Here is a 144179-nt window from a genome sequence, read left to right on the forward strand (position 1 = left end):
CTGTACTTAATAGGTGGGCTGGCCATATTTATGAGAACAATTCAAGAAGGAAGCTGAAGGAGGACTCTGCTGGAGTCCCCAACAACAATCTGTTGGCAGGGCTGACCCAAGACATTTTGTGGCCCAAGTTGAAGAACAAGATGGCCTCACTGCCTGCTCCATTCCATGTACAGAAGCCAACCAGACTACTCTTTATATATGAGCTTTTTGTTGAATATTCAAAAATCTGCCTCTAAGATCCAGTGGTAGAACCAGCTTCTGCTGGCATGATGAACAATGAGGGGCTGGAGCCAGGGACCACAGAATTTTGCTTAAACCCCTGCTTGAGTTTTGACCAAAGGCATCTCCCCCACAAACACATTCCATTCTCTTTGCTGTTGCTTTCTGACAATAGGAGTGCTGATGAGTCAACAGTGTTTTGGATTGCTGATCCAGGGATATTACAGATACTAAGCAGAGGAATTCCACACTGATGGCATGATCCTAGACTTGTCTATTCAGAAGCAAGCCCTGCTGAGTTCAATGTGGCTTACTTCCATGTAACTGTGTGTAGGATTGCAGCCTAAACCTCTGTGCCAGAGATTGATACTGGGAATGTGGCATCACGATTGTCTCAACGAAGAGGCTTGTGGGGATGGTCTTGTTCTTTATGCTTAGCATGCTAAATCACTGAAGGGAACTGAGCTGCTGGATGAAATCCTGATCCTTTTGGTGCATATAACTATTTGCTTGCGCTCTGCCTGCCATATTTGCCCTGCCACCAAATTACTATTAGAAATTCTCAGTTTGGGCCAATCTGATGTCATGCAAAAGTACCTTAGCGACACAACGTTCCTGGTGTGTATTTGTTTTAATTAAGAAAGCAAACTTGCAGCCACACATCTGGGAAACACACCCAGATGGGAGCGAAGCCAGGACTTTCAGCTGTAATTCAAGGGGTATGACAAAAGTGGGGCACTAACCATTCAGGAAGGAAAGCCAGTGGCATGCACACACACCCATCGTTGGTGGCTCATAAGTAATGGAACAAACCAACATCATTTTATTTATTTATTATTGCATTTATATCCCACCTTTTTTCCTCTTGCAAGGAACCCAAGGCGGCTTTCAAACTTAAGGATCGCCTTGAATACCTGGATGAAAATCCTTTGCAGTCAATGACTGCCTGAAGTCTGGAACCCATGGACATGACCAAATGCTGAGTTCCCTCCCTCGAGATGCTTTGCCAGGCCTTCACTGCAGCTGCCTTCAGCTGCTGCTTGTTTGTGGGTCTTTCTGCCTTCAGTCTTGTCTTCAGTAAGTGAAAAGCACGCTCTATTGGGTTGAGATCAGGTGACTGACTTGGCCATGGAAGAACATCCCACATCTTTGCCTTGAGAAACTCTTGGGTAGCTTTTGCTGTATGTTATGGGTCATTATCCATCTGCAGTATATGACGTGGCGTCCTATCAGTTTGGCAGTATTCGGCTGAATCTGAGCAGAAAGTATAGCCCTATACACTTCAGAATTCATCCTGCTGCTTTTATCAGCAGTCAAGTCATCAATAAACACTAATGACCCGGTTCCATTGGCAGCCATGCATGCCCATGCCATAACACTGCCTCCACCATGTTTGACAGATGATGTGGTATGCTTTGGATCATGAGCTGTTCCTTTCCTTCTCCATACTTTTCTCTTCCCATCGTTCTGGTACAAGTTAATCTTGGTTTCATCAGTCCAAAGAATCATATTCCAGAACTGGGCAGGCTTTTTTAGGTGTTTGCTGGCAAAGACTAATCTGGCCTTTCGGTTCTTGAGCGTTACCAGTGGTTTGCACCTTGTTTTGAAGCCTCTGTATTTACATTCATAAAGCTGTCTTTTGACTGTAGATATTGACAATGACATGCCTACCTCCTCAAGAGCATTCTTGACTTGGCTATATGTTGTGAAAGGGTTCCTCTTCACCATGAGCAGAATTCTGTGGTCATCCACTTTAGTTGTCTTCCGTGGTCTTCCAGGCCTTTTGCTGTTGCTGAGCTTGCCAGTTAATTCCTTCTTTTTCAGGATGTTCCAAACTGTTGTATTGGCCACTCCCACTGTTTTTGCTATCTCTCTGCTGGGTTTATTTTGTTTCCTCAGCCTAATGATGACCTCCTTCACTCGCATGGACACCTCTTTGGCCCTCATGTTGGGAGTTCCATTGAACAGCTACCAAATGCAAATGTAACACTCAGAACCACTTCCAGGCCTTTTATCTGCTTGATTGGTCATGGGGTGTCCAAGAAACAGGCCACACCTGGCCATGCAACTGCTTGTCAGCCATTCGTTCCATTATTTATGAGCCACCAATGATGGGGGGGGTGTATGCCACTGGCCTTGAATGGTTAGTACCCCACTTGTGTCAAACCTCTTGAATTACAGCTGAAAGTCCTGGCTTCACTCCCATCTGGGTGTGTTTCCTTTCAACTTCAGTGTGGTGGTGTACAGAGGCCAACTGCCAAAACAGTTATCTTGTTCCAATATTTCTGGCCCTGACTGTATAACGTGGCATAGATGGCCTCTTTACAGCCACAATGTATATAAAATTGAATTTCCAGAAGAAGAGTTGACCTTTTAAAAGAAGATGGCGACTCCCTCCAAGACACGGATGGCTGCAGGTGCTCACCATGGGTCCAGGCAAGGAGGAACAGGGGGCTCGCACAGTTGGGTGGGTGGGTGGGTGGGGCACTTTGGCTGTCCGGATCTCACTTCAAATCCAGAGGCCAAAGTTGATCAGCTCAGCTCCGGATCGGGCCGAGGCTGGTTCGGAAGCTCCAAATTGGCCTCTAAAGTGGGTCAGGGCGTCCCTGCACAGACTTCCTTTCAAGTTACAGAGGCAGCATCTTTCTGAACATCAGAAGCTGAAGAGAAGGTTGTTGCCCTAACCTCACTGGCTTGTATATTCCCAAAGGCTTTTGTCTGGCCATTTTGGAAACCAGAATACTTAATGAGGAGATAGGTAACTCGCTCAAGACCACCAAATGAATACAAGACAGAAGAGGGGTCTGAGCCGCAAACTAGTGCATTTGATACCGAAACATCCATTTTACAGAAGGCAAACTAGTGAGACTGATAAACTTGTCCAAATTGATCACAAGGCAGAGGTGAGATCTGAGCCCCAAAGATCAACCCCCATATTATTTTCCCTTCAGTTAATTCTCTCCCAAGATTCATTTGTCTACCAGGCTATTTCACAATTAATTTCCCACCCAAACCATTTCACCTCTGCCCCCCAAAATAAAAAAATTTCCATTCAGAAAGGAAATGACCACACTAGGTATTGAAGGGAGAAATAGAGCTTGAGGTCATTGGCAATAATAAATAATAAATCTAATAAATCCATGCCCCAAAGAGCTATTATTTTTCTATGTGTTCATTCCATTTCAAGCAACTGAGATGGCCTCTTTCTTCTGAAGTATTTGCACTCCCATTCTACAGTGATTTTGTTAAAGCAAGAAAAGTGCCAAACTTGCTCCTTTAAGTAAGATACTCTGTCTTCAGGATGTAACTTGTGGCAGAGTTATGAGGGCTCAGCTCTGGAATCTGATGTCAAATTCGGGAATATTTCATGTAATGTACAAAAGGGATGTTCCTCCTGTGCAGAGTGCCTTCACCACCTGCTCCACAGATACAGGACTGAACAGTGGGGCTTTCAGGTGAGGGCAGACAACCTGGTTCCCAGGTGAATTTGATCCCTGCCAGTCTCCTTTAGAATTTAAGCCCAGCTAAACCTAGAAAGAAAGAGAGAGAGAGAGAGAGAGAGAGAGAGAGAGAGAGAGATAAATAAATAAATAAATAAATAAATAAATAAATGGTGGCTGTAGGCAATGTTCCAGGCTTTAGAACATTAGTAGAGCCCTGTGTGGCGCAGAGCAGTAAGGCAGCTGTAATGCAACCAAAACTCTTCCCCACGACCTGAGTTTGATCCCAGCAGAAGCTGGTTTTCAGGTAGCTGGCTGAGGTCGACTCAGCCCTCCATCCTTCCGAGGTCGGTAAAATGAGTACCCAGCTTGTTGGGGGAAAGGTAGTTAGGACTAGGGAAGGCAATGGCAAACCACCCCACTATACAGTCTGCCAGGAAAACGCTGAGGAAAAACGGCGTCCCTCTAGGGATCAGTAATGACTCGGCGTTTGCACAAGAGGAACTAGGGATGTACAAAAATTACTGTTTCGCGGATCTGCTTCGCAGTGGGGGGGGAGGCACTCCATCCCTCCCCCCAGAATCCTCGACGGGGGGGGAGGTGCTCCGTCCCTCCCCCCGGAATCCTGCCCGGCTGGCTCCGCTCCGCGGGGATTCCACAGAGCCGCCGGCCGGCTCCGCCAGCAGCCGGACATCCGGCCGCTGGGTAGCAGGGACGCAAATGGCGGCTGCTGTAGCCGCTGTTTGCGTCCCTGTATTCAACCGTGATAGGCTACGTAAAGACTTACGTAGCCTATCACGTCTCGGTAAAAAAAGAGAAAAAAAAGCGTACGCAAATGGCGGCGGCTACAGCCACCGCCATTTGCGTTCCTTATTTTTCGCTGTCTTAGTCTACATAAATATTTACGTAGACTATTATGGCGAAAATAAAGGGGAACGCAAATAGAGTAGTGGGCGCTATTTGTGTTCCTTTTTTATTCGCCGTTTTAGCCTCCGTAAATATTTATGTAGGCTAAAACGGCAAATCAAAAAGGAACACAAATAGCGCCCACTACGCTATTTGCATTCCCCTTTATTTTTGCCGTAACAGTCTACGTAAATATTTACGTAGACTACGACGGCGAAAAATAAGGAACACAAATGGCGGCAGCCATAGCCGCCGCCATTTGCGTACGCATTTTGTTTTTGTTTTTTAACCCAGACGTGATGGGCTACGTAAGTATTTACGTAGCCTATCACATCTATGTAAAAAACAAACAAACCACAAATGACCAGACTGCAAATGGCGGCAGTGACAGCCGGTCGGAAGACCAGCCACCACCACAGCTGCCACCAGAGCTGCCGCTGTCTGGAAAATCCGCCCCAGGTAAGTCTCATCCCGAGGAATATCTGCGGGGGGGGGGGGCGGGGGGGGCAGGCCGTTCCACCACGGATTTCGGGGGGCCGAATGCACTGGCATTCGGCCTGACCGAGATCCATGGCAGAATTCTCTGACATCCCTAAGAGGAACCTTTCCTTTCCTTTAGAACATTAGTGCCACCTGCTGGAGAACAAAATGAATGAATAATGCATCTCAATCACTTTAATCTGTTTCTACGGGTAATTAAGAAACATGCAAAGATCATTTGAATGGAGGAAGGTGGTGAAGGGGGGGGATCTACATTTATCATTTCTGAAGTGCAACATGAGCACTGTGTATACATTGGTTTGATCAGCATTTCCCTTTTTCTAATGGCCTAAATATACATTGAATTAGTCATTAATGACTCTATTTCAGGCAATGCCAGCAGTTTCATTTCTCACTGTTTGAAGAACTCTCTTTGAAAAAGTTGGAGGCAGAGAATCAGATGCTTTGATGCACACTGAGATTGCAGCTGGTGTGGTGAAATATATATTATACATATTCCAGAGGTGCCCTTCCAGAAGTAGGCCTCTTTCAGATGCAGAAGGGTGTTTTTCTGTTGCAAGATCCTTGCATGAGAAAAGAACTGAGATCCAGATGCATTCTTCTCAAGTGCATGCTAGCACAATCTGTTAAAAAGATGTTGCACCATGTCTTCCACATCACACAATGGGTGCTTCCAGATGAGGCTTTTATGGTTTCACCCTGTCTCATTCATGGAAGTGGGTGGGTTCCAGACCCCAGTCATCTTCTACTCATGGCCCTTTTGTTTCCTTACTGCTTCTTCCATCTTTTCTGTTAATGCAGCAAATCCGTTAAGGAGAAAAAGACGTGACAGCTTCACAACACTTTCTGACTGCTAGCACTAGGAGCCCTCCATCTGGAAGACATTGTGCCTATTTTGTCCACATACCAGCAGGACCCATCACTAGCACAACAGGAATTTAGTGCTTCTTAAAACAACTGGAAACTAGCATTTCCACTCATTTCTGGAACATGCCAGGTTGTAGAAGGGACCTCTACTGACCTGTCTCGATCCAGAAATTAGTGTTTCCACTTGCTTGAGGGTTTACTTTAGAAAGTGCTAACTGTCAGGTTTGCCTCTGAGCACAGGGAGTGGCACAGTAGCTCAGATTCTGAAGAACTGCAAGGCGTGGGGGAGGAAATTTCCCAGGCTTGTCCAGAGATGGAGACACAGACTCCTCAGGCTTCAAAGGCCCAGCTGGATGGAGAGGGCCTCTCTTCACACACCCCTGTGAGAGATAGCGAACAGGGAGAGGTGGGGCTTGGAGAGTCTGAATTCTTAGATGCCAGGCGCAGATGCAGAGCCAAGAGACAGGTGGCAGGGCAGAGCTTAGACAGTCTGCCCGATTGGCCTGGCGATTGGCCTGCACTTAGAGGCCTCACAAGAGAGAGGGAGATCCCCACCCACCCCTTAAGTTAGGATAGTAGCCCACCTTTTCTTCAAACGGTGGGCAACTTTTGTAGCTTTCTTTTGAACTCCCTGAAGGCATTTCCTTTGTAGACTGTGAGTCACTGACAATTTGCATCTGTATGACCCAATGAAGTAAGTGGATTAAAGAGCTGTGGACTGAAACCTTTTTGTCTGTGTTTTGATTTGGCTTTTGAAGTTTTCAGCAGGGGTAAAGGGAATCCTGACACTAACTCCCTGTTGTGCTAGCGGTCGGTCCTGCTGGCACAACAGAATGAGCAGGAGTGCAGCAGGAATACTGGATATTGGGATGATACTAAAAAGGCCCCATTTCTAGCTGACTGGGGGATGGGGTGGGCATTTCTAGGAAAGCAGAAGAGAGCCGTCCTCTACTCTTCCGGGTCTAGAACCAAAGAGCTCTAAGCAGGTATGCAATTTACTAGTTGTGTAGCTGTAGCTAAAACCGTTCTGTAAGATCAGGATGCATATCATTGTCAAACATTGTATTCAAATTTGCCAACCTTATTAAAACATTAAGTTAGCATGGATTCTTATACTTGTTTTACTTCTTGCATATTAAGGCCTTTTACACGCACATGTTAATACACAGAATTCCACTGGAACTTTCTAGAGCTGAGACTTTTAGGTGGGATGCCTGCCCCACCTTCCTCCCACGCATGCCTAGAGGGCAGCGATCCTGCCTTTTCCCTTGGTTTCTCTGAGAATGCCCAGCAGCAGCCTCAAAACTGAGAGGACAGGGTAATACATACCAGGGCCCAGTCTACATGGCCGATTTAGTGCAGAGCGACAGCACACTAGGGTCATTCACAACAGATGATGTCATCGCCAATCTGCAGTAACCCTGTAGCTTTCCTCTGGAATAGGCACATTTTCGGAAAGTCCTTTTAATGCATCTTTTTTCCTTAAGCACAGCTCCAGAATGGTTCCACTGCAGTATGCCCCATCCTCCTGCATTAAATCCTGGGCATATATATTTCTGTGACCTGGTAGTGACCTGGTCAAGGGGTGGGGCTGCCCCCCTTTCTTCTTTTTCCCCATTCACAGTAGGGCTGCTTTCCCATTCACAATATCTAGCCTTTTTCCCATTCACAGTATTGCAGTTGTGCCGTTTCAGGCATTCACAATAGCAGAGTAGCTGCTTTATCCATTCAGTTTGTAGCCTGTATTTCCCATTCAGAATAGTGCAGTAGCGCTGTTTCAAGCATTCACAATATCCTAATGGTGGATGAGGGGGGAGAAGTGTGGGGTAAATGACAGGGGCTTAATTCAGTGCTTCTATTATACTTGCCTGAGCAGGGGAGTGTGGACAGGGGCAGGACTAAGTCTCTCTCATTCACTCAGCAGCACCTATGGGGTTGATGACATTCAGTTCTACTCTGTCTACCCAACCCCGAAGTATGGGGGTTTCAAGTGCTGTGTGACCCATGAAAGTGGGTTTTTAGGTAGTGTATACTCCGCTGTTCTTCCTTCATGTGCCCCTGACAGACCAAAGCATCTGGATATAACCAGAAAGTGCTTCTCATTCCATTTCCATGCAGATGGAGCCCAGAACACTTGTAGTGAGGTAGGAGGCTGGGTTATATGGCTGCACAGCAGACCAATTGAAGAACTACAGTTACAGGTAAGCAACCTGTCCTCCTGTGTGGTCTTTGTGCACCACACATATGGGTGATTAACCAGCTGACTTACCAAAGGAGGAGGGAACAAGTGGTCAAATGAGTATAGATGAAAGCACTGCTCATCTGAAGGAAGCATCCTTTCTTGCTTGAACATCAAGGAAGTAGTGCCTCATAAATGTTGTGGGCTGGGACCAGGGGGCAGCCCTGCATAACTCTTGGAGAGAAACACCTCTCAAACAAGCAACTGAAGAAGCAATCGTCCTAGTGGAATGGACCTGTACCAAAGTTGGTACCAGGAACTGAGCCTGGGTATAACAAAGTTTAACTATATTGAAGACCCAACCGTGTCAAGACCCAGGGAGCCCCTAGTTTTACCCCCATAGAAAATAGTTTTGGAGTCTTCCTGAAGGAAGCTGTCCAAGCAATGCAGCCCATATTGTTGTTGTTGTTCAGTCTTTCAGTCATGTCCGACTCTTTGTGACCCCATGGACCATAGCATGCCAGGCCTTCCTGTCCTGCGCTCTCTCCCGGAGTGTGCTCAAATTCATATTCATTGCATCGGTTATGCTATCTAGCCATCTCATCCTCTGCCGTCCCCTTCTCCTTTTGCCTTCAGTCTTTCCCAGCATCAGGGTCTTTTCCAGAGAGTTTTCTCTTCGCATTAGGTGGCCAAAATATTTGAGCTTCAGCTTCAGTATCTGTCCTTCCAATGAGCAGTCAGGGTTGATTTCCTTTAGGATGGACTGATTTGACCTCCTTGCAGTCCAGGGGACTCGTAAGAGTCTTCTCCAGCACCACAGTTTGAAAGCATCGATTCTTCGGCGCTCAGCTTTCCTTATTGTCCAGCTCTCACAGCCTTACGTTGCTACTGGGAAAACCATAGCTTTGATTATATGAACGTTTGTCAGCAAGGTGATGTCTCTGCTTCTTACTATGCTGTCTAGGTTTGCCATAGCTTTCCTCCCAAGGAGCAAGCGTCTTTTAATTTCATGGCTACAGTCACCGTCTGCGGTGATTTTGGAGCCCAAGAAAATAAAATCTGTCACTGCTTCCATTTCTTCCCCTTCTATATGCCAGGAAGTGATGGGGCCAGGTGCCATTATTTTAGTTTTTTAATGTTGAGTTTCAAACCAGCTTTTGCACTCTCCACTTTCACCCTCAATAAGAGGCTCTTTAGATCCTCTGCGCTTTCTGCCATTAGGGTGGTATCATCTGCGTATCTGAGGTTGATAATTCTCCCAGCAATCTTAATTCCTACCTGCGATTCATCCAACCCGGCGTTTCTCATGATGTACTCTGCATATAATTAAATAAGCAGGGCCACAGTATACAGCCTTGTCGTACTCCTTTCCCAATTTTGAACCAATCGGTTCTATGTCCGGTTCTTACTGTTGCTTCTTGACCCTCATACAGGTTTCTCAGGAGACAGGTAAGGTGGTCTGGTACTCCCATCTATTTAAGAATTTGCCACAGTTTGTTGTGTTCCACACAATCAAAGGCTTTAGCGTAGTCAATGAAGCAGAAATAGACGTTTTTCTGAAATTCTCTTGCTTTCTCCATGATGCAGCGAATGTTGGCGATTTGATCTCTAGTTCCTCTGCCTCTTCGAAACCCAGCTTGTACTTCCGGTAGTTCTCGGTTCACATACTGCTGAAGCCTAGCTTGTAGGATTTTGTAGGGATGTACGAAAGTCACTTACTTTTCCGTGGATTATGTTGAGGGGGGGGGAGGTGTTCCGTCCCTCCCTCTGGAATCCTCGATGGGGGGGGAGGCGATCCGTTCCTCCCCCCCGGAATCCTCGATGGCCGGCTGTGCTCTGCGGTAGCTCCGCGGAGCAGCCGGCCAGGCCCAGCCCAGCCCAGAGCCGTCCGCAGCCAGATTTCCGGCCGCGGAGGGCTCTGGGGGGGGGGGGGGAACCTGCATACGCAAATGGCAGCGGCTACGGCCACCGCCATTTGCGTTCCTTATTTTTGGCCGCCTTAGTCTATGTAAATATTTACGTAGACTATGATGGTGAAAATAAAGGCGAATGCAAATAGCGTAGCGGGCGCTATTTGCGTCCCTTTTTGATTCACCGTTTTAGCCTACGTAAATATTTACATAGGCTAAAACAGCAAATCAAAAAGGGACGCAAATAGCGCCCGCTACGCTATTTGCATTCCCCTTTGTTTTCACCTTCATAGTCTACGTAAATATTCACGTAGACTAAGACGGCCAAAAATAAGGAATGCAAATGGCGGCGGCCATAGCCACCGCCATTTGCGTACGCAGTTTTTTTTTTAACCCAGCCATGATAGGCTACATAAATCTTTACGTAGCCTATCATGTCGTTTTTTGTGGGGTTTTTTAACCCAGCCATGATAGGCTACGTAAATCTTTACGTAGCCTATCACGTCGGTTTATTTTTTTTTTACAAGACAAATGGCGGCGGTGGCAGCAGCCGGTCGGAAGACCAACTGCCGCCGCCGGAGCCGCCGCCGGCCGGAAGATCCGCCCCAGGTAAGTCTCGTCCCGGGGGGGATCCACAGCGGGCCAGGGGGATGGCAGGCCATTCCGCCACAGATTTCGGGGGGTCGAATGCACTGGCATTCGGCCTCACTGAGATCCGTGGCGGAATTATCTGACATCCCTAGGATTCTGAGCATAACCTTGCTGGCATGTGAAATGAGTACAATTGTACAGTAGTTTGAACACTCTTTGGCATTGCCCTTCTTTGGAATTGGAATGTAAACTGACCTTTTCCAGTCTTGTGGCCACTGCTGAGTGTTCCAAATTTGTTGGCATACTGAGTGCAGCACTTTAACAGCATCATCTTTTAGGATTTTAAATAGCTCGGCTGGAATACTGTCATCCCCACTTGCTTTGTTGTTAGTAATGCTTCCTAAGGCCCACTTGACTTCACTTTCTAGGATGTCCGGCTCAAGTTCAGTGAGCGCACTGTCATGGCTATCAGGGACATTAAGATCTTTCCTGTATAGTTCTTCTGTGTATTCTTGCCACCTCTTCTTAATCTCATCTGCTTCTGTTAGGTCCCTGCCTTCTTTGTCCTTTATCATGCCCGTCTTTGCACAAAACGTTCCCTTGTGATCTCCGATTTTCTTGAGATCTCTAGTCTTTCCCATTCTATTGTTTTCTTCGATTTCTTTGCATTGCTCATTTAAGAAGGCCTTCTTGTCTCTCCTTGCTATTCTCTGGAACTCTGCATTCAGTTGCATATATCTTCCCCTTTCTCCCTTGCTTTTCGCTTTCCTTCTTTCCTCAGCTACTTGTAAAGCCTCATCAGACAGCCACTTTGCTTTCTTGCATTTCTTTTTCTTTGGGATGGATTTAACCTGAACAATGTTACGGACCTCTGTCCATAGTTCCTCAGGCACTCTGTCTATCAGGTCAAATCCCTGAAATCTATTCCTCACCTCCACTGTACATTCATAAGGGATATGATTTAGGTCATACCTGAATGGTTGAGTGGTTTTCCCTACGTTCTTCAATTTAAGCCGGAATTTTGCAATAAGAAGCTCATGATCTGAGCCACAGTCAGCTCCAGGTCTTGTTTTGACTGACTGTATAGAGCTTCTCCATCTTTGGCTGCAAAGGACATAATCAATCTGATTTCGATATTGACCATCTGGTGATGTCCATGTGTAGAGTCGCCTCTTGTGCTGTTGGAAAAGAGTGTTTGCTCTGATCAGCGTGTTCTCTTGGCAAAACTCAGCCTTTGTCCTGCTTCATTTTGTACACCAAGGCCATGCTTGCCTGTTATCCCAGTGATTTCTGGACTTCCTACTTTAGCATTCCAATCCCCTATGATAAAGAGGACATCTTTTTTTGGTGTTAGTTCTACAAGGTGTTGTAGGTCTTCATAGAACCGATCAACCTCAGCTTCTTCCGCCTCAGTGGTTGGGCCATAGACTTGAATTACTGTGATGTTGAATGGTTTGCCTTGGATTCAGACTGAGATCATTCTGTCGTTTTTGAGATTGTACCCCAGTACTGCTTTTCCCACCCTGTTGTTGACTATGAGTGCTACTCCATTTCTTCTAAGGGATCTTTGCCCACAGTAGTAGATATAATGGTCACCTGAATTAAATTCGCCCATGCATGTCCATTTTACTTCGCTGATTCCCAAGATGTCGATGTTCAATCTTGCCATCTCATGTTTGACCACCTCCAGCTTACCTTGATTCATTGATCTTACATTCCAGGTTCCTAAACAATATTGTTCTTTACAGCATCGGATTTTCTTTTCACCACCAGACACATCCACAGCTGAGTGTCCTTTCGGTTTTGGCCCAGCCGCTTCACTCTTTATGGCACTACTTGGAAATTCCCTCTGCTCTTCCCCAGGAGTATACTGGACACCTTCCGACCTGAGGGGCTCATCTTCTGGTGTCATCTCTTTTAGCCTTGTGATACGTTCCATGGGGTTTTCTTGGCAAGAATACTGGCGTGGGTTGCTATTTCCTTCTCCAGTGGACCACATTTTGTCAGAACTCTCTGCCATGACCTGTCCGTCTTGGGTGGCCCTGCACGGCATAGCTTATGGCTTCACTGAGTTACGCAAGCCCCTTCACCACAACAAGGCAGTGATCCATGCCAAATGGTCTTCAGAACAGAAAAGGTATGACATAAATGGTCTTGAGCTTTTAGCCGTTCAGAAAGCATTAATTGCCTTCGAAACCATTCTCTGTGACGGAGTTGTGCAGATTGCATCTGACAACACTGCTACTGTTTGGTATATAAACAAACAGGGAGGTACCTGGTTGAGAACTCTGCTTTGGCTTACTCTGGATCTTTAGGACTGGACTATATCTCGACATGTCGAGATGCTTGCTATCCTAAGCTGATCAGAAGGGATGTCACACGAATGGATGTTAAGACCAGTCTGTAGTCCATGACTTTTTTCAACTATGGTGTGTCCTATGGGTTGCCTTCTTTGCTACCAACGAGAATGCTCAGTTCAATCACTTCTGCAGCAGAGTGGGTTTCAATTGATCTCCCCTGGGAGTTGCCTTCCTCTACTGATGGAACACAGTTCCTGGGTGGGAGGGTGCTGTTGCACTCATGTCCTGCTTGTGGGTTTCCCGTGGGCAGCTGGTTAGCCACTGTGTGAACAGAGTAGTGGACTAGATGGACCTTTGGTCTGATCCAGCATGGCTCTTATGTTCTTATGTCTCTGGAGAGTGATTGCACCCACCATGGATTTTGCTCCACAGTCAGCTGTATGCTTTGCCATGTTGGACTGTTGCTTGGCCAGAGCAACTGCTTCATTCTGGAAGAGTTGTACAACTTCTTTCTTATCCTATGGCAAATAATAAAGCAATGAAGCCAACTTCTGCCACAGAAGGAATTGGTACTGAGCCATATAGGCTTGGTAGTTTGCAATGCAGAATTACAGTGCGGTCAAAGAACAACTTGTATGTCTCCATACATCCAGCTTGCAGTCCTCCTGATCAGTCGGTGCCAGGTGAGGCTTTGAAGATGCCTTGTTATGGCTGAACACGACTACAATGAAAGATGGGACTGGATGCTGGAAGAAAAAGATATGACCGTTGCGTTGGACCCAATGGTTCTCTAGTCTCTTGGATGTCAAGAGGGGCACAGGAGAGCATTTTCCAGGACTCTCTTGCCATTCTCATGAAAGAGGGGAGCGCTGGCAACGTGACAAGTCTTGTGGTTTCGGTTTGGATAAAATCCATGACTGTGTCAGTGACTGGGTATCTACACACTGTGCCTCTAATCAAAAGGATGTAGTCATGCAGATCAACTGATCTGTATAGGAGCAATCATCTTCTGCTGTTGATGGTGGTGAGCGAGTGACCTCTAACTCTGTGATCTGGAGAAGAAGCCAACGGGGGCACTGAGTCAGATTTGGGTCTGTTTTACAGTTGGGATCTGATTCTGGTTGCTTTGGTGAATCTAGTGGTCCTTTTAGTGTAGTTGCTGGACAAGCAGGTGGGTCTGATGGAGACATGGTGTCCACACAAAGCCCACTTCTGTGCTCCACAGGGATTGTGTGAACTGGAGGCTCATGGACTATAGGCAGTGGGGCTGGGACCAAAGAACCAGCTGGAAGTGCTGCAGGTACAGCAATTGGTTCCAGTGGTACTCATGCTATTGGTACTCAGTGGTACTCATGCTATTGGTACTCAGTGGTACTCATGCTATTGGTTCCAAAATTGGAAGTCTAGACAGGGTTGCTGCTGCAGTACGGGGATTCTGTATGGCCACTGGCATATACCATGGTGACCTTCAAATTCGGGCAAAGCCTTCAAGTCCAAGAACAGTATGGTTCCAAGTACCATGGGCACTCTCTGTAGCACCTTGGTGCATATTCTTTTCTCAGGGATTGTCTGCCCCAGGAGCAAGATGGTGAGCAAGAATATTGGTTCTAGCCATGATGATCCCCATCGTCTTCTGCCAGAGTAAAAATGGTCAGAGTGTCTCAAATAGTACATATCAGAGAAACCTGTCCTGAAGTCCGGTGAGTGACTGAATTTTGGTGATAATAGGTAGTCCACAGGCAGCGTAATACGATGGGTGACAGGTGAGGGCGAGAAGTCACTTCTCTCTCCCTCTGATGTACAACCCACAATACGAACCCCATCCAATGGCACAAGAGAAACCTGTGGGTGATTTTGCATCACAGAGCTAGGTTACAGTAGGAGTGGTGGTGCTGGTGACTGGAATAGTTCCTGTTGTGAAACATTAATGTCATCCTATGCAACAGGGCGTGATAGCATGGGTGTGGGCAACCGTGTCTCTCTTGCTACTGGCTTTGACTTCTTTTTTTACTCCAGTGCTGAGTCATCAGCTACAGGGCACTTGGACTTTGTCTTCCTAAGGTTTGAATGGTCTGGTGTAGGTGGTGGATCCTGGAGAGTGGGACCAGTGGTGGTACTCCTAACAGAGCTGATGGTCAGGATGAAACTAATGAGGATGGTACCAAGGCTACTGAGGCAACCAATGCCATAGTAAGAGATGGCTTGGAACAAGTCTGGGGACACAATCCGGCATGCTAAACTGAGTCTGCTGCTTGTAGAGTGCATTCCCGCAGCGACACATGGGGGTAGGAAGAGTGATTCTGCCGTGCTTGTTTCGTAAGTCTTTGGTGACGTGCACAGTATTCTACTACATGCCCTTCACCCACACAGAAAAGGCAGAGATTGTGGCTATCTGTTGGCAGTAGCTTGCTTCCACAAGCCATGCCCTTACGTTAAGGGACCCCAAGGGCCATAGGCCAAAGACCACAAAGGCTGTAACATGCCAACAAAAACAACAACACAAAAATGAGAGAAAAGAATCAAACAAAAAGATAGGAAGAAGAGGTAGAAGAACTCAGCTCAGTCACCAGGAAAGTCCAGTGATTTGTTTTTTTGCAAAAGCTCCCAACAATGCTGCTGCAGCAGTGGTCAAAGAGAAACTGAGAGTAAAGGTGGGAGCACCACCCTCTAGGCATGCACAGAAAGGAGATGGGAACAGGCTTCCTACTTAAACATCTCAGTTCTAGAAAGTTCTGACCTAGTTCTGTGCAGGACCAGAATCCATGTGTGTGATGCACAGAGATCACCAAGAAGGTAACCATTTCCCCTCACGTTTGCATACCGTGAATATTATATTTCAAGACTAATTCCCAAAGTTAATAGAAGCTTCTAGGCCTTGCAACTCTAGGTCTAGTTCTCACAATGGAGGGATGTAAACAGTGCTCCCCGCCCCCAAGTATGTGTATTGGGACCGGTGCTTTGCAACTTGTTCATAAATGATCAGAAGTTAGGTGTAAGCAGTGGGGTGACCAGATTTGATAATGATACGAAATTATCTACGATGCGTAAAACAAAAAGGGATTGTGAAGAGCTCCAGAAGGATGTCTCCAAACTGGGAGAATGGGCATCAAGATGGTAGATATATAATGTAAGCAGTGGTGCAACCACATTGGAACAAAAAATCCTAACCTCACATGGGAGAAGTCCACATTCAATGCTGGCAGAAAAATACAACACTGACAGCAGTGCAGCTCCATGGCCCCTTGTACCTCTGGAAAATGCTTCCTGCAGTTAATGTACAAAGGCAGAATAGTATGTCATCAAATGGTACGTTTTTGGTCAACTTATTTCCTCTCTAGGACTCAGTTTTAATCTTTAGGGCACTCACTACACAAAAAATTCCATTCAAATGCATGCCAAAAAGTGACCTTTTAACTTATTAACCAAAATGACACAAGTTTATTTTGTTTTAAAGGGATTGTTTGAAAGATGTAGAATGCCACCCATCCCATCTCTGGGCATTGGGCTCTGAGTGGTGTGGACCCTCTCTCTCTCATGCTTTTTGTGCATATGAACAGTAATCAGAGAAGGGAGGACACAAGATAATGACATGGCAGAAATAAAACACTGTGCTGTAGGAATAAATGCATGCCCAAAATTTTGGAGGTGGGCCTGGTGCCCCCTGAGAAATGGGCTCTGGGCTGCAGCCCAGTTAGCCCATGCCTTAATCCACCTTTGGCGTCAAGGCACACTACTGTGCCACAATAGATGCCTAGGTGTGTGCCTTAAAAAAATTAAGTCACCACCTTGGATGCATCCATCAGCCTTTGGTTGGAGCAGGGAGGCCCTATACAGCATCAGACCTCACTCTCTGCCATATATGGCCGGTGACATCATCCTGACAAAGGGAATAGGCTGCACTGAGACTCCTTCATAGAGCCCATGATAGAGCCAACAGCTGCAGGAAGATCACATTATTATTATTATTAAATTTATTAATCGCCCATCTGGCTGGTCACCCAGCCACTCTGGGTGATGTACAACATACAATAAAACAGTTTAAAACAATAAAATTCTACAATAAAAACATTTTCTAAAATACCCTAACCCACCCCAAATGCCTGCCTGAACAACCATGTTTTTAATGCATGACCAAAGCTCATTAAAGAGGGGGCATGACGGAGTTCCCGAGGGAGAGGGAATTCCACAGAGTGGGGGCCACCACAGAAAAGGCCCTCCCCCTCGTCCCCACCAGTCTAGCTGTCCTGGCTGATGGGACAGAGAGAAGGCCATCCGAGGCTGATCTTGTTAAGTGGCCTGTCTGGTGCTGCTGGAGGCGCTCCTTAAGATAGGCTGGGCCGGAACCATATAGGGTTTATGACATAAATATCATTTATGACATAATGACATATTTATGTCATAAATATCATTTCTCAGAAAGCATGGTTCCATCCTCCCAACCAATCTTAGGGGAGGGTAGCCAACTCTGAGGCTATATTAATTGGAGTATCCCACAGTTGCAAGGAGGATACATACCCACTGTCCTGGGAACTTGAGAACACAAATTATACGTACGTATTTCAGCTTAGGCATGGAGTGTGCCTCCAATTATAATCCAAAAAAATACTGTGCTCCAGGTATCAAGGGTTTGGGAAACTCTGTCCTCGAGAAAGCAGAATCTTAGCCTTTCAAGAGCATAACAGAGGAGATTGTATGTATGTATACAAAGATAGATACACACACACTATATACATGTAACAATCACCACCACAATTCCCTGAAGCACATACAAGATGTTCCCTTATTTCAGCAGCATCTCAACTGAGTGGGAGATAACAGCAATAGGCTTGGATACAGAAAAATCAGGTTTCACTCTGCCTACCCTCACCCCAGCTACTCAGCACACCAAGTGGTCTTGGGCAATTCACTCTTGCCTATCCTACTTCACAAGCTGGTTGCGAGGTTAAAATGTTGCACTGAGATCCTTAGATGAAGGGTAGGTGACAAATCTCATAATAATATGCTTATTTATTTAAAGTATTTTAATCCCACTCTTCCGCCAGAAAGGCTTCCAGAGTAGCTTACGAGGAGAAGAGATTTAAAGCTTCCATTCCTGATTAGGAACGACCTACAGCTCCCAGCATCCCTCATCACTGACTATGCTAGCTAGGGCTGATGAGAGTTGTACCTGTACACAGCAAATTGTTGTTTGTTCAAAACCAGTTTACTAATAAGCCAGAATATCCAAAGAGAAACCCCCATGAGAATGACTATGCAGATGGTGGCTGTTTCAATACTCAAAGGCTCCCACTGAACTACTATTTCTTGAGTTCAGATTTCAGAACAAGTCACAGGAATATGTAATAAAAATGTGTTGTCCTCCACATCTCACACATGAGGGAAGGAGAAATGCATGAGCCCAAGGCTCCTGCATGTAGTAACAAATCACGGTGGTTTGTTACACTTGAACTGAGCCACTGTCGTTATAAACTAAAATCCAAGTGAAACGGAGCCTAATGAAGAAATAGTTCAGAACTGGGAATTAAAAACAAACAACTAGCTTGAGTAGTGCTTCTGTCTTGCTCATTATTACAGTTGCACTCCCCTCTATTTTATGCAGCTGTGCTCATCTGCATTTAATGTGTGAGGTGGGAAGCAATGAAAAGGAAACTACAGAAGTAGTCCCATTATCCAAACCCTGTTTGGCTAGATCCAGGTTTTTTTGTGATACACGACATAACCCTATATTACAATAGCTCTATGTAAACAGTATTACCATTTACTTCTAGTTACCTAGATTTTGCCTGCCATCCAGGCTATTCAGATAAGCAAGAAGGTAGCACACTGTTTAGATGTTTCCACCAACAATGCTGCACTTGACAGGGTTATCTTCACAAGAATCAATGTGCACAGGTTCATGCTGAAAACTAGCAAGTATTCAGTTATGCAGAGCATGACAATCTCTACATTTTACAGGCAAATCTGAATTTCCACAAAGATAAGGATCATCACAGAAAATATTAAAGCAGGTTAAAAACTTGTTCAGAGCCAGCTCAGTATTTAATGAGTTTAAAATTCCAAATTTTCCCCTTTGGTCCCATTTATTTCAAATCCATTTTGGCACAAATAAAAATTGGTCACTGTGTACACCAATTACTTTGTAATACATTTTGAAGGTTCCATTTTATATACTGGATACAGCTCGGAGCAAGGGTTAGAGATATTTAATACCAATAGCTTACTGCAAAAGCTGAAGGAAGTCCTTTTAACATCATCAGTATTAAAGATATTTACCCGTCATCAATATTACAGAAATAACTCAATTATATTTATTGCATTTGGAATATGTTTGCGACAACGTAAGTTGGAAAAAAATGAAATGGCAGAAACTCATTTCAGTGTCATAATTTCTAGTTTTACTAGAACTGAAACACTGAAATAAAACAACTGAAATATACACAATGTGAAATAAAAAATCCAGCAATTCAGGCCTTGCCACTAACTCAAATGACAACTCCCAATTTCCAAAACAAAGCCCAGACTTTGCTATTGGAATTTTGGAAGTTTTGCATGAAATGTACGCTGACATTATCAAAGCAGCTCCACTTCTAACATTCTAGGATATCTGAAATTATTCTCTACTCTCCTTGGACCATGACTGGGCACAGTTTTGTGCCCAAGCTCATTTAAGTAACGTTTAAGGGCATGTCCTTTGAGACGGCACAAAACTGATCAAGGGTGATTCTTTATTTTGAAAGGGGTGCTGACAATTCATTTGATGTTTGTGGCATGTGGGAGGAAGGGAGGGCTCTCAGGGTGCAGCTCTTCTGGACAGTTAACAATTGTGCTTTACAAGACTATACCATGTAGCTTCAGTACTTCTGCAGGTGAGAGCTGGGCAGACCCTCCAGGTTTGTGCAACTGCCCATGTCTCCAAAAGCACTTTACCAGTAACTTCTTCTGCAATCTTAATCTACTGCCAAGAAAAACAGACTGGGCCCTTATGTTACGATGTAGTGCCACTCCTTAAAATGCTGCTGGGGTAACACAAGAAGCCCTATACTATGAAGGAAAAGCCCATGGTGTGGCTTCTCCCTACACCAGTACTGGCTCCTTCTGGTGGCACAAGCCATAGTGTTGCTGTGGCTCACATGCTACTAAGGTAACATAAGAAATCAGCCACAAATTAAAATTCTGCTTCTAGAAAACTAATACTATTTGCTAGAAAAACTGATACTACACCCAAATATCATACAGACATATTTATTGCATGCAAAGTTGTTAATTTGGATACTATTAGACCCGATTGAGCATATATGGAAGATGGACTTTTTGCAAGGAGTGGTATTGGCAGGATGACATGAATAATGAGAATTAAAAGTGTAGAGGAAAGGGAATATGACTGAAGGCAATGAGACGGGGCCAACAGCCATGCACAGAAGCTCCAGTCATTACCCATTACAGCTTTCTACTGACACTTGCTCCAATTCATCAACTGCATGTGGTTACAGGAGGCTTAACATGGGAACACAATTTCCCCATCCACAAGAGCTTCCCCATTCATTTCAACGGAGGGCCCAATCTGCCCACACAGATCTATGGATTGGGAATAACTACCTGTAAATATATATCCACTATTATGTGGACTAGAAACTTGTAGAAAGCAAGCTAAACATTCTCAGGAATTCTGTATCCTATAATAAAATTATGTGCACAGAATTGCAAAAGGTGACTAGCCCTGATTATATGTCTAACTAAAACCATCTGAGATGCATGTTCAAATAAATTGTTAATTTTATAGCCTTAATTTCTTCTTCACTGGTTATTTCTCACCCTAGCTCTAAAAAATATGAAGTTTCTTAAAAACAAAAACAAAAAACAGTGCACATAGAAATTCCTGAAATCTCAAAGTGCAAGCTAAACAAAAGTCCAAAAAAAGTCCACTGGTCAGAGTTTAAAACTAGGTTTATAATTTCCTATTTATTGGCATGAATGTATTTCTAAACTTAAAAACCCTTCTGGTAAGTTATCAATTTTTTTATGACAAAATTTCTCACAACACACAAATATTTACAACATATACATTTTTTTCAGTCCTTTACACTGGATCTCAAAAGACAAACATTTTAATAGATTACCACAGAACAAAAGCTGTGACTTAGGTTTTTCTTTTAAATTTCATAAAACTATCATAAGTTAAAGTGAATAGGTTTCTTTAAATTCCTTGTAGCATTTTACAAGTGCAACAGAAAACTATGAGGATCCAATTAGGATAGCTGCAGTTCATTGGATAAATGTTGCCTGTTGTAATCACATTGTTTCACAGCAAGTTCTTGAAAAAATAAGCACCAATCATTCTTGCAAAGAACAATTTTATCTAAAAGTATCGAAAAAGTGTTAAATACAAGGTGTTTTAATTTACATAACAAGAAATAAATACACCATATCCAAACTTGTATTCTGCATACTGCTACCCTTGTACATATAATGTACTAAAAGTCAGCAAACTGTCAACACCTTTTTTTTTTTTAAAGAAATCAATTTGACTTCAAACCAACGGTTTGCTACTATAACAAAGGCCACAAACAGTACGTCTGGGGACAGCATACAGTGTTAAAACTGACAAACTTCAAGGGGGAAAAACATCTAGCAAATAAACCAAAAAGCTGTAGTTCATTGCTGGTGATATTAACATACTAGAAAATAGGCCGCTACTATGATTTTTTAACTTTAGATTGTTTAGTCAGATATAAGAGCAAAATAATGCTCTCACAGATTAAAAATTATTGTATAGCCACATTATTGTGATTTAATTATCCTGCATGGAAAATCTGATGGCATTTTTGTAATTTGCTTGAGCCTTTATTTTACAATAGAGCATTTTCTCTAACTCAGAATTGCACATAAGAAGGCTATTAAAAAGTACAATAAAAATTTGCACAAATGACTTAAGGAGTCAGTATGCTGTACACTTTCTACAATATTATGTTGATATAAGTGAATAAACAATAAAGAAGTGCTTCCACTAACATTTTCAGAAAGTTCATCAGTTGAGGAATAATTGACTGGAATTTTGTTTTTAAAAATGGACATCCTATTCAGTTTAAGACCTGTAAGCTTATGCATTGAGCCTTAAAGACTGATCTTCTCTCCTCCTGGAAGAAATGTCAATGTCTATCGAATCCTTGCCAACTATAAGCCTTAAACGCTTAGCTGGAGGCAAAGGAATAAAATCGTCTTCAAAATCATCCTCATATTCATCCTCCTCCTCCTCCTCTTCCTCTGCAGATGAAGAGTCATCTACAGTTTCTTCTTCATATTGACTATAATCATCCACTTCCATTCGTGACTCTAACAGAGAAAGAGGATCACTACAGCACACCCCGTTCTCATGGAGGTCATCAGAATACGTTCCCCTGTTTTCTTCTTCTCGTTTTAGCTGTATTTTTAATTTTGTTGAACTACTACTTGATCCTGAGTTAAACCCATTATTAAGCTTTGCTACATATAAGTTATTATCGTTTTCATGGTCTTTACTTAGTTTGATGCTTATTTTTGAAGAATTCATTCCATCATTTTCTTGGTCATTTGACTTGCTGTTGCTATCATGTCGCCTCCGCAAAGTCAGTTTGGGAATCCCAGAGCTGTTTTCGAGAATTAGTTGTGCATCATACCTTGTGATTCGCCGTTTCTTTTTGCTTTTTGCAGTTCTAAAACGGTCCTTTACTTTGAAAGTGTCCGAAGTTACAATGGAGCAACCACCAGATGCAGGAATACAGTCTTTATATCCAATGGCTGAATCCACTACGTTGTTCATCTCTCCTAGGTCAGAACGTGAACTGATCAAATCTGGCACTTGGTCTTTGCCAGGCAAGTTATATACAGGATCAGTTTCTTCCATTTTCATAGATGGTTTCACCAGTCTTCCTTGCCGTGATTTCTTTTTGGCCACAATCCTGTCACTCTTCTGACACCTACCCTCCCCTTTATGTGATGTTACAAGAGCCTGCTCATTCTCGTCTATCACACGAGATTGCTGCTCTAAGCTACTGGTTTGCATGCCGGTCAAATTGTTTTCATAGCTATTCAGCATATTTGGTTCAAGCTTTAAGTCAGAGGTCTCCTTCAGATTCATTCGTGTTCTCATTGACCTCCTTGTTATATATGTACAGGGTGATACTTCCCCAGGTTCATGAGCACCTTTCACTGAATTTAGTTTGTATTCTCGTGCTGCATGCCTTGTTAAACAGCCACTAGAGACTGCAACTTTCACTGGTCCCTCTGTTTCTTTTTCTTTCTTAATGGGCAAGTTTTTATACAGGACTATTTTAGGCTCTTTAAGAACCAAGTTTCCCATTTCGAGTTTTCTAGATGCATTTTTCTGCTCTGGCCTTTTGCAGTGATTTCGCAACTTTATCTTTGAAAGTAAAGGCTTTGCAGGCTTTTTCAGTCTCTTTGGTACCCTGGAATTATTTAGATGAGTTAGTTTGGATGAGGTAGAATTTGATGAAGCTGGAATTCTTGAAATAGACTGCCTTGTTAATGTTCTACTCTTGCTGTTCTTTTTTACACCAATTGAAGATTTGCGGGTAGCTGTAAGAGTAAATGAAATAAAGTCAGAATTTTAATAAGTTTTCTCTCTCCTGATTACTATCAAGCAGTACTAACATTTCGTATGAATATAAATAGGGTTTCTGTTTGTTGCAGAGACATACATACTGAATAAAGCATTGAAGTATAGAGAAATGAAAGACTGTCTACAGCAGGTCATTAAACACTGCCAACTCAGACCTTAAATATTAATAGTTAATAATGACTTTAAATCACTAATGAATCTATCTAGGGACAACTTCAGTGTATGTCTTCTGTCTGCTATCCCAAAGCTACTCTTGTAATTCAGGCTCCTAACCAAAGTTATTAGCTAATCACATACGCTGGTATAGTCCTACCAACTATTAAAAGTACTCTACCAGTGTACGTATTTACAGACTAATGTCATACGATCTGTTCAGTTTTCCTTAACCACTGAAAAAAGTTGATCTTCAGGATTCCCATTTTATTACGCACTTACGCAAATCATTATTTTTTATTCCTTGCAGGTACCATATTGTCTGTGTTCTCTATCTGGATAAAATGCAAGAAGATCTGTCAAACTCAAGGAAAGTTGATGTTTTAAAAAAAATGCACAGAACAACTTACTGGACCCATCTACACTCAACATGTTTCATGGCTAGGATACCTTTAATTACACACCTCAAAGGCTACCTATATCTCATAGTGGTACCCAAATGTTTTAACAATTCTGACTGCCACTCAATTAAGTCAACATTAATTTAGCACAGGAGAAACTATAAAATTGTTCAGAGGTGTCATCATGAAGCTAAAAAAAAGTCTGATTCTATATGAGTCTCACATTATGATAGTTTACTCCCAGACAATAACACTAAAACTGACTGGTTATTTAAGTGACCACAACAAAGAGTACAAATACCCTAAATCACAAAGGTACTGACATTTCTAAAGGTATAGTGTAATTTACCTAAACAACTTGCTAACTTAAAATATTTGCTAAGTCAGAATCAGTCTTGTGATTTTAAATGAAGCTGAGACTATAATTACAGAAAAGGGGAAACACTTTTAGTACAAATTACTAGCAATTTTATTAGATTCTAAGGCCTTGATTAAATCCCAGAGCACTTGTATCAATGGCCCTGCCACCACAGGGACTACAATGTTAGTTTCTACTATGGGCAAATGACAGTTCTGAGCAGAATCCACCCCAACTCTCAACTTCTGAAGAAAAAAAGGTCTAATGAGAAGCCCAACTTGTGTCTTTTAAGACAGCAAGTACACTGTTGAGAAAGTTTTTTTAAAGGACCTTTTAAAAATGTTTGCTTACTTGCATTAGCTTTTTCCTGAGTGGTATCTGCATCAGTGTTAGAGCTGACAGATTGGCTATCTGAATTTTTGCTGCTGTCACCCAACTTTTTAAGCCTGTTTAAACGTTTATCTGTTTCTCTGAGTCCATATTTGCTATTGATCACAGGAGTAGGTGTAGGCAGTCCCACTCTTGATTTAAAAGCACCAGTTCCACGTCTACAAAAGAAAATAATACACATTAATAACATCAAGCATAGAAATAATAAAAAGGCTGTAATCTGAATCTCAGTCAATACTGGTATGTTTAGGTAAAACTGAATTCATACAAGTATTTCCACGTTGTTAGTATTCTGCCATTACAGTTTTAGGGGAATTTCATTGTTCGTTTGTTTTAACCTAAAACTCACAACTACAGGAAATTCTCCATTATACATTTCTGAAATTATCCTCCCTTCCTTTAAATAAACATCTTACAAGTGAAACCTGCTTCAGGGAAACATTATTTTAACATACTACTTGCGATCAATGACTGCTTTACATAAAATGGGAACCAATTTTTTCCTTGATATAAACCTGAAACTAGTGTTAGGACATTAATGATGAATTACTCTTATTTTGACTACCCTTCCTTTGTACCTACAGAGAAAATGTTAACTTGTAATTGCTTTCCTCAGGACTTAACATTGATAAGGACATGATGCCTCTTCTTGAACAGGTACATGGTCTGAAGGCACATGATGCAGTAGCCTTGCTAAAGCTACAAAGGTCTGAAAATGGTCAACACCTGGATGAGAGACTGCCTGGTAACCCCATGTACCCTACCTGAGTTCCATCACAGAAGAAAGGCAGGATATAAATGTAATTCATTTAATTAATAAGATTCTTGTTTGAAATTAAGTATCCAATGGGACTGCTGCTCTTACACAACTGATATAACGCTAGTGTAAATGACCTCTAGCACAATGCCAACAGCATAAGCTGGTGCAACAGGTTTCCCACAAAACCCATTGCACTACCTTATCCTATTAGCACTGCGCTAGAGGTTGCTTACACTAGCATTACATCAGCAGTGCAAGCCCAGTTGGATACTGCCCAAAGACTGTTAACACTTGCTTTCCCTCACTAGATCTCACAAATCTTACAGGAGGAGGATCTCTTTCATGCTACTCACATTTCTAGAAGTGAATCTAATGTACAAATATGCTAGTATCTCCATTTGGATGCTGAGATAACTAAACGCAAGAGTGAACAAAATTAAATGTCAAAATAATGAAATTAATGGGATTTTAGTCATAACTTTCTTGACTTCACTGATTTCATTGGGTCTACTCTAAGCATGACTAAGTCTGGATCCAGCCCCTTGAACTAATACTAATTAATTCAACCCAATTTTAGTACCATCTTCTTTATTTCTCTGTACCTGTATTATACACATATATATACCCTAGATAGTAATGTTAGCTTGGCAAATCTCTTTTATATTTACTGTGAGCAACTTGACACAATATAGAAATAATGGGTGTGTTTGCACGACATGATAGCCCACCATGGATTATTTAAGCCAGAGTGAGGATGTGTGGAGTCATGCAGCCACCATTTTGAATATGCAACTACCGCTTGGGGGTTGTCGTGTCGTGAGAACCCAGCGAGCGTGGGTTATGCGAGGGCTGTTTAACCCTCACATAACCCACTTGATGGGTTTGCACAACATAACAATGGTCTGACTCAGTATAAATCAGCTTTCTATGTTCCTGACTCCTGACTGCAGATAGTCTTCTGCTTTACAATGCAATTGTGCTGTGCACAAAAAAACTATGTTTTTAATTTACTGTTTATATGGTCAGAACATACCTTTCACATGTGTAGCATTCACAGAATTCATTATTTTCTCCAAAAAACCCATCCCCATAGTAACAAGAAATTTCTTCTCCAGGTTCAATATCTCGTAGAGCTTTCACACATGCTGTATCCCGGCCAGTTGACACGAACTATAAAAGAATAAATAATGTATTTTTACTTATTTAATTAAACAAAAATAATTTCATAATATCAATATATTAAAAAGGCTAGTTTGGATAGTTAAAACACTGAGTACCTACCTTACAGTTTGGTCTGCAATCTGAAAAAGGTCCAAAACATAAAATCAATTAACTGTTGATAAGACCTGAAACATGAATAGTTACAGATACCTAAAGTGATTTCATCACCCTTTATAAAACTCAACTAAATAATTAGGCATAACACTAAACTAGAAAAATACAGTACATTATATTAATGTATTTTTAAAGAATATTAATGCTATTTTATATAATTCTAATTAAAATTAGGGCATAAATGAACTCCAAATCAAGAAATACATCAAAATTACTCCTGAATACAACAGCCAATCATCTTGTATTTTCTTTATTCATTGCTTACCATGGTTGATGAATGCAGCTGGACCAAGCCATAGTTGAGCACAGTTTTTCCGTGTCGAGTACATGACACTAAAGTCATTCTCTCCATGTCTGAGCAGCATGTTCTCTTCTAGCTCAGACAGTTCAGCAATACAACCCACAAGTAATTCTATTTTGTCATTCCGTTTCCTAATAAATTATGGAAAAAATTATGTAGTTCAAGAACAACCAATAAGCTATTAATATAATCTTTTTCAAGCATAACAATACTTTAACAGGGGAAAACATGGTTGCATTCTGCCACTTTGGTTGGCTCAATTTTCCACAGGTGAGACAAAAACTTTGAGAGCGTGTTCTGGCTATTTAATTAAAGCTTGACTGTTCTAAGTGAAATAGTCTACACTAAAACCTGTCAAATCCAACAATTCAACTTAAAAGGATACAGCAGCCTTCCCCAGCCTAGTGCCTCTAGACGTGTTGGGCTGCAACTTTCATCATTCCCAGCCAGCATGTTTGTGGGCACTCATGCTGTTTGTGGGCAGCATGTTTTGTAGGCAAAATGAGGGCACAAAATTCCAGGGGAGCCTGCGACATAGAGACTTCAACTACTAAGCTACTAAACACAAAATACCTAGATACCATTAGCATTTAAGAACAATTTAGCATATGTTCAGTTGCACTCCTCCACCTGTACTCAGATTTTTGCCATGTAATCTGATCCTGTTTGGTTAAGGCCAGATGACACAGGCCATGATGAAAGAGCTATTTAAACTCTACATGACTCTCCAGGGATTTGGAGTGAGATGTCATCAGTGTGCAGATATAGACAGGTTGCTACCTGTAACTGTAGTTCTTCGAGTGGTCATCTATGCATTCACACATATAGGCTCTGCACCTGCATGAAGCCTCAATGTGGGAAGCTTCTATAGCTGAGGAATTTTGGTGGGAACCCCTCCCCCACCGTCCTAATGCGCCTGTCCCTGGCAGGTTCCTGCTTATTCCCTCAGTTCCTTGAGACCAACATTGTAGCCTTGTAACTGAGAAAAATTTACACAAAGAAATACCTTCGGTACTCAATATCGAACTCAAGTATGACACCAAAGAAGAGTCAGCAGGTTGGTTGTATGAATACATAGATGACCACTTGAAGAACTACAGTTACAGGTAGTAACTTGTCTTTCTTCTTTGTGATCTCTATGCATCAGACACATGGGTGAGTAGCATGCTAACTTACAACGGACATGGGTTGGTGTCCTACTACAATGCAGATGAGAGGACGGCATAACCAAAAGTACAGTCAACTCTAGCCCGAATGTCCAGTCTGTAACGTTTCACAAAGGTGGACCGTGTCGACCAGGTTGCAACGCAATACAGTTCAGGGATCGCAAACCGCCTGTCAAATGTGACCAATGTCACTACCACACAAGTAGCGTAAGCCCAGACTGGGGAGACAGTTCGAACCTGGCCAGCTCATACGACAGCTCCACAATCGGAATGACCTAAGATGCGAAGCGCTGAGTCGAGAGAGGCTGGCCTTTGCGCTTGCCACCACAGCAGACAAACAGGTGGGATGACAGTTGAAACTGTTCAGTCCTTGACCTATAGAAGGCCAGGGCATGACGAATGTTGAGCATATGCAGGGTCGACTCTAAAGGTGAAGAAGGAGAAGCAAAGAATGCAAGCAAAACAATGTCCTGATTTAAGTGAAACTCAGATACCACTTTAGGTAAAAAGGCAGGGTCAGGTCTGAGCACCACTTTATCTCGGTGAAAGGTGAGATAAGGCTAGTCTACTCTGAGCACACAGAGCACACTGGCATGGTGTGCAGAAGTAATGGCCACCTGAAACGCCACTTTCCATGAGAGGAGGTGTAGGTCTGTAGTTGCCAACGCCTTAAAAAGCTTAGATGAAAGTGCCTTGAGCAGCACAGAAATGCTCCAGCTCAGTACCATAGAGCAGACTGGTGGTGCTAGATTTCTGATCCCTTTCATAAATCTTTTTGCTGTCCAATACAAGAACACGAAAAATCCCTCAACAGGAGGGTGGAACACAGAAACAGCAGAAAGGTAACTCTGAGAGATGAGTCCTTTCTCGAATAGGGATAAAAGAAATTGGAGAATCTGGTGCAAAGAGCACCGGCATGGATAAAAACCGTGCTCACAAGAGGAAGTAGTAAAAGCAGTCCATTTCCTTGAGTAGGAATGCTGCGTAGATGGGTTACGAGTCTCCTGTGGATCACCGCCGGTGCTGAAGTAGCATCCGTCACCCAGTCTTTCATGTTGTAATGCAGAGAGTTGTCAGGTCTGTGTGTTGGATTCAGCCATTCTCTCTTGTGAGGAGGGGTGCAATGGGAGCTGTCACTACCAACCCTTTGCCATCTTGCGTAGCAGGGCGAATCAAGGCTGGCACACCCACCACGGTGTCATGATGATGCAGTCTATGCCATCTGTCACAATCTTCGCCAGGACCCTGGTCATCACTGGAAATGGGGGCGGGGATGACGACAGGTAGGACAGTGCCCCTGTCCACTGAAAAACAAGGCATCGCCTATTGATCCCTGGCTTTGGCCTGCTCTGCTGTAGAATGTTGTGCAAACTTGTGACAAAATGGTAGATTTCTGGTATCCCCCAAAGCTGGAAGAGGCTGCTCAGAACCATTCTGTCCAACTCCCACTTGTGGGAGGTCAGCATAGTTCAGCTGAGCTGATCGGCCAGGACATTGTCAATACCAGCCACATGTATTGCCACAAGTCCAATTCGATGGGCTATGTGTCAGGGTGGAAACTGAGCCGATAGAACCCCAGAGCAGTTCTGATTCTGAGGAGGATCAGCAATCTGTGGGAGAGGAGCCAGCTCATCCCTCACAGGCACAGCAGCTGGCAGAGATTCCTCCTGCCGGCATTCCTGAGATAGTGATCCTAGCAGTGAGAAAGTGTGGGAGGGGGGCTTGCTAGACACTCGACGCAGACAGCGACAAGCGATGGAGGGCGCGGAAAGGAGGCGTAGCGCCCGTTTGGCGTGCAAGCAACGGCCACCTCCCATGGACCCAAGGGAAAGAGGGAGGATCTCTCCCTAGCCCATAAGTTCAGGGTCTTCAAGTGATTCTCCTTCAAACGGGGATCAACTGCCTACTCGGAGCATAGGCTACTCTGCTGTTCACTGCTTAGTCGCTGGTGATTAGCATCTGAGTCATTAAGTTGTAAAAGGATTAAAGCCTTGAAAAGAATCCTTTCATCTGTGTCTTGACTTGGCTATGGAGTAGACTGAAAGAGGCCGCTAGGGCGCTCCTGACACTATGCACCAGTTGAAGATCTGGTGCATAAGAGTGAGCAATGGGAGAGATCTGGTACCTCCCTGTTTGTTCAAGTGTGTGATGACAGTCATGTTACCTGAAGTGACCTGGACCAGTCTGCCCACCAGGTCCAGTTCGAACACATGAAGCATTTTTTCCACTATCTTAACTCCAGAAGGTTGATGTGCTGTGTGGCTTTGTTGGCCGCCCATCGTCCATGGACTGTGTGGCCCAGACAGTGAATTTCCCATCTGGAGAGTGACTCATCCGTAGTCACAACCCTGAAGGAACGGCATGCCCAGGAGTAGTCTGTTTGGTACTGATCACCATTGGAGAAAGTCTCTGACATCCGGTGGCAGACAGTGTGGTTCGGTGGGCGTCCCGATCGGTATCAAAGCGGAGTATGAGCCAGCTTTGGAATTGTTTCATATACAACTGAGTGTAGCAAGTGACAGCCATCGTTGCAGCCATGAAACCCAGGAGACACTGGCCTTTGACTGCCATGCGAAGTGCTCATTTGCACTTCTAATGCCAGGGAAATCAGTGCCTTTAGCCTGGTGTCGGGTAAGAAGGCGCAGTTCAGTTGGGAGTTCAATAACGCCCCTATAAATTGGATTTGCTGTGTTGATACAAGATGCGGAATGTTGAAGTTGGGAACGATTTCCCCAACTGCCCTGCTTGTGACCGTTGTTGTTGATATCGTTGTGCTGTAGGCTGTAGCTGGTTGATGGGGTTAGTACCAAGTGGGAGACGACTGAACCCAGAGCCGTTGCCTGGGAAGTTGCTGTGACATAAAACCCATATGATGCACCATGGTATGGGCCTTCTGTACCAAATTGAGAGCATGATCAGTTTGTGTGTTGAACAAGCCTTGCCTATTGAAAGGTAAGTTCTCAATATGGTTCCTGGTTTCCTATGGAAGACCGGACGACCTCAACCAGATGTGGTGATGTAGGGCTACGGATCCAACTAGTACCTCTGCATCACAATCAACTTGGTGGCACGGTGTATTTATTTGCTGTCTGGACAGCTTCAGAGCCTCTGATTGGAAGAGGTGACCCGGCTCCTTCTTGTCATCTGGAGGATGCTCAAGAAGAAGCCCACTTTGTACCATAGCAGTAACTGATACCCGACATTGCTGCCTGGTAGCTTGATATTTTTAGGTCCATCGCTGTGGAGGAATATAGTCTCCTCCCAATTAAGTCCACGCGTCTGCCCTCCTTGTCAGTTGGAGAGGAGTGAGCCCTGGAGGCTTTGCCCTGTGCAACTTCAACGACTATCAAATTTGGATCTGGGTGTTTGAAAAGGTACTCAGCATTGGCCTCTTGCAAATGGTATATACCCTCGAGGCGCTTTGATATCTGTGACACAGTGAAAGGTGCTTTGATGGTTTCTTCTAATGCTGGGAGCAGAGAAAAGGCCACTGGCCTGAAAGACTCCACATTTACAGAATTGAAAACAGGGTCTTGCTCTGGGGAAGCTACCTGCTGAGTCTCTCAGCCTGAAGCCTGTGCCATTCTGAGAATCCGGCTGGAAAATTGTCCCAGATCGTCCAATGGGGATAAGGCTTCATTAGAACCAATGATCGTGTCTGGCAAGCAGATGGAGAGAGGACAGGAAGATTGAGACGTAGTATCTAACTGGTAAATTACAGTTCCAGACATCTGGGACTCCCCTGAATGGTAGCATGGCTCCCTTATTTCTACTGGAAGTGACTGAGCACTGCCTGTATCAGTTTGTGCACCAAAAAGTAGTGCAGACAGTGGCTGGGTAATAGGCAAAACAGCCTGGCTGCAATAGAACCGGCAAAATGTGCTGTTGCTAAGTCATCTGTGGTAGCTGGACAGATGGTAAGACAGGCTGAATCTCTTGCTGCTGAACTGTTGGTGGCCTCTGAATAGGTGGCATTAATGGTGCCAAAGGGCAAAGAGCAACTGGTTGATCTGGAGGTCTCAACACCATAGCCCAAAGGATGTTAATGGTACCAACTTTCTCCCCAATAGGGAGGATCAGGATGGCAAGGGCAGCACTGGCCATACGGCTCATTACAGTAGTCAACCCCAATTGTGGGGTCTCCTGCACCACACATCCCATGTTGAACGTTTGTCCCACTCTCGAGTGGCGACCTAGACTGTTCCCAATATCAGCTTCGCTTATAAAAACTAGGGGCATGACCTCTTGTAGTGGAGGCATATGACCACACCGACTTTGGTGAATGTAGGTGGCGATTACAGGCTGTACCATGACTTTCCAACCTGTAATGATGAGGTGGTCAAGGGATCAGTTCCGTCGGAGATGGGTCCAGGATCTTGCCTTCCAACATAGATGTTATCAGGATGGATCCCCCTCCTGCCTAGGATTTACCGTCGGAATGGGTGAAAATAACATAGGCGGAGCAGTGATTAAGGCTGTTGGTACAGGTGACTACATCTGACTAGTAGGCGCTGGCGGAGCAGGGGGAGATGCAACTGGTATTGGTGATTGCTGTTAATCCCGAGAAATCGGATCTAAAGTGAGTGGTATGGTTGGCTCTTCATCTCGAGTTGGAGTACTGGCCAACACTGCTTGTATGGATCGATCCTGGTCACATGGCGCTCACGCAAAGTCAGAAAAACCCAAGGGTCCTGATGCTTGATCCCAAGCAAAATCATACAACTCTTTAGAAGTCTTTTTCTTCTTCTTTTTTGAGTGTGAAGAAGACAGACTAGCCTGCTAGAGCCATTTGCCTTTTTTGTTAATCTTTTTGCCAGTGTAAACGTCAAAAGCGGCCCAGAGTGGGGGCATCTTGTGTACTTGGCGGAGTACAATGCTGAAGGGATGACAACCCCAACACTGGAGCAGGCTCCTGAGTGGCACGCAGGTTATGTGAGAGCGAAACTGGTGGGTTTGCCATATCATTTGGCTCCTCTACCAATTCCAGTGTCTTATTCCAAAGGCCAGCTTTTAGCTGACCTGACCTGTTTCTTCTCGCTTGCTTCGAGAAGACTTTACAAATGAGGACAAGCCTTGGCGTGCCCTTCACCAAGGCAGAACAGGCAGAGAGTGTGTCCGGCTGAGGGCAGCAGTTTTGCCCTGCAGAGGGTGCACTTTCAAAACAGGGCCCTGAGGGCCATGCGCCCGTGAGGGCAATCACAAAGCTTGCGAAACAAAAGAAATTAAAACAACAAGGAGCCAGGTAGAAATACTTGATAGATGAGAGAAAAGAAGGGAAAAAACTCAGCATTTCAGCAGAAAATGCTTTTTAAAACAGGGAACAATGAGAGAAGCTCCCTAAGAGGTGCACGCAATATTGGTCAAAAGAGAACTGAGGGAATAAGCAGAAAGCTGCCAGGGATATGCGCATTAGGCTTTATCTTGCCAAAATTCCTCAGCTATAGAAGCCTCCTGCATTGAGGTTCCACACAGGTTCACAGCCCAAATATGTGATGCATAGAGACCACGAAGAACACACAGCTCTACTTTTCATCTGATCCAGGTTAGGTAGTGGATGTACTGCACAGGTGCCTGAGTCAGTAATGGGCTGTATAAGGATGAACAAACTGAAGCTCAATCCAGCTTCAATGGCTCTCACTTTGTTTACAGGCACAATTTAAGGTGCTAGTCCTTACCCTACTCCCAGACCATTTAGGGCTTCAAACATATCTAAAGGATAGCATTCTCTCATATAAAGCTGCCCATTAGTTAGGGTCATCAACTGAGGCCTTTCTCTTGGTTCTCTCACTGTGTGTCAGGTTTCCCTTTGCCCCCACTGATCTTCAAACACGGAATCAAACACAGACAAGAGGCTTCAATCTACAGCTTTAATTCCATTACCACAAAGGGTATACAGATGCAAATTCTCAGTGACTACCAGTCTGTAAAGAAATGCTTTCAGGGGGTTCGAAAGGTAGCTACGAAAGTTGCCCACCGTCTGAAGGAAAAGGCAGGCTCACTGCCTAACTTAAAGTGGGGGGGAGCTCTCTCTCTCTCTCGGCTTCTAAGCACTGCTGTTCACACAGAGCCCATCGGGAAGACCTCCTGAGTTCTGCCCCAGCCATCTCCCTCTTGATTCTGCATCTGCACCTTGCATCTATTAATTCAGATTCGCCAAACACCACCTCTCCCTCTTTGCTATCTCTAACGGGTGGAGTGGAGAGGGGCCTTCCCCCACCTGCACCTTTGAAACCTGAGGAGCCTGCCTTGCCATCTCTGGAATAGCCTGGGAACATTCCTCCCCCATGTCTGGTGGCTCCTCTTCAGATTGTGAACTCCTATGCCACTCCCTGCACTGAGAAGCGCACCTGTGAGAGGTTAAGCGGATAGTTACTGAAGAGAGGGCCTTTCCTTGGGTGGCCCCCCAGCTTCAGCGCTCCCTCCCTAGGAAAGCTCTGGAAAACAACAGCTGCAAACAACCATGAAAAAATACATGGAAGTACAAGTTTTTTCATTCCCCACCCTCCACCCCAAATATGTTTTGGAACTGAAACTGATCAACACAAAATCTTGATGCAGTATTATAATTACTGTAATACTTACCACTCTTTTGTTGCAACAATTTTGGCTCCATTTTGCTCTGATGAATAGCGATTGCATGGCAATATTTCAAACCCACTGTCAGTTGCAAACATTCGTAAATAAATAAATACCTGCAAAAGAAATAAATTATCAAGTGCTACTGTACTAAGGGAAGAACTTTCTCAATACATTGCCTATAAACCTGAATGAACCACATGCACACATTCTTGCTAAAAACTGGGTGCATCCGCCTTCTCTCACAAACATCTACAATAGTGACAGATAAGATTAAATATGTATTTTATAAAACAATTACTTTAACACTGTCCTTAACTGTGCTCTCTCATCCTTATGCTAAGAAAGGAAGGGAGAAAATGAGTTCTATATACACTTCCCATATAGTTTATGAGTCCCTATCACATCACCTCTGCCTCAAATATCTTCTGATTCAGGGTGGAGAACCCACAGCCCTCCAGATGTTGTTGGACTCCAACTCCCATCAGCCCCAGATATAGCCACGAGTCAGAGATGGGAATTGCAGTCCAAGACCATCTGGAGGGTCAGAAGTTTCCTACCGCTATTTTAATTACTATGAGTACCAGCATTGTCCATTCAGAAAAGTTGATCCGTTTCTAACTGCTAGAAAACACACATAAATGCCTAGGTCCAGCATCAAATTTTGATGCATCCAAGCAACCAGCTGCTGAGATTTTTCTAGCTTTGTCTGGGGCTCTTCATCAAACAGTGCCAGTTCTTGAAGGTATTATTAGTTCCTCATTCTTGAAATGCTTACATTCACGGGGGGGGGGGGGGGGAGACACTAGTCCAAGACTTCCAATATACTCTACAAAGAGACAAACAAGCTCTTTATTTTTAAAAGTAACATCTTTTACGAAGGACAGCCCCTCAATTTCTGAGGCTCTGCCACCTTTCCTAATGCATAATATTCTTCAAGGGTGAGATACAGATTAGCTCCTCAAAGAAAATCAGAAGTAAAAAACGCCAAATCTAATTGTCCAGTATTATTCAATACTTCCCATGCTTCTGAAGAAAGCTTAAATACCTTGAGTACCAAAGCCATATCTTCCTGAAGTACTTTCAGAGTTACTTGTTTCATTCTTTAACTTCAGTCTCCTAACCTTATACCTGAAAGCTTCTCACCTTCCCACTTCCTATGTCCCAATATATACCATTTGTTGATAAAGTAAAGTTGTAACCTGATGGTTTTAATGCATAAATTTCATGTCATAAATATTTAATTTGAATTTAACTTCATGTGGGGCCATAATGCTCACAACTGCCTAACTGTGATTAAGCCATCAGCAGGGTTACATCTGCATCAGATTATGGCAAGATGAGGGTATTTAACACAGAAGAGCAAACTATTTCCTCCCATTCCCTGTCCAGCTGTTTCTGCTACTGTTCTCTTTTGTTACTTTCTCTTACCCCATATTTATGCCCTTCCATGTTAGCCCTTTAGCCTCAAATAACCTGTCATTTCATGTCACTTTTCCCCACTGTTAATTTCCATCAAGCTAATTATTATTTTTTTAAATCTTAAATAGTAATTATTTAAGCTAAAAGCAAAGACAGATGAGTTTATTATTATTACCAGTTTAATTTGATTAACGTTCACAATAGCCTGAAAACCACACACTAACAATCTGAACTTGGATTAAGTATAAATACACCTACATGTTCCTTGAACAACCTTTCCTGCATTTTGTTCTTGTTAAGAAAATAGTGCCGGGCCCAGTCACCTGACGTCAAGGACTTGAAGGCTTTTTCCAAGTGCTCATCTTTTTTAAAACGCTCAATCACCTCCTTCAATTCCTCCTGCCTTCCTTTTATTGGTCGAAACCTAAAAAAACAAGATGCCAGTCCAGTCAACCTGGCCACATTTTATTAACTCACTTATATGTCTAGAGTAATTGAATCACTCAGCCATAAATGAAAATGAATTTTGCTGTCAGCAGGTTCTGTGCAATTCTGAGCATTAAAAAAATAAAATAGATTCCTTATTTACAAAGACATGAAGGTTATTTATTTGGAATGTTATATTCTAAGCAGAGGGCTGTTAAGACTTGGAAGTGTACTATTAATGGGAGTGACAGGAGTCTTTTTCTCTGATATATTTTCATTCATTACAGGAAAGCAGCTGTGCAGCTATAAGGCCTGTGCAGATTCTTGTCAACCATGCTGACTAGCAGGGGAGCAGTATGGACTGAACCATCCCACACATCTGGGTTGCAAGGATCAGAAGCACTGAAGCAGCACACTTGACCTGCAAAAGTAATGCCCTTAAGGGCATGTGCAGTCAGGTCTAACACATAAGACAGCTCTGAGAACTATTTAAGGGCCATTTCCCACATTACGTTATTGAAGCAATTACATTTCCAATTAAGACTATAATGTAAAATAAGCATGGATCCCAACTGTGTGCAGGATTAGTGTACATTTGTAAAGCAACATTCCCATGATCTGTGACCACCAGATATAATCCTGTAATGCAGAAACAGCATTCTTGACCAACAGGCAAAAATGGTACAAGTAAGCAGGCATACTCCTTTCTTCCCTAATGATGTCAGCAGGAGAAAGCTGATTTGGTGTTCCAGGCAAACATTCAAACGCTAGACACACTTCTAAAGTTTGTCACCTGTTTCTGGAATCCAAAAACTCTTGTTCTCATTGCATAGAAATAAGGCCTTTTTCTAGTGAAGCAAGCAATGGGCTTTGCCAAGGCAAACATTCTAGTTGGAGAGAGCAAACTAAAGGCGTTCCTCAAAGACAGAACCTTAAATTATTCTATATTTTCATCAGTTACCTTAAACAGAAAAGTAGGAATAGGTTAATGGAACTGGGGGAAAGCACCAAGTTAGGAAGTACTGATCTTGGTCAGGATACAAATTGATCTCAAGTGACCAAAATGATGAGGCTGCAGGTGAATGCGCTTATTGGATGCATTAAGAGAGGCATTTCTAATAAGGATAGGGAAACATTAGTACCCTTGTACAAGACACTGGGGAAGTCACATCTGAAATGCCATGCAGAGTTGTCATCGTTGTTCAAAGACCATTTAAAATGTTCAAATGCAAAGATCTGTCGCTGGAATGACTACAGGAATGGGGAATCCATTTTACCAGTGTAATGAGAGAATCTAACCTATTCAGCTTAGGTAAAAAGGAGGCTGGGGTGGGGAGAATATGCATGCACTTTTCAAATATATGAGGAAGGGCAGCACAGAAGATTAGAGAAGAGTTTGGCTACAACAGATGATTATAAACTGGACACTTAAGAAATTTTAGTTTAATAATTAGAAGCCTTCATCATTATGAGTGCAAATTTCTAGAATGATATTCTTGTAACATTTGTAGAAGCAAATCACTTCAATGGATTCAGGAAAAGTGCAGTGTAGGTTTAAAATGGATATCTTGCAATATTATATTCTGGTGCTTCAGTGTGGTCCAATGGGTCAAGATGCCAACCCAATCCTATGTCAAAAGGATTAAGGCTGCAATTCTACACATACTTATTAGGGAGAAAGCCGCATTGAACTCAATGGGACTTAGTTCTGAGTAAATATGAACAGGATTGCACTGCACAACTGCCAAATTTGGCCTAACATTTTCAGTGCACCACTAAGGTTCCTCTTTGTCCTCCTTTCCTCCCCTCATAATTTGCTTTTGTCATAGGCCACTGCACAGGGTATAACTTCCAAGTCATACTAAATATGTGTTTAAAAGCTAGCCAAAAATCAAACCTACTTATCAGCCTATAAAAATATTCAGACATCTGAGTATTCTTTAATCATATGAGATATAAACACTAGAATATGTGTTTATAACTAATATAAATAAAGTGCATTTAGAGCAAGTGTTACAGACTATTCCCTTTTACTTCTAGGTACCCAGGTAAAATATGTTACTACCGAAGACCTCTTACATAATTGCAAGCCTAGCAAATATTTGAATACTGAGTTGAGAAAGCACAAACCTATCAAAAAGCAGCACTAGCAGTTCATTTATCTCCTTGGCATATGAATTTCAAGGCAATAAATAATGAGGAAGACATTCTACTAGACCTAATCTAGACATGAAATTCACTTCCAGTTCTTGCATGTCTCCCTTCCAATGCATTGTGGATATGACTTGAAGTCACAAGGCTATTTTCAAAATGCTGAATGGATTTTGTATCTTAGCCATGGTGGAGAGGGGAAATTTAAAAGAGCTGCTAACACTAAGGATTTTGTACTATCATTCCCTAATGGCTCCAGATTCATGACAGACTGAGGAAAAAAGGCGGGGTATAAATTCAATAAATAAATAAATAAATAATTGTTTTGCTGAAGTTGTTCCTCTTAAAATCAAGGCAAACAATCCAAAGCCTTCATATAGCATATTCTGCTAGCGCTGTACCTTAAGGACCACCTTCTTCCACATTTCTCCCCAAATGCTCCAGTTATCTAAGGCACTAACTTCAGAGCCCCCAACCTCATAAAGTTTGGTGGGCAGTAAGAAGGACTAGAGTACTTGCTTTGTGGAACGCTCTGGGATTCACCAGGTATTGAAACTGTACTGTTTTAGGTACTATGTAAAAACATAGCTCCTTAAGAAGGCATTTGGTTAAAAGTTTTAATAGCCTCTGGGTGGTTTTTTTAGCCCTTACATTTAAGTGCTGTTCTTACAAACTGTTATTACTGCTGTTTATTTATTTGGGTTTTTAAGAATGCTTTAAATACTGTTAGATTTGTCTGTTTGCCGACGTCAGTTCCCTCTCAATCTAAGTTTTAAAAATAAATAAAGCAAGCAAGCTATTACAAAGACCAAAAATAGATCTTAATAAATTTTGGACCAGCTCCAACTCCTTATTATCTATGCGCCATACATCATTTGTTCATGGACTAAACTCTTAAAGGCTTAACGTACAGAATGATGTTTTCAATATTCCTCCTGGAAGTGTGAAATAGCTAACACAGAGCACAGTATTTTGATCTACGTAAACTGAATTAGGAAACCAATATTTCCCCTGCTATGGTTGGCTAATAATCAGTCTCTGCATGTGAACACATGTACCCTTCCCTTTAAGCATGTGGCTTGGCTCACCTGCTTGAATCATTTGGAGCTCTTTGCTGCGCAGGCACCATTCAGCAATGCACCTCCTCTGTGCTTGTGGCATACTTTGGTTTAGTTTACACTGATCTGTAGAAGGGGATGGTGAGTGACTGGTCATGACTTATGGCAGAGGTTCAGACTAAGCACCCTTTTGGTCCGTTCTACCTCTATGATTTTAGGATGGTTACAATTGTTTTTAAGCAAGATGAAATACCATTGCCAACTGGGTGGGTACAGGAAAGTCCAAATGAGCTTTAGGATAATGTACACTGTAGAAGCCTGCATCCATTGGGCATGAAATATATGATTATGATGTCTGAGATCTGACATTATATCCCACATAGAAACTGTAGTATATGTAAGGCACTAGAGCTCAAAACGCTTGGATTATGTTGTCAAACACATAATGAGAGCTATCGGCAGCACATCTCCCAAGACACAGAGTGACTTCAGAAGATGTGAAATTTCAAATACTGTCAGTCTGGTGATAATGACTCCAAATACAACTGATAACCTCTAATTCATGACAGGCTGACAAACAACCTTCCTGAGCATTCAAGGGGGAGAAAGCAAGACTGTACTCTAAACATTTTTAAGAGCAATGTCTGCCTTTTTAAGAGCTTGAACAATGTCTGTTTGCAATTATTCATCTAAGATTATTTAAATTTGCATTTAATAATTGCCTTACTTTCACAACTCTTTAACATCTACTGAAATATGTCATGGAACCCCCTGCTTAGAAACATCACATGGATGTATTTTGCTTGAAAACTGAAATATTAAGGATTAAGACTGCACATGAGAATGTAGCAAAGAAGTCAACCCTGAACTCAAAAATATATATCCAAGAACAGCAATATGCTGTATTTCAGGCACTTGTAGTTCTATGGAGTGAGCTCATAAGACCCAGAGTTGGACCCTGATTATAAAAAAGCACTATACGACTCCTCTATTGATGGGGGATCTTGGATAACATACCCAACAATATGTCCAGTCTACTTACACACAGCTGTTCCCATTCTAGTATTAGTTAATTTCCCATATTAGATGTCACTTTAGTTGCAGTAGTTTTTATAGAGATCTGCAGTAAATGCTCAACTTGGACTACTGTACATAGGGCTGCCCTTGAAGACAGTTAGAAACTGCTGTCAGTTGAGAATAATACTTGCTGGACTGCCGGTGGTGGCATGATCTTACCTCACCAGTATTAAAACAGTTTCATTGGCTCCCAATACATTTCCGAGCTCAATTCAAAATGCTGGTACTTACCTTTTAAAGCCCTACATAGCCTAGCACTCAGATACTTATTGGACCGCCTTCCCTTACATTAGTCCTCTTAAATATTGCCATAATCCAAGTGTCTCCTCTAGGTGCCCCCACTTTCTGAAGTGCACTGGGTGGTGATTGGACAGAGCACCTTTATGGTTGTGGTGCCCCACCTTTGGAATATCCTCCCCAAGGAGTCTTGCCTAGCGCTTGTTATCTTTTGGATGTCAGGCAAAGGCCTTTATATTCTCCAAAGCTTTTTAGATGCTTTGTAGTCTTTTTTGAGCCAATGTAAAGTGCTTAACTCTCTCTTCTTAGTTAACAGATTGTGTTTTATCTACTGTGTTTTGCTATTTTATTGATTTTTATTGTTTGGTTGTATTGTTTTTGTCTTGTAGTTAGCTAACCTGAGTGCATTTTTGCTGAAGGCTGAGAGTTATATATCTAATGAATAAATAACATTTTGTCCTGAACCTTTATTTCATATGGACCCTAATCCAAATAGTCAATTGAAAGAGATCAAATTTTAATTTTTTTACTGGAGTATACCAAATTTTAAGACTGCATTTAAAAAAATATACACTTGAATTATCCAGGATTGAAACTGCAAAATACACATCAGGAGAACTGCAAAAGTTGTAACATTGTTGCAAATAAGGCTATTTACAAGGGTTTTCTTTCAAAGAAACTAATTTTTCATATGATCAATAAAGATTACAAAAACTGCCCTGAGATTTTCTCACAGCAGAATCCACAAAAAGCTTCATCTGTTGTATCAATACAACTAAGAGGCTTCATTATTTTTACCTCTAGCAATGGTACATTCTGCTTTTTCACCAACATACCTGCACCATTTTTCAAATTATGTGCAGGGAAAGAAGTTTTCGAAACTTCAAGCAACTGGAAGTTTCTTTGGCTAAAAAAAGTTTCTCAGGTGGCTAAGAACATCATATAAACTAAGTGAACACGGGTGCTGAGTTACGACAGCTATGTAGCCAAAACAGGGCTAGTGAGAAACAACAGGGAGGTATCAGCATACTCAGGGAGATCCCAGTATTAGCAAAAGTAGAACTGGGGTGTGGGGGACGAGGGACGGGACCTAAAGGGACACCTCCTCCACCGCAAAGAACAGCCCAGTAAGAATTGACCACACACAATGGCCCATGGAATGACTGACTGATTGTAGGAGAAACAAATGGAAAACCAGGGGGGAGGGGGAATGGAATGGAGTATCCTGGACAAGGGCATTGCTTGGTGGCATCCTGAAGCATGGATAGGATTGTGCCCTTATGGATGCTTGAGGTCTGTTGCTCTTGGACTGTTCAAACCATAACAAGTGTTGAAACCAACAGCTGAAGCATTTTAAAGCACTTTCACAATTTTGTATTTCACAGATTGTGTTGTGGGTAGGTCTCGGTTCAATGGACCCCAAGATCCACACAAGAACCTATCCAGTTCAAGTGCATTGCAGCCAGCTACACTCGTTTTTACCCTGAAAAAAAATCATAGGGCCAAACTATTTGCAACATTGAATGCATCACTTCAAAGCATTGTTTCAAGGTTACCACAATGATTTAGAGGTTGGTTGTTAAGGTGTCAATTAGCTATTGTGCTCAACAATTGTACTAGGAGCAAGATAAAATAGAAATGGTATCCACCTACCTAAAAATTAATACTGTATGCTGAAGATAATAATCACAATGAGAAAAACTGAAGAATTTGGATTGTAATAATACAGGGTTCTTCTACAAAATACAACTATTAAGGGAGAGCTCATATGTTCAAGCTGTAAATCAGTGATACTACTATATCTTGAAAGTTATAAAGGCAGAAACTAGTCATTACATGATAATTATATTTGTTACTAATAAATGAACAATCAATATGCCAATAGCAATCTCAGTTCTTTGAGTGCAGGCCCCTAAGTAACCCAAATGGCACCATCCACGCACAAGAGGGAAGTATCAGCATGCTCAGGGAAACCATGAGGTTTGCAGAAGTACAAAAACTCTTTAGGAAAGAACCCTAAGGGGGCACCCCCTCCCGCAAAACCAGCCCAATGAAAACTGAGCATGCTCATTGGCTAAATGAATGCTGACTAACTTGGGGATAGAAAACTGGGAGGGAGGGGTATGTAATGGAGTATTCTGAAAAATACTCTGAACTCTACATGGCTACATTTTGTTGCAAGTCCCACTTTTAATATATATAGCTCAAGTTCTCACTTAGAATATGACAATGGAGATTAAAGCAAATTACCTAGTGTTCATTTTATGCGTTTGAAAACCTAAATATGGATCAAGAACCAAACTAGTGGCTAGGTCATCATTCTCACACAGCTCCTTGGCAGACATTCCAGAGGAAGGCACGTAGCGACTTTGGCCCTCAAATCCCGAACCACCACTACCTGCATAAATCAAAAGAAATGTCAGTGTTAGCTAAAATAGTGTACTGAATCTTCCGGATCTTCCATCATTAAGAGGCAATCCCATGAAGGGCAACAGGAGCTTCAAGAACATTGCAGTTTGTTGTAATATATGCTACTCCAAAGGGAAAAATGGGGCATCTATTGTCAGATCTCAACAGCATCCTTTGTTCCTTGGAAGATGAGCCCCCACTTTTGGATTCATACATAGTTTTGACCATGGGGGATCAAATTTAAAGCATATTAAACCAAGACCCTTGGCTTCAGCTCAATTAAATACAGAAATGTTTGCAGTGAGATTATAACACTGTGAGGCTGTATTAATCATTGAGCCAAACAGATGATATTAAAATTTTTGTTTGGTGCAATTAGTGCTAGTTATATATTTATTAGTATTGAGCAGAAATAGTATAAAATAACAGATTGGAAATGTGGCAGCAGAGTAGCCATTCTGAGAAGAAACGGGTCCTCTATAATTTATTTACGTGGGGCCAGATAACTTGCAGTGTTTTTCAAATGTAGGCTGTGTGACATCCTGACTACCCTCACAATACTTTTTTCAGTGAAACATACAGGTACCTTGCAAGAGGCATACCATGCATCATTTGGCTTGCCTTGTGGTCCTCAAAAGCTAATTGCGGAAGTTTTATGGACTAACTTTTGCATATTCAAAATGAGTTATGGAAATTGTCATGCATGTATTTAACAGGCACAGTATTTTTATCTGACTATAATATTTGAGTTTTCAAAAACATTGAAACATTTTGGTAAGAGCAGGGATCTGAAAGGACAAGGAAGACGACATGAATCAATGGTAGTGGCACAGATAAGGGGACACAGGCTTGGAGCCAGGGAAAGAGGCATAAATAACTAGAGAGCTAACGAAGTTTCCTGTTAGTTCACCTGCATTCAGTAGACACTGTTCAAATATTTTCAAGCCACAATTTCCCCAACTAATCTTACAATTGGCCACCTGCCTGGTTGGCTGCAACATGCAAAAATTGCTTTCCAGCAAATTGTTTCTGCTTTGATGACAGAACATGTGGCTCTCTTGCTTTTTGTTCCAACATTAAGTAACTACTGCTTGCTTTAAATTTAGAATATAAAGGATGTCCAACATAAAGCTTTAATATTGTAGCACTGCTTAATGCAGGGGTCTCCCAAGAGTTGGTTCCAATGGTAGACTGGTGGTTGGCCTGCAGTAAAAAAAAGCCCAAATTCAATGCAGTTGGTTTACTCAGTGAACAGTGTAATGAAGGAGCTGCCGATCCCACATGAAATTATGACTACTTTCTGTGAAAAGTAAAGTCCTGCAAGTACGCATGCACAGGAGCAACTTGTTTTGCTCAAGATGTTAACTTCTTATCAAAACTGATTTACAAGGTGCCTTCCAGCCTCCGAGCAAGTGTGCAATGAAGTCAGAGCACCACATTCAGTATCCACACAGTATGGAGGTAGATCTTGAAGGCAGCTTTCACTCCCTTTGCAACCTCAGAATTCCCCAGTTCTGATGTCGCAAAAAGAAAAAACTGCCTAAGTCACAGGGAGGCTACTGGTGAATAATTTTGTACCACTGCATTATTAAGAACTGAAAATTTAAGGAAGCCAAATTTGCTCCTGGCCTAAATTTCTGGCAGCACACGAAATGTTTAAATTGCAAAGGAAATTTCTGTCAGTTTAAAGAAGATAATCTTCCAACAATGTATGCTCACACTTAATGATAGCAGACACCTTTTATTTGGAACTCCTTTGTGCAAAATGAAGTGTTACTACTGACATGGTTCTACATGAGCAACAAAAATCTTTAAATACAGTGCATTTTAGAAGTAGAATGGACCACTCCCCCAGCCCCCAAACACATATATGATATAGCTGGTTGGGGCAAGTAAATACCAACTTTTAAACCAGCCAAAACAAACAGAAAATACACTCATACGTTCAGAATAAGACGTGCCAAAGTAAACTCAAGTTGCAGCTGTCCCTAAATCCCAAATTCATCAGGTTTTTAAATCCCAATTTTATCACTGATATCCAAGACCCCAGTAAAATAGAAATTAAGCTGAATAAGCCAGAGATCCTTGCAACTGCCCCCATGAATATCAAAACTACAATTCACAACCTGTTAAAATCAATGGCAAACCTCCCACTGAATTTTATGGTTGTGGACTGCACCATAATCACTTGTTTTGGGGGGGATACATCATATGTGGAAATTTTAATTTTCTACCACTGCACATTAAGCATTAGACACAATTTTTCACATAATTGACATAGAAGAACACTAAACATTTAAGCTTTCATTGGGACTTAGGTTTATTTCAGAAATAATAAATTATTTGACTACATTAATCTGTCATGAAATAAAGGAACTTATTAACCAGAAATAATGTAAATATGTACAAATAGAATATACTCAGAATATACTCAGCAAATACAACCTTCATGAAATTAAAAATGCACACAGCAATATTCCATAAGAAAACCAGAAATTACAAATAATTTAAATCACTCCTATCACATTAGCATATACATACATCTGCTTGACCGCCTCTCAACTCCATTTTTGCCAGCCTTTGGATTTTCCTTTCCAGGGTGCTGTAATTTGGACTGGTTCTGATGGTGATCATTAGATAACCTGCTTCCATTTCTCCGGCCATTCACCACCATGTTCTTGGATTCTCCCAACCACTTCATTCCCACAGACAATTTGCCCTCGTTGCATTTAGTCCTTCTTCCAAAGGCTTTAAGAAGTTAACTGTAGTTCAGGCCCTAGTAGAAACAGAATGCACAAATAGAAGAAAATAGTTCAAAACCAAGCTGTAAGGAAAACATACTAAATGCTTCATAAAAATAATCGGGCATGCTAACATGCAAGGAACACATTTTTATTGAATACTTTGTACTATATATTTTGAAACACAGAGGTCAAGTTTCTTCATCTACTGGGGGGAAATGCATCTACAGGGGAAAAGGCTGCTTCACAAAGTTTCATCTATACTGATACAGGAGAAAAAATAAGCAAACCACATGTAAAATTCACGTGCATCTTTTTTGGTGTATGTCTTTCCATCAGGTCCAATTCTCCAAAAATCCTTACCCTGCCTGATAGCAGTGGGTGTAGCTGGAGAATAAATAGAGCAAATCCAGATGTTCCCCTACCCTTAGGAGCTGTGAGTACATTGTGTCAGAGGGAGGACTGTTCTCAACACTTAGAGCCCAACAGTCCACAACTGAAAAGCATAAAAATCCTCAAAGCTATTTTTAAGGGCCTTCTCTAAGTATGCTTTATCCCTCACAGCTGTGGTTCTAAATCTGAATGCTATTTCCCCTATATGTGTGCTTACTCCTCCTAGAAGCATGTTATCTGTTTTTTGGTCCCTAAAATATTTCAGTTTTACACAACTGCACTTGTTCATCCATCCATAAAATAAGTGTACTGAAAAAGAAAGCTGAGGGACACCCTGAGATGTAATTATTAATATTCAAATGTAGCTTCTCCTAGAAGAGAATAGCAAATAAAAGATGTCTACAATAAGGTACAGTGGTATATTTACAGTAGAAAATAAAGAAAGGCTGATGACAGAAAACAAGCAAAGGCTGGAAGAGGGGCAGGATAAAAATGTGCAATTAGAATTAAGAAACACATACACACACACACACACTTCAAAGGCTTTTGAGCTTGAACACATGGGTATATTAGCACTCCTATAGAAAACTTAATAGAAAATGAACAGAAAACCCATGAGTATAACAGTAAATAAAAGAAAAAAGATAAACAGTACATCATTCCCTCTAATTACAAACTTGTGTGGTTGAGTACCTATCAGTTGGGAAGCAAAATGGGGGCACCCAAAAGTAAGGTAGCAGTTTCTACATACTTGAAGGACTTCCTAGATATATATATAAGTTCATAAATTAAAAGAAAGATCTTAAACTTCCTAAAACAGCCTGGCAAGGACATGTGAATTTCCAAGAAATACAGAATATTGAGGTGTCAGTTGAGGGGAGAGGGGAAGGAAATTGGAGGTGGGGATAAGGGAGAAGAGAGGGAACTGGCCTGCTCAACTTCTTAACAGTTTATATTAAGTATTCTGGACGGGGGAGGGGGGAAGCAAAGTGTGCCATGAGGTTAAAATATTCCCTCTCCTGAACTATACAGGGATATTTCAGGAGAAAGAAAAAATGTCCTGCTTTCCCTTTATTTAGGTTTTATTTTATTTATTACATTTCTATACTGCCCAATAGCTGAAGCTCTTTCCTACTCTCCAGAACACCACCCTTGCTATACACCTATAAAATGCTCATGTTTGTGGCTGGCAGCCAGACCCATATCCGAGCCCTCTAGTGCTATATAACACTACAGCCTCGGGGAGGAGGGAAAGAAATAACATGTTTATTCTAACAGAAGCATTCCTCTTAGGAGATGGGGATACACTGCAATGTTTTGTTGCAGTTCACACTTTTCTCTTTAGGAAGAATTTAGGGCCAAACTACTCATACTAACCAGAGAGCATGATCAAACCACCCATGTCGTTTCCCAAAAATAAAAGCAGTCATAACAATTAATAATAAAGTATGTTCTACTACCAGAATATGTCTGGTTTTAAAAATAAGCCTTGAAAATAAGCCCACAAAAGTTATTTATTTATTTACATTTCATGGACTTATATACCACCTTTCAACAACTGCCCTTCAAGGCAATGTACAAGATTTCAATAATACAGTCATTATCGTCATACATAATAAAATAATCATCCAAAAAAAGCCACATTATACCTTCTTAAAATTGAACATTGGTAGTTAAGACATCAACAGCAATTAATAAAAAGCAGAATGACATAAAAATGCTTTAATTTGTCTCTTAAACGTTTCCAAAGATGGGGCCTTCCGTATTTCCCAGGGAGATAATTGCGCAAGCGTGGGGCAGCTACGGAAATGGCCCTGCACCTGATACCCATCAGCCTAATATCTCTTATAGACTGGTTGTCAAGGCAGGGAAGGCTTGTATATTATTTATTTATTTATTTATTTATTTATTTAATTTCTATACTGCCTAATAGCCGAAGCTCTCTGGGTGGTTCACAAAAATTAAAACCAAACAGCACACAATAAAACAATTTAAAATATATAGAACATTAAAACCACAATATAACAATACAACCACAATAGTATAGGTTCAAGCAGTCTTCCAGAGACCCGGTTCCATGTAACAGAGGCAAACTGTAGGTTAATTATGTTTCTGAGCCTGATTCAAGGTGCTGGTTTTAACCTATAAAGCTTTACACAGCTTGGGACCACAATACCTGACAGAGCGCCTCTCCCAACACGAACCTACCCGTATACTACACTCAACATCTAAGGCCTTCCTCCAGCTGCCTACACCGAGGGAAGCTCAGAAGACGGTGGTTTTTAATCTCTGTATATTGTAATTTTAATGTTTTTAATCTTTGTAAACTGCCCAGAGAGCTCCAGCTATTGGGCGGTATAGAAAAGTTTAATAATAATAATAATAATAATAAACCCACAACTTGCCATGGCACATGCTGGGCACATTCCACAGCCATTTTGAATATTCACCCCCCAAGTGGGCTGACTGGGGGTTGCTACATGACATCCAAACCCAGATACTATAGGCTAGTCATGGAATAAACAACCTACAATTAACATGATTCACACATAATGACAACCCAGAGTATGGGCTGAGTATGGGTTGTCCTTAATCGTGGGTTGTTGTTACATGTGAACCCTGCACTATGATTTAACTTTGGGCTGTTAACCATGAACAACCCAGAGTTCACAACCCAACAACAAATCATGGTTTCTCCTCCTGGGTTGTTCGTGGTTAACAACCCATAGTTAAACCATAGTGCAGGGGATGTGCACAATCACAGGAAGGAAGTGCACCATCACTGATGTTCTCTTTTCTTCAGAGAAGTTCATTATTGTTTCAAGTATTTAACACAAAATGAAAGAATACTGCTAAATGATGTTGAATATAGTTTGCCAAAACATTCCCTATAAGTGCAGTCAAGGTTGCAGTAATCTAGATTTGAAGTACAGACAGCAACTGTAGCTACAGGAGTTCCCCCTAGTGGAGAAACACAACTATATTATTTCCACAAGGGAAATTTTGTTTATATTGAAGTTCAGGAGGAAAAGATAGAGCTATGCAGGTGTTTGGATATTTCTATGTCTGGTTTAAGAAATAAAATACTGCCAGTTAAAATACTGAGATTCTCATTTACAACCGAAACAAGTTTAAATACTTCGCTTCTTTATTATGTAAGACAGAAGAGAAAGAGCACCGCAGATCATTATTTTCAAGTGGAATTCCGCATGAGAATTCAATCCTAAATTTACTATTACGAATACTCAAAATTAAGAGATGGCAGGCCAAACTGGAAAGGTACATCCAAAGTTCTCCAAGAGTAGAGGACAGGCCTTCAGGGAACTTGCTCCTGACAACACACGTAGTCCCAATGCATTGAAGGTCCTACAGGGCCTCATATTCTACAGATCATCATTATAATGCGTGTGTACCTCTGCACTTAAAGGAGGGAGACTGTTATGACTTCCCTGCTAACCTGTTCAGTGTGCAAATAATGAATGACAGCTCAATCCTAATCACATTTACTTGAAATTAAGCATCATAGATTTCAACAGGAGTTGCTTCCAAAGAAGTATGCACAGAATGGCAGACTAAAACTGCAATCCTACATACCTGGGAGTAAGCCCTCTGAAGTAAATGGGACTTACTTCTGAGTCGTAATGCATAGGTTTGTGATTTATGGCTGTAAACCTATATCCAGTTACCCAAGAGAAAACACAGGGACTTACTTCTAAGTAAACATGCATAGGGTTGGGCTGCCAAATATCTAAACAATGGATTTGGGTACGATAGCCCTGCCTCCCAACCCCCAAAATATCACTTGTTCATTCCTAGGGTTGGTAAGGGAGTTACTAAATTCAGACACTTGTAAGTAGTTTAACATCAGGAGTTATATTCTTACCTTTATTCAGCCCTTTACAGGTTGAAAAGACATTTACTCAACAGGAAACGTTAGTAAACAGGATAGTGAACTGATGGCACAGAGGCTCGTGAGCCCCAGCAACACACCTGCCCTCCCAAAGAAATCCTGAAGAGAAACAGAGACCCCCACCCCATTTTGTAGGGCAGCTTAGAGCATTGCAGGGCTAATAGTAACCCACATTGATCCAAAAAATCCTCTGAGGGTTGATTCACATCCCACCTGTCCTGGTAACCTAGATTGATATCAAAGTCCTAATAATGACAGTCTGGGCTCTTCACAATTCAGGAAAGTGCTTAGGCGGCTATTTCTGAAAGATTATCCAAGACTATACCAGGACATCTAACTAGTCCTGTGGTGCATCCGGATAACAAAAAATGTTACTCTTTATTATTATTATATTATTATCATAAAATAGTCATAGAATCATAGAATAGTACAGTTGGAAGGGGCCTACAAGGCCATCGAGTCCAACCCCCAAGTTTACAGTATGACTTGGGGTTATGGATAATGGATAACTCTATCCAAGATTATGGATAACTGTAAACTAGCACTATACCTGTGCAATGGGAATGGTGCATTATCAAGTGCCCAAAGAAAAGAGGAAGTGTCCCTCTCTAGCTCCACTGGAACACATAGCATAATTTTAAATGGGAACCCCTTCCTGTTCTTTCTCTGCCCTGCTGTGAAACAGCCACCATACAACGATCTCCTTCCCTTTACTAGAGGGGTAACCATAGTGGCAGCTGGCAAACCTGACTCACTGACCTGGTTCGGGCAACACAACAGCCCATCGAAGATATGTAACCCGGGGGTAGCTGTTGCGCAAACCTATCTGGCGGGGGTTATCTGAGGGTTAAACAACCTTTGCATAACCCAAAGTTTGTTGTAGGGTTATCTGAGGGTTTAACTCTCAAATAAACCCTACTAGATGGATTCACACGACACAACTCCCAGTCGGGAGTTACATAATCATAATGGTGGCCAGCATGCAACACAGTTCCACAAGGATAAATTAACCCTCGATGAGCTGTTGTGTTGCACGAACCAGCCCATTCCGTGTCCCCCACCCTTTCAATGGGGCCTGTAGGCATACCTGTGCTGAAGTGCAAAGTATTTTGAAAAGGAACTGACAATGTTTCACATGAACACGTCACTGCAGGAGAAGCCCTTACTGACAGAGATAAGAACTTAAGAAGAGCCATGCTGGATCAGACCAAGGGTCAATCTAGTCCAGCATTCTGTTCACACAGTGGCCAACCATCCGTCAACATGAAATCCATACGCAGGACAGGAGTTCAACAGCGCCCGCCCACTCATGTTCCCCAGCAACTGGTGCACATACTGCCTCTGAAACTGGAGGATGAAATTGGCAAGGGATTTCTCCAAAAACTCCATAGCAGAGAGGGAATGAAGGTAATGGTAGAGCAGCAGGTGGGAGGGTAATACAGAAAGTTAGAGTTACACACCATCACTAATGACATCAACAACCATTTCTCCACACCAGATGAGACAACATTACTATAGCAGGTCACAAATAAAAGCTTATGCATCATTACTAGAATTTTTTTTTTTAATGGGAAGACAATTGGAGAATCATCAGAATTCAGCTGTTGGGGATAAAAGCCATCTGGATTCTCAAGAATACATGAGTGACCAAATGTTCCCCACAGTGAAGAAAAAGGCAACAGTGGAAGTACTTATGATTTCACATATGCAAAAAGCATTAGAATTAAAAACAGGTGTAGCACAATTAGGGAACAATCCTATGGCTGCTAGACAGTGGCTAGATGGCCACAGGATATCTTGTTTTCCGGGAACTGACCTCGGAGCCCGCAGAACTGACCTCCCCCCAATTCCACGCTGCCTTGGAGGCAGCGCGGAACAGTCCCATCCTCTGCGCTTGCATGAGGAGCGCAGAGCGGCTGAAAGGGGGCGTGCCTGGGGGCATTCTGGGGCGTGGATGGTGGAAATGCCTGTACAACACATCCAATGTGACGTGCAGCAGCCTCCTCCCCCACTCTGTCCTCCTGTGGCTAGACAGCCGCAATCGGCTGTCTAGCTGAAAATGTGGGGCAGGAGAAGCGTGGAGGGAACAATCCCCTCTGTGCTTCTCCTGCCCTGCTTAGGATAGGTGGACACCTCTGAGTTTGGAGGCAGCCGCCTATCTGGATAGGACTGCACCCTTAATAACTTAAGCAGAAAATCCATGATTCAAATGTCAGTACAGCTATAACCTCTCTAGGTATCACAGTCCCTCAGCCCTGGTATATTATATGGGGGTAACTACTGGCCTAACTTAGGGTGCAACCCTATCTGGATACTCGGCAATCTCTGAACTCAGAGGTGGCCCACTATCCAATGCAAGGTGGGCAGAGCACGGGGGGGATCTTCTCCTCTGCACTCCAGACACCCTGCATTTGCGGCTAGATAGCCGATTGTGGCTGTCTAGCTGGGGGCCTTGGAGCGGGGAGGCTGGATGATGCATAGGAAACATCGTAACAACACTTCTGCAGTCTCCTCCCCTCCCCAAGAACGCTCCTTTTTCGCCCTGTCTGCACTGCAGTTACGAGCGCGGAGACAAGAAAGAAACATGCTGCCTATGAGACAGCGGGGGGGGGGGGGGGGAGAGCTCAGCTCCCAGAAACTGAAAAATCCTATGGCCGTCTAGACACTGTCTAGTGGCCATAGGACTGCTTTCTTATGTGGTTTATGTAAGAATACTAAAATAATGTATATAATAGATTTTACGCACTCTGGAAAAATGTGATATGAAAAGTATTATAGTATATCTGTTACTTTATATATGTTTCTAAAGCTTAATATGTATTGTGCCAAATATCAGTACTTGAATAATTGAATAGGAGAAAGCCTATTCATAAAATATAACTAATTTAAAAAGTCAACCTATAGCAGAATGCATTGCTTAACCTAAAAGTGTATAATCCACTTACATATCAGAAACAAAGTGGTCTCTTAAAACATCCAATAAATGCAAAGAGTGTACTCCTATAAGACAACTGTACATAATGAAAGAAAACTCTGTTTTAGTGCCATGGAACTGGCAGTCTAGTACCAGAGTTGCCCTAGAACAGAATTGTACAGTGAAGTGTAATCAAGACACTGACAGCTTCTGCTCATCATTGTATTGCAGATGTGCTCAAAGTCTGCTAGTGAGCCTTTGTATTCAAACTTTACTAAGAATAAACAGGAGAAGACCAAGACAGGGAAGTAGTTGAACTTGTAGCACTCATCTCATGTCAGGGGTAAAGAAAACTAACAGGAAAGAAAAAAACAAAAAGCCAGACTATATAGGTCAATGAAACTGTCCATGGAAAAAAGAATCTCATTAAAACTATGAATTCCACTGATCCCTAGTAACACGGATAGTCTTCACCTTTAGGAAATGGCTGGAGATCAGTGGTAGTGTACATGCCTTGCATTTAGAAGGCCCCAGGTCCAATCCTTGGCATGAATAGGTAGGGTTGGGAAAGTCTGCTGTCTAAAATCCTGGAGAGCTGCTGCTCATCAATATAGTCAATACCGAGCTAGATGGTCTGACTTGGAATAAGGGAGCTTCCTATTTTCCTAGTATCAGAAACTGGAAGTGGTAGAACAAGTAGCTTATGCGCCTCACCCCCCGATATACAAAGATTCAATTGGAGAATTCAGGGAAGAAACCACTCTTCTCTTAGAACTAGTCATGCCTCTTTTAAAAGGTCTCATAAACTGAACAAGGCAAAAGCAACATTAAAATGGAACTCAAAATTCAAAGATAATTCTAAGGGATGTGATTTGCAGTACTTCCATAATTGGGAAAGTCTGTAACCATTGTTGTTATTTCTAGCTCAGAAAGCTCAACACCAGTCCACGATACAACTTATTAAATGTATTTATAATATGTATAAACTGCTTTTCATTATAATATCACAGGATACAGAATTCATTAAAGTGACAATTAAAATAAACAAAAGCCACATTAAGCACAGCAAATCTATGAAGGGAAGTATTAAAAACCAATACATACCTGGTTAAACAGGTACATTTTTTACAGGTGCTAAAATACCACTATCGCACTACAGGGGGGACAGAATTCCAAAGGCAGGCACCACAACAGAAAATGCCTCTCCCTGGTTGCTATCAGATGTACTTGTGCAGGCAACAGAACATATAGGTGGCCCTGTCCTGTACTCTGTAGATCTCAATGAACAGGCAGGTTGATACAGAAGAAGATGTTTCCTTGGGTAACCTGGTTCCAAGTTGTTTAGGGCCTAATATGTCAACAATATCTCTTGAACCTGGCCCGATAACATATTCATAGCCAGTGTAGTTCTCTGAGCAAAGGCATAAAATGTGACACTTACAATATGCTTCCATTAACTCTGAAGTCACATTTATTTCACTGGAACGTATTTCCACAAACTATGCTTAGGCTGCTTCTAACATTACCTTTTCTTATACACATCCTAAACATACATTTATTTTGGACATAACCTTTGGTCAGCAACAACATAATTCAGCAAAGGAGAGCCATGCCCTTAAGCAAGCTTCCACACATGTATCACTTGTTGGCTTAGCAGTAGGGCAGTTAGGGCTGGACTTTGTGGTCAAAGCCCAGGGCCTCACAGTCCAGGGGATCCCCAAATGACCACCCAGAGAGTGGCAGGTGATGGAGGAAATGGTAAAGATGCTCAGCATCAGCACCTGGGCTGGCATGGGCATGCCAACGCTGATGCAGATCACCACAGCATCCTTCTAATTTAAAAAAATGCTACAGTTGCACATTTTAAAATATTATCCCTTTCTACAACCAAATTGTGCTTATTCCCAAATAAATTATTCCCCAGAAGGGCTGCAGAAACAAACTCTATTTTATTCCTCAAGTCATGATGATGGTATGATTTAAGTGCACTTAAAATGCTAAACTGCACACAATCTAGAGTATTTCTGTTTTTTAAATCAGGGCTGGCAAACTCTTTTGTTGTTGTTGTTTGTTCCAATATATCAGGAATGTAGAATTACCTGTAAAGTATAGAATGATGGGTAGGGAATGAAAAAGAGAAATGTTAATTGTGTGCTTCACTACACACACATGGTTGTCTAAAGGGACGCTCTCCCTAAGACCATTAAGTCCAGGATCTAAAGTTACCTAACTGCATCTCTGTTGTTTAGAAACCTTGTGCATAAATTTGATGCACATCAAAGTATGGATGCTGTTTATCCATATTCTATTGCTTTCAACTGAATACACATTCTGGCCCAATAGCTTTTTAACTCAGTTTAGTTAGAATGGATGCAAGTCGCCTTCCAATTTCAGGAATATGTAGAGTTACAACATAAGCCTCCTTGATAAACTTTTTTTCACTTGGTGCTAAATTTCACAATGCTTCAGTATTAAGATGAAGTTAATCCAAGAAACTGAGCTAGCTGGAGACAACGTATAAGAACTCTTGTTAGAAAAACTACTTACCACTACAGCAGCTCTTCAGTATACATTCCTGGAAACAAAGTCCATTAATTTTAAAACAGAATTATTTCCAAATACCCCAATCCCATAAGCTGCTGCTCAGGCAGATATGGTTTGTGTCCAATCCTGTATTCATAACTCCCTACTCCAGCACTTCCCCAGCACACAGTAGGGCTAACATACATGAAGCAAAAACAAACAAAAAAACCCCCTTCATTATACCTCTTGACCCAGACCAAGAACAGACCAATGAGATTAAATAAGATGCTCTCTACTTCATTAGGTCAGCCCTAGAATTGGCCAAAGACGTGGTAGAGCTGGCATGATTCACAAAGACAAGGTTATAGCTAGGGTATTGTGCCAGCATCACATCAGCAAAGAATACTGCACTGGCACAGCAGTACAGGTTGATACCATAGCAGCCCATATGGGTTAGCTATTTACAAGGCAAAGAACTGGTGGAGGGGAGACAGGGATGAGATGGCTTGTACCCTACAAGCCTTTTCATCACAATGGAGTGATTAAATGTACACAGTGGAATGTATGCTGCAATGGTCAGTTTTAATGGCATTGCAGCTAGTAAGAAGGATAGCAGGTTGGATTTGTGCCCAGCTTCCTTTACCTAGAATGAAACGAAGGAGCGCTTTGTTGGAACATCATACTCTGCACTATCATGTCTCTCTCTCTCTCTCTCTCTCTCTCTCTCTCTCTCACACACACACACACACACACCCACGCTTCTGCTTAACATCCAGACTAATGAAGAGTTCCCGAAATCTGAAAGCTTGCTCACTATTTTGTGACATTTGGTTAATCCTAATAAAGATATTGTTCTACTATGCACTATCAGTTTCACACATTTATAAGATCAGGGTGCCCATTTTGAATTACAGATTCAAAATTATTAGAACCATGAATTAATTTTAAGTAACTGCCCCTATGCTAGTTGGCTACAGACAGAAACCACAATAACTGAGAATATCTCTAACTTGTAAATTGTTGTTGTTGTTGTTCAGTCGTTCAGTCGTGTCCGACTCTTCGTGACCCCATGGACCATAGCACGCCAGGCCTTCCTGTCCTGCGCTCTCTCCCGGAGCGTGCTCAAGTTCATATTCATTGCATCAGTGATGCTATCTAGCCATCTCATCCTCTGCCGTCCCCTTCTCCTTTTGCCTTCAGTCTTTCCCAGCATCAGGGTCTTTTCCAGGGAGTTTTCTCTTCGCATTAGGTGGCCAAAATATTGGAGCTTCAGCTTCAGGATCTGTCCTTCCAATGAGCAGTCAGGGTTGATTTCCTTTAGGATGGACTGATTTGACCTCCTTGCAGTCCAGGGGACTCGTAAGAGTCTTCTCCAGCACCACAGTTCGAAAGCATCAATTCTTCGGCGCTCAGCCTTCCTTATAGTCCAGCTCTCACAGCCATACATTACTACTGGGAAAACCATAGCTTTGATTAGACGGACCTTTGTCGGCAAGGTGATGTCTCTGCTTCTTACTATGCTGTCTAGGTTGGCCATAGCTTTCCTCCCAAGGAGCAAGCGTCTTTTGATTTCATGGCTACAGTCACCGTCTGCGGTGATCTTGGAGCCCAAGAAAGTGAAATCTGTCACTGCTTCCATTTCTTCCCCTTCTATATGCCAGGAAGTGATAGGGCCAGATGACATGATCTTAGTTTTTTTAATGTTGAGTTTCAAACCAGCTTTTGCACTCTCCTCTTTCACCCTCAACAAGAGGCTCTTGAGATCCTCTTCGCTTTCTGCCATTAGGGTGGTATCGTCTGCATATCGGAGGTTGTTGATAATTCTCCCGGCAATCTTAATTCCGACCTGTGATTCATCCAACCCGACATTTCTCATGATGTACTCTGCATATAAGTTAAATAAGCAGGGCGACAATATGCAGCCTTGTCGTACTCCTTTCCCAATTTGGAACCAATCGGTTGTTCCATGTCTGGTTCTTACTGTTGCTTCTTGACCCTCGTACAGGTTTCTCAGGAGACGGGTAAGGTGGTCTGGTACTCCCATCACTTTCAGAATTTGCCACAGTTTGTTGTGATCCACACAAGCAAAGGCTTTAGCGTAGTCAATGAAGCAGAAATAGACGTTTTTCTGAAATTCTCTTGCTTTCTCCATGATGCAGCGAATGTTGGCGATTTGATCTCTAGTTCCTCTGCCTCTTCGAAACCCAGCTTGTACTTCCGGTAGTTCTCGGTTCGCATACTGCTGAAGCCTAGCTTGTAGGATTTTGAGCATCACCTTGCTGGCATGTGAAATGAGCGCAATTGTGCGGTAGTTTGAACACTCTTTGGCGTTGCCCTTCTTTGGAATTGGAATGTAAACTGACCTTTTCCAGTCTTGTGGCCACTGTTGAGTGTTCCAGATTTGTTGGCATATTGAATGCAGCACTTTAACAGCATCATCTTTTAGGATTTTAAATAGCTCAGCTGGAATACTGTCATCTCCGCTAGCTTTGTTGTTACTAATGCTTCCTAAGGCCCACTTGACTTCACTCTCTAGGATGTCCGGCTCCAGTTCAGTGACCGCACTATCATGGCTATCAGGGACATTCAGATCTTTCCTGTATAGTTCTTCTGTGTATTCTTGCCACCTCTTCTTAATCTCATCTGCTTCTGTTAGGTCCCTGCCTTCTTTGTCCTTTATCATGCCCGTCTTTGCACAAAACGTTCCCTTGAGATCTCCAATTTTCCTGAAGAGATCTCTAGTCTTTCCCATTCTGTTGTTTTCCTCGATTTCTTTGCATTGTTCATTTAAGAAGGCCTTCTTGTCTCTCCTTGCTATTCTCTGGAACTCTGCATTCAGTTGGGTATCTCTTCCCCTTTCTCCCTTGCTTTTCGCTTCCCTTCTTTCGTGAGCTACTTGTAAAGCCTCATCAGACAGCCACTTGGCTTTCTTGCATTTCTTTTTCTTTGGGACGGATTTTGTTGCTGCCTCCTAAACAATGTTACGGACCTCCGTCCATAGTTCCTCAGGCACTCTGTCTGTCAGGTCTAATCCCTGAAATCTATTCCTCACCTCCACTGTATATTCATCAGGGATATGACTGAGGTCATACCTGAACGGTTTAGTGGTTTTCCCGACGTTCTTCAATTTAAGCCGAAATTTTGCAAGAAGCAGCTCATGATCTGAGCCACAGTCAGCTCCAGGTCTTGTTTTGACTGACTGTATGGAGCTTCTCCATCTTTGGCTGCAAAGGACATAATCAATCTGATTTCGATATTGACCATCTGGTGACGTCCATGTGTAGAGTCGCCTCTTGTGCTGTTGGAAAAGAGTGTTTGCTATGATCAGCATGTTCTCTTGGCAAAACTCTATTAGCTTTTGTCCTGCTTCATTTTGTACACCAAGGCCATGCCTGCCTGTTATCCCGGTGATTTCTTGACTTCCTACTTTAGCATTCCAATCCCCTATGATGAAACTTGTAAATAGATAGATGTAAAAAAGAAAAAGAAAAAGCCATTTCCAATCTCACTGCATTCCCAGGAGCCTGCTGAAATTCAAATGTAGGTCACATCAAATATAAAGAGGGAAACTCAAGATCTACAATACAGAATATACTTGCATAAGAAGATTTATAACATAAACAACAGTTCTAATGTAATAATCTGTCCTAGTGGATTTTAAAGTACAGCAAGTAACATTTGACACATGGAATTCTGGGAACTGTAGTCATACAACACTGAGAATGTACAACTAAGACACCAGAATATCAGCAAGCGCAAAACTTGAGTATCGTTTAATTCTATCATCGTGGTAATTTAATAAAAGTTATTCCATACATTAAGGATGCAATCCTATGCATGTTTAGACAGAAAAAAGTCATATCACTCCCAGGATTCCACAGCCAGCCATGTAGGGCTTTTTGCTGTATAAAGATGCATAGGTTTGTGCCCTAAACTACTAATTACAGTTTGGTAGGTATCTATTTTGCAAAGTAGACTGGAAAGAAGTTAGGCGTAACTTTGCTCTGTTATTGTATAACAGACCATGGACAAGTATCTAAAACAATCACTACAATTTATTTTAAAATAGTAAGGAAGAAAAAGCATGCACATGCACACAGTGGTTTATAAAATTTCAAAAAATAATTTTAATTGCATTTTGATACTACTTCTTTTTTATTGTATTTAACAAACTTCATGAGGTGCTGTTATCTGCACAGTCCACCCTTCCCCAAACTGGTGCTCTCCATATGTTTTGGAGTACAACTCCCATCACCCCGTCAACATGGCCAGTGGGCAGGAAAAATGTCTAGAGGGCACCAGGTTGGGAAAGGCTGGGATAGTCAATGCACAGTCCAAGATTCATCTGCCTCAAGGGACAACTCCTGAAATTCACTAACAGTCAATGAAATGTTTAAGACCACACACTAGTCAAGCTTTTAATTTAAGCTCACATAGAAGTGCCACCAATGTTTTCAGTGAACTGGTATGAAACAATGTAAAATATAACTTCTGTCATGATACACAGTACAGGTGGACATAATGTATGGCTATATGATTTAAATCAGCAATCCCCAACCTTTTTGGAGCCAGGGACCAGCCCAATTTTTCCACAGACCCCGGGGGGGGGGGGGTGTTTCCGCTGGCAGACTTCCGGCTGCTGGGATGCAAATGGCGTCCGCTATGCGGATGCCACTGGCGTCCCTATTCTTTGCAGTAATCGACTACATAAAGATTTACATAGCCTATTACTTGTAGAACAGCGGCTGGAAGTTTGACAGCGACCGGAGCCGGCCGGCAGCTCTGCGGACTTGCCACGGAGCAGAGCCGGCTGGGGAGGATTCGGGGGGGGATGGATCGCCTCCCCCCTGCGGACCCCCACAGACCCAAGGTGAGGGGGTTTCATACCCCCCTGTAGCCTGGTTGCTGACAGGCCACGGACTGGTACCGGTTTGCGGCCCAGAGGTTGGGGACCCCTGATTTAAATGACTGAGACAAGCAAGGAAAACAGATCGGGGCTCCTGCCTTGAAAGGCAGCCTAGAAATATTTTAAATAAAATAAATTAAATATCAGAGATAAATGTGAACAGCATACCAGTAACATGTTAAATTTATGGCATGCTACTTCAACTGAATACTTTTCCATTTCTGTACAGCTCCAAAGATTGCAGAGATGCAATGAATCTAATAAAATGTCCCTCTTTTCTTTTTGCATCCCTTCAACCTAGTTTCTGCAAGAGAAGATGAAGTGGTAAATCTAACTAGGCTGTTACACTTCAGACTGCAGGTAGGATTCACATGACTGAATGCTCCTTCATACAAGCAATTCCATACATATAGAAAACTAGCAGTTTAGGGAGAAGCATTCTAGCCTAGCCTCTCCTAATGTGCTAGTTTTCTATGTCTAGATATCCCCCTTCCCCCAGGGAGCATTCTGTCATTTGAGGTCCCACCTGCAGCCTGCTGGTGGTATAGTCCTGACAGAGGTTAACCACTTAATTGGCTATTTGTGAGAACTAGTCCTTACTCTCAGAAAACAAATGGTGCCTATTATCTATAGCAGAGGTGTTCAAACTTTCTAGTTTCAAAGAAAACTTTCCACACTGAGTTATGAGCCATGGAACTCTGGCGTATCAAAAAAATATTCCAGGTACACACTCAGCTTCCACAGAGCATCAGTTAGACCAGGTGGGCCATGGCACTGCCTTGCATGAACCAATTGTGTGCCCTCCATTGGAACACAGCTATACAACATGAGGAGTGGCTGGGGAAGTCATTTGTTAGGAAAGCTTGTACACTATTAATGATCTTTTCATTAAGGAACCCCAATAAGCTTCTGAAGAACGCCAGGATTCCCTAGAATAGTCTACTAGCATATACCAAACCACTCTGCCCATCATCACCTAGACCTCGGAATGTGTCCATTTGCCATACCTGAGGTTTTCAGGTATTTCTAGTACCATGAAAATACTAGAGTCAACAGCAACAACATAATTTCCTGCTCAATAACCCTGTTTCCAACTAATATTTTCATTTAATTCTGATAGCAAAACAATACTGTTCTTTGAAACAAGCGTTTTAGTGGAGAAAAAAGTTCCAACAGAGCACTGATCAATGCTCATATTGTACTTGGAGGGAACTGGGCTCATTATATAAATGAAAGCTTTTCAATAAAACTTAACCACCAAAAATAATGGGCTATGTAGACAATCAAACGACACTCTCTTCATATTTGTTCTCCAGTGATCATGTGTCCCTGGTAGAAAAGCCGCGACAAGTTTCCCAAGTGAGTAAGAGTTTTAGCCCATAACTGCAAGGGGTATTTTCGAAGAGGGAAACTAGTACTTAAAAAGCGGACAAGATTAAAGCAAACTTCTGTCGCTTCTCAGCTGGATCAGGGAGGTAAGTCTACTTTCCGACTCTTCCCTGGATCTGCGCTGCCCCCTAGAGGTCGCCTCTCATCTTCTTCAGAGGCCGGGTGCAATGAGCTCCCCAGTTCTTCCACTCAAGTCAGCCCTGCCCGAACCGGTCACAGCTGCTTTCTGAACCGGGCACCGCTCCCCAAACCCATCTCATATGCTGGGGAAACGAGAAATACCTAGGAACAAGTAGGCTTCCCATCCCCCTCCTACAGAAATCCCGTCCTAACCCCACCTCTCCGAAGATCCACCCCCCCTTTAAATGCCAAAGAACCGAAGGAGGATGCCAGCTGTCACGGCCACCGCCAACCCATAAACGGGCGTGTGCTGGTGTCAGAGGCAAGAGTGGGCCACTTTCTTCCGGTCCTCTAAAACGAACTGCAACCTATTGGCCTGCCACCGCCATCACCCCTACCCCACGTATACTGTTCGGGGGTCAGCCACCCTGTTCCTCCAGACCCCAAAAAACGATCTGAAGGCACTTCACACAGTGCCACCTCTGAATCTAAATAGAGGCCTAGGCCTGAATGGGAAGTCACTAAGGAACCACCCTGTGTACGCCGCTCCGAGTCCCTTGGAGATGTGAACATAGTAGATAAATAACGAAGCAGTCTGCACCGGACCCCATAAGGAGGATGCTTAGAGCGCCCTGTCATAGGTTGGCAACTGCCTCTCCAGGCATTACACTATCCGGCGCCACCGGCACGGTCAGTCTTATGCATACTAGTCTCCCTCTGCCCATGTCCAAAGGGCAGCGAGAAAGAGCCGGGCAGCCCACCTCCAAGGAAAGGCTGCCTGGCTCTTGCTATCGGCCCCCTGTGCCAAGCATCCCAGTACTCCCGGGCCCCTTCTCCTCACCTTAGCTACCCTCTCCCTTCCAATCCCAGAGCATTGTCCTCATCACTGGGGGGAAGGGAAGAGACATACACAATCTTCCCCACACCTCTTCTATGCCATGTCCCTTAGAACACAAAGCTTCTCCCCACATTTTTGTCCCCGGTTTCTCTTCGGCCACGAGAAAGAGCCGCCCCTACGCCGCCGCCCACGGTTTCCACTGGGGCCCTTCCCCGCCTGAGGGGCCTCGCTTCTCTCCCGCCCCCTCCCCGGAAGGAGCGGGGCCCTTGCCAATGTGCCAGGCCCCCCCCGACCCGCTTTCGTCCCCGCGGAACACTCACCTCCTGGCAGCCCCTGGGCACCGCGGTCTTCTTCACCACCCGCGACCCCGCAAGTCCAAAGCCTCTGCCGCCGTCGCCCAGAATCCCGGCCAAAGGCGGAAAAAATTAATCATAAAAAAATAATAATAATTCCAAGGGGAAAAAAATGGCGGATTAAAATCCAAGATGGCGGCGGTGAAGGGCGAACGATATCGGGGAAGATACCTAGAGATCCATCCGCCAGGCCCCGAGAGAAAGAGTCCGCGATTCTCCTCACAACGACCCTGCGGCGCACCAACACAGCCCCAGGCACGATCCTGTCTTCTGCGGAATACGCCCGTCACCCCGACCAGACTTACACAGGGCAATCCTTAGTGTACACTAAAGCCTTTTGTCTTCCTTCCAGAGCCACTATCTCCCTCGTACGGCCAGAAGAAGCACCTCCTGCTTGTGTGCTCCAAAGCGGCGGAGGGACACGGCAGCGTGAGAGAAGATCTCTTTCGCGAGAGCGGAGGAATACGCCTCCGGAGAGAACCTTACCTTAAGTCTTTTAACTCCACAGGCCGAAGTGAGGTACAGCAAACCGTCCCCGTTCGCCTCTGCAGTCTACACTTCTGGATGGCGGAGGAACATCGTAGAGAACGTTTGTATATTGCTCGCAAGGTTCGGAGCGGAGGGATACACATATAAACGAGAGCTGCTTCGTATAGTTTGAGAGCCCAACAGAAACCCGTTTAAAAAAAAAAAACCAGTCCGCCCCCCTCTCCTCAGCCCTTTAAATACGCTGGAGCCTCAGCGAAGAAGACTGTCAGGGTAGTAGGAGCTGGTGGTTCCCGCGGGCGGCTTCGTAATCCGCGCAAACTGTGACCAGACAAGCCGAACGCGGCTCACGGGTTCGATAAACCTATTTCTGTAGGTTGCGGTGACAGTAGAGATAGAGGGCTGTCCCGGCAACTAGATAAGCTTCGCACGCCACAGCCCGTTCGACTGCGGGTCGCAAGTTGTGCAAGTCTGCATATATTACGTTCTCAAAGAGACCCGCTTTCCCACCCACACAGCTTGGGTGAGGCGCTATGGAGAAGACTCTGCTCGGGGTTCAATACTTGTATGAATCCTCTTCTCAAACCCAGCCAGAGCTTTCTGACTCATAGGTTGTTGGGTTGGGGTTCTTGTTTTCTCAAATGTTTCGAGCAAAAGGGAAGGTGACGGGCGTTACGAGGCTTGTCACCTGGGGACTCGGTCTATATTCTGTCAGGAAGCGCAGCAGCCATTTAAATATGCTCCTCGTGGACTTTGCGTGTCAAGAGTAAAAGAAAGAAAAACACACACCGCCTTCTGAAGAAAAAGGGACTTGAGGATGTGAAGACCAACATGCCATGTGCCGTTTGGTGCTACTTTATACACTTCAAGTCCCGAGAGAAAATAGCGGCGAGAGCTCCTGCAAACAAATATTCTTAAAATAAGAGGTGGGGAGATTACTTCAGTGTCCTGCTCTACCAAACTCCTCCAGTGTGGCCTGAGGGCTGCTGGCATTTATCTTCGATCTTTAGAGGGCCTGTCTGGTGTTGATTCGATGGTTAAAAGTTGCATATGAAAAGCACAAGCCTTCTCTATCCTTTCTCCACTTTCATTGTCCTAGATGTGAATATCTTCTGTGTCCCCCTTTCGCTTTTCTTGTTGCTCTGTAGTTTGCAGCAGTTTTGAGCCTCTGCGGATATTTTTTTATCCAAAGGTTTTCCTATTCATTTTTATGTATGTACATTAACGTCTGAAGCAGGGACACAGGTCAATGGTTGCAGCTACTTCTGTGTTTAGAGGGGGGAATGAAAAATCTTGCTATTTGTCTAGCCACTATCATCTTCCCTGTTTTCCCCACATCAGTTGTTGTTGTTCAGTCGTGTCCGACTCTTCGTGACCCCATGGACCACAGCACGCCAGGCCTTCCTGTCCTGCGCTCTCTCCCGGAGCGTGCTCAAGTCCATATTCATTGCATCAGTGATGCTATCTCCCCACGTCAGACATTCACGCAAATAGGCCTCTCTCATGAACAGTTATTTACCCATAATATCTGGCTTCCGTTAACATCTGCACCAGCAAGCATAGGGTTCCATCCCTTCCATCTCATTCATTTCAATGGGTGTACTCTAAGTAGGACTATATTGGATACAACCCACAGTTTCCTTCTTGCTAAAACCAGCAGTATTTCCCCTATTATTCTTTGTTTTTAAAACTGTTGTATTTGAGAAAGACTGGGAGACTTATGGTTGCTACAGTGCTTTTAGAATGCAATCCTACACATGCCTACTCTGAAATAAGTCCCACTGAGTTCAATGGGACTTGTCACAATCCCAGATAAGTGTGAATAGAATTGCAGTCTTAATTGCTTTACATTAGGAATAAAGTAAGGTGAAAAGTGGGCAACCTGAGACAAATTAAGAGAAGGGACAGAAAAAGTATTAGTTTTTCCTATAAGTTTTCAAGGTCCTAAGTATAGAGAGTGATTTTGCAAACCTCTTAAGTGCCATTTTTTAGGTCGGGCCTGACTATTTTATTCTTTTTAAATTATGCAGTTATGATTTCAGTTTCTTCCAATACACCATTAACATGGGGGTTGCCACTTTTTTTTTTTACTGCCCTTGCTCCTGTACCTTTAAGAGCCACCTGAGATACAGAAATATAGCCAGTAAAGCTTTTCCCAATATGGGGATAGAATAGTGAGGAAAGCCTACATTCTGTCATGTCATGCTGCTGTTAAAGATTGGGGTGGGGGGGAGGAATGGCAACCTTAGTTAAAGCATTGGTCTATATCTAAAAGTCATATAGCAACTGACTGTTACTGTCTTGAGTTGTTGCATCTTACCTACCCAACTGTAAATGTATATCTGCCTAATCAATTGCATATATGGAAGAGAAGACTGAGGGGAGATAGGATAGCACTCTTCAAGTACTTGAAAGGTTGTCACAGAGAGGAAGGCCAGGATCTTTTCTTAATCATTCCAGAGTGCAGGACACGGAGGTCGATGGTCTTATAAGCCCTTTCCAACCCTACTATTCTGTGATTCTAGGTTGCCTAAACTAGTTTGCTTAACAATAGCAGTATCAATAGGCAATAAGGATTTGTGTGTTTTAATGCCTGATAATGCTATGCTGGACTATGCATTACATTAACCCACTCCTATGGATTAGTGTGAAATGCGGCCAAACCAAAGACCTCCGTAATGGCTCTTGGTCATAATTTTGCAACATAAGTGTGATGGAGTGGGAACATGGGAGTGAGGAGAGGAGCACCAGAGCAACCTGATGTCAGCATGCATCCTAGAAGTGAAAGGACTTATTTTGCCTGTAAAGCAGTGGTTTTAAAAGAACATTTGCCACGTCATTTTAGCTCAAGGGAGCTGGACCAGCAGGAATTGCTGCACTCACAACCGCTTCCATGGTACTGAGAACTGGTTTTGATACTGGTTTTGCCTCAGGTTTGGTTAGGCTCATTATATCTGCTTAGCTGGATTCAGTGTATGGTGTAGTGGTTAGAGTATTGGTTGAGGACCTGGCAGACCCAGGTTCATATCCACCCTTAGCCTTGAGGTTCACTGGGTGACTGTGGGCCAGTCACTCTCTCTCAGCCTAACCTACTTTACAGGGGAGAGGAGAATCATGTGCACCGCCTTGAGCTCTTTGGAGCAAGATGGGATATAAATTAATAATAAAATAAAAATGATTAATTGCCACTTGTGTGTGTGTCTTCATTCTACTGCTAGTTTGTGTGTGTATGTTGTATAACATAAATAGTGACTGCAAAAAGTTTTGAGCTGGTCTCTGGCACTAGATCTTTCTGGTCCCAAGAATAGGAAATATTGGGAAATATTTCTCATTTGTGTTAAAAAAAGGTTTCGCTGACATCTGCACACCAAAAATAAGAGTTGCTGTCAACTGTAAAAATGTATAAAACTGAAGACACTTGTTATTGTAATATAATAAATTTATTTAAAAATTACAGTAGCAGGGTTAACAGATGATCAATACTAAACGATAGATGGCCTCCTCAAGTTGCACAGAGAACCTTCTGTGTGTACCAGGGCCTATTTACATAGATCCAGATCCTAGTTAATACTTAAGGTTCTAGCTCAGAGGTGGGCAATATGTTGCCCTCCAGATGTTTTGGCCGACACTCCCATCAGCTCTAGCCAGTGTAGTCAGTGGAGAGGGGTCATGGGAGTTGTAGGCCCAAACATCTGGAGAGAGACAAGTTGTCCACCCCACCTTACTCTACATTCTCATTAAATTTACTGTTATGTTTGTGGATAGCCTCGCATTCCTAATCAGTTGTTATAGATACTATGTGGACCCTGCCCCCCGGTGTTTCTCCCATCTCATGATACTTTCAAAGCCATTCATCTTTTCCAAATCCAAAATCAAAAGTAAGAAGTGTCTGCTTCAGGGTGAACTGCTAGCCAAACTGTTGAAGTGCAATTCCCTGTCACTCAACTTGAATGATCCCCCAAAATAATTTTTATTGATTATAAGATTGTCTTCCAAAGAATGATCAAAGCAAAGATGTGACCAATAGAACTATCTGATCATGTGGTACTTTTAGGATTATTTCAGACAAGTATTCCATGTGTGGGGTTTCAGGAATTCCCCTTTTCCCTTTATTTCTTTACACAGGTGAATAGTACTCACCCTAAGCGGTTGGACCATCAGGCAAATGGTTGAGATACAAGTCTATTTTGTATTTTACTATCATCCTCAACAACAAGCTTTTCAGAGCCCTCCCTCTTTGACAGTATGTAAATTTGGAATGAAAGTGGGTAACAGCTCATTGAACATCACAGTTCTCCCTGAGGCTTTTATCAAACAATGAGATAAGAATCTTTGGAACAGTCTGCCTGTCAAAATGTGGGGCAAATTCAATGGCAGTTTTATTCAAAGCAAGATTTTCCTCATTTTGAGCTATATAAACATACTGGAATCAATTGTCTTTGATATTGGATTGGCTATGCCTTGTGTCCAACCACTTCTTCCTCCTTTTACTCCAACCATTTCTTGTTTCTTTTTTTTCACTTTTTCATAACGGCCAGTTTGTCTTTTGGAGAATTTATATAAAGATTTTATAAAGAGAAGGGGACTTGCACCACCTGGCCCTGCTTTGTGGGGTGAGGGTAGAGAGTGGCTAATTTACTATCTCATCATAACATGGTCATTCTGCCACTTCCCTTCTCAAACCACATGCTATTCTAAAGCGACATTTATCCAAGGTACTACAGTCACCACATGAGAAATATGTTGTCTTTATTTCTCACCATTTTATTGCCAGTTTTCTAGTACTATTGCCAGTTTTCATTGAGTGGGGGGGATCTCAAATTACTAGCTTAATTCCTCTTTTAGATCTGTAAAATAATAGCATCTAGTGGTCTGATAATTTATAACAATTCTCATTTCTGTTCCCATAAGTGAAAGTCTTCTTGCTAGTAACCTGCCAAGATGTCCAATCAGATTAGACAGCCACTGAAGCAGCAACCAGAACTAAACCACTATCATCCCCAGAATGCCACGCAATCAATTGATGGTTCTTTGTCATTGCTTTTGATACCATTAAACATAGTATCCTTCTGGACTGGGGATGTGAATTGGGAGTTCGGGGTACAGTGATACCGTGATTCCTCTTCTGTTTGCATGACCACTGCCAGAGGGTATCTTTGAAGGACTACTATTTGGACCCATGACTCTTATGTTATGGGGTGTCCCCCCCATGCTATTTAACATCTACTGCCTTGTTGTGGCGAAGGGGCTTGTGTAACTCAGTGAAGCCATAAGCTATGCCGTCCAGGGCCACCCAAGATGGACAGGTCATGGCGGAGAGTTCTGATAAAATGTGATCCACTGGAGAAGGAAATGGCAACCCACGCCAGTATTCTTGCCAAGAAAACCCCATGGAACGTATCACAAGACTAAAAGATATGACACCGGAAGATGAGCCCCTCAGGACGGACGGTATCCAATATACTACTGGGGAAGAGCAGAGGGAATTTCCAAGTAGTGCCAGAAAGAGTGAAGCAGCTGGGCCAAAGCCGAAAGGACACTTAGCTGTGGATGTGTCTGGTGGTGAAAAGAAAATCCGATGCTGTAAAGAACAATATTGTTTAGGAACCTGGAATGTTAGATCAATGAATCAAGGTAAGCTGGAGGTGGTCGAACATGAGAGGGCAAGATTGAACATTGACATCTTGGGAATCAGTGAACTAAAATGGACAAGCATGGATGAATTTAATTCAGGTGACCATCATATCTACTACTGTGGGCAAGAATCCCTTAGAAGAAATGGAGTAGCACTCATAGTCAACAAAAGGGTGGGAAAAGCAGTACTGGGGCACAATCTCAAAAACGATAGAATGATCCCAGTACGAATCCAAGGCAAACCAATATCACAGTAATTCAAGTCTATGGCCCAACCACTGAGGCGGAAGAAGCTGAGGTTGATCGGTTCTATGAAGACCTACAACACCTTCTAGAACTAACACCAAAAAAAGATGTCCTCTTCATCATAGGGGATTGGAATGCTAAAGTAGGAAGTCAAGAAATCACTGGGATAACAGGCAAGCATGGCCTTGGTGAGAACACGCTGATCAGAGCAAACACTCTTTTCCAACAGCACAAGAGGCGACTCTACACATGGACATCACCAGATGGTCAATATCGAAATCAGATTGATTATGTCCTTTGCAGCCAAAGATGGAGAAGCTCTATACAGTCAGTCAAAACAAGACCTGGAGCTGACTGTGGCTCAGATCATGAGCTTCTTATTGCAAAATTCTGGCTTAAATTGAAGAATGTCGGGAAAACCACTAAACCATTCAGGTATGACCTAAATCATATCCCTTATGAATATACAGTGGAGGTGAGGAATAGATTTCAGGGATTAGACCTGATAGACACAGTGCCTGAGGAACTATGGACAGAGGTCCGTAACATTGTTCAGGTTAAATCCATCCCAAAGAAAAAGAAATGCAAGAAAGCAAAGTGGCTGTCTGATGAGGCTTTATAAGTAGCTGAGGAAAGAAGGGAAGCAAAAAGCAAGGGAGAAAGGGGAAGATATATCCAACTGAATGCAGATTTCCAGAGAATAGCAAGAGAGAGAAGAAGGCCTTCTTAAATGAACAATGCAAAGAAATTGAGGAAAACAATAGAATGGGAAAGACTAGAGATCTTTTCAAGAAAATCGGAGATCTCAAAGACGTTTTGTGCAAAGACAGGCATGATAAAGGACAAAGAAGGCAGGGACCTAACAGAAGCAAATGAGATTAAGAAGAGGTGGAAAGAATACGCAGAAGAACTATACAGGAAAGATCTTAATGTCCCTGATAGCCATGATAATATGGTCACTGAACTTGAGCCGGACATCCTAGAAAGTGAAGTCAAGTGGGCCTTAGGAAGCATTATTAACAACAAAGCTAGCGGAGATGACAGTCTTCCAGCTGAGCTATTTAAAATCCTCAAAGATGATGCTGTTAAAGTGCTGCACTCAATATGCCAACAAATTTGGAACACACAACAGTGGTCACAAGACTGGAAAAGGTCAGTTTACATTCCAATTCCAAAGAAGGGCAATGCCAAAGAGTGTTCAATCTACCGTACAATTGCACTCATTTCACATGCCAGCAAGGTGATGCTCAAAATCATACAAGCTAGGCTTCAGCAGTATGTGAACCAAGAACTACCGGAAGTACAAGCTGGGTTTCGAAGAGGCAGAGGAACTAGAGATCAAATCGCCAACATTCACTGGATCATGGAGAAAGTGAGAGAATTCCAGAAAAACGTCTATTTCTGCTTCATTGACTATGCTAAAGCCTTTGATTGTGTGGATCACAACAAACTGTGGCAAATTCTTAAATAGATGGGAGTACCAGACCACCTTACCTGTCTCCTGAGAAACCTGTACAAGGGTCAAGAAGCAACAGTAAGAACTGGACATGGAACAACCGATTGGTTCAAAATTGGGAAAGGAGTACGACAAGGCTGTATATTGTCACCCTGCTTATTTAATTTATATGCAGAGTACATCATGAGAAACTCCGGGTTGGATGAACCACAGGTCGGAATTAAGATTGCCGGGAGAATTATCAACATCCTCCGATACGCAGATGATACCACCCTAATGGCAGAAAGCAACGAGGATCTAAAGAGCCTCTTGTTGAGGGTGAAAGAGGAGAGTGCAAAAGCTGGTTTGAAACTCAACATTAAAAAAACTAAGATCATGGCATCTAGCCCCATCACTTCCTGGCATATAGAAGGGGAAGAAATGGAAGCAGTGACAGATTTAATTTTCTTGGGCTCCACGATCACTGCAGACGGTGATTGTAGCCATGAAATTAAAAGACGCTTGCTCCTTGGGAGGAAAGCTATGGCAAACCTAGACAGCAGAGTAAGAAGCAGAGACATCACCTTGCCAACAAAGGTTCGTATAATCAAAGCTATGGTTTTCCCAGTAGCAACGTAAGGCTGTGAGAGCTGGACTATAAGGAAGGCTGAGTGCTGAAGAATTGATGCTTTCGAACTGTGGTGCTGGAGAAGACTCTTACGAGTCCCCTGGACTGCAAGGAGGTCAAATCAGTCCATCCTAAAGGAAGTCAACCCTGAGTGCTCATTGGAAGGACAGATACTGAAGCTGAAGCTCAAATATTTTGGCCACCTAATGCGAAGAGAAAAGTCACTGGAAAAGACCCTGATGCTGGGAAAGATTGAAGGCAAAAGGAGAAGGGGACGGCAGAGGATGAGATGGCTAGATAGCATCACCGATGCAATGAATATGAATTTGAGCACACTCCGGGAAAGAGCGGAGGACAGGAAGGCCTGGTGTGCTATGGTCCATGGGGTCATGAAGAGTCGGACATGACTTAACGACTGAACAAGAATGTAGCTGCTGGGAGATGTCTTCTGGGGATTTGAGGTTAAATGCCCACAAGATGCTGATGGCACTCTGCTAGGTTTGTGGCCACCTCACCCTACCATTAAGTAGAGTGAGGTGGCCACCTCATGTGGCAGATGCTGAGGGGCAGGAAGCAGGCAGCAGTGAGGTGTTGGAGGACTCAGCTGTATGTGCCTCCTGAGCTAACCTGCTGCCCTCAGGTTCAGCGAAGGGTGCTATCCTTTTGCCAAGGTTGAAGTAAGATTCAGCTGCTAGTCCAGTTGGCTTCTATACATTGAATGGGTTGGGGAGCTTCTTGTCCTTCACCTGAAGCAGTAAAATGTCTTGGACCAGCCCTGCACTCAGTTGTATTTCTCCTTGTCCTCTAAGTTACGTGGGGTGGTAGAAGAGTTGAATTGTTGGCTGAACTTGGTAATGGATTCAGTGAGGGCAAATAAACTGACACTCAATCCCAATAAGATGGAGGAACTATGGGTAGATGATTCCCTGGCCTGGGGAGAGAGGCTCTTACCTGCTTGGGATGGGGCTACATTCCCTGTGTTGCAGAATTTTACCTTTCTCCTTGGCTCAGCCAGACAACAGACACCGACTTTTGTTTGCACGGATGTTTATTACCAGAACACCAAGGTGTGGTGCAGTCAAGAGTTGCCAATGTGGCCCCTCGGGAATGGACCCAGAACAACAGGTGACTTTGGTATACAAATACAACAGGTGACTTTTATACAAATAAGTAAACAAGGCACATAACGTAAGCTTTGGTCAGTATTTGGTGCAGTGCTGAGTCAAAGGGCTACAAACTTCCTTCAGAGGAAGTTTTCTGGTTTCCAGAGGCAAGGGCCCTGCTAGGCATTGTGACTCATGTGCAGTAAGTTAATTAGCCCCCATCCTTTAGCACTAATTCAGTCACTACATCCTTTTTCATACATGACCCTTGGCACCTCAGCAACTAACAATGCAAGTGGTATTTTTCCACTTCACCTCTGAAATGCCAGATTTGCTGCTTGGGGCAGGAGTACTCCTTGATTCACCTATCATGAGGGTCAGCATGGAGTGCTTTCTACCAGCTTAGGCTGGTGTGCCAGGGATAGTTTGCCAACAGTAGTTTAAACGTCCCACTTAGAATACTCTAATGCGTTGTATGCAGGACTGCCCTTGAAGGTGTTCAGAAGCTGCAACTAGTTCAAAATGCAGTGGCCAGGATTTTAACGGGTAGTTTGCTGGGGATGTATCTCCCCAGTTTTGAGAGATCTACATTAGTTGCCAGTTTGCTTCTGAGCCCAATTCAAGGTGCTAGGTTGTGGTTTGGGGGTTTTGTTTTGTTTTGCCTTTTAAAGCCATTCATGGCTTGGGACCTAGGTATCTTAAAGACTGCGTACATGTATATCAACCTGCCCAAATGTTAAGATCTTCAACTGTGGCCCTTCTTAGAGTGTAGCAACAAAGGAGAGGGTAGCAGCAATTTGTGGTACACCCTCCACCAAAAGCATTGCCTGACACATTATTATCTTTTAGGGATCTGGTTAAGATAATTTTATCCTTTCAGACATTTATATTTTAAGTGCTAGAAATGTCACTTTTCCATTCTGCTGTTATGGTTTGTCTGATTATTTTATTGATTTTAATTTGCTCTGTTGTATATTTTACTGTTTTGGATTTTAAATTGCATTGTAAACCACCCTGGGATAAATATTATGAAGGGTACAGAAATGCCTTAAATAAATAAATCTAGAAATTGCTGCAGGAAATTCTCAACAAAATTAACTTCATTAAACAATAAGCTGTCCTGTATAAGTATTCCCTATTTATTTTATATATTCTGTGCTTCTGTTGGCATGTTTGAGACAGCTATCAAAATCAAGATTTATGCAAGCAATGACAACAGATCAATATTAAATAGTGGTAGAGCACATGCCTTGCATATAGAAGGTCCGAGGTTCAGTCCCTGGTATCCCCAGTTAAAGGACCTTGGGTAGCAAGGCTGGAAACAACTTCTGCCTGAGACCTTGAGAGCCAATGCCAGCCTTCCCCAACTTGGTTCCCTCCAGATGTGTTGGATGTCAATACATCCCCATCCAGTATTGCCAATGGCAAGAAATGCTGGGAGTTGCAGTCCAAAACATTAGGAGAGTATTATGTTGGGGAAAGCTGTTAGATATACTGAACTAATTGGATGAATTGTCTTCCTCAGTATAAGGCAGCTTTATATGTTCAGTGACAGCAAGAAGGCGGTAGTTGGTTATGATGACCCTTTCTCAGCTGCATTTAACAGTACTGACAAGGTCAAATTAGTTACTACATAAAATCCAGTCTGTGATTCAAGAGAGTCCCTGTGTAATAACTAGTTCAAGTTAGATGGTGTGAGAAAGTAATACAGCATGATATATCTGGGATATGTAGCCTGTAACAACCACTACCACCTGTTTATGGAGCTGGGGAAGTTTGAAATCTACAGCTTCTCCTCTCATGATATTCACCTGCTGAACTGTCACATTTATCTAATCAAGGCACAAAAGGCATCCTAACTTGCAAGTCTCAAAACTTTAGAAAATAATGTGTAAAAATAAAGGACCTAAAGAATTGTCTGAAAGATCGCATCAAGGCTAGTGCTTCCAACCCATCACTCTTTGTTTAAACTTTGGGGGGAAAGAGATTCCATTTGTCTGCAAAAGCATGCAATTCTCTTCAGGTTGTTTTTCCTCATTTGGCAGACAAAGATTGCTTTCTTTCTGCTTCATCGGCAAATACATCAGGAAATCTGTCAGTGCATGACATCTATTTGAGAAATAAGAGAACAGGAAAGTATGTTGATATAAAACAGTTTGCTTGTTTGTTTTAACTATACTGAATTTCCAAAATGTTCTTAAAATATTTATTTATAGACCTATGTCAAAGACTGCTGAAAAACAATATGAACTTATTGGTTGCAAATGGCTAATGGTTACTATCTATTCTACAGGTTCCATTATGGTTGAAATCCCACTGTGCTGTGACACTACTGCATAATGGCTATCCTCTCTATTGTGTCCAGGACAGGTAAACTTAAGCTCCAAGCTGTAATGCCCACCCATTGTTCTAGCCCTCTCCACTCTTCCCATCTCTTTGAGCACTCTCCTGGCAGGCAAAACATTCCTGTGTTATCCTCCCTCTTGCTCACTCTCTACCACAACTGGTTCCATCTATTCATGTTAGAACTCTCCTCTTTAGCATTTTTTAAAATTTTATTTTGGCTGTTTTGAGAAATAACTCTGTTGAAATTCTCCATTGGTTTGCCATATCCTCCTTCAATGAAAACTGAATTTTGGCTCCCCTGTATTTTTTTTCTTCCTTGAAATTTATTTATTGCATTTATATCCTGCCTTTTTCCTCCAAGGAACCTCAGGTGGTGTACATAATCCTCCTCCTACTTCCATTTCAGCCTTACAACAACAACCCTGTGAGGCAGGTTGGGCTGAGAGTCTGGCCCAAAGTCACCCAGTGAGCTTCCATTGCCAAGTGGGACTAGAACCCAGATCTCCTAGCTCCCAGTCCAACAATCTAACCACTATAACACAAACTTGTCTATTAACATCATGTGAATCAATTAGGCTATATTATTTCAGAAGTCTCTCTGTCTATTTGTCTATCTGTCTGATAGCTGGTCCCAACTGTACAATCCAAGTAGCTGCAACAACAGTAAAACAGAAATCAATGTATAATTCCTGTATCTGGGCCAGTTCTGATATATATAACCCTTTACATTTTCCTTCCTGCAGAAAGTGTTAAAATGTGCCATTTGTAAAGTTATAACTGTTCAGAAGTTTGTCCAGTTTAGTATGTTGGAGCTCTGGGTTAGTTTGTTCCTGCCCACATACTTCCCTTCTCTGACTCAAGAAGGGGGTTCTGTGTAATATTGATGGTCTCTGAATCCCTAGATGTCTCCAGTTGTTCTCATCAGCGAACACACAGATCACATGGAGCACTTCTAACATTTAGCAACTTATCTTTTAAAACTGACAGATGTAACTAGGTGAGTTGCATGAAACAACCTTCCCAGCAGAAGCCGCTTAAACAAAAAGGTGGGGGAGGAAATGGTTAATTAAAGGGCCAGTAGCCAGGAGTAGCTTTCCCAGTCCACATTGAGCAAGCTAGTGTTGCAGTTGCATTTTGTGTGTGTGTCTTTGTGTCTTTGTGTCTCACCACCACAGATCAGGTCTGAAAAAAGAAGGGAATCATTGAACAAGTTAGTGTTGCAACTGCATTTTTTGTAATGCAACACCACCACAAATAAGGTCTGAAAAACATGAAAAATACTAGAATGAAGCAATCTCATCTTCATTCTCTGTAACAATGAAGTGAACAAATAATGCCCATTCCAGAGAAAACAGCTAGCATGGAAGTAACCACAGAATCGGGGGAGGGGTGGGGAATGTGTGGGCCTCCAGCTGTTGGTAGACTGCAACTCCCATCAGCACTATCCAAGATAGCTAGTGGTGAGAGATGATGGGAGTTGGAGTCCAGTAACATCTGGAGGGCCACATGTTCCCCATCCCTGATCTAAGGGCCATCTTTTAGATTAAATTCAAGATTAAATTATTTGAAAAGCTTGTTATTTCAGGATTGGAAATGTTTATACCCATGATCTGAAACACAATGGGTTTGGGGTCAAAATGGCCCCTCATCCTCCCTAAATGGTATTCCTGAAGTCTACATCCTTTTATAGCTCTGCAGGCTGATCCTAAACATGTTTACTTGAAAGTAACACCCATTGAATTCAGTTGGACTGTCACATGCTTCCTAGTTAAGTAAAACCAGAAAGTATTGAGGCACCTTAAAAACTTACAGATCTATTGTGGTATAAGCTTTCATAGAGCAGAGCCCACTTCTTCAGATACATCAGACCAAGTAGATTCTAGGCTATGAAAGCTTATGCCACAATGAAGCTGTTACTCTTTAAGGTGCCACAAGACTGGTTCCACTTTGCCACTTTGGTGCCACTTTGGTGCCACTTTGGTGCCAAAGGTGCCACTTTGTTGCTTTTGTTGTAACAGTATAATAAGGTTATGCATCTGGAACCCTAAGAAAGTTAAGTCCTACTGAAATCCATGGAACTTAGCATGATGAGAACAGCAACTATGCAATTTCACTATATGGATACTAGACTGTAATAAAGTATGGAGGCTTCTGCTAGTGCCCTCAAGGCAAAGAATTCCAGGTCATGTATAGCAGCTGAGCAGCAAGAGAAAATGTTATTTTATCATTTTTTGATCTTGAGGCTGTACCAAAGTGTACAGCCATAATATTAGAAAATCTAGGTCCCCTTGCTGGTATGTAATTTTGGGGGCAGTTCTCTGAGTAACTCTAATGATTAACTGGACTCAAATAACAAAACTATTTGACAACACAGGATCAGCCTTTAAATCCTACCACAGCGAATTGCTTTATACCCCTACTACTATGTCATAGCTGCTGCTTCCCCATGGTGTGTGAATATAACAACCCTACGGGCGAGACCTATTGTGTAGATCTCTCTCCCCATCCCAAATCACCACCTGTCATAAGAGAGATGGGCAGCAATCAGGTGGGAAAGAACCATGCAGCCAACCCTGTCCACACTGTCAATCTCCATATTTAACTCTCAGAACCGCTGTCTAACTCTCAGAACCGCTGTCTATTCTCTGAGAAATCATGGAGGACAGGGGAAGTGCCAAATGACTGGAGGAGGGCTAATGTTGTCCCTATCTTCAAAAAGGGTAAAAAAGAGGAACCTGGGAACTACAGACCAGTCAGTCTGACATCAATCCCTGGGAAAATTCTGGAGCAGATGATAAAGCAATCCATCTGGAAGCACCTTGAAAACAATGCCGTGATTACTCAAAGCCAACATGGATTTCTTAAAAACAAGTCCTGCCAGACAAATCTGATCTCATTTTTTGATCAAGTCATCTCCCTTGTGGACCGTGGGAATGCTGTAGACATCATATACCTCGACTTCAGCAAAGCTTTCGACAAAGTGCCCCATGATAGCCTGATGAGCAAACTAGCTCCAGGTGGGCTAGATGAAACAACGATCCGGTGGATCCACAGTTGGCTACAGAATCGGACTCAAAGAGTGCTTATCAATGGGACCTTCCCAAACTGGGGAGAGGTAACGAGTGGGGTACTGCAGGGCTCAGTCCTGGGCCCAGTGCTCTTCCACATTTTTATTAATGACTTGGAGGAGGAGGTGCAGGGAATGCTGATCAAATTTGCAGATGACACCAAATTGGGCGGGATAGCTAATACTTTGGAAGACAGAAACACAATTCAAAGTGATCTGGATAGACTGGAGTGCTGGGCAGAAAACAGCAGAATGACATTTAATAGGGATAAATGCCAAGTTCTGCACCTAGGAAAAAGAAACCAAATGGTCAGTTACAAGACGGGGGATACGTGGCTCAATAACACTACAAGCGAGAAGGATCTTGGAATTGTTGTTGATCACAAGCTGAATATGAGCCAACAATGTGATGTGGCTGCAAAAGAGGGAAATGCTATTTTGGGCTGCATTAATAGAAGCATAGCTTCCAAATCCCGGGAAGTACTAGTTCCCCTCTACTCAGCACTGGTTAGGCCTCATCCGGACTACTGTGTCCAGTTCTGGGCACCACACTTTACAAAGGATGCAGACAAACTGGAGAGGGTTCAGAGGAGGGCAACAAAGATGATCAGAGGACTGGAAACAAAGCCCTATGAAGAGAGACTGAAAGAACTGGGCATGTTTAGCCTTGAGAAGAAAAGACTGAGGGGAGATATGATAGCACTCTTCAAGTACTTGAAAGGTTGTCACAGAGAAGAAAGCCAGGATCTCTTCTTGATCATCCCAGAGTGCAGGACACGGAATAATGGGCTCAAGTTACAGGAAGCCAGATTCTGGCTGAACATCAGGAAAAACGTCCTGACTGTTAGAGCAATACGACAATGGAACCAATTACCTAGGGAGGTGGTGGGCTCTCCCACACTGGAGGCGTCCAAGACGAGGCTGGACAGCCATCTGTCAGGGATGCTCTGACTTGGATTCCTGCACTGAGCAGGGGATTGGACTCGATGGCCTTGTAGGCCCCTTCCAGCCCTACTATTCTATGATATAGATACCACAGCCATGTGAGACTGCATTATGAGAAAGTATCGCCCAGATAGCTGCAGTTGTGTATGAAGAAGACCATGGGGACTGACTCTAGAGCAGGGTGTAGAACCTCAGGCCTGGGGGCCAATTCCTGCCCCCTGGGGTTCCCCAGATGGCCACGCCCCTTTCCCCAAATATTGATTCTTTGGTGGTTTTCCAACTTTTGTGCATCCTCCCCACCACCATTCTAAAAGGCTGAAATGCTTCTCCTAAGCCTTAATAACTGGAAGTCAGAGGTGTAGGGAGCAATCCTATGCCCCCTAGATAGAGTATGGGGGGCCATAGGATAATGTGGATTCCTGGATCTGAGGTCAGAGATAGCCCTGCAGATTCAGGAATCCACATTCTACTCCCCTTCCCCCTCACAGCTGTCATGGAGAGGGGGTAAAGGGTGTTTGTTGGTGGGTGGAGAGGGGAGGGCGACTGGGGAAGCCGGGATAAGACATATCCCAAGGCCTCTCCAGCCTCCTTCCCTCCCAGTCTGATGCACACCAGCTAGATGGGTGTAAAAGCCCATCTGGTCAAAATGCAGAGCAGGAGGAGTGCGGAGGTGAAGATCACCTCCACTGCTCCTCCTGCCCTGCATAGGAAGCCTTAGGGCATCACCATAGGATTGTGCCCTAAATGCTGGTCTTTTTTGGTATTCTGACCCTACCTCTTTTGTCTCTGGCTCTGCCGCTTTTGCCTTCAGCCCTGCCCAGCACTAGGATGCAGCCGCCGAGAGCTTCTCCAAAATGGAACTTGGCCCTTGGGTGGAAAGAGGTGCAACACCCCTGCTGTAGAGAGACAACAAGCAATGCCTACTTTAGCTGCTCTGTTAACCTGTACCGGAGAGCTGCTTTGATTACTGCAGTTTAGCTGTAATTTGGTTATTGTTATTATGATGACTACTTTATGAGTTATTCAAACCAACATCCATGTTATAACTCTAAATTATACTGCAATAGTCCTTGTACCTTTTGCACTGTAAACATTCTTATAGATCCACCACAGTACGCACAGCAGCTTAACATGTTGATTATTATTCTTATAGATCCACCACAGTACGCACAGCAGCTTAACATGTTGATTATTATTATCAGACACTGTTTCAAGACCCTTGAGAGACATTTTACACCCTACAGAACACAATGCTCATTGGCTTTATCCCCCTGGCCTCAGCCGTCGTCTTGTCCTCTGCTGCAAGCTCTCTCTGGGAATGGTGGGGAAGTGTGCAGCAGCTGCTGCTGCTGTTCCTGCATCCCAGCTTCCTGGAGTTTGCTGTGTCAGACAGAAGCCATTGTGGGCTTCTCCCCAATCATCGCTCTCCTCTGTGCCAAATGTCTGCGGAACAGGGGTGAAGGGACAATGAGCAAGTTTCAAATCTCAAGTCACATTCAGCTGTTTTTCAGAATTCACTTTGGCATTTGAAACAAGGCTTACTTATCTGGGGTAAATATCCCCATTTCAGCTGGCCAGAAAAGATCCTGGGTGAGGATCCAAAGAGCTCCTTAGGCATGTGCAATTGGTTCTGCACATACACAGAGCTTTCCTGGTGGTGCTAGTTTTCAATCACAACTTGCACGCTAAGTTCAGAGGAGGCTGGTGGCTCCAGTGTCAGTGGGGCTGTAAATCTGTCCCCAGTTTCAGTCAGAACTCTGAAGGAGCTATCCAAGGTGCTGAACCCCAGTCCCCAAATAGGTTCAGCACCTGGGATAGCTCCTTTAGAGTTCTGACTGGCTCTGACAAACCCAGAACAGATTTACAGTCCCACTGACTTCAGAGCTTCCACTGACTTAAGTTGGTTCCCATCATGTAATTCCTAGAGTTATTTGCTGAAGATGCAAGCCAACAACTGGAAGGTGAGGCTCAGAAACTTTCCTGGTTATTGGGAAACTCCTCACATGCTCCTTGGATTCCTTCCCAGTGATTTAGTGGGGGGAAAGGAAATCCTGAGCCCAATTCTCCAGCAGTAACAGTCTACCTCCCACCCCCACCCATTTGGCAAGTGGTGACCACTAGGGAAGTACGAAAGTCTTCTTTCGGAATCTTTCGCGGTGGGGGGGGAGGTGCTCCGTCCCTCCCCCCAGAATCCTCGACGGGGGGGAGGCGATCCGGTCCTCCCCCCTGGAATCCTCGATGGCTGGCTCCACTCCGCAGCCAGGCCACGGAGCAGCCAGCCAGGGCTGTCCGCAGCTGGATTCCTGGCCACGAACGGACTGCTGCAGACGCAAATTTGCATCCAGCCAGGCAGCCATGATAGGCTACGTAAGAATTTACGTAGCCTATCACGGCTAACCCCCCTCCCCAAAAAAACCAGCATACGCAAATGGCGGCAGCTACGCTGGCCATTTACGTAAATATGTATGTAAGCAATGCGAAGAAAAGGGAACTGCAAATAGCGTAGTGGGCGCTATTTGCGTTTCTTTTTTTCCCCGCCGTTCTAGCCTACGTAAATATTTACGTAGGATAACACAGCAGGGGAAAAAGGAACGCAAATAGTGCCCACTACGCTATTTGTGGTTCCCTTTTTCCCCCCCGCCATAATTGCCTATTTAATATTATTTAAATATTTAGCCTACGTAAATATTTATGTAGGCTAGAATGGTGAAAAATAGAGAACGCAAATGACGGCCGCCGTAGCTGCTGCCATTTGCGTACACTGGTTTTTTTGGGGGGGGGATTAGCCGTGATAGGCTATGTAAATTCTTACGTAGCCTATCACAGCTTGAAGGACGGCAATGGCGGCCACAGCAGCCCGGCCGGCCAGGAGACCAGCCGCCACCGCCGGAACCACCGCCGCTGCATCCGCCCCAGGTAAGTGCCGCCCTGGGGGATTCCGCGGGGGGGGGGGCAGGAGGCCGTTCCGCCACGGATTCCAGGGGATTCTGCAGAATCCGGCCTCACTGGAATCCGTGGCGGAATTCTCCGCCATCCCTAGTGACCACAAACATGAGAGCATAGTGAAGCTGAGCCGAGCAGGTTCAGTCCCCTTCACTGACAAAGGAGGAAAGGGGACTGAGCCAGCTTGGCCTCACCCCACCTGGGCATTCCCTAGCCAGGGAAATCCTGGGTGAGGCAAAGAAGTCCTCTTTCACTCCTGGCCTTGGTGAAGGTGGGCTTTCCCCTGGCTGTGGAACACCCACGTGCATGGAAGTCTTGGCCAGGGAAGCACTGAATGTGCTGCTCCCTCTCCCAATTGGGAGGGCAAACAGTACTTTAAAGAAGGAGAGATCTCAGCTGTTATCTCTTATCAGATTCCTCTCCCACTAGCCTCCCCAAGCCCCTGTTAGCCTCCCTGGGGCAGGGGCATAGGAAGGGGGCAGAGCCCACAGAAGGATCCCAAGGTTCCTCAGGCCGGATGCCAGAGATTCCCCAGCCCTGTCTTAACTGCAAACCAGAAAACAAATTGGCTTGGATCCTCAGATAAGCAACTATGAGGAAGTTAATGGAATGAATTTTTCTCATCCTTTCTTGCCCCTTGCCGCCACCTGCACCCGCCATCCTGTCTTGTGGTGCTGCTATTTAAAGCCAGATTGGTCTGCAATAAGACTGCACTCATTCACGATTTAATCATGGATGAGAGGGCTGACCTGGCGTGTATCACTGAGACTTGGGTGGGTGGGCTGGGTGGAGTCAACCTGACTCAGCTCTGCCCACCTGGGTACTCAGTGCAGCACCAACATAGGTTGGAGGGCCGGGGGGGGGGGAGTTGCCGTGGTTCATAGAACTTCCATCTCTATCACCAGGAGACCACTACACCTTGGAGCGGGCCTTGAGGGGTTGCACCTGGTGTTGGGCCATAGAGACAGATTGGAGATGCTGCTGGTGTATCGCCCACCCTGCTGCCCGACATCCTCCCTGACTGAGCTGGCGGAGGCAGTCGCAAGTGTGGTGTTGGAGGAACCCAGGATGATGGTTCTGGGTGACTTCAACTTTCATGCTGAGGCTTCATGGCTTCCATGACAACCATGGGGCTGTCTCAGTATGTCATCGGCCCAACACATGAAGCAGGGCACACCCTTGATTTGATTTTTGCTCCAACTTGTGAGATGGGTAGTCTGAAGATTGGGGGGCTGCACGTAACCCCATTGTCATTGTCAGACCATTTCCTGGTGAGATTTGAACTTACAGCATTACTCTTCTCCTTTTGGGGTGGGGGGCCTATTCAGATGGTCTGCCCTAGGAGACTGATGGAATCCAATGGATTTCTGAATGCTCTTGGGGATTTTCCAGTGGAGAGAGCTGGTGATCCAGCCGAGGCCCTGGCCTCACTGTGGAACAGTGAGATGCGGAGGGCCATCGACATGATTGCACCTGAGTGCCCTCTCCGGCACTGTGGAGCCTGTTCTGCTCCCTGGTATACTGGGGAGCTGCAGTCAATGAAACAGGCTGGACGTCAGCTGAAGCGCAAATGGTGCAAGACTCGAAGTGAAGACGACTGAGCACACTCTAGTAGGGATGGCGGAGAATTTCTCCACGAATCTCCGGGAGGCCGAATGCCAATGCATTCGGCCCCCCGAAATTGGTGAGGAAATTCTCTGTCCCCCCGCCCCCCCCCCCCGGGATGGGACTTACCTCTGCCGAATGTCCCTCTCGGCGGCAGGTCCTGGCGGCGTTTCGGCGGCAGTGGGGGCGGCGGCCGGTATTCCGACCAGCTGCCGCCACCGTCGCCATTTCCCCATAAAGTTAAAAAAACAAACAAACACGTGATAGGCTACGTAACGATTTACGTAGCCTATCACGGCTGACTGAAAATCTAGCCGTGATAGGCTACATAAATCGTTACGTAGCCTATCACGTTTTTTTTTTTCAATTTACTTTTTTGTTTCGCAGCCGGGGAGACAGGGCGCTCCCCCCCAGCCTGAATTTCGGCCAGGAGGGGCGGGGTGCCTCCCCCCCACCAAGAATTTCGGGGGGAGAAACGAAGCGCCTCCCCCCCCCGAACACAGCTGTGGGACCAGGTAAGGGACTTTCATCCATCCTTACTCTAGAGTGCATAATCGTGCCTATTGCGTGGCAGTGCAGGCAGCAAAGAAGGTTTATTTTGCTGCCTCCATTACGTCCTCAAGTAGCCGTCCAGCGGAGCTCTTCCAGGTGGTCCGGTGGTTGTTAACATCTTCCCCAGTAAATGGGGCCCGGGCCCCATCGAGGACGCTGTGACCTTTTTGCATTGCACTTTGAGGACAAAATCATTTGTCTCCGATTTTGATGCTGTTGTTAGTGCAGTACCAGTCAAGGTGTCTGATGCCACCATCTGCCCGATTTTGTGGGATCAGTTCCAGTTGTTACGGCCTGATGATGTGGACAAGATGCTTGCAATAATGCGACCGACCACGTGCCCTCTTGATCCCTGTCCCTCCTGGCTAATAAAAGCTAGCCAAAGGGGTATGACTGGGTGGGTCCAGGGAGTGATAAATGCTTTCTTATGGGAAGGGGTGGTCCCTGCTGTCCTTAAGGAGGCAGTAGTGTGGCCACTCCTGAAGAAGCCCACCCTGGACCCAACGGTATTAGACAACTACCGCCCAGTCGCAAATACCCCTTTTCTAGGGAAGGTACTTGAGAGAGTTGTGGCGAACCAATTGCAGGCACTCTTGGAGGATATTGATTATCTAGACCCATTTCAATCTGGGTTTCATTCTGGTTACGGGACTGAATCAGCCTTGGTCACCCAGATGGATGACCTTTATCGAGAGAGGGACAGGGGGAGTGCAACCCTGTTAATTCGGCTCCATCTCTCATTGGCTTTTGATACCATCGACCATGGTATCCTCCTGGATAAACTCCGTGGGATGGGTATTGGTGGCACTGTGCTACAGTGGTTCTGGTCCTACCTATGGGGCCGATTTTAAAGAGTAACATTGGGTGACTATTCCTCGGCCCCTTGGCAATTGAGCTATGGGGTGCTGCAGGGTACCATCCTGTCCCCAATGTTGTTTAACATCTATATGAAGCCACTGGGAGCGGTCATTAGGGGATTTGGAGCCAAATGCCATCAGTATGCTGATGAGACGCAGCTCTATCTCCCTGTGACATCTGAATCAGGAGAGGCTGTGCAAGTCCTGAATCAGTGCCTAGACTCAGTGATGGGCTGGATGAGGGCCAATAAACTGAAGCTGAATCCTGGCAAGACGGAAGCCCTGTGGGTGAGTGGTTCCCGGGTCTGGGAGATAGGCTCATTGCCTGTTCTGGATGAAGTTGCACTCCCTATGAAAGATCAGGTCCGTAGTCTGGGGGTACTCCTCGATCCATCATTGTCGCTGGAGGCCCAAGTGGTCACGGCAGCTCGGAGTGCCTTTTACCAGCTTCGGCTGGTTCGCCAGCTACGGCCTCTCCTGGACAGGGATAGCTTGACCACGGTGGTACAGGCATTAGTAACCTCCAGACTGAATTACTGCAATGCACTCTATGTGGAGCTGCCCTTAAGGCTGGTCCGGAAGCTGGAGCTAGTGCAGAATGCAGCAGCTCGGCTGTTGTCAGGAGCTGCCCCTTTTCAGCGTGTAACCCCTTTGCTGAGGGAACTGCACTGGCTGCCTATTCGCTACCGGGCCAGGTTTAAGGTATTAGTACTAGTGTACAAAGCCCTAAACAACTTGGGACCAGGATACCTGAGAGAGCGCCTCCTTCCCTACCAAGCTGCCCGGTCACTGAGGTCATCAGAGGGCATGTTCCTGGTGGTTCCACATGGACCTATGGCTCGGTTGGAGTCCACCAGGAGAAGAGCCTTCAGTGTGGTGGCCCCCTTCCTGTGGAATTCCCTGCCTTTAGAGGTCAGGCAGGTGCCAACATTGTGTTCCTTCCGGCGTCTCCTGAAGACGTTGTTCTTTCAAGAGGCCTTCCTTGCATGACCAGCCGTGGTTTGTTGAATTCCACTTCGTTGGGATTTGTCTTTTTAAAAATGTTTTAACTTTTAAAACTCTTTTAACCATTGTTTTATTCTTATGTTGTTCACTGCTCTGAAATCTTCTGATGAGGAGCGGTATATAAATAGTGTAAGTAAATAAATAAATAAATAAATAAATAAAGCCTCTCCAGGGGGTCTGGGGAAGCCCTCCTGAAAAAAATGTGGGATTGAATGGTGGTGGTGGTGGGGAGGGGTTGCTGCTGCTGCTGCAAATACAGCATAGCCTCCCTTATTTTGGAAGATTCCACATGAAGGGCCCTTTTACATTCTGGAGAGGCTCTGCAAAGGGCTGGAGGAAGGAGGCAGGGATGGGGTACTTTCCTTCCATGAGCATCCTTTCACTTGTTTTAGGATCAAAGCCATCCTTCTGTAATGTTTTATGAGGTGCTTATCTTTCCTGCCAACCACAGATTTTCCTGCTGCAGTGAAATCGACTCCACCCACGGCTGGACTATGGCATGGGCTGACTGCACTGCAGCCTGAGGCCAGGGCCCACGGCCTCACAGGGCCCAACAACGCACTAGACCCACCTCCAAAATATGGTGCATCCCCTGATTCTTACAGCATGATATTTTGCTCTTATTACATGTTCTCCCTTCTCTGCATTTTCAGATCATTTGCACAAAAGGCATAACAGAGAGAGAGATCCACACCTTCCACTCAGGGACCACTGCCCAGTGAAGGGAGGGGCGGCATTCCAGATCCTTTAAAATCAACTATTTGTTATAAACAAACAAACAAACAAACACCTCTGCCTTTGTCTTATATTTTAAAAAATTGGAGCCACATATATGCAGACATATAGACTAGGTGCAGGTGACATGCCACGGCTTGTCATGGGTTATTTAACCCACAATGAGCTGTGGTGCCCAAGGGCGCCAGGTTGCATATGCAGCTCCGCTCGGGGGGGGGGGGGTTCTTGTGTTGTGTGAACCCAGAGAGCATGGATTATGTGAGGGTTAAACAACCCTCGCATAACCCTAAAACAGACCATAGGTTATGCGAGCATTGCTTGACCGTTGCATAACCCACACTTACATGGTTTGCATGACACAACAACCCCCAAATTTGGGGCTGCATATTCAAAATGGCAGCTGCACATATCCTGCACATGCTGCAGCCTCACCATGGGTTAAATAAGTCATAGTAGGCTGTCATGTTGTATGAACCTGGCTATAAGCTTCCACTATGCCAATATCCGTGCTCAATGTGTGGCTATTGGGGATGGGCCAGGGAAGCCATGTGACCATGGCCCACAGTCCCTTGTACTTGAGGAGACTCCTTCACATGATTAATGTGAAATGGGACCAAGTAGAGGGGCCACTGCAACCGCTAGCCCAGGGTCCATCATGGCCTTGATCTGGACCTGGCTTTACCAGAATACAAGTGTGGATTCCCTGTCAATACAGAGTAGCAGTGGGGTTAAAGAACTTTGCTTTAAAATCCATTTTCAAAACTAGAGTGGGAAGTGAAATAATCACACTTGGAATCTCAGTGAGACAGGCAGTCAGGTTTCACCAGGCACAGGAGACTGACAAAAGCATTAAAACGGCAGCGTCGCTACTGGGAAGGGAAATCCATGGTGGTTTATGCATCCTTACCTGTTAAACCAGGACACTCTGCAAGCACTTATTAGGGGACGTAACAGAGGCTCTGCCCCTACCTGTACCTCTGAATGGAGTACTATGGCTACAGTCTGCTAGAGCCTTTTCAAAATGTTGAAACTTATGAAATCTAGAGAACTCGCTTTTCTGTCATTGCTATGGATTGAGATCTTTACTTGCCATTGTTACTGATCTCCTAGTAAACTTCAGAACTGACATACAGAAAGACATAATTGATAGGTTTCATTAATCCATTCTGGGTTCAGGGTCAAATTCACCTGACCTGGAACTGAAATTGGATCAATGAGATTTACTGGGAGCATCTTTCACTTCCTGTAGATCAACTTGTGGTTTAGTGGGAAAGCAATATAGTTGGCAGATATGATTGAACCTAAGCAAAATTTTGTTAAACATGTTTAATGGGTTGTATATAATTCTCTGTACCTGACACATAAAAACTTGCCTGTGCATCTCTTGTATGATAGCAAATTTCCTTTGGTTTCTGTTGGGGAGTTCTCTCTTTCTCTCTCTCTCTTTTTGCCCTATGCTTTCATGGACTGTGTAGTTATGACTGTGTCCTTTGTTCAGTACTGCAAAAATGGCAGGTGCAAGTGAAGGGACTACACAGTCTGTGCACATTTCTTGATGTGCATGTCTGATGTTATTAGTGACAGAGGCACCAAGGGCAGGAGATTAAGTTGTTGCAAGCTTCCTAGTTTTGTTCCCTCAATGTAGCAGAGGGGGAGAGAGAGAGAGAGTGAGAGAGAGAGAGAGAATGAATAAGAGAGATCTTTCCTAGGGCAGAAATTCTTCCCTGTTTTACTAATTATAACTACCTGCAAACAGCTGTAGAAGTGATCAGGAAAATCATGGCACAATCATTCTGAGAAGAAACAGGGAAGATGGATTTCTGATTTTCCTTCTTGTTCTGTGAGTTGACATTTGGTCTTGAGTATCATTTCATATATTACTGGGCATTCAGAGTCAGAACACTGGACTCTTTTGTTTGGGATTAATTAATTCAGTCTAGATCAGGAGAGCTACATAGGACACTCACTTGAGCCAGTGAAATGAGATTTGTGACAGTTCTAGGCATACTCAGGAAGAGTCCTGAAGAGACAGAGAGAGAGAGAGACAGATACTGCAATAGCTGTTCTCAATTTCTCTGCACATGCTTGGTTGTCACTGTGGTTTAGCAACACATTCCCATTGGTCTATACTGGGAACTCTCCTTTGCCACCAATCCTTTCTGCTAATAGTGCCGGCAACAAGAAGGCTAGATTCTTATTAAATTTGTGGAAGAGCTACAATCTAGAAAACTCTCCACATCTTAGAACATCCTTCTTCTAGATAGCCTCACTATGATATGCTATACAACCCATATACTACCTATTCCATTCCCTCAAAATCTTGGATCCCACAAAATGTCCAAAACTTTCCAGGCAATTGTGACCCTTGCATATTTTTTTTAAATGGCAGTTACCGCTAACCTCTTTGCAACAAAAACTGTACTGCTGTGGAGCTGCTGAAAGGACAGCAAGAAACCTTCTGAAAACGGGTCCTCCAAGTAACTTTGTAGGTGAGAAGATGGGACAGAAAGGATATTTATTTTTTATTATTTAAGGAATAATATTCTTTAAGTAAAGATATAAGTAGTCTTTCCAAAAAGGTATATGATTCTTCTTGGCTAGCACTAGATGGATAAATTCTGGCTACATACTTAGTACAGCAGGGGTGTGGTATCTATTTCAGCTGGAGGTACAAATTCCAATCTGGGAAAGGTGAGGGCCGCATTCCAGTGGTAGGCAAGGCCGAAGGTAAAGTGGGTGTGGCCAAAAGGTGACCTGCCACTCTGAAAATCACAGTACAACCCTGTGCATGTATACTCAGAAGTAAGTCTCCACAGTAGTACTATATACTAATCTGATCTTTCTCCCCTTTATTTGTCTCCAAACCTGGGGAAGATTTTCCTCATACTTTTCTTATGAAAGATCTTAATAAAGATAGACATGCTTTTTGGTAAGATATTGTTGCAATATGAGTCGTAGTGCTAGAATGGTGTCTTGCAACCCAGTTCTTTGGATGGAGTATCTATCTCCCTTCCTGTTTCAATACTCCACTTTTGCTGACAAGACCAGAGTGCGCATTTCAGATAGTACATTCTACATTGCCATAGAAACCCCAAACACATTTCATGGCAGTATTCTCTTCCCGGTCCCTTCATTCTAGGGACGAAATGTTTGCTGACAGCTTGTCAGGCACATCTTTGTCACCTGAAGTTTAAAAGAAATCACTGGACAAACAGATCATCTTAAAAGAAATCTGCTGTGGACTTTCCTGACTAGTCAAGTGTTACCATCTTTTTTCTAAACTGAGATGGTGAAAAGAGGAAAATTCTGTTAATGTTTTTATTTCCCATTGGACTGAATGTGTTTCTTCTTAGCTGAGGGAGGAGAAAATGTATAAATCCCTATTGAGGACATCAGTATGACACTCCTTGTTACTGAAACTCTGTTCTGTCATTAATAACCAATTAAATACCACATGATGAGCTCCTCTGAGAAGAGGCCAGATCCTTGTCTAAAATATTCCACTGTAGTTGTCTAATAGCAGCATTTCTGTCCTTTTTGCATATATCTTCATGTTTTGAAAGACAATATGATTTACTGTTAAAGCAGTAACTGCTTAACTTCAGACTTGCACCCAGATAAGCATGCTTAAATTAAATCCTATGGACTTCAGTGGGTTTTCACCACGTGCAACTTGGTAGAAGAACATGGTACTGCACTTTGATCCATTAATTCCTTACAAGCACAGATCTCTAATGTGTTCACAGAGATCCTCACCTAGCAAGGACAGTTCCATTCATTGTGCGGGCAGCACAGAGTTGGTGTGTAGAGGAGAAAGCAGGGGAAGAGCAATAACAAACATCCAGAACTCATGTACGATTTTTAAAAATGGCCACAACATTAATTGATTACAGCTTGGATAGATTTGACAGGGCACAGGACTTGGATCCAGAATTAGGTCAGCCTACTTGCTGGCCAATGCCCATCCAATCCACATGCTGCTGCTGCAGTTCAGGCCTTAATTTATGTCCCAGGGCAGCCCAGAGGGAGAAAGTTATCCCTCCAGTTTGCCCCAAAGCCCTGCCCTCAGAGGAACCAGCCATCTTTTAATTGGCTCTCCCAATAGTAGGCTTGAGCAAGCTGACCGCAGTCCTGGAAGTCCCAGCAGGCAACTGCAGAGCCTGCCACCCTGACTCCCCTCACCACCTGTTCACCATCACAGACTGGGCTCCCAGGTAAGCTGGGAACCCTTCCTTATTGTGGAATAAAAATATTCCTGTGTGCATATCTGCATGTGTGCACAGCTGGTCCATCTATTAATGAGGCAGCCTTTTCATACAAGAGTTCCATGGTGCGCACGTAGAGTTCTGAACTGGAGCTCTCGCTATAGCTTTATGGAAATCTTTTTCTTTTTTTTTTAGGTCTTTGTTTCCCTACCTGTAACTTTGGCAGTTAATTATTTACTTGGGAATGGTTGATGAATCTAACATGAATTGTACCCGTTTCGTAACTGGGGTTTCTAGTTGCATTATTTAATTTCTAATATACTTTGGCTAGAGCTGCAGATGGGCTTCAGCTTTTGTTGGATGAAAAGAAGCAAGAAGCAGTTGGGAATGAATTTGTTTCAGAATGTAAGTTGGCATTATAAATATTAACTATGTACCTTTCTTGTTCAAAAATGCATACAAATATCAAGGAATGGAACAGATATAAGTTGTCCCTGATTTGGACTGGGAAGGGTAGTGGCAGCCCCCCCCCCAAAGGGGGGGGGACAGAAAGAAAAAAAAGGAAGATAATTTTATATTTGTTTCAGATACTCCTAATTTAGCATCCAAACTAGTATTTGGATAAATAACAGAAATTTTGCAACTACTTTATCTAACATGATGGTGGCAGGGGCAAGTGGAGCAAGGGAGCCTAAATTTAAATGTTGCTTTGTGCACACCAGTGTGAAATGGGTAGTCTTGCAACTGCTAATTTTCCTCATGTACTAAGACCATCTTTAGGTGTAACTTTCCAAGCATGGTTGCTGCTGTTTCCCAAGGTCCTTTGCTTGTGTGTTTCGTAAACAACAATAGGAAACTAAACCACATGGCTAGCAGTCTTTAAACATACTGGACCAATGGCATGGGAAGAACTGTGGAGGCAGCTGCAACCATGCTGAACAATTATATATAACAGGAGCAAAAGGTGCCTGTCAGTTATGACCACTGAGGGCTGGGCCTCCCATAAAGCAGGGTAAGGCACCCCTACCTCAGACGTTGCACTGCAAGGAGTGGCGTACTTTTTGCCAGGGCCGGCCCCAGTAGGCCTTGCTGCTGCTGTGTGCTGCCTCCTGCCTACCTCCCGCAATTGCTGTTGCACCTCCCACCACTTTCCATACCGCATCGTTACTGCTGCCCACTCTGAAGATTCTCTCAGAGTGAGCAGCAGGCAGATGAGCTCTCTGAAGATCTCCAGGGACACCCCCTCCCACAATGCCTGTCTCTGAGGAAGGACCCCTCAAGCCAGGCATTTGGTCCTGGCTGGCTCTTCAGAAAGCAGCAATAGGGTGCAATACATGATGCCAAAGGGAGGAATGGGCTGGGCTGGGCTGGGCTGGGCTTGGTTGGGCAGGAGGGAGACAGATGCAGTGAGCACATGGGTGAGGAGGGGGGAGATGGATGGGCTGGTGGGAGATGGGCACAATGGTGGGCAGGCGGTGGGTGACATGGACACAGTGGTGGCGGCGGGGGTGGGGAGATGGATGCAGTGGTGACAATGGTGGGCAACAGCACCATGTGTGCTCTCCTGCCTCAGGTGGTGGACCACTGATATGCAAAATAAAGACCATGATGCAGGAAGCATCAACCCAGAGAATGGTCATAAAAGTTCCAAACTTTGGGGGTAATCTTTATTTCATCAAGGCTTCAGTTTGGGTTTGGTGGAAATGGAAAGCAAAACTGGTGTCAGTCCTCTCACCACAAGTAAATATTTTCAGACTTGAGAAGTTAGGAGGTTCACACAAATCCATAAATGGATTATATAATAGCAAAAAAAAATTCCTCTTAATAATTTGCAAGTAAAATTTCCAGGCAAAAGAATTGGATGGAAAGCAGATTTGTGTTTGCCAACAAGTTAACAAGCCAAGAGTAGGATTGCCATCATGCTGATGGATTGTCCACATTTTGGGAACTCTTGGTTTTCAGGCACCTCCAGTCAAAGCTATCCAAAATCTATAGTGGTCAAGGGAGGGGAAAAGAAATAAAGTTGATGTCATAAATAAAAGCCCATGGCAGATTCTATATACTCATTTTCTCAGCTTCTTTTCCATGGTGCTTCTCCCTTGTGGGTTGCAAAAAATACCAGAAATAAAGGTGGTATCCAATTAACTCCTTCCATTGATGGAACAGCTTCTGTTAGTGGAACAGGGAGGTGATTCTTCCCCTCTCCTCTGCATCCCCCGGAGTGTCCTCAAAATCTTCTTGTTTAGGAGACCCTCTGGAGCAGATTTTGGAGGGAGGGTGCAGGGGGCTGCAAAGGGGAGAAGAGGAAAGGAAAATCCCATTCCATGAGCAGAAGTCCTCTTGTATGACATTTGCTTTCACCCCAAGCTTTCACCAGCACCCTGATGAACAGAAAAAAGGTATGAATTCACAAAGTAGTCTTAGGCAAGCCTCTTTTTCTCAGCACCTATAAAGAAATGCTGTATTTTTATGTTTGTTTATGTTTTGTAATGTTTCTATTCTGTGACTAACCTTTGAGAGAGGTTATAACGTAACCATGTGGACCAGAAACCTTGCTTTACCTAGCCAAGCACAGGACAGTTGGGCATAAGACAATTGTGGCTGCCTTAGTTATGGTTGCTATGGGAAGAAGACATCAAGGTGATAGTTTGAAAATGACTGGCAGGGAGAAGCTGCCTTTGTTTATATATGTACCAGATGGACAGTAAAATACAATTTGGGTTGGTGAAGGGGTCAAACAATTGGTAGTTAGAAGGTTCATAAAGAACCGTTAATTGGTCACTAAAAGAAGACCAGTAGATGAGGGCCCTGACAGCGGGTAAGAACATGATCGGTCAGATGTTCTGGTCCAAAGATTATATTTCAAAAGGTCAGTTAGAGTGGTCAGTTGTTTATTGGCAGTTGAAAATGGCTCTGAAGATCAAAGCTGGAGGTCGAAGGGAGGAAAGCTCAGAAAAAGAAACAAGCCTTCATGTATGAGAGACTCCAGCTGGCGGAAGACCTGAACTGGTGACTGAGTTGAGGAAGGAACTGCACTGTGAGGTTGTGGTGAAACTTCAAGCAGAGCCTAGCAGCAGAAGGCATCAAGCAGAGGTTTGAGGGAACTTCAGCAAGTAATCTTTGAAAAACCTGAATCATCTGAGAAGGAGCAGAAGGAGCTTTAGGCAGGGGAAGAGTGCTGTACAACATCTGTTCTTGGTTGTGAGTGATTGCCTGGGGTGGAGGTCAGGGAAATATGGTCTGAGGGAAAAGCTACTGAGAAATGATTTAGCTAGAGGAAGACATATTAGGAACTGTAACTAAGCTTATTTTACAAAACTGTATATTTAAGTCACCTCATCCTACCATTTGAAAAGCAACACATTATTCCCTTGCCTAAATAATTCCCTTAATAAACATTTTAATATTTGTTAATCTTGTAAATTTGTCTCTAGTGATGGTATCAATCCCGTGTCTATGCCATAGGAACCAGAATACTGGGTTCCTATAAGGTACAGAAAGATGATGCTGTTAAAGTGCTGCACTCAATATGCCAACAAATTTGGAACACTCAACAGTGGCCACAAGACTGGAAAAGGTCAGTTTACATTCCAATTCCAAAGAAGGGCAATGCCAAAGAGTGTTCAAACTACTGTACAATTGCGCTCATTTCACATGCCAGCAAGGTGATGCTCAAAATCCTACAAACTAGGCTTCAGCAGCATGTGAACTGAGAACTACCGGAAGTACAAGCTGGGTTTCGAAGAGGCAGAGGAACTAGAGATCAAATTGCCAACAATCGCTGGAGCATGGAGAAGGCAAGAGAATTCCAGAAAAACATCTATTTCTGCTTCATTGACTACGCTAAAGCCTTTGATTGTGTGGATCACAACAAACTGTGGCAAATTCTTAAAGAGATGGGAGTACCAGACCACCTTACCTGTCTCCTGAGAAACCTGTATGAGGGTCAAGAAGCAACAGTAAGAACTGGACATGGAACAACCGATTGGTTCCAAATTGGGAAAGGAGTACGACAAGGCTGCATATTGTTGCCCTGCTTATTTAATTTATATGCAGAGTACATCATGAGAAACTCCGGGTTGGATGAACCACAGGTCGGAATTAAGATTGCTGGGAGAATTATCAACAACCTCAGATATGCAGACGATACCACCCTAATGGCAGAAAGCCAAGAGGATCTAAAGAGCCTCTTGTTGAGGGTGAAAGTGGAGAGTGCAAAAGCTGGTTTGAAACTCAACATTAAAAAAATGAAGATCATGGCATCTGGCCCCATCACTTCCTGGCATATAGAAGGGGAAGAAATGGAAAGAGGGACTGATTTTATTTTCTTGGGCTCCAAGATCACCGCAGACGGTGACTGTAGCCATGAAATTAAAAGACGCTTGCTCCTTGGGAGGAAAGCTATGGCAAACCTAGACAGCATAGTAAGAAGCAGAGACATCACCTTGCTGACAAAGGTCCGTCTAATCAAAGCTATGGTTTTCCCAGTAGCAACGTAAGGCCGTGAGAGCTGGACTATAAGGAAGGCTGAGCGCCGAAGAATTGATGCCTTCAAACTGTGGTGCTGGAGAAGATTCCTACGAGTCCCCTGGACTGCAAGGAGGTCAAATCAGTCCATCCTAAAGGAAATCAACTCTGAGTGCTCATTGGAAGGACAGATACTGAAGCTGAAGCTGAAATATTTTGGCCACCTAATGCGAAGGGAAAAGTCACTGGAAAAGACCCTGATGCTGGGAAAGACTGAAGGCAAAAGGAGAAGGGGACGGCAGAGGATGAGATGGCTAGATAGCATCACCGATGCAATGAATATGAATTTGAGCACACTCTGGGAAAGAGCGGAGGACAGGAAGGCCTGGCGTGCTGTGGTCCATGGGGTCACGAAGAGTTGGACACGACTGAACGACTGAACTACATAAGGTACAGAGGTTTGTGTGTGTGTGGCTGTGGTTAACGGTGCAATCCTATGCATGTTTAGACAGAAAAAAGTCCTACAACTCCCAGCATCCCCCAGCCAGCTGCTGGCTGGGGGATGCTGGGAGTTGTAGGACATTTCCTGTCTAAACATGCATAGGATTGTGCTGCAAAGGTTTTATAGTTAATACAACATTCTCTAACACTGAGGTCTCTCTGAGAATGTTATTAACCGCTGGTACAGGGAGTTCCATAGACACAAACCTCAAAGTCTTAACAAGGGAACCTAAGTGAGCCAGCACATTGTTTCGTCACAGTGCCCCATCTACAATAGTGGAATAGAATAATAATACTGCCCTATCTTTCAGGGTTGTTGGAAGGATTACAGGATAATACATATGAAATGGTTTCAGTACATTGTTACTTAATAATGACTGCAATTTAAACTGCTGTTAAAGGTATAGGAGCAGAGGGCAATAAGAAAGATGGCAACCCTCCTCTTCCCCACCCCAGCATCATAGTTGCAGGCTTAAGAAATATGTTTTGGCATAGAGGGACTGGACCAGAATCTGGTAAGGCAAATATGAGCAGGAGTTTTGGCTTTCTACTTGTGTAATGCTACATTATATTCTGTGGGGTTATGCAGGGGCTTAAAAAAAATCAAATAGGCAAAGTGATATCTCGATGCAACGATGCATACTGCCTGGGCTTTGCTGAATATATTCTAGGCTATTATGTTGTGGAAGTTGCCCTCATGGGTGGTGTAACTTATGCTGTAGAGTAGGGTCACAGTCAGTTTAGAACCCTTACAATAGGGTAATAACTTGTAAGCGTTGGTGTGTGTAGGCCCATCTACACGAGCCTTTTACTCTAGGGTGGCTACGAGTCAAGGTCCTTTGGGGCGGATGACAAAATCACCACTTCGCAGCCACCCATGGTTTTCTCCCAGAAAATGCAGATTTCCAAGGAGGTGTTTTGCTGCAGTGTTTTTTGTTTGCTGCAGGTTTCCCGTAGTTGAGAGTCATATGTCCCTTCCCCAAACCGACTTCACATTTTGCAGTGGGCATGTTGTAGGTGTGCATAGTGCTTGTGTTGCTTTGTGACGCCCTTTTACTCCCCCATCCCTTCGCAGCTGCGCAGTTACAGAGGCACAGAGAGGCATTTTCATTTATTTAATCACACTTTCGCACATTTTTGCAGCTTCGTGTCTTTGCAATGGTTGCTTTTGGACTCAGTGCCCAAGGGCCAGGGGGATCTTGGGAGAGGCCCAACTTTGCTCCGGCCACCATTTCGGAGCGATGGGTAGGCACGTACTGCTCACGCTTTGTAAGTGCGAACCATCATGAGAGTCTCAGGCTGGGGAACTGACAAACAGATGGCGTGGAAATGAAGGAGCACAGAACACCCACTTTTTAGCTAATGAGGGATGGACAGACACAACAGAACCCCTAAAATACAAAACAGCGACTGAAGTGTCGCACCCCTATGCTCATGGGACTGCACAGCTGCACATTAAAGTATAATGGCAAAAGGAAGGGCACGGTGGAGTCTGTTAGGGAAGCCCACAGTAAATCGCGAATGTATCCCAGCAGAAGTGAATTCAAAGCTGAAATGCTGCGCAGTTGCTGTAGGGTGAAAGCAGTGCTATGTAGACAGGGCCTGGGTTGGCAAATATCGCTCCTTCATTTGCCTTGTTTTTAACATTCCCTACAGCTCAGAATAATGTGGCCTTTTGCTCATTCCAGGGGAACAATGGCTTTGTTTCCAGTGGTGGAGGTTGTAAAATATTAATAATCTAATCAGGAGAAGAAGCAGACTGGGTAGGGCTATGATCTACCACAGAGGAATGGGGAAAGGTGTTTACTTCTGTTTAGGGTGCTAGCAAAGGAGAGAATGTGGCACATAGGTTAGAGAAGCAATCAACATATGTCTAGCATATGGCATCTATGCAACCTTTTTCTACAGGCCATACTTTCATTACTTCCTTTTATGAGTCCTCCTCTCACACAAAAGCTGAGGCTCGTAATTTTGCTTATATTTTGCATTTTTGCACAACAATCCCACAAATTAGCTAGATACGCCTCAGTAGTCTCCATAAGGGGAAATAGTGGAAAATGCAAGGATATAAAAACAAACACAATTGTGGTATGCAAATATACAAGTTGTGCAGTTCTTATAACAAGGCGGTGCTTTTTTTTTTAAGCTGAGGGAGACTTAAGAAAAGGATAGAAACCAAACTGCCCCCAGGTATGAATGAAGACTGCCCAAATAACTCAGTCCACGTAGACACAGGATGCACTTCCAATACAGAGGCACTGTGGGCTGCTTCACATGTTACAGGTACATGTTACAGACCCACATTGTTTATCTGCTAAATCTGCAATATTTCTGGGTGCTCATGGCCAACTGCAGCTTTTCAATCTCAGGAGAGTCCACACTATCCTTTTTCTCCCTGTTATGGTAACATCTTGCTCTCGTTCTTGTGATTCTGCATCTTTATTCCATTTGTTGCCCCATGACCTGATTTGTGACGGTTTGTCCTGCACTGTTGCTGTGTGAGGGTTTGCAGTGTAGACAAGTAACATGCCACTGTTACACTTCAATGGTGGGCGTGTTGTTGGCCTTCAGAATCAGTTAGTGGCCTTTCTGCCCCACCTTCAACTTTAGTGGAGTGAGTGGCTCTCTTAGCAGGAAATAGATGCCTTCTCTATTTCTTGACTTTCCTTGACCTGGCTGGAATCATGATCATCACCAAGCTCATTATCATCACCAGTATGTCCTTCCATCTCACAGATATTGTATAAGATGATCCTTGCTGTTATGTTGGTTGGAACTTGGGATAGTCAAAGATTTTATTCTGTCCACATTTTTAAGTGAACTGACCTGATCCACACTTCCCGGGCTAATGCAGTTATCCTTTAGTTTTCATGTTTCTCCAAATTTTGCGATAGTTCTCAGCTCAAAAAAGTACCAACATGTGTATAAAAAGGCCTATTAGGGGCCTATAAGAGAACATGAGTACAATAGCCTCTTCCCACAAATGTTCCCTAGGACAGCCTATACCAGATGTAGTATATAATCAACATGACTAGTATCCATCAGCAAGAATCCAGAGGGATTTGTACACTGCCAATTGTAATTGTTGGATTCCTAGCCAGAAACACACCAGAACCCACTACTTCACAAAGAGCTGAGTTTCTGAACATATTGGCATCATGATTTCTCCCACTTTATCCAACTTCAGTATCAGTACATTAGCCGGTATGGCCTGTGGTGCCTTGTAAGTAGCAGTTAAACAGCAGCACAGAAGTTCTTCAGAAGCTGTCTTGTTTTTATTGATCTTATGTAAGCTGTTCTGGGAGCCTTTTCAGATGAAGAGCAGGGTAAAAAAACCCTTTTCAATACCTAAATAAGTGCCAGGGCTTCCTGTATAGTTTACTGAGGGTTAAAAAAAAACCACACTCTTGAGTAGCTCCCATTCCTTCATTTCCTTGGCCCCGTTTCCACGACAACAGAAGGAGAAGCGAATGGAGTAGTAGTGGACCTTTTAAAAGGAATCAGCTTTGCTGTGCTTTGGTCCATGCAGGGCTCTACGAGCAGGTTCTCTGCACCAGTAAAAATCGCTTCACAGAACATACTTCCTGGGGGGGTTGGGGGTTGGAGTGAACATCATCTGACTGGCAGGGGCTGCTCAACCAATAAGAGAGGCTTCCCCCCCTCTCCCCGCCTTTCTCCTTTCCCCTGAAAGTCCAGATGTACCTGCATTTCAGGAGCAAGCCTCACTGACTACAATGGGAGTTACTTCCGAGTAGACATACATGCTTGTGCTGGGAAAGAGAGCAGTAAACACAAAGATGGAAACCAGCCCCCATTTTAACCTGCAGGATCTCCATAACAAAGGGTGGAAGTAGTTTCTTTCTAATGCAATAAACCAAACAAAGGAGAATTGGAGCCTTGAGATTGTGCTTTACCACACTTAGGGAATTGGGCTTCAGACTGTGCCATGTCAATTGAGGGGGATCTCTGTAAATTCTGTGCGCATTCAGCGGGCAAGCCTCACTGACCACAATGGGAGTTACTTTCAAGTAGACACACATGCTTGTGCTGGGAAAGAGAGCAGTAAACACAAAGACAGAAACCAGCCCCCATTTAATTCACAGGATCTCTGTAACGAAGGGTTGATGTTTCTTCCTAAGACAATAAACCAAATGAAGGAGAATCGGAGCCTTGAGATCATGCTGTGCCTTGTCAATTGAGGAGGTTCTCTGTAAGTTCTGTGGGCATTAAGGGGGCAAGCCTCATTCAGCACAATGGGAGGAAACACCCCTTGACTGGGGTCACGGTGAAAGGCACACCCCTGGGCAGGGCTAGCATACCTGAAGTCAATGCGGGGGTTGGGGGACACAGCAATTATACCGGGGAGAACCCGACTTGAGGAAAAGAATGGGACTTTAAGCAGTCTCAGGAAATCCAGTTTTTCCCTGATAAGCTCCGTGGTGGCTGCTGGATGGCCACGACGTCATGTATCCCTAAAGACCTAAACACGCAGCCGGCTCAGAGTAAATTGCTAATGGAAACACACACCCCTCCAATAATTCTCTTAGGGAAATGTCCCACTGGATTGAACCTGGAAAACAATTGGTATAGACTACTTGCTGTTCTCAGAGATGTTGTGAAATGAATTGAGGTATGAAGAGTCTGGAACTTTGAAAACCATTAGAAGCTTTTATTATTCTGGCACTAATGCTGTTTGGGCTTTTCGTCTCTATAGTTTTCCCAGTTCTAGAAATAGGTGCATTCAAAGTATAAATTAATATCCTGCAAACACCCAAGGCTTAGCTCCAAAAATCTAGGTGCCAGAATCTAGGTATCCAAGTTTTTTTGATTGACAGTCGAAGGCCTGAACTTAGCCCTGGCATACACATACCATATTGCCATTAGGAATTGAATGGTAAGTGGAAGTGGTGGAATTCTGGCCTGTACCACTGTAGACTGCTTCCTCAGGGTGAGGCATTGTGGGCAAGACGGTGGTTCTGAGAGAGTGCCTGTGCTGCCGTTGCTTTGCTATGATGGCAAATACTGTTTTCATGGTTTAAAAGTTAAATGGTATTTGCTGCCATGATGCCATGGCAGCAAAGCAGCTGTGGTGCAGGCACTCTCCAGGGCACCTCACCCACAATGCCTCACCCTGAAGAAGGACCCCGTCCTCAGAGTAAGGCATCAAGGGGCAAGATGAACCCCAAAATTTTGGGCTGGCTGCCACTGTGGTACAGTCCATGCTGTCACTTCTTTCTGCTGCATGTATAGACCACCAGACCTTGCCTTGGATCATACATTGATGATGGACAGACCATAATGAATTAAGGAGAAAGAAATTGTGATAACACTGTAGCAGGCTAATACATAATTGATCTGGAATCAAGGCATTTTCCCACTTGCTCATGCCCCCCTCATACCTAAAATTTTATTCATCCACCTCTGTTTTAGCAGAGATCAGTCAAACACAACACTGTCCATAAATAATTCAGTTATTTGTAAATTAGGTATGAAATATTAATACAGTGGGATATGTAACTATTACCCACCCTTGTTGTCTTTCTACCCATTTCCAACCTGACTGCTGAGCTTAGTACGGCATCTTGAATGGTTATGGAAACTTATGCCTCACTATAAGCAACCACATGAGGAATTGCATTCGTGTTCACCTCTTGGATTGCAAGGAATCAGTGGGATTTCTGCCATAGCTTTCACAGCAGAGAGGCATTACATGCGTGTCCCTGTTTCAATCTGAACTATGTTGGAAGGTATAACTATAAATCTGACAGCACCAGTCATGCTGGCAGGAAGGCCTCTTCGCCCTTTAGCAGCAACTCTTTTCTCCTCTACCACCCCCTTTTTTGGTTCAATATCCAGCCTGAGAAATAGTTCTGTGAAATCTGAAGGTTAGATGGAAGTTAAAAGTTATCTGTATAATGACCAAGTAGCAACGGTAAGAACAGACCACGGAACAACAGACTGGTTTAAGATTGGGAAAGGAGTATGGCAGGGTTGTATACTGTCACCCTATTCAACCTGTACGCAGAACACATCATGTGACGTGCTGGGCTTGATGAAGCCAAGGCTGGAGTTAAAATCACTGGGAGAAACATTAACAATCTCCGATATGCAGATGATACCACTTTGATGGCTGAAAGCGAGGAGGAGCTGAGGAACCTCATGACGAAGGTGAAAGAAGAAAGTGCAAAAGCTGGGTTGTAATTAAACCTCAAAAAAACCAAGATTATGGCAACCAGCTTGATTGATAACTGGCAAATAGAGGGAGATAATGTGGAGGCAGTGACAGACTTTGTCTTTCTAGGCGCAAAGATTACTGCAGACGCTGACTGCAGCCAGGAAATCAGAAGACGTTTACTTCTTAGGAGGACAGCAATGACAAATCTGGATAAAATAGTGAAGAGCAGAGACATCACACTGACAACAAAGGTCCGCATAGTGAAAGCAATGGTATTCCCCATAGTAACCTATGGCTGCGAGAGCTAGACCATAAGGAAGGCTGAGCGAAGGAAGATAGATGCTTTTGAACTATGGTGCTGGAGGAAAATTCTGAGAGTACCTTGGACTGCAAGAAGATCAAACCAGTCCATACTCCAGGAAATAAAGCCAGACTGCTCACTTGAGGGAGGGATATTAAAGGCAAAACTGAAGTATTTTGGCCACATCATGAGAAGACAGGATACCCTGGAGAAGATGCTGATGCTAGGGAAAGTGGAAGGCAAAAGGAAGAGGGGCCGACCAAGGGCAAGATGGATGGATGATATTCTGGAGGTGACGGACTCGACCTTGGGGGAGCTGGGGGTGGTGACGGCCAACAGGAAGCTCTGGCGTGGGCTGGTCCATGAAGTCATGAAGAGTCGGAAGCGACTGACCGAATAAACAACAACAAAAGTTGGTGGGAGGAGTAGGGCAATAAATGGAAAGAAACAAGAAGAAAAACATTCCCAACACACACAGACACATCATTTTCTGTCAAATAAATTTTATTACAAAAGTGAAGGAGGAATGACCAGTTTTTCAAGAAGGAGTCATGTGGCACCTTAGAAACTGAATTTTGTACCAGGAAGCCAGCTCCATTGAACTCAGTGGCCTGGTTCACATGTAACGAGAAGCCATGGTGGGTGAATTTTCCCATGGGGCTTCTTGTTGCAGTGGCAGACACCATTTTGCATATTTGAGCTGTGGCGGGGATGCACTGTAGCATGTTGTTACGTGTGAACCTGCCAAGGGTGGTTGACAAGCCACCCAGAACCCATTTGACGTTTTAGGGTTGCAGGGGGCTTGATGACCACCCCAACAGCCTACCATCACCAAGTTTGCATGTAATAACAAGCAACGGCACACCCCAGCTATGGCTGGAATATTCAAACTGGCAGTGGCTGCCACAATGAGAAGTCCCCGCAAGGAAATTGACCCAAGGTGGCTTCTCTTCATGTGCAAACCAGGTATACTTCTAGCTGTATAGGTTTAACTTGTAAAATGCATTGAGCGTTAAGAAAAGATCTTCAGCCAGCTTAAATGCAACTTTGAGCCTTTAATTCAAAATGCAAATGAAGATTAGACTGCCAGTGTGAAGCAGAAACTCCATCAAAGGAAAAGAAAGGGTATCCAGCCTCTGATTGACTGTTTTCCTCATTTTCTGACTGTCTATGCTAATCTATCACAAAACAATAGTAAAATCTGAAAACCTCATTAGAATCATAGAATCATAGAATAGTAGGGCTGGAAGAGGCCTACAAGGCCATCGAGTCCAACCCCCTGCTCAATGCTGGAATCCAAGTCAGAGCATCCCTGACAGATGGCTGTCCAGCCTCGTCTTGAAGGCATCCAGTGTGGGAGAGCCCACCACCTCCCTAGGTAATTGGTTCCATTGTCGTATTGCTCTAACAGTCAGGACGTTTTTCCTGATGTTCAGCTGGAATCTGGTGTTCTGTTACTTGAGCCCATTATTCCGTGTCCTGCACTCTGGGATGATCCAGAAGAGATCCTGGCCTTCTTCTCTGTGACAACCTTTCAAGTACTTGAAGAGCGCTATCATATCTCCCCTCAGTCTTCTCTTCTCAAGGCTAAACATGCCCAGTTCTTTCAGTCTCTCTTCATAGGGCTTTGTTTCCAGTCCCCTGATCATCTTTGTTGCCCTCCTCTGAACCCTCTCCAGTTTGTCTGCATCCTTCGTAAAGTGTGGTGCCCAGAACTGGACACAGTACTCCAGATGAGGCCTAACCAGTGCTGAGTAGAGGGGAACTAGGACTTCCCAGGATTTGGAAGTTATGCTTCTATTAATGCAGCCCAAAATAGCATTTCCCTCTTTTGCAGCCATATCACATTGTTGGCTCATATTCAGCTTGCGATCGACAACAATTCCAAGATCCTTCTCGCTTGTAGTGTTGTTGAGCCACGAATCCCCCATCTTGTAACTGTGCATTTGGTTTCTTTTTCCTAGGTGCAGAACTTGGCATTTATCCCTATTAAATGTCATTCTGTTGTTTTCTGCCCAGCACTCCAGTCCATCCAGATCACTTTGAATTTTGTTTCTGTCTTCCAAAGCATTAGCTATCCCGCCCAATTTGGTGTCATCTGCAAATATGATCAGCATTCCCTGCACCTCCTCCTCCAAGTCATTAATAAAAAAGTTGAAGAGCACTGGCCCCAGGACTGAGCCCTGCGGTACCCCCACTCGTTACCTCTCCCCAGTTTGAGAAGGTCCCATTGATAAGCACTCTTTGAGTCCGATTCTGTAGCCAACTGTGGATCCACTGGATCGTTGTTTCATCTAGCCCACTTGGAGCTAGTTTGCTCATCAGGATATCATGGGGCACTTTGTTGAAAGCTTTACTGAAGTCGAGGTATATGATGTTTACAGCATTCCCACGGTCTACAAGGGAGGTGACTTGATCAAAAAATGAGATCAGATTTGTCTGGCAGGACTTGTTTTTAAGAAATCCATGTTGGCTTTGAGTAATCACGGCATTGTTTTCAAGGCGCTTCCAGATGGATTGCTTTATCATCTGCTCCAGAATTTTCCCAGGGATTGATGTCAGACTGACTGGTCTGTAGTTCCCAGGTTCCTCCTTTTTACCCTTTTTGAAGATAGGGACAACATTAGCCCTCCTCCAGTCATCTGGCACTTCCCCCGTCCTCCATGATTTCTCAAAGAGAATAGACAGCCGTTCTGAGAGTTCTTCTGCCAGTTCCTTTATTACTCTAGGATGCAGTTCATCTGGCCCTGGAGATTTGAACTCATTCAAAGTAATGAGGTGTTCCTTGACCATATGCCTATCGATCTCAAGCTGCAATCCTGCCCCTTCAGCCTGTACTTCGCCTTTGCCGGGGGGGAGGGGTCATAGATCCCCTTTTGGGAGAAGACTGAGCCAAAGTAGGAACTGAGCACCTCTGCCTTTGCTTTGTCATCTGTTATCATTTTGCCATCCTTATTTAATAGCTGAACAACCATTTCTTTCCTCTGCCTTTTACTGTGCACGTAGCTGAAGAAAGCCTTTTTGTTGTTTTTAGCATCCCTTGCTAACCTCAGCTCATTCTCAGCTTTAGCCTTCCTGATGCCATCCCTGCAATTCTGTGCTACCTGCCTGTACTCTTCCTTTGTTACTTGGCCTTCTTTCCACTGTCTATATGTGTCCTTTTTTGTTTTCAGGTCATCCCTAAGCTTTTTGTGAAGCCACATTGGCTTCTTCTGTGGTCTTCCACCTTTTCTTCTTGTTGGAATTGTTTGTAATTGTGCCTTGAGAAGTTCCTTTTTTAAAAGCTTTTCTTCTTGTTGGAATTGTTTGTAATTGTGCCTTGAGAAGTCCACCCATCTTGGACTCCTTTTCTCATTAGCGTTGCTTTTCTCATTAGCGTTGCTTGCCATGGGACCTTACTGATCATTGTTCTGAGTTTATTAAAACCAGCTTTCCTAAAATCCAGGGTATGCGTTTGACTACACTCGGCTTTTGCTTCCCTTAGAACCAAGAACTCAAGTACAACATGGTCGCTTTCCCCCAGAGTTCCTGTAACTGCTACTTTATCCACTAAGTCATCTCTATTGGTTAGGATCAAGTCAAGGATAGCCGATCCTCTAGTTCCTTCCTCTACTTTCTGTAGGAGGAAGTTATCCACCACACAAGTCAGGAATTTCCTGGAGGGGCCATGTTTTGCAGAATTTGTCTCCCAACAAATATCAGGGAAATTGAAGTCCCCCATTACTACTACACCATGCTTCCTTAAAACATTGGCTATTTGCTTTTCAAAAGTTTCATCCTCCTCTTCTCCTTGATTGGATGGCCGGTAGTAGACTCCGACCACCAGGTTCCTTTTATTCTTTGCTCCATTTATTTTGATCCAGATGCTCTCGATGGGGCTACCAAGCTCATCCTCCTGTATTTCTGTGCAGAGTATGTATATGTGAAAAACTGTATTTTTCACATACAGTGCAACCCCACCTCCCTTTCTGTTCCTCCTGTTCTTTTTGAACGAGTTATATCCTTCAATTGCTGTATTCCAGTCATGAGAGTCATCCCACCATGTCTCAGTTATACCTATCAAGTCATAATTTCCCTCCTGTGTTAAGAGTTCAAGTTTGTTCTGTTTGTTTCCCATACTCTGGGCATTAGTATATAGACATCAAAGACCATGTGCTTCATAGTCTGGCTTTCTTCCTACATGTGTCTGAAGACTATTATTGGGCGCTATCAGAGCTGTTCTCTCCATTGCAGTGCATCTGCCTACGTCCATTGTTACCCCCAACATTACATCTCCCTTCCCCGCAGGATTCAGTTTAAAGCCCTCCTGATGAAGTTCTTCATGCTGTGGCCAAACACATTCTTCCCATCCTTTCTGAGGTGCAACCCATCCCTAGCCAACAGCCCATCTTCCAGGAAGTATAGCCCGTGGTCCTAGAATCCAAATCTCTCTTGTTGGCACCGCCTTCGTAGCCAGTCATTCACCCGGAATATTTTTCTTTCCCTTTCTATCCCTCTTCTAACTACTGGAAGGATGGATGAGAAAACTATCTGGGCCCCAAAGTTCTTGAGTTTTCTTCCCAAAGCTTCAAAGTCTGACGTGATTTCTTCGTAGCTCCACTTGGAGGTATCATTTGTTCCCACATGGATGAGAAGGGCTACCTGTCAGTGGGCTTTATGAGTGCAGGCAACCTTTCAGTCACGTCTCTAATCCATCCTCCTGGGAGACAACATACCTGGCTGGTGAGTCCACGGGTCTTCGCGACATACTTGGGTCTCGATCCCACGCAGCAAGAGTCTCCCACTACTACAACTCTTCTCTTCTTCTTGTTGTAGGCCTGGGTTTCATCACCTCAGTCACTTGCTAGAGCAAGGCAAACCCATCAACTGCCCTGGCACTCTAATGGATGACATCATCATTCGTGCTCTGAAAACAAGTGCCAGAGCTGGGCTTCCCCGTGCACCACATGGCGGCTGACCACACCCCCTAATACAGCCTTTCTCAACCTGGTGCCCTCCTGATGTTTCAGATTTCAGGTCCCATCAGACCCATCCAGCATGGTCAATGGTCAGGAATGCTGGGAGTTGTAGTCCAAAACATCAAGAGGACAACAGGTTGGAAAAAGCTGCCCTAATGTATGAACAATGACAACATGTTAATACATGGACTATGACATTCTGCCAAGTTAGGGAGTAAGAATGCATAGAGATTCGCTGATGCAGCTACAGCTGACAGGCATAAGGGGTTTCCAGAAGCAGCATTATCATTGCCCAGAAAGCACTGTTGTATCCCTGAGTCCTGATGGGTTGGGCAAAAGGACATAGGGAGGCAATGAACTGAACTATCCCACTGTTGCAAGAAGGATTCTGCCCATTGTTCTGGAGCTGCTAAAAAGCCAAATGTATTATTATATGCTCCCCACTAATTCCAGTGGTGGGGAGGTGCAGGCACAGATAGTTGATGGGCAGTGTATATTAAATGTTTGATTCTGACCAGCTGCTATGCATTTTTATTTATTTTATTATGACAGATTATGTATTTTGACCCAGTCTGGGATTGTTTTCTGGGATTGGATGAAGGGTGGGATATAAATTATATAAAATAAAATATTGTGTTTAATTTTCTTCAGATGACAGCACTGGAGATGGAGAGACAAACTACACAATACATTATTCCAGTTTTTAAAAACTATGCTTAAGCTGGTTGCTTATTTTGACAGAAGCTCAGCCACGTAGGGCCATGATCTAGAATGTGTTCCTGGTAGGGATGGCGGAGAATTTCTCCACGAATCTCCGTGAGGCCAAATGCCAACGCATTTGGCCCCCCGAAATTGGCGGGGAAATTCTCCGCCACACCCCCCCCGGGATGGGACTTACCTCGCGCAAATGTCCCTCTCGGCGGTGGGTCCCGGCGGCGGTTCAGCGGCGGTTCGGCGGGGGCAGGGGCGGCGGCTGGTCTTCTGACTGGCTGCCGCCGCCGCCACCATTTCCCCATAAAGTAAAAAAAAACAACAACAACGTGATAGGCTACGTAACGATTTACGTAGCCTATCACAGCTAGATTTTCAAAGTCAGCCGTGATAGGCTACGTAAATCTTTACGTAGCCTATCACGGCTGACTTTGGGGGGAGGGAAAAACAGCGCGTATGCAAATGGCAGCGCCCATGGGCGCCGCCATTTGCGTTCCTTATTTAGGTACGGGTAGTCTACGTAAAAATTTACGTAGACTACGGCGAAAATAAGGGCAACGCTATTTGCGGAGCGCCTCCCCCCCACCACGAAGCAAGCTGCGGGACCAGGTAAGGGACTTCTGTCCATCCTTAGTTCCTGGTTTGAATTGGGGCCCTCTTTACCAAAAAGTGCTCTCCACTGGCTTCTATTTGCCTCACAAGGTGCTATTTACTGTATTAATAGAACCTTCCAGGGCAGAACAGCATGAATAGCTTCACCAGACAGACTGCCAGAGCCTCTGACCAACACTACCTCCGTTTAACTGGATTAAGTTTCATTCATTCCTGAACTGATTTCAGTCACTTCTACTCCCTCCCCAAGAGTAGCAGGTGGAAACAAGAAAAAGAGCTGTGCATCACCAGCATACTAATGATACTTCAGCCCAGATCTCTGGAGAACCTCTGCCAATTCCATGAAGATGTTGAAACACATGGGAGACAAGATGGAAGATTGTGATACTCCCCAGACCAATGGCTAGGGTCTTCCAGCACCCACCTTCTGTGATTTGTCTCCAAGGAATGAGCAAACCTCTTGAAAAACAGTGCCCTTTAGTCTCAACCCCTCAAGCCATCCCCAAATGATACCATGGTTGATGGTACTGAAAGCCACAGAGAGGTCCAGGAAAAGCAACAGGGTCACACTCATACCTGTTGTCCTTCTCCCCAAATAGGTCATTCACCAGGGCAGTTTCCTTTCCAAAATAAGACTTAAAAACAGATTGGAAAAAGATCTAAGCTGTGAAGGGCGTGAGTTCGAACTTCAGAGTATGCAAAGTTCTAAATGAAATCTCTTTTCACTTCCTATTCCTGAGTTGCATCTCCCTTTTCCTATTGCAAAAAATGCTACAGCTGAACTTGCATATTTCTTCTAAAGAAATGCACTTATGGCCAGGGACACTTTAATTAGCCTAAGTATACACACTCTAAACATAAACAAAAACTTCTTCCCAATTCCCTTCTGCATCTCTTTTGGAGTTAAAATCTGCAAAACAGCTCTTCAACAATGATATGAAATGCTGCTTGCATATTGACCTCTGATTTTATTAAGAAGCACTCCATTTTCATTCTCTGAGTAATAGAGTGTTAAAAATAGGTTTTCTCCCATTATTCTTTTGTTCCTCTAATGGTATCTGGAACTGAGAAGCCATATAGTCTAACTGCAGTGTAAGGAGCTCATTTAAAGAGACTGGCTCTCAATCAGGGGCTCCTTTTGAGAATGATCCAAAACTATCTGGTATCAAAGCTAAAATCAACTTCAGAACCCTGCTGGTTTTGAGGCAGGTTGGAAATCCAATAGTTATATGTTGAAGTCAAGCTTACATAAGAATACAGATATTTTATTCCATGGAAGACAGGAGTAACATTCAATGTAACCCAGTTCTAGTTCTATGACTGGTGTGACACAGGAAGTTGATGTGCCCTCAGCAATTGCACTGCCATATGTGCCAAGGCCTACTTACACAGGCGTTTAGCTTGGCAGGTTCTAGTTCATACTTAAGGTTATAGCACAAATGAAAGCATAATTAAGTGGAAATGTTTAAATCCCATTGGTTTCCATAGCACCAAGCAGTTCAGTTTAATTGGAATATGGATTATGTTGAAAGGCAATCTATCCATTAGTTGCAACTGGGATTATATAACAAAGAGTTGGATAATTATGTATTTTGCTATTTACACAATGGAATAAGAAAACAACACATAATGGTATTAACATAATATAGACTAGCACAGTATAGGTTTAACCTGCTAATATAGTATAGTTTACACACCAAGGCTGAAAAAATAATTTAAATCCCTAGAAAGCAATACCAAAATTTTAGTACCCAGCCCGCCCTGTACAGGACTGTTGCTGTGACTACAGTGGTGTGAGGTGTTGTTGTTTTACTGTGCTAGAAGCAGTGTTGGTGTCCAGTTGTCCTGTACCTGTTCCTTTTTGCAGAGAAGCAGTGCGTATCTTGATCCTTCCCTGGCTTCCTGCTGTGTTGAACCTGTAGCTTCTGACTAGGAAGACATGTCCTGACCTGCTCATTTCTATGCTCAGGGCAGAAGAGATGTAACATTATGTGGCAACTGCATTATTTCCCTCCTGTCTGAGAGTTTCTGGGAAGGATTTTTTTTTTAAATGTAATTTATTTTCTGAATGTGTCCTTTCCCCCTTTCTCCTGCCACACAGCAGCCAATCCAAGATCCTTCCTGCAATGGTGCCTCACTTCCATCAAACAATACTCCTAAATCGATAGCTTGCCTCTTTAAAATGCCTACAGTACAGCTGAGAGCCAGAAAGAATTTCCAGTGGGAATACTAGGAAATTAGAGATTACTTCACAGGCTGAGGTTCTCAAGGTCTGGCCCCAGGAGAACATTCTGGTTTAGCGAGAAGGAGTTAAGCATTCCACTTTTATGAATGTCAAAACTGCAACTTAATGAGCACTGTTTTCCTTAAGGGGGGGAAGAGAATTCAAATTTCCTTCTCTTGAATCATAAGCAGCTACCTCAATACTTAAGGCAATCATGTTCAAATGAGACTTCCATTTTATCATCTGGATTGTCATAGCATCCTCCCAGCCAAAGCCTTATCTAAAGCAGCTCTTGCAAAGAGAAAGGCACCAGCCTTATTTGTTCATTGCACTAATTTGTGAGGATGGGGGGAGGCTTTTCCCATACTTTCCTTCAAGTCCTATCTTGACAAAACAACATATTTTCCCAGCCAGGGGCATTGTTATGTTTCCCCCCACCCAACATAGCTCCAGCTGTTCTCTAACAAATACAGCAGCAGCACTTATTTCCTTTAGCAGCCCCCCTAATAAACCAAGAGAAAATTACCGAGTGACCTACTTACTGGGGTTGTTTAAATAATCCTCAATGTGGCAGTGTAATTTGATGTTTTACATGAAGGACAGGCAGATTTAATGTTAAAACATAACCTCTCATCAACAATAAATGGGTGTTGAAGCAAAACAAACAGTTGGGAAAGGGCATACAATAACTGTTTGGGGTTTTTAATGTTTAACAAGTTTTTAGGTTGGATTATTTATTTTTGTTTTGCTTTAAAGGCAACATTGAGTTGATTTATTATGTGGTGTAATTTTGTCACTGAGTCAAATAAAGAAAATGAGTGTGCAAGGTTAACTGCATTGTCTCATTGTGACCGCATAATTTTATGAGAGGCCATATATTTTCGTGCATTCGTTATAGTTCATCTTAATAATCTATGTTAAACCCATTGAACCACCTTCTCTTAAAGAAGGAAGGACCTTTGCACACGCACATGCACGCACACACACAAGGCAAACTGGGACAGGACCCAGGAAACCGCAAAATGACTCTCACATTATGGTTGCTGAGGTGGGGACAGAGGAAAAGTTAATTAGAAAATTATATGAATTATTAACTCAAACTCTTCTATATTCTTTTGGTCTCTGGATGGACAGTTAAATCTGAAATTCCACAATACTTTCTTTCTGGCAATGAACAGAACATATTTTCACATCTGCTAAATGTTCTACTGTAGGTCTTGAACACATCTGGGAGCAAGCCACACTGAATATAAATGAGTTTACTTCCAAGTAGACATGCATAGAATTGGTCTGCACTTTGCACAGGAGCTATCTACTGGTCACCATTATGGTCAAAAACTTTAACTGCCCCTGCTAGGATAATTTATTTTGGATAAATTACTGTGTATTGTAATTACTGTCTAGAAGTCTTTTAAAAGTTGGCTTTCAAAGCTTTACCTATAGAAATGATAGTCCTGTTAACAGCCTCAAGTTTCAAACAACTGCAGCTGCCATCACGAGTCCCCAAGCTCTTTTAATTATGAACCATGAAATCTGGTAACTCCTCAGGATCTATACCAACATTGTTTTGTGCTGCAAACCCCAAGTTTTGTGCTGCCACCTCTTAGTGTATACTGATACATCCAGTCAGGGATCCTAGTTAACAACCAAAAAACCAACAGTTATGTCTGAGGAAGATCAATTGCCACATGCAGGAATCTTGAAGACAGGATGCCTGACTTCTCAGGATAACGGGCTGTCTCTAGTCCTCATAGCTTTATGTTCGAACCCAGTAGGTGCCAGGAACTGTGACACTCCTGAGGACTCAGCTTTGTTAACCCTGAAATCTAGTATCCCCTCAGAACCTATACCAAAGTTAGCAGATGGGTTTTGTGTGTGTGTGTGTTAAGGAACCTAACTGGATGTGTCAGCACAGACTAAGACAGCCTTCCCTGACTTGGTGCCCTCCAGATATTTTGGACTTAAATTCCCTCAGCTCCAGGTAGCATGGCCAGTGGTCAAGAATGCTGGGAGTTGAAATCCAAAACATCTGGAGGGCACCAGAAGGCTTTTAGCTTTGCCTTCTAATTGACTAGAGATCCTATAAAAACCTTTTGGGCTGTCTTTGGTTGTTTTTTCTAGAGGACTTCATTTCCTCCTCTCCCTAATGCAAACCCGTATCTGACTCATAATTCCCTGGCCTCCAGCTCCTGCCCAACTTTGTTGCCCTGAACTAGGAATTCCTTCTCTGTATCGTGATTCCTTCTTGGTCTACCTGACTGTAGTAACTGACTAAATCCTCATGAATTCTGACAGAATGGATGGCCTTGACCCAGTTCCAGTGCCGGCCTCGGGTATGCACCTGGCTGTATTACTGGACAACAAAAGGATTATTCAGCCTTTCATTCAACAACCAAGCAAGTTACTGATTTCTTACTGATATTGTTTTCTACCGTGTCATAACAACTTCAACCAGGCTCTTGTCTTTTCAAGTGAGTGCAATTAAATAATAGTGAGAAGAAGTACAGTCTAATGCCCAGATTTGTTTCATTTCTGTTGTCTGATCGCTAGATGGCTATATAGCATACAGTGTTCTAGCTAGGGTGTGGCTCCTAGTAAACAGGATGTAGAGCTGGACTTATGCTGAGTGGAAGCCTATTTGTGGTATGGCGAACTGTGATGCAAGTTCAGTCCATTGACTAAGCAAATAATGCCTCCTTGCTTAGAGCTGGTACTATTCCACCCACGATTGTCAGTATAACATACAAGGAAACCTAGGTCTGTGCATATTTATATATGTTGAAAATACTATATTCGTTCTTACAAAATTATAACTATTTATAAATGGCTGGAATAGCACAGGTAGAGCATTAAATAAGTTAAAGTATCAGATCTAGAAAGAAACCATGAAGTCAAGAAGTTTCCCAGGCATTTTAGCTTTCTAAATTTTTATCTTTGCTGTTTAAAATCTGTATTTTAAACTCCTGTACTGCTGCTAGGTTTTATTGTGGTTGTATTGTTATATTGTGGTTTTAATGTTCTATATATTTAAATTGTTTTATTGTATGTTGTTTGGTTTTAATTTTTGTGAACCGCCCAGAGAGCTTCGGCTATTGGGTGGTATAGAAATGAAATAAATAAATAAATAAATAAATAAATAAGATCTGACCCGAGGACCCAGTGGTGTTTGAAAATTCAGCAGATGCTGTTTTTGTTGTCTTCTGCCTGCCAGTCCCCTACCTCGTCTATTCTTAGAGTGCAATCCTATCCATGTTCGGACAGAAAATAGTCCTACAACTGGCTGGAGAATGGTGGGAGTTGTAGGACTCTTTTCCACCTAACATGCATAGGATTGCTCCCTTAAGGGATTTATTCCCTCCCAAGGGATTTATTCGCAGTCTGGATTCTTTGATTCCAATGGCTTTTCTAGAAAATCAGTTTTTAGTGATAAAAACATGCAGTTGTTATCTAATGTGCAAACTCCATTCATCACTCCATTCATCACAGCCCATTCATTGCTCTTTCCCGTCACCACATCCACTATATTTTGTATATGGAAAAAAGTGAATCTTCCCCCCGATATCCACTGATATTGAGAATGTCATATGGAATGCTAAGTGTCACAGAAATGTATTGGACATTGCTTATGACATGAATTGTGAAATATTACACACATTTCCCCTTCCAAAGCTTATGGCATAATAAATGTGTTAGTCTTCCAGGTTCTACAAGACTTTCTGCTGTTAAAGCTACCCTTGTGTGACCTTTGACTTTTATTTTCTTTTTACTTATTTCTACACGAGGCTTTTATTGTGCACTCATGATTGGTCACTCATGTATTTTTGCGGGCCATTTACACAATGTCAGCTTCCAGGGCCCCTCCCGTCCCTTCTGGCCATTATAGCTGCTTAATTCTCTACAGGAAAAATGTGATAAGAGACTTCAAAATGCAATAATTTTCCAGTGAAATTCTGGAGTTGCGCTATATTGCAGCACCATCTAGTGGCTGTGTAATGAAACATATAGAACTTATTTATTTATTTATTTATTGCATTTATATCCCGCCTTTTTTCCTCCAAGGAACTCAAGGCAGCGTACATGATCCTCCTCCTTCCTCCATTTTATCCTCACAACAACAACCCTGTGAGGTAGGTTGGGCTGAGAGTCTGTGACTGGCCCAAAGTCACCCAGTGAGCTTCCATGGCCGAGTGGGGACTAGAACCCGGATCTCCTGACTCCCAGTCCAGCACTCTAGCCACTACACCACACTTGCAAAGAAAGAAAGACAGAAAGGATGAATCCACATGAAAAGGAGCCAATCTTAATCCCACAAGGAATCCGGAAGCAGAAACCCTGGTAAGGGTGCAGGATTTTAGCCTGATGTAGAAATGCTCTTAGTTAGTTGAAAGACATTCACTCCCCCTCTACAGCACTGGAGTGCAGAGATACCCTGAATATCTTTTTAAAAGGAAAAACCAGCAGTACGACTATTCCCCCACAGCAAAACTGTTCCACACCTCATCCATTTATATTGATCTCACCTCACTGCCCTTGCATGGGGCTGGCAGAACTATAATGCAGTCTTGATAAGCCCTAAATATGCTTGAAGGAAATTTACTAAGATTAGGTGAAGAAATGTATATGACTGGAGGAAACACACTAAGACTGCTGTTGTATAATGGACTTGTATTATTCATTCAATTAAATCTGAATTTTCATGTTACCTACACTTCAGCATAGGTGCCTTTCTGAGATAATGAAGGAAGTGTAAGATAATTTATAATATAATAAACAGATGTTATCTCTCACTATTAGAAGGAAAGCATCTTTAATGTGTTCATTTTTATTTTCCGTTACAATGATTCACCATAATAAAAATAGTCTCACAAATAAAGTAGTGTGCCCCTAACTCTCAGTCCCACAGATTATTATTTTTCTTCACCAATTAATCAACTGTAGCTTTGGTTGATTAATTTACTATTTAGACTGATTCAAGAATGATCCCCTAACCAGAATATAATAAACTCATTCTATAACTCACATTTCAATTCACTCTTAGTGTGTGTGTGTGTGTGTGTGTGTGTGTGGAGGGGCAATCAGGGTGTCTCTATAAGACATTTAATTCCTCTTACTCCTTACCTTCATAAAATGCCACCCTTCCTCATATGGAGGGAATCCTCTTACAGTAACACAAGCTGAAAGAAGGTAACGGAGCCTGTGTATTAGTCTTTATGTGACTGACACACTGGCAAAGATGAGTCTAAACATGTTATGAAGAGAACTTTGTAGTTGCTCTGATCTAATTGCATCAGCTCAACAGCCAAGTGATTTGATTTTGTAGTCAGAAGAAAGTGAGTGTTTTATAGCTGGAGCCAAGGTCATAATAAGTACTTCTCTAGTTTTTGGCTGCAGCATGCAGACAAAGTTAGGGACAGGGAAAGCTATTTTTATTTTATTTTAAATAATCAAATTGAAAGTTTTTCTATTTGTGAAAAAGACCTACGAGGCTGTCAATTTACCTAAACTGGCAACCTCATAGTGGACAGATAACAGGACTACAAGCCAAGATCAGAAACAGGTGTGTGTGTGTGTGTGTGTGTGTGTGTATATATATATTTCTAGCATTTTACAGAAACATCAGCTAAACCTAGACATCATTTTGTTCTGAGATTTACAACACACGCATGCATACACACACACACACACTTCCTATAGAGACTGTAGTCTAAATACACAAAAGGCAGTAACAGAACAAAGGAAAAGAACACTGGAGACAGGATATGGAACAGTGTGGATTTATGAAAAAATGTGTACTTCTTAGAAGTTTTTACCTTGGGAGAACCTCAGTGAATGTGTTTATCCCACAGATAGGAATCTTCTCACAACTCCAATTAACCAGTGGCCCTACAGTTATAAAAAATATCTCCCTCTAGAGCAGGGGTGGGCAACTTGTGGTCCTCCAGATGCTTTGGCCTACACCGCTTATCAGCTCTTACCATTGATTATGCTGGCTAGAGGTGATGGGAGCTGTAGGCCAAAACACCTGGGCCCAATCTATATGGCTGATTTACTGTGGAGCGAGAACACATCAGGGTCGTTTGCGAAAGATGACACTGTCACCGAGCCACAGCACCCCGCAGCTTCCCTCTGGAAATGGTGCATTTTCAGAAAGTCCTTTTACTGTGTCTTTTTTCCTTAAATGCAGCTCCTGCACAGTTCCACTCCTGCACAGGCCCCATCTCCCCGCATTACATCCCGGGTGTGCCTATTTCTATGACCTGGCTGTGACCTGGCAGTGACCTGGTCAAGGGCTGGGGCTGCCCCCCCCATTCCCTCTTTATCCCCATTTGCAGTAGGGCTGCTTTCCCATTCATAATATCTAGCTTCTTTTTCCCATTCACAGTATTGTAGTTGTGCTGTTTCAGGCATTCACAATAGCGGAGCAGCTCCTGGTCTAGAGTCTAAGAGATGGCTTGGTTCACTGGTCTGAGCCATCTTGGCATGTTTTACTCATCCTGTTTTTCTGATATACCAGACATGCACCTTGTCCTTGCTGTTCTAATCCAGAGATAGACAGACAGAGGTCTACTACTTTTGTTTTTTATTAGAACCCCAAGGTGCATCAAACAAATGGTGGTTCTGGGGGCACAGCCAATTACTGACTGTGATAACCTGCATACCCAACTACTAATTTATATGTGAGTTATTACAGATCAGGGACTCTAACACAAAGCTGCCTTGTGCCAGAGCTAAAGGCAATTAATTAATATTCATATTTTGCAGATGAGGATCACTGAGGCTGAGAGAGAAGCAATTAGTGCAAGGACAGCCATGGCAGAGAAACTTCTTACTTGAAATATTACTTACTATTGTTTAACAACTGAGAGCCAGAAGCCCATACTGACCTACTGGAAATCGCTCAGAGATGGACAGGTGGATCCTGATCTCCCTTCTGCCCACCTCCATTTAAAGGTGCTTCCAGACGGAGGGGTCATTGTGCTAACAATCCAAAGGCATCATTCAGTGCTTCTGTCTTTTTCTTCTTAATGGATTTTCCCTGGTAAGAAAAAAGATGGAAGGAGCGTTTGCAAAACATGGGAGGGCTGTGACGGAAAACAATGATAACTGAACCCTTGTACAATTCCGTGAATGAAGCAGGGTGAAAAAAGCCTTGGCTGGAAGCACTCCTAATCTATCGTCTACAACTATTTGTATTGTGATCTGTCCAGAGAATGCTTCTTATTAGACGGATTAAAATATAATTAATAAATGTAAGGCATGTATAGATATGATGGGTTCCACTTTAATGCAAAGAGTTACATTTGATTTTTTTTAAGATGTTGCACACTTCTGGTTTTGAGTCTCTGAATTTTTCTGGGTAATAAATCATCAGTGGCTGTAGCTCAGTGATAGAGCACATATTTTGCATGCAGAAAGCCCAGGTTCAGTCCCTGCCATCCAGGTGTGCCACTAGGTTTGACGGGGCTCAGGGCAAGATATTTGGGGGGAGGCTCCCCCTGGCCAATCTCTTCCTGTCACTCTGTCAGCCATCTGTCAGCCATCTCAGCTTTGTTTTGTCTTGTACTTGGGCGGTGGCAGCAACTCCTGCTCAAGGCTGAAGTCCTGCACACACCATTTTCAAGTACATTATATTGTTTCTTTACTAATTTTTGATTAACGGCGTGCTGAATCAGTCGGACGCTGCCTTTGTGGGTATCTGGCCAATGAGGGAACTGGAATAGTGGTGTGGGGGGGGTCATCTTGCTGCTCCAGTGTCCTCATGGCCTCACACACACACCCCATAACAACTGATTGGCTGAGTGGACTGCTAATCAAAATTAGCAAAACATATATACTGTCATTTAAAATGGTATATGTGAGACAGCGGCCTTGAGCGGCTACTACCTTGGCACTTTCCTTTAGCAGTACATTGACATGGGAGGAGGAGGAGCTGGTCCACTTGTCAGGCATCTGTTTAGGGGCCCTCCCAATCCACAGGGCTCCAGACCTGTGCCCTGTGATCCAACCCTAGCTGTGCATCTGCTGGCATCCCCAGGTAGGGCTTGAAAAGACTCCTGTATGAAACCCTGGAGAGTTGCTGCCAGTCAGATGGCTCAGTGGTTTGACTCTGTATAAGGCAGCTTCCTATCTTCCCAGAATCAGCTTCTTTCTTCTTTCTTTCTTTCTTTCTTCAGCTCCCACCTCAAAACCAACTTTTCTCACAAAGCCATTGGCCTAATCCCTTAATACTCATCCTCAGCTGTAAAGAAGCTGAAGTATGAGAAAGTGCCTCTGCAGTTACATTCATCCCTTGCTACCTGTGCCTCTCCCCACCTTCCGCGCTCTGTTGTCTTCCTCCATTATCAATTTTAGATTGTATCCTCTAAAACACAATGCAAAACCAGATACTTGTTTAATTGGCAAATGAATCTGCTGAAGCCTCTTGGAAGAAGAGGAAGTCTGTAAAGCACCACAGAGATCAATGGTGCTGTATAATTAACAACCAAGAATGTTCTCTGGAGTTCCTGCTCTGTCTGTCTGTCTATCTACAATATTTGTATACTGCTCCATATCTAGAACAGAACAATTTATGCTGTGGTTGTTTATAGATCTACAGTAAGATCATTCTGGCCAAATTCAAGCTAGTGCAAATCCATAGGGCCGGTCGGCTCTGATGAAAGCACTGCTGGGATCTGACCAGGATTCTGTGCCTAACCCATGCCCATCAGCACTGCAAACAAAGTCGGGCACTTGCGGATACAGTGGGAGCATCTCAGGAGTGTTGTCGGCCAAGGGTCATCCTGCCCCATGCTGTTCCTGGAACAAAGTGTGATGCTGTTATTGTCTTACTACAGTCAGCAGCCCAGGCTCCAGGGCTGTTATGCAGCAGCCCAATAAAATGAGCAAGTTAGCCTTTGCTGTGCAGTACAAACAACATGGCTTGATTTGAACTAATGGCACTGAGGTGGGGCAACACATTGAGAAGCAATAATGGCCAGAGGGCATTTCCTTCCAAACTGCTTTCTAAAGTCAATTTAGGTAGCAAGTGCTGTAGCTACATTTGCTGAGGCTAGTTAGAGAGGAGAGACTTCTCAGGATATTTGCTAATATATGTATCAAATGTTTGCCCTCACCCCACTCCCGTTGCTTCAAGAGCCTTCAGCAGATGCATTTGTCCAGGATCAAAGAAATCAGTGCATGGATTAGAGGCTCAGCAATGTAGGAGGAGGGAAGCAGGGGAAATATTCTGAGGATGATGGGGTTCCCCCCCTCTTTCTGGAGGGGAGTGGAGAGCATGCATTACATATAGGAGAAAGATCTGTATGGGAATCCACCATACATAGCTCTAATTGGGTGTATGAAGAGGTGAGTAAGAGGAGATGTAATGGAGGTCTACTGTATTATGCATAGTGTAGAGAAAGTGGATAGGGAGACATTTTTCTCCCTCTCTCATAATACTAGAACCTGAGGTCATCCTACGAGGCTGATCGGTGGAAGATCCAGGACAGATAAAAGAAGCATAATTAAACTAAGGAATTCACTTCCACAAGATATAGTGATGGCAACCAATTTGTATGGCTTTAAAAGGGTATTGGACAAATTCCTGGAGGAGAAGGCTATAGATGGCTACTAGTCCTGATGCCTCTATGCTACCTCCAGTATCAGAGGCGGTATGCCTCTGTACACCAGTTGCTGGGGAACATGGGCAGGAGGGTGCTGTTGCACTCATGTCCTGCTTGTGGGTTTCCCGTTGATAGCTGGTCAGCCACTGTGTGAACAGAATGCTGGACTAGAAGGACCTTGGTCTGATACAGCACGGCTCTTCTTATGATCTTATGTTCGTATCTGATAAGAACCAAGAATTGCTTTGCTGGATCAGGCCAAAGTCCATCTAATCCTGGGGACTGCAGAGTACACTCTGGCCCCATCCATTGGCCAGGAGAGCGAGGGCCACTGGGAGACGGTCATCATGGCAAGGGGGAGGTTCAAGAGGCCTCATCCATCAGCCAGAGAAGGGGCAGCTGCAGGGCACTTGCTTCACCCTTCCCAGCCAGCACTTGGTCTGCACTGCAGAGTCTGGATGAAGCAGGAAGACTAGGAAATGGTTCCTGTTCACAGGGGAATGTGTGGGATGCCAAGTCGTCATGCCCAAACAACTTCTGATAGCTACTGCTGATGCAGTCACCCCACCTTCTCCCTTTCTGCAATGCAGATGGATGCAATGCAGGTGCATAACACAATGCGGCCCAACCCTGTAAATTGGGTGTGCATTGCAGGGTATCAGAAAGGGAACCAAGCCTGTGGGAATCCCAGATCTCATGATCCCCTGAAAATCAGGATCCTCAGGGTCAGGAGAAGATCAGTTAAAAGTGCCAGCAGCTGAGCAGGTAAGCATTGTCACAGATCCAGGCGCCTGCAGATTCCTTATCTGAATTAAAGGACAGCAAGAGCTAAACTCTGCATCCCAGTTCGTGAGCAGGACTAACTTCTTCAAAACACCATAGTTCTCTCAGCACCCCTCCCAATAACAAAACAGCCAGCACCAGAGTCATGCGTGAAGGTACAGAGAACCAAGCAAGGCATTTGGCCCCTAAAACAGTGGTGGGCAGAATGTAGATTTCCAGATGTTTGGGACTTCAACTCCCAGAAGCCCCTGTCAGCTTGGCCAGTGGTCACTTCCCACCCCTGCCCCAAACGTATATCCTAGGCTAGCAGTTGCCAGTAGAGCCAGAGCAAACCTTTCTGACTGGCTAGGAGCCTTTCTACACATTTTTTTTATTGTGCTTTTATTGTGCACTCATGATTCCTCACTCGTGGTAGTTTGCGGGTCTTTTGCACAATGTTGTCATCCTCCACAGCCTGTCCTGTGCTTTACAGCCATTATCACAGTTTTTTTTTCCCTAACAAGGAAAGTCTGGTATTTTTCTGAATGGTGTCACAGAATCCTCCTGTATTTGCTCAATTCCATTAAACCACAGTGCCACCTAGCGGTTGTGAATGGAACATATAGCAAGGCAGGGAAAGAAACCCCCCAGAAAGAAACATGTGTAAATGAGCAGATCTTAATCCTGCAAAGAATCTGGAAACAGAAGCCTTGCTAAATGTCCAGGTTGAAAGCTTCATGTAGAAAAGTCCTAAATATATAATGACTCATTCTGATTCAGACTCTTGCTAAAAAGTCTTAGCTGCTAGTTTGAGTAGCCCAGAACTACTCATTTCTCACTGGTTAATCTATCCTTCTCCCTTCTCTGTATGTGTCTTGGACATCTGTAATCCTAATTCCTATTCCCCCCTACACAAGTTTACTCACCTTGCCATGTCTTGAAAGCAAATGAATAGAGCAGGCTTCCCCGACCTTGTGCCTGTCAGATGTTTGACTACAATATCCATCAGCCACAGCCACCACAGCCACTGGTCAGGGATTATGGAGCTGTAATCCAAAATATCTGAAGGGCACAGGTTGGAGAAAGCTGAAGCAGAAGCATACAATTTTTGAATGTACCTGAAGGTCATCTAGTTAATCTTGTCAATGCTCCTGCCCTGACTTAAGGGATGGGGTTCCCTAGGTAGCCACACCTCTTCCCTTGGCCCCACCCCTTTCTCCCAACCACCAGTTGTTTGGTGGCTCCTTGTCTTTTGAGCAGTGTTTTCCCCATTCTAAAAGGTTGAAATGCCTCTCCTAAGGTTTAGTGACTAGCCGCAAGAGCTTCAAGCTACAACATGCTAGTAATTTTGGTATTTTTGCCCCCCCCTTGCCTTCAGCCCTGCCCACCACTGGAATGCGGCCCTGAGAGCTTCTCCGAAACGGAACATGGCCCTTGGGCTGAAAGAGGTTCAACATGCGGTAATAGTGGCATGTTAGATTTTTTTTTATCTATGTTGAGTGCCTCCCTGTGACGAACGGGATAGGAATGGTGAGTGGAGCTTGGAAGTGAGTCCAGTGGGAAGCTTGTGTTGGAGGAGCTTTGAGCCCCACCTCTGGTGGAGGGGGGCACCAGTTATCTGAGGGTCGTCAGCTCTTGTCACTTCTCGCTCAGGCAGATAGTACTTCATTGGATTAAAGTTTGGACGTATAAAATGTATAGAGTTTCTCATCAGTCAAACTCCTGTGCATGGCAAGAATTCAAAACTATCCTATTCATCTTCTGGGAGAGGGTGGGGTGGGGTGGGGTGGGGGAGTAAATTTGTGTGCTAGTGTGCAATCCTATGCATGTTAGACAGAACAAAGTCCTAGAACTCCAAGCATGCCCCAGCATGTGTTCTGTCTAAACATGCATAAGATTGCACACTTGTTAACTTGCACCACTCCATTCTGTCCTACTCTCCCAGGCACACCATTCAGTTCTAAGCCTTTTCTCTCTACTGTTATGGAGATGACATCACAGGCCATGGCAAGGTGCCATTAGAGAAACCTTTATGACTGATGGACTCTTTTCATTTTAGAACAATCCAAATCCCAATGAAGTAGAATTGGGAAGTGGGGCCTTACCCTACTTTTGAATTAATCAGGATATCCTCCCTGAGCAATGCCAAAAGCTCCGGCGTAATGGTGTTTTCCTCAGGAGTTATCCTGAAAATATTTCTGCAGACTTTCCATTCAAAGCTCCCAAAGGAAGCTGCAAAAATGAGTTGTGGGCCAACCAACTCTGGTGTGATATTTAGGACAGACAAGATGTTTCCTGGAATTATTCCTCTGGGTGCCTAGAAGCAAGATGAGTGGATGATCCAGTCAGGAAGAGCTCTTCACTTCTATTTAGAAGTGTATGCCCCCCTCCACACTGGGCTCTACTCAGACTGACCCAGGAATGAACTGATTTCTCCCTCACCCCCCACCAATTTTTTTTTTTTAAAAAATGCTAGAAACAAATCAGTTCATTCCCCCGAGCAGATCCAAGGAGCTCAGAAAATGAAAGAACAGAAGCTCTCTGTTCTCCATCACTGTGCCTTCTTGTTGGTAAGTAAAGGGAAGAGTAGGGAAGGTGCTTGGGAGGGGGGGCTATTGAGGATATTGAGGAAGGGCCAGCTAGGACTGGGCAGGGGGGTGGGAGCAGAAATACTTTAATCCTTCTCTGGCTTGGATAAGGATATACATCCAAGAAGGCTTGGGGGGTAGGCTTAAAAGGTTGCTTGGTTTTCTGTATTTATTGGTATTTTAACAAGGTTTGGGCTGCAATCCTATACACATTTTCCTGAGAGTAAGCCCTTTTCAACTCAGTGGGTCTTACTAAGTAGACATGTATACAGTTGCAGTATAAAAGATGTCACCAGAACCTCTGTCATGAACATTTAGAGTTTTTCTACATGAGACATATTAAGTGGCTATATCTACTCTCAGTTTCATTGCAGAATTGAGATCAAAGCACTACACAAAGAACATTTCCTTTCCTGCTTTTCTGCTACATATCCTCTTGGTGGCACTGTGGCATAGCAGAATAGTGCAAATACACAAGTGGAAAAAGCATTTTCTTTTGCTATCACAATTAAATACTGCATTTTCTCTGCTCTAAAAAACCTCCCCCAAAGTGCTCTTTAGACACAGAAGCTAAACTAGAGAGTCACAACATCATCTAAAGAACCTGTAAACAACCATGAATGATGAGAGCATGATAAATGCTTCATGTAAAAAGCCCTTAGTTAGCATTTTTTTTAAAATTAGGGAATACATTTATTTGAAATTGGGGATGACGGAGAAATCCACAATGGATTCAAATGAGTTTGGATTTTTATGAATCTGATCTGTGAATTCTGCTGCAAGCTGGCTTTTTCTGAGTCACATGGATTCTGCAGACTTGAAGACTGGTTTTTACTTTTACGGGATTTGTTGCAAGTGTGCATTTGCGCAAATGCACGTTAGCACAAATGCGCATTTGCAAATGAATGACATTCTTGTACAAAAAATCCAGTTCCGTCGAATTAACAATAGAATGAAAAAAATCTGACAATCCATGAAACACAGAAGGAACGGATTTAACAAAATCCATACATCCCTAATTGAAATCAGACTTTGTGGCTACAACAGAAACCCTTAGTTACAAAACCAAGTCTTCCAACATCATCACTTCTTTTTTTGCTAGCCATCATTTCCTTTCAACTTGTTTTGTCATGAGTTACTCATTGCCACACGTCTTGCTTAAAGCGAAAGGCATGTCTCTTTTCATTTCTGCTGTATGCCATATCACATCAAGCCACACAGCCTGATATTAGAGCCATATGTGAACTATGGTTTGTTTCATGCCCCACAGGATGAATGTTGTGTGCTCTAAAAAGTTATAGGTCAGTGACAGATGAGTGTTGCTGTATTAAATTAAAGGAAGGATGACAGCCCAGCAAGTCCTTCAGGGTTCTGCCTGCTGAGCATTGCTACAGCGCGGCTCACTGAGGGTAGTGTGGCAACCATGTTTCATAGACAGTACCATTAGGGCCATTTCCAAAGGTTGAAAAATGATTCCATTAGTCTTTGGGCAGGTTCCCTAATGGGATAGGGGAAACCTTGTTTTTCTAAACGACCAGTGGAAATACTGCCTAGAACATGGCAGTCAAATTTTATTAGGCTCTTGCGTTTAAATCTCCATCAGCACAAACGTTAGTTATGTCTTCAATGGGCTTCATACCAGTATAATACTTAGGGTGAAACTGCACATTGCAAGACAAACATGGGTTTCCCAACTCCATCTTTGCCTCCTAAAGACATAGGGGAATTCTCAGGAGAGAACTGGTCAGTGGAATGGTGCTTAATCCCTCCTCCTGTTGATTCTCCCCTGCAATTCTTCTCCCATGCCATTTTTACACCAGCTGATAAACTCTGGTGGGAGGCGGAGGGCCTGAGAAGGGGCTGCAGGAGGGAATACACAAGTGGGCAAAGGTGGCTTGGAACCACAATACCTAATGGAGTGCCTCTCCCGGCATGAACCTACCCATACACTACACTCATCATCTCAGGCCTTCCTCAGGTGCCTCCTCCGAGTGAGGCTTGGAAGGTGGCAACAAGGGAGAGGGACTTCTCGGTGATGGCCCCCCCAATTATGGAACTATATCCCCAGCGAGACCCACCCTGTGCCACCATGGTTATGTCTTCAGCACCAGGTTAAGACCTTCCTCTATTCTCAGGCATTTGGCAGCATATGATAAGGTTTTTAATCAGGTCATGGGATTTCTACTGTTGTTTGTTAAAATTGTTTGAATATATGTGTGTGTTTGTGTGTGTGCTGTCTGTTTAGAAGTTTGTATGCAAATGATTTTTGTATTATGTACAATATTGTATTTTTAATTGTCCAGAGAGCTTTAGTTATTGGGTGGTATAGAAATGTAATAAATGAAATTCTCCCATTACACTCATCATCACCACCACCACCACCACCACCTTTATTGTCTATTGTTGGAGCTAGGGAGAAGGCAGGAAGCCCTGACCCAAAGAAAGCCACACTGCTTCCTGGGGCAGGACTGTCACAGCATGTATAGAGGCTATTGATAGAGCTGGCCAAAGGGCTCCAGCTAAAAGCTTTACTGGACTTATAGCTCTGAAGAGGTGGCAGGGTGAAGCAACCTCTGCTTCCTCTCACTGAGGCTTCCCCTGTGTCCTTGTAAGCCAGACGTTTGGTTCTGGTAACTCAGAGTGTAATATCAACCCCTTTTAAAAACAGAGGCATGGCATGGAGGGTGGGGGTTCATTGTCACCTGTGATGTCACAGGAACACTGTCCAATAGGTGGCAACAGTCAGATGAAAATGTACACAGTAGGATGGATTCTGTTTCTTGGGGTTGTGGGGTGGGGAGTTGGGATTTGAATACATACCTCCTGAAGCACTATGAAAATCATGAAAAACTGGCCTGTAGGGCTAGCCTTACCATGAAACAACATTAAGCAGCAGATTCCAGAGCAGGTACCATTTTTCTCCCTTCACCCAGTCTCATTTATGTATTTATTTGTTTCTGTGTTTAATTATAGCATTTGCATCCCATTTTTCTCTGCAAGGAAACACAAGGTGGGTAACAGCAAAACAAGATAGAACAATCTACCCATTCAAATGAATTAAAGTACAATAGAAGAACTTATAATTAGAACAATACAAAGCAGAAAAAAGCAGTAAAACAATCAGTCTGGAAAGCTTTAGCTCTTTGTTCTTTGTATCATTTTTCTTTTAAATTGTCTAGGGCCTAGGGATGGCGGAGAATTCCACCACTGATTTCAGTGAGGCCGAACGCACTGGCATTCGGCCCTCCCACCCCCCGCCCCCCTGCGGAATCCCCCCCGGGACAAAACTTACCTGGGGCGGATGTTCCGGCAGCGGTGGCAGCTGGCCTCTTGGCCGGCTGCTGTGGACTCAAATGGCAGCCACCGTACTGGCCACCATTTGTGTCTGGCCAGGTTGCCGTGATAGGCTACGTAAGTATTTACGTAGCCTATCACGGCAAAGGCAGCCACGCAAATGGCGGCCACCACGCTATTTGCATAGCTGCCTTTGCCGTGATAGGCTACGTAAGTATTTACGTAGCCTATCACGGCAACAACAACAACAACAAAAAATGTATGCAAATGGCGGCGGCTACGGCGGCCGCCATTTGCGTTCCCTTTTTTTCGCTGTTTTATCCTATGTAAATATTTACGTAAGCTATTACAGTGAAAAGAAGGGGAACACAAATAGCATAGTGGGCGCTATTTGCGTTCCCCTTTTTTTCGCTGTAATAGCTTACGTAAATATTTCTGTAGGCTAAAGCGGCGGGGGGGGGGGAGAAGGAACGCAAATGGCTCCCACTACACTATTTGCGTTCCCCTTTTTTTCGCCATAATAGCTTATGTAAATATTTACATAGGCTAAAACAGTGAAAAAAAGGGAATGCAAATGGCGGCCGCCATAGCCGCTGCCATTTGCGTACGTGGGGTTTTTTTCCCCCAGAAGGCTGCCCAGCGGCCGGATGTCTGGCTGTAGGCGACCCCGGCCAGCGGTTCCGCGGAATCTCCGTGGAGCAGAGCTGGCCGGATCAGGATTTCGGGGGGAGGTGCGGAGCACCTCCCCCCCACCGCGAATCACCCCGTCGAAAAGGTAAGTGACTTTCGTACATCCCTACTAGGGCCCCATCTACACGAAGATGCTTTCCAATGGGATTCTGTTTAAAACTGTGTTTTCATCAAATAGGATTTACTCCTCCCGTGGTACACGCAGCCAATGAAAGTGGCATATAGAAAAAAAGAACTGCTCGCATGGCAGGCTTATGTGGGTGGAGTCTTGTGGCAGATTTAAAGCAATAGGCTTCTCCATCCCGCTGCCAGCTCCCTGCTGAGGAACTGCAGTGGAAGTCAGTGGGAGTTACTTCTTAGCAGGCTGTTCTCAGGGCAGAAGTGGAGATTGCAAAGTCATCCCAAAGCAATGTGCTGAAGGCTCATTTGGGGAGACACAAAGCACCTTTTAAAGTTATTACCGCTTCTCAAGGAAATTTCCTCCACCAATTAACAGCACCGAAGCGAAATACTTAAGCCAGAAGAGCAACAGCAAGCTGAGGCAGAAGAGAAAAAAGCTGAGGTGAGGAAAAACAGAGTAGAGGATACTCCTTGGAAAAGGGTAACAGAAGCAGAAGAACTAGAAGCCACTCTGCAGCAGTGGAAGCAGTGGAGCTATGGAACCGTTTCCAGGTACTTGAGGATGAGACTGGAGGACAGCCTGCAGAGGAAGAATTGCAGGGGACCCCTCAGGACAGCGAGCAAGAGGCTGAAGGTCAGTCAAGCAGAGGCAATGAAGCCAAGGCCTACAACAACAAGAAGAGAAGAATATTAGTTGTGGGAGACTCCATGCTATGAGGGATTGCAACCCAAGTATGTTGTGAATAGGGATGTCAGAGAATTCCGCCACGGATCTCGGTGAGGCCGAATGCCAGTGCATTCGGCCCCCCGAACTCCGTGGCGGAATGGCCTGCTCCCCCCGCCCCCCGCCGGGACGAGACTTACCTGGGGCGGATCTTCCGGGCAGCGGTGGCGGCAACTGGTCTTCTGACTGGCTGCCGCTGCCGCCATTTGCAGTCTTGTAAAAAAAAAACAACCACCACGTTATAGGCTACGTAAAACTTTACGTAGCCTATCACGTGGTTGTTGTTTTTTTTATCATCGCTGGGTTTAAAACAACAACAACAACAACAACAACCGCGTACGCAAACAACGCCTGCTATGCTATTTGCGTTCCCCTTTATTTTTGCCGTCATAGTCTACGTAAATATTTACGTAGATTAAGACGGCCAAAAATAAGGAACGCAAATGGCGGCGGCCATAGCCGCCATTTGCATACACGGTTTCCCCGCCCCCAGAGCCCTCCGCGGCCGGAAATCCGGCTGCGGATAGCTCTGGCCTGGCTGGGCCTGGCCAGCTGCTCCGCGGAGCTGTCGCGGAGCACAGCCAGCTGTGGAGGATTCCGGGGGGAGGAACGGATCGCCTCCCCCCCGTCAAGGATTCTGGGGGGAGGGATGGAACAGCTCCCCCCCCATCAACATAATCCGTGGAAAAGTGACTTTTGTACATCCCTAGTTGTGAAGGCCCGTGGACTCGCCAGGTATGCTGTCTCCCAGGAGGATGGATTAGAGACTTGACGGAAGGATTACCTATGCTCATAAAGCCCACTGACAGGTATCCCTTTCTTCTCATCCATGTGAGAACAAATGGTACCACCAAGTAGCACTACGAAGGAATCTCGTCAGACTTTGAAGCTTTGGCAAGGAAACTCAAGAACTTTGGAGCCCAGATAGTTTTCTCATCCATCTTTCCAGTAGTTAGAATAGGGATAGAAAGGGAAAGAAAAATACTCCAGGTGAATGACTGGCTATGAAGGTGGTGCCAACGCAAGAGATTTGGATTCTGGGACTGTGGGCTATACTTCCTGGAAGATGGACTGTTGGCAAAGGATGGGTTGCACCTCACAATGGCTGGATAGAATGTGTTTGGCCACAGCATGAACACCTTCATCAGGAAGGCTTTAAACTGAATCCTGTGGGGCAGGGAGACCTAAAGCTGGGGGTAACAATGGACGAAGGCTCATGTACCACAATGGAGAGAACAGCTCTAATAGTGCCCAATAATAGCCTCAAAAACCATGTAGGAAGAAAGCCAGACTATAAAGCACATGGCCTTCGATGTCTATATACTAATGCCCAGAGCATGGGAAACAGAACGAACTTGAAGTCTTAATATGGGAGGGAAATTATTACTTGATAGGTGTAACTGAGACTCGGTGGGATGATTCCCATGACTGGAATACAGCAATTGAAGGATATAACTTGTTCAAAAAGAACAGAAGGAACAGAAAAGGAGGTGGAGTTGCACTATATGTTAAAAATACATATCTCTGCACAGAAATACAGGAGGATGCACCTGTGTCAGGGTGGAAACTGAGCCGATAGAACCCCAGAGCAGTTCTGATTCTGAGGAGGATCAGCAATCTGTGGGAGAGGAGCCAGCTCATCCCCCACAGGCACAGCAGCTGGCAGAGATTCCTCCTGCCGGCATTCCTGAGTGACCCTGGCAGTGAGAAAGTGCAGGAGGGGGGCTTGCTAGACGCTCGATGCAGACGCAGAGAGCGCCGTGCAATGGAGGGCATGGAAAGGAGGCGTAGCGCCCGTTTGGTGTGCAAGCAATGGCCGCGTCCCATGGACCCAAGGGAAAGGGAGGATCTCTCCCTAGCCCATAAGTTCAGGGTCTTCAAGTGATTCTCCTTCAAAGAGGGACCAACTGCCTACCCAGAGCATAGGCTACTCTGCTGTTCATTGCTTAGTCACTGGTGATTAGCATCTGAAAGAGTCATTAAGTTGTAAAAGGATTAAAGCCTTGAAAAGAATCCTTTCCTGTGTGTCTTGAGTTGGCTAATGGAGTGTACTGAAAGAGGCCGCTAGGGCGCTTCTGACAACCTGGTAGCTGCATCGAGAGCATCTGGGTTAAAATAAATGGAGCAAAGAATACAAGGAACATGGCGGTCAGAGTCTACTACTGACCACCCAGTCAAGGAGAAGGCGAGGATGAAACTTTTGAAAAGCAAACTGCCAATGTTTCAAGGAAGCATGGTGTAGTAGTAATGGGGGACTTCAATTTCCCTGTTATCTGTTGGGAGACAAATTCTGCAAAACATAGCCTCTCCAAGAAATTCCTGACTTGTGTTGCTGATAACTTCCTCCTGCAGAAAGTGGAGGAAAGAACTAGAGTGTTGGCTATCCTTGACTTGTTCCTAACCAACAGAGATGACTGAGTGGATAAAATAGCAGTTACGGGAACTCTGGGGGAAAGTGACCTTGTTGTACTTGAGTTCTTGGTTCTAAAGGAAGCAAAAACCAGGTGTAGCCAAACGCGTACCCTGGATTTTAGGAAAGCCGATTTTAATAAACTCAGAACAATGATAAGTAAGGTCCCATGGCAAGCAACTGTAATGAGAAAAGAAGTCCAAGATGGGTGGGAGTTAAAAAAAAAAAAAAGGAACTTCTCAAGGCACAATTACAAACAATTCCAACAAGAAAAAAGGTGGAAGACAACAGAAGAAGTGAATGTGGCTTCACAAAAAGCTTAGAGATGACCTGAAAACAAAAAAGGACACATATAGGAAGTGAAAGGAAGGCCAAGCTACCAAGGAAGAGTACAGGCAGGTGAACAGAATTGCAGGGATGGCATCAAGAAGGCTAAAGCTGAGAACGAGCTGAGGTTAGCGAGGGATGCTAAAAGCAACAAAAAGATACGCGCATATTAAAAGACAGAGGAAAGAAATGGTGGTTCAACTATTAAATAAGGATGACAAAATGATAACAGATGACAAAGAAAAGGCAGAAGTGCTCAATTCCTACTTTGGCTCAGTCTTCTCCCGAAAGAGGGTCTATGACCCCCCTGGCAAAGGCGAAGTACAGGCTGAAGGGGCAGGATTGCAGCTTGAGCTTGATGGGCATATGGTCAAGGAACACCTAATTACTTTGAATGTGTTCAAATCTCCAGGGCCAGGTGAACTGCATCCCAGAGTAATAAAGGAACTGGCAGAAGAACTCTCAGAACCGCTGTCTATTCTCTTTGAGAAATCATGGAGGATGGGTGAAATGCCAGATGACTGGAGGAGGGCTGATGTTGTCCCCATCTTCAAAAAGGGCAAAAAGCAGGAACCTGGGAACTACAGACCAATCAGTCTGACATCAATCCCTGGGAAAATTCTAGAGCAGATTATAAAGCAATCCATCTGTAAGAACCCTGAAAACAATGCAGTGATTATGAGAAGCCAACATGGATTTGTCAAGAACAAATCCTGCCAGACAAATCTGATCTCATTTTTTGATCAGGTAACCTCCCTCGTGGACTGTGGGAATGCTTTGGACATAATATACCTCAACTTCAGCAAAGCTTTAGACAAAGTGCCCTATGATATCCTGATGAGCAAACTAGCTAAAAGTGGGCTAGATGAAACAACTATCAGGTGAATCCACAGCTGGCTACAGAATCAGACTCAAAGAGTGCTTATCAGTGGCATCTCCTCAAACTGGTGAGAGGTAACAAGCGGGGAACCACAGGGCTCAGTCCTGGGCCCAGTGCTCTTAATGACTTGGATGAGGAGGTGCAGGGAATGCTTATCAAATCTGCAGATGACTCAAAATTGGGCGGGATAGCTAATACCCTGGAAGACAGAAACAAAATTCCAGGTGATCTTGATAGACTGGAGGGCTGGGCAGAAAACAACAGAATGAAATCTAATAGGGATAAATGCCAATTTCTGCACCTAGGAAAAAGAAACCAAATGCACAGTTACAAGATGGGGAATACTTGGCTCAACAATACTACAAGTGAGAAGTATCTTGAAATTGTTGTAGATCACAAGCTGAATATGAGCCAACAATGTGATGTGGCTGCAAAAAAGGCAAATGCTATTTTAGGCTGCATTAATAGAAGCATAGCTTCCAAATCATGTGAAGTACTAGTTCCCCTCTACTCAGCACTGGTTAGGCTTCATCTTGAGTACTGTGTCCAGTTCTGGGCACCACACTTTATGAAGGATGCAGACAAGCTGGAGAGGGATCAGAGGAGGGCAACAAAGATGATCAGGGGACTGGAAACAAAGCCCTATGAGGAGAGACTGAAGGAAATGGGCATGTTTAGCCTCGAGAAGAGAAGACTGGGGGGAGATATGATGGCGCTCTTCAAGCACTTGAAAGGTTGTCACAGGGAGGAAGGCCAGGATCCCTTCTCCATCATCCCAGAATGCAGGACACCTACCCAAGTAAGGTGCATAGTATCCTTATCCAGCCAAGTTACATGAGGCAGAAAATTCTATAAGCACCTCTCCCCAGCTCTGGCAGAAGAAATGCAATAAAAAACAAAATAAACAACTAACAATTTGCTGGTCTCATATGACAACCCAGATCTGCTGCCTGAGGCAACTGCCTCACTCTGCCTCGTGGTAGGGTCTGCCCTGAGCCATGCAGATGTGATGTACCCAAGGCAAGTGCCACCTTGGCCAGGTCTGCAGTCTCCAGGAATGGGTGTAGTGGGCACACCAGCCCAAACCTCCAATACTGGGGGAAGAGACACTAGGTTATGCCCCATAGTGCCCATGCTACCTGGATAATGCCTGGATGGTGCCTGGATGATAGCTGTGACTGAAGGGGAGAAAGCCAAGCTTCTCCATGTAAGAATAGCTCCTCAAAAATCACTCTTGGGTAGAAAGGGCTTGCCATCATGTGGGCAGTGTTGCATGGAGCTCTGTGAAGCTGAAAATCAAAGTACTCAACACACATAAAAGGGCCACCAGCTATACTTGCATCATTTACAGTAATCTTCTTTGTTGTTGCTGTTTTCACTATCAAAAGGTGGCAGCAGGCTTTGGAAATTTTGTTTGGCTTGTTTGAGCATCCCTTTGTAATCCTTTAAAAACTAGCTGAGAAAGTCTCTGTGTGTTGCGGATCCAATCAGATAATTTAATAACACTCTTGACCTATCTTGCATAATCTCCCCACACCATCTGGAATTCTGGGACCCACCCACCCCAGTCAATTACAAGTATCTTTGCTTAATCTAGTCTGAGCCCCTTTCCAAATAATTGAAATTGGGGACACAATTTATTCTCAGTGCTGTATTCAAGGTACCTCCAATTCAGTCGCATGATGTCCTATCCCAAAAGACTGCATTTAGGGGTAACCGTGGTGCTGGGAACATATTTTAGCTGCCACTTTAATGAAACGAAGGGGGAAAGGTTCACAAAATGATAGGTATTTTCTGCAAGAAGAGGTAGCCTTGCTGGATTTTACAACATTTGTTTATTTAAAGCGGGAGTGGGCAACTTGTGGCCTTCCAGATGTTTTGGGCTGCAACTCCCATCAGCCCTAGACAGCATAACCAATGTTGAGGAAAGATGGGTTGAGGGATGATGGAAGTTGTAGGCCAAAACATCTGGAAGGCTACAAGTTTAAAGGGTTACATGAGCACTCATGTGCATCAGTGATACAGTAAGGGAACTGTCCAGCCACTAAAGTGGAACTTTATATATAATTTTTGTAAAAGGGCATAAAAACATTGGTATGGACAGCAAATCGTGTCGCTCATCTTTGTGATGCCATGGCATTAGCCACTAAGTACCTGTGATGCCTGCACAACTACACTTTAATCAGCATATACAGTCACAATTGGCCCATTAACTTGAAAGGGGGAAATTGCTTTTCCATCATTGCCTTTTTATCCTGAGAAGTTGCAGTTTCTACTCAACAGAAGTTCTTCCTTGAGGGAAGATCTTTAAATTCTCGATGACAATTGAGTAACATCACAGTTTTCTCTTGCAAAACCATGGTACTTTAGCAGCAACACTGTTTAGCCATTTTTTCTGAATTAGGCCGGTTATATTTCAAACACAAATGCAAAGAAAGCCACCGTTTCCATATACCCAAATCAAATGTGCACAAAAGCCCAAGTAAGGAAATCAGCCCAATATGTTTATGGGCCTGAGGCAGAAAATCCAAGTAGAACCTGTCATTATACTATAAATATAATAACACACTGAATAATTGACATTTTGCTGCCTAACAGTACCCCAAAGCCTGCCACTAGAGGGGGGCTGCCTCACCCTGCTTAATGGTAGGGCTGGCTCTGACACACCCAGTACTATTGTGTGGCCCCCAGTTCTTTGAGCAGTGAAACATCCAGGGAGTGTGCTTAGGGAAGGATGGATGAGTCTGTTCTCAGTCAGTGTCAGTTTTATTGTCCGTCCATTCCATTCAATTTCTGCATTCAACTGCAATTTTTCTTTTTAATTGGTTTGGGAGGTATGGATCAGGTTGGGTTCGCTTCAAACGGTGGACTGAATTAAATCCTTGAGCATCCCTAAGTGAGCTATGACATTTACTTCCCTTGAGAGGAGAGGTCGCTGGGGACTTAGAACGTCTCTGTAGCATTCGTTTCATTTACAAATAAGCAAGCAGAATCTATTGCAGGCGAGCCCCCGCCTCCACCCCGAGTGCTGTTGTGTGGTAAATGCTGAACTGCAGGGCACTCACCGTGAGTCCATAGCCATGCCCCCAAGGATGGTTCAACGTTGCAGGCAGATGTGTCAGTCCATATCAACAAACCAGTTCTAGGACTTTTTCTTTGCTAGAAGAAGGTCTTTAATAAAGCTAACGGGTCTTAATTACCCATTGAAGACCAAGCTACATCAAAATACTTTACATTACAACAAGAAACAATGACCAGGTTCTGACACCACTTCATTTGTTATTTATTTAACCCATGGGTTATTTAACCCACGACAAGCCATGATGCCCATGGGTACCGTGTTCCGTATGCAACCTCCACTCAGGGCTGTTGTGTTGTGCAAACCCAGCGAGCATGGGTTATGTGAGGGTTGCTTAACCCTCACATAACCAATGCTCACCAGGTTCACATGACACAAAACCCCTGAATGGGGGCTGCATATTCAAAATGGCAGCCACATGCTCCACAGCCTCCCCATGGGTTAAATAACCCATAGTGGGCTGTTGTGTTATGCAAATACCCCATTTCCCCTCAGCTACTCTGAGAATTGCAGCTGAGCTCAGAGGGAACAGGGAATTCTGACAGGAGTGGGTGGCAGGTGATATCAGCATCCCCACTAATCAAAAAGTGCTGGTGCTGCACCCTTGTGAGCCTTGGCTCTGCCAGACCACTGCCCCCAAACCAAGCAACAAAACAGAAGGCCACTGCTGACGCCCACTTAGGTGCACATCAGCGTTAGCTAACTCCAGCTAAAAGCTCTCCACTCTCAATCTTTCTCTGTCTCTGAATTCAAGCTGCAATGTTCTAAACTCTAAACTGTTCCCGTGCCCCTTCCCACTAACTGAAGGGTGTCACCTCTCCAAATTCTGATGAGCATTACATTCCAAGAGCTGATGAGAGGATTTCTAGCTATCAAGAAACATTATTATTCTTTTGTTCAAGACCCTGGCTGGTTGCCCATTGACAGTAATGTAAACAGTCCAAACTCATAACAGTGCTCTGACTGATTCTGCTTAGCATAAATGATATTGCATCGCAAGACTTGAGCCAACAGAAGTGTGGCTGTAAGCCAGGAATGAGTTATGGAAAGGCAGCCTATCAGGTCTGAGTCTTGTGGATGCCATTTTTTTTTCTTGACTGGCATTTAGATGCTAGTAAGCTGGAGGGGATGTAGAACTGGCATAGGAGATCTGTGCTTATGTTGTAGTGAAATATTTTACATACTGGGAGATCTCCATTGTATGGAAGCAAGGATAATATGATTAAATGTTTTCATACTTGGCTGTTTTAAGGCTCTTGTACAAACAAGCCACCAACATGCAAGAAAGTTGTTCACATAGACTCTAGGTCCTGATTTATGATATTGCTATAAACAACAGCGTTTGGGGAAGGCGTGGATTTGCAGACTGGAATTAACAAACAAATCTGATCACTCTTCAGGGTTGACTCCAGAAAAACTAGTTTAGAGAAGCAAAAAGAGGGATGGCAAAGACTATTATTAGGGGAACAGGGAGTATCTGGAATGCAAGCATGGCATCCTTCTGGCAAAGTCTAGTAAACATTGGATCAAGGGAGAAACAGGCAAGGGGGTGGCGAGGGACAAGGGGCGTTCCCAGCATGGGGAGTCTTGCGGATTGGATTCGGAGGCTTGGCGGGCTGGATTAGGCTTGTGGGCCAGAGGTTCCCTATCCCTGAGAGGAGACCTTTTATTCTACCTTGTATGCTGTCTCTCTGACCCCATTCCCTGATCTCAAGTAAAGCTCTTAATGTGGAAAACCTGTTTTGATGGCTGAACTCACAGCCTTAGGAGTCCCCCCGCCCTTGCTGGCTGGATCTCCCCATGCTATGGAGAAAAGCAAGAGACAGGAAAGAGAAGATCAACTGAAGTCCCCTGCCGCTACCAATTCAAAGACATTGCTTAGCTATTCCACCCTTAAAGGCAGCCTAAACATCATTTTAGATAAATAAATATTCCATCATTCCCCCATGAATGGATTGGGAGGGGGCAAGAAAAAAAAGGGAGAAGCAGTAGCATAGCATGGGCACAGTTATAAATGGAAGACAACATCTGGACCGTCTGTAAATTCTGTGAATGAAGTAGTTCGATTGCTCAACAAAAGCCTTGTCTGGAATCATAGTGGATGAATTACTGGACTGTTCAAATACAACATTTCCTTACTCAGCCTTCCCCAACCTGGGGAAGTCCAACCCATCTGGAGGACACCAGGTTGGGGAAGGCTGTCCTAATTTATTATGTGCCCAGAGCTAAGCAGATGTTTCTCACAGGCCAACAACCAGAGCTCCACTATTTGTTTTTAAAAAGGCATTACCTGAAGCAGGGCAGACATGGCAGCAAACAGAAAGCAATACATCCACTGGCCTGTGACTTCATAGGTCAAGATTGGGAGATATTCATGGCTTCATTTTACACCAGTGCAGACAGACAGCCTCCCTCTGAAACATATATATAGAGTTTAAAAGTTTTTTTTAAAGGCTATAGAGTTGAAAAGAGTCAGGGATATCAAGGGAAATGTCTGTATTGCTTATTAGCTAGGCATCCCCCCAGCTCTGGCACAAACACTGCAGCATCCAAATGATTTGTGACAGTTCATCCATCGCTAATGATTATCGCAAGCGGTTGCCTGCCGGGGTGACGAAGGGATTACACCTGTAGGAAGTACTGTGATTAATTGCCTTCAGTTTAGCCACTATCAGCCCAGGCTCCTGACCTGTGATGGGGAAGGGAAGCACCATTTCACGGACATCGTTCAGGCAACTCCAGAAACCAAAAAGCCTCAATATGTTTCACTAGGTAAGAACACAGTGTCATTGGCTGAGATTTTCTCCCCCTCCATTTTAGCTCCAGCTCTCCTATTCACTGGGTTCTGTGTTTCATTTTATTTTAGCCCTCTGTTCTTCTGTCTCTCTCTTCTTATTCATTTATTGTAACTATCTCTATCCCACCTTTCTAGGCCCAAAGTGCCTAATGGCAACAATACGGACACAGAACAGAAGCTAATGAAAATAATAAAAAAGCAAACTATCAAATTAAAAATTAAAAACCAATAAACAGGTTAGAACACAACAAAAGAGCAGATAAAATATTAACAATCTGCACTGTGTATCCATACCATTGATCTCTTCTTGCCCAAATGTCAGATCCAGTTGGGGACAACATCCAGGGAGCAAGACAGAGGCCAGTAGAGCTGAAAACCTCCAGGGACCAGGTCAGTTAAAGGTCCCATCCACGGAAAGCAGCTGCCAGCATCTGGGTTCATGTTTGGTGCTGGGCATGTTTGGCTCCAGGTTGGGGGGGCCCTGGGCAAGCTTGATCCTAAATACATCTAGTCAGAATACATTTACTCAGAAATAAGTCCCACTGAGTTTAATCAGGTTTACCAAGGATTACTGCAGCCTTGTATTTAAGCACCCTACTGGTAGCCATAGGCGACAAGGAACTGCATGGGGGCAAGAACATGGAATTCTATGTAAGCAAGAGCAGGGACAGAACACTCCACCCATATTCTGCACCCAGGATAGAAACCCAGAGGGCCCCACCCCCTTTCCTGGTCCCACCCCCTTTCCCTCAGTGGATTGCTTGGTAGTTTCCCAGCTTTTGTGCAGTTCCCACCCACCCCCAATCTAAAAGGTTGAAATGCCTCTCCTAAGGCTTAGTTAAAGCTAAAAGATGCTGGTATTTGCCGGGGGGGGTGTCGCCCCACCCTGTCTGCCTTTGGCCCCACACACCACTGGAATGAGACCCCTGAGAGCGAAATTTGTTCCTCAGGCTGAAAGAGGTTCAACACCCCTGCTTTATTTTTCCTCATTCAAGCTCCAGCACACCAAAAATCTGCAGAACCAGGTTGGTGATGTTTTTAGAATGTACCACAGGGAAAGAAGTAAGTACACAGCTATATAGATGAACCAGAGACTCAGCCACACTGACAGTGGTGTTGTGCATACAATCTCAGTTCACATGCTCCACTCACCTCTGCTTCCCCACCCCCATCCAAGTCTCCCCGGCTCCAGGACAGTCATCGGGTCCTTTCATGAAAAGTTACCAGAGTGACCCAAAAAACAGGGCCTAGGTAGCTCAGGTTAAAAAGCAAAAGCTTGGACCCAAAAGCTTTTAGAAGGATTGATCGGATGCTCCTCACATGGCCGATCCTAGCCTGTTTATGCCAAAGAGGCTTCTTGTAGCTTTGGCTGGTCATCTTGTAGTCCTTTCTTTGGGCTATTGCTCAATGGTGGGACACAAATTAAGGGAGCAATCCTATGGACGCTAGTCAGTGGCTAGACGGCCATAGGATACGTTGGTTTCTGGGAACCGACCTTCCCGCCCTCCCGCTGTGCCTCACAGGCAGCTCAGAACAGCCCCGCACTCCGAGCTCAGAAGAGGAGTGCAGACCAGCGATAACGGGTCTTTCCTGGGGCTGTTCCGGGGTGCTTGTGAGAAGCATAAGGGGATGTGAACCCATAGATGGACAAATGCCTGGAAACTGGTAGTACTAGGGTCATTGCTTTCTTTGCCACCAAGGCTAATGGACTGGGAATGCTGTGGCATCATTTTGTATGTTCTGTGAGTTGTAACACTGAGTGGGGGGTGTCCCTGTCATTGTGAGCTCGTTGGCTCCTTTCATGTGTGGGCGCATAAAGTATAGGATTGCTCTGCCCAGCAAGAATGCTTGCAATCTATCAGCCAAGGAGGAGCCATGTCAGTAAGCCATTGCATTAGGTACAGATATAGGCTGCGATACTGCAGACAGTTGAGTTGCTGGAGGGAGCAATCCTATGGCCACTAGACATTGTCTAGAGGGCCATAGGATATGCTCTATTCCGGGAACTGACCTCAGAGCCCGCGCTCCAAGGTCAGTTCCTGGAAAACTGATCTCCCCCCATGTCCATGCTGCCTCGGAGGCAGCACGGAGAAGCCCCGTCCTCCACACTCACAAGAGGAGCCCGGAGCGACTGAAAAGGGACGGGGCTGGGGGGCGTTCCAGGGTTGAGAGAGCGGAGCTGCGTGTACAACCCATCCAATGTGTCGTATGGCAGCCTCCTCTCCCGGTCGGCCCCCCACGGCTAGACAACCGAAATCAGCTGTCTAGCTGCAAATGCAGGGCAGCTGAAGCGCGGAGGGGACAATCCCCTCTGTGCTTCTCCTGCCTTGCATTAGATAGGTGGTTGCCTCCGAGTTCGGAGGCAGCCGCCTATCCCGATAGGATTGCGCCCTAAATCTCTGGCATGACTCAGGTTCAGGATCTACAGCAGTGTCAAGTCTTGACACTTAGGAAGGATTTCGGAACTATTCACACCATTCTGGGAAGGAGTCGATCTCACCTGCTCTTCTGTCAGGCTGTCTGGCTTGGTGGAAGCAGATGCACTGAAGGAGCACATACAGTCCATATATTGAGCAAGGTATTGTGGAGAGCTCCAAAAGGACCTCTCCAAATGGAGGGAATGAGCATTAGAATGGCAAATGAGGATTAATATAAGCAAGTGTAAAGTGATGCACGTTGGGGCAAAAAATACCAATGTCACATATACACGGTTGGGGTCTGAACTGGCAGGGATTGACTGGGAAAGGGATCCTGGGGTTGTGGTGGACAGCTCGGTGAAAATGTGCAGGTGCTATGAAAAAGGCAAATTCCACATTGGGCATAATTAGGAAAAGGCATCAAAAACAAATCTGCCGCTATCATAATCCCTCAATATAATCATATGGTGTGACCACACTTGGAATACTGTGTAGTGTGTACAGTTCTGGTCACCACACCTCAAAAGGGATATGGTAGAGTTGGAAAAGGTGCAGAAAAGAGCAACCAAAACGATCAAGGGACTAGAGCAACTCCCCTATGAAGAAAGCTTACAACGTTTGGGGTTCTTTAGCTTAGAAAAAAAGGCAAGTCAGGAGGGACATGAATGCCAGAGGTATATACAATTATGCCTGGTGCGGAGAAAGTGGATTTCTCCTGCTCTTCTAATACTAGAACCCAGGGTCATCCCATGCAGTTGATTGGTGGGAAGTTCCAGCAGTGGTGTAGTGAATCCAAGACTTGAAGTGATGCAGTGCTGGCTCTTCTTGATTAGCAGGGACTCTGATATCATCTGCCACCCCGCTGCAGAATTTTCTCTTTCCTCTGAGCTTCGCTGCAATGCTCACAGATTTCATCAACGCTGCCTCTGAAAAATTCTGCAAATTACTTGGGAAGACAGACGGACTAATGTCAGTGTATTGGAAGAAGCAAAGACCACCAGCGTTGAAACAATGATCCTCCAACATCAACTTTGCTGGACCGGCCATGTTGTTCGAATGCCTGATCATCGTCTCCTAAAGCAGCTACTTTATTCCCAACTTATGAATGGAAAACGGAATATTGGTGGACAGCAAAAGAGATTTAAAAATGTTCTCAAAGCTAATCTAAGAAAATGTAACATAAGCATTGAGAACTGGGAAGCTCTAACCCATGAGCATTGCAACTGGAGGTCAGCCTGTATTAAAGGCGCTGTGGACTTTGAAGAAGCACAAGTACAGGGCAAAAGGGAGAAACGAGCTCAGCGGAAGGCACGTCAAGCAAACCCCCACCGTGATCGCCTTCCACCTGGAAACCTATGTCCTCACTGTGGGAGGCTGTGTGGATCCAGAATTGGCCTTCACAGCCACCTGCAGACCCACTGCTAAGACTCTAGCCCTGGAAGACAATCTTACTCGGTCACGAGTGATCGCCATGCATGCATGATGGTGGGGGAATGAATCAAAAATAATTCTTCCCTAATGGATTTCAAAGTATCTTGGGGTGGCTTGAACTTGAATGGGAAATTAAGACCCATTAGCTTTACCAAAGACCTGCTCCTGGTGGAGAGGAAAAGTGCCAAAACTGGTTTGTTGATACAGATCAACGCAGCTGCCAGAATTTTTGGACTCTCTTTGGGGACGTGGCTACGGGGACTGTCATGAGGAGTGCCTGCACTTCAAAATTTACCACTACACCATTTGGTTCAGGACGGATAAAAGGACGTACCTCTCCAAACTGCTCAGAGCTCAATATTGGAATGTGTATGGAATGTGTATACCACAAGATGTAGTGATTGCTGCCAACTTGGATTGCTTTAGAAGGGGATCAGACACATTCATGGAGAATAAGACTATCGATAGCTACTACTGGTGCCCCCAGTATCAGAGACAATATGCCAGGTGCTGGGGAACAAAAGCAGGAGGGGGCTTATTGCGTTCTTGTCCTGCTGTGGGCTTCCCGTGGGTATCTGGTTGGCCACTGTGGATGCTGGACTAGAAAGGCGTTTGGTCTGACCCAGCAGGGCTCTTCTTATGGTTCTATGTTCCTATATGGGGGTTTTTAAGCCCCTGACAGCTGTGTCTTTATATTGACTGAATCCCAGTGTAGGATTTTATCTCTGGTTGCAGCTGTGAGCACTAACAAAGGGGGAGGCATCCAAGCAAGAGCTTCACATATAACCAGGCATCCATGGTTACAGCTATAAAATGTACAATATATATATATTTATTCTCATCCATGAACAAGGAGCATTAATAGCACAAGGAGCATTAACTTGGAGCATTAATGATATGGGGAGGTGACCATTTCACTGTCTAGATTCACTAATAGTTGTGCACTGGCCCTTCTTGAACAAATATGGCCCCCAGTCACATATTCCGTTTTCTCCAGGGACCTTTATAATGTTGCCCAAGTACTCCTTTTACTCGAGCACTTCTGACTTTTACGTACCTACAAAGAATCCCAGTATGGGGACTGGAGAGGGGCCCAGGGTCACTGCAGACCCATCCAGAGGCCTTACTGCTCTGCCATAGTGAACAAGCATGTGCAAGATGCTGCTGTAATTGCTTCATGCACTACAAGTGCAGGGGCGGGGGGAAGAGGGCTGGAGCCAGGCGTCTGTGTTTATTGCAACACCCAGGCTGGGAACAGCTTGCATGCTGTCCTCCCAGCAGACTTGATACTATCTCTCATCAGCATGATTTAGCATAAGTAATATCAAGCTGTTCAAGGTCTAAGCGAAACGAAATAAATATTATAGGACAACACTGCCAAGCATTTTCCATATATTTTCAGCCTAGGAAGTTCTCACTTTTATAGATATAGATTTAGCTTATGTATTATAGATATACATATACAAATATACACACACATCT

The 144179-nt window shown here is 44.0% G+C and overlaps 1 protein-coding gene and 1 long non-coding RNA gene across 8 annotated transcripts; one reads left to right on the forward strand and one right to left on the reverse strand.

Annotated features, from left to right (window-relative positions):
* Positions 1-10402: 10402 nt before the first annotated feature.
* Positions 10403-70765, reverse strand: KMT5B (lysine methyltransferase 5B). 7 transcript variants are annotated; one of them, XM_084857392.1, is made up of 11 exons: positions 64322-70765; positions 59322-59527; positions 46290-46524; positions 43590-43737; positions 36649-36844; positions 34975-35084; positions 27191-27357; positions 26872-26891; positions 26624-26760; positions 24792-24988; positions 10405-23485 (listed from the first exon to the last, which is right to left on the reverse strand). In XM_084857392.1, exons 3-11 carry the CDS (start codon positions 46447-46449, stop codon positions 22011-22013), a joined length of 2610 nt encoding a protein of 869 aa, XP_084713518.1. In that variant the 5' UTR covers positions 46450-46524; positions 59322-59527; positions 64322-70765; the 3' UTR covers positions 10405-22010. The 7 variants fall into 7 exon arrangements, with proteins under 7 accessions (XP_084713558.1, XP_084713566.1, XP_084713528.1 ...); XM_084857402.1 differs by lacking the exons at positions 59322-59527; positions 64322-70765 and adding an exon at positions 63803-64235 and having other exon boundaries at positions 10404-23485; XM_084857422.1 differs by lacking the exon at positions 59322-59527 and having other exon boundaries at positions 36649-36814.
* LOC146357866 (uncharacterized) lies at positions 64585-81004 on the forward strand. The gene is made up of 3 exons (XR_014792225.1): positions 64585-65247; positions 75661-75737; positions 80537-81004. It is a non-coding gene; the product is annotated as an uncharacterized LOC146357866 (long non-coding RNA).
* The last annotated feature ends 63175 nt before the right edge of the window (positions 81005-144179 follow it).

The sequence above is a fragment of the Heloderma suspectum genome, chromosome 1 (assembly GCF_057233095.1).
Source record: "Heloderma suspectum isolate Gila_16-S chromosome 1, 16-S_ref, whole genome shotgun sequence".
Lineage (NCBI taxonomy): Eukaryota > Metazoa > Chordata > Lepidosauria > Squamata > Helodermatidae > Heloderma > Heloderma suspectum.

Coding starts and splice junctions, on each gene's coding strand:
- KMT5B (XM_084857402.1), bottom strand. CDS start 46,449: ATGAAGTGGTTGGGAGAATCCAAGAACATGGTGGTGAATGGCCGGAGA. Junction 26,892..27,190: donor AGCTGCATTCATCAACCATG/GTAAGCAATGAA, acceptor GACCTTTTTCAG/ATTGCAGACCAAACTGTAAG. Junction 24,989..26,623: donor GAATGCTACACATGTGAAAG/GTATGTTCTGAC, acceptor TTTCTTTTGTAG/ACGTGGAACTGGTGCTTTTA.